Genomic DNA, 144,179 nt, shown 5'->3' with positions numbered 1-144,179 from the left:
CATCAGAGCCCACACAAACTAAAACGCATCCATATCTGGGTAGAATGCATTGATCTCAAACTAATATCCTCTGTATGAGAGATTATAAATACATTTATTTATTTGGCCACAAGATGGGCTTAAAAAATCTGTTGTGCTTTTGCTTCTTGTGCAAAGCTTTGTGTCTATTTCCTTCAGAAATCCTTGGAGGTGTTTTTTGGGGTGAAAGATGTGCAGAGGGATTGCCTGCAGAACATAGCCAGGAGGAGCGGCTCTGCTTCTACAGGAATGAACAAAGCCTTTGTAACAGATGACAGGTTACACATCCCCCCCCCCCCCCCCCCCCCCATAAAGATTTTTAATAGAACCATAGAATATCTCGAGTTAGAAGGGACCCATAAGGATAATCAGGTCTGACTCCTGGCTCCACAGAGGACCATCCAAAAAACGTATGAATGACCAGTTTTCATAGAAGTAACTTTATCACTGGTGTAAAACAGCTAATTGAACTTAATGAATCCAGCAATTTAAAAAAAGCATTCATTTAACAGAATCCCTCAGGTTATCATGGTTTCATAGGGACACAAATATCCTCTCCCCTTTGAGAGACTTTTCCTGGCATTAAAGAAAAAAAAAGAAGTAAACATGATAACAAAGTTGGTGGGCAGGTTTCAGCAAGGATGAAGAAAGAAGAAAGGATTCTAAAGTGATTTTTTCTAGCTGCCTGGATTTTGTATTGCATGGCCTTCTGAAAATACTGCCTCAATGCAGACATGCCAGAAACTGGGGTTTGAACAACTCCCTCCCTTTGAGATATTTTCTTCTTCCAGAAGTGTAATTGAAACAGTCTAATGTGAACAGTGAAAGCCTTTTTAGGTACTGTCTGAAAGTGAGTACATCCTGAGGTTGTGAGCCTTCCCCTTACATGAGCACCATTTGGAAATTGAAAGTGTTTCTGGTAAACCAAAAGGGTTAAATAAAGAATTGTAAGATAGCTTTATGACCACGTATTGCAGAGAACTATTAATACTTGAAAGATATACTGCAGCAGAAAAAAAAGGGTTTAAGAAAGAAATATTAGGGGTCACTTTTCAATAAACACTAACATCATTTAGATACATAATCTAGCCAAACTGAACAAGGGTTATTTAATAACCACTGTGAATATTAGGTTGCCAATGTATAACTACTTAAACCTGTATGCAGTATACATTTCCCAGAAATTTAGTACATTATAAAGATGTGTAAAGTCACAATCTTATGTGCTAAAATACCATGAATGTCACAGATTTAGACTGATATACAAAATCACAATCTTACTTACTAAAGTACTAGGAACTTCACAGATTTGCACTGTACTTTAAAATGCTGTGGCTGCGTAGTCAACAAATGTTTAATTCTGCTACTTCTAAGGGATGACAACTTCCAAAAGAGAGGTAAGCATGGACAGCTGGGAATAATAAATACTTCCACTGTAGCTGAATACGTATGGTTTGAGGCATAACTAGCTGACCTACTATTTCACCTTCTGCTAGCAGATACCCCACTATTCCAGGTTTGATATACAGCCTATTCATTTTCCTTGAGCAAAGGAGGTAAGTAGCCTCCAGAAGAAGAAACGAGACCAAAAGCTGGCAGTGCAGTGCAGCAGGAGTGCTGCAAGAAACCTGCCCAAGGTGGCAACCAGCACAGGTGAAAAGATTATGCCTGATCTTATAGTTCAGAATTCATAACAACCTTGATCAAAAATAGCTTTAAGAACTGAATTATTTTTATAAAGGTTGAAATTCTGTACGATTATTTGTGGACATCTAGGTTAGGGGCTCTCTGTGCCTTGAAGATTAAATCTTAAAACAAAAAATATTATCCTTGCGCAATCCTTGGTATTCAGTGGCTGCATTTTTCAGCAGCACGTAAAATGAAAAGTAGTGCTACCTCTTAATTACGTGGTCTGTCTTTGGGAATCTCATCAGTATCAGTTAATACCGTTGTCTTCCAACATATGTGCACAGCTGTGTCTTTGCACAGGTTAATAGAAAGCCAGCCAAGGTGAATTTCAAAATGTACAATAACATTTTTAGCCAAAAACTTATTCTTGAATCTCTGGCTAGGGAAAACGACCAAGAAATTCATAAAGTGAAGCTTACCTTAAGTAGAAAGGCAGCAGTAAGCCAGTCAAGTCAGTGCTGTACTTGAGCCCATGTTATTGATCTAATTCCAAGCATATGAAACATGATTATTGCAGATATGAGTGTTTTCCACAAACATTTTTATCCCTCATAAAGGAAGATAAAAAAGTGCTTCTGATTATATGTTCTGGCTGTAGTGCTCCTGAAGCTGTGAGGACCCAAATACGCATGAGAGGGTGTTCCCTTATCAGACCCTTTAACTTAGCAAAAAGCAGCCAGGCTTTTGAGAACACCAATATTCTTCAACAAATTATCAATACTAGCTGATTCAATGGAAATATGACCCCATGTACCAAACTAACACTGTTTGGAGCAAACAAGATTTACAATAAAGCTCTACATTAAGTATTTATGATAGACACGCTCAGTTTTATATGATTATTTAAGACATGAACAGGGCTTTCAGTTTATACCACATTAAAATACAGAGTGAAATTTTCAAAGGTTTTTTTTCAGGTCTTAGTTTATCACTACTGTTTAGAGGCTAAGGGTAATACTCTGCTAAGGTACTATACAGAAAGTTAATCTAATTTAATGCAGAATATTCACTTACAGTGTTAAAGAAAGGGGTTGCTTCCAAAACAAGTCACACAAGCAATCACAGAATCCTAGGGGTTGGAAGGGACCTCTGGGGATCAAGTCCAACTCCCCTGCTAAAACACGTTCCCTACAGTAGGCTGCACAGGAAAATATCCGGATCAGAATGGTGTTACAAATTTTACTTTACAGAGTTGCTTCTCAAAGCAGAGCATAATTTCAGTGGACATTAAGGTAGAGAAAATAGAGCTTTAAACAAAACATGCTTGCAAGTTGATATTAACTGCTAATATGCAAACTACATGAAAGATTCTGGGCTTTTATCCTATAAAAAACAATTAGAGTACTTTGCAACTAGAAATGTAACAACTTATGTTCACTACTGATTTAAAACAGTTATTATTCTATAAGTGTGTTCTTCTGAGGATGATATATCCTATGTTTCAGCACTAGCCTGGCAGAAAAAGGTGTGTAAGTGGAGGGAGCCAACTTCAAATGCAAAAAAAAAAAAAAAAAAAAAAAAAAAAAAGGAGAGAGAGAGAAATTAGTCTTCTATAGATTAAGCTGCTGTTTTAGCATGTCATTATTTGACTATTAAAACTAAATTTACAGGGAAGGTAAAAACCTATATATACTCCTAAGTGATGTCTCCATAGAACTATCAATCAAATATTGCTGTTTTTTCCTTTCATTTAAACTGTTATCCCATGTTCCACACAGCTGAGTAATGTCACTCACTCACTCTAAAGTTTCCCAAGTGGCTAAGTAATTTAAGTATGCCATCACCAGAGCAACTCTGCAGCTGAAAATATACTGCCATTAAACCCAGAGAGAATAGATCACTAATTGCAGCTTAATATTAGCAATAGATGTGAAATACTGAGCCAGCCATCAGAGCATGTGCTGATGATTCAGAGTTATGCTATTATTGAAAAGACAAAGAACTGTTTACTGTCCTCATGAATGACATTTACTATTACGCTAGCTAAGTACTCACTAAAGCTAAATGCTGGAAGGGCTGCTAGTTCTGCTGCAGACATCAGACTGGTTACCTTTCAAGCTGAGAGCATTTTCCACTGATACTACTCTTCCTTACATGAAACACCACGCTGGGGTGGGGTTTCCTTGTGTGACAGCAGTACCACTGGAGCACAAGACAAGATAAAGAGCCCTTGGAGCATCAGAGAGACAAGGTGGCTCCTTCTGGAAGGACTTCGCCAGGGGAGATTTAGGCTGGACATTAGGAAATACTACTTTTCTGAAAGAGTGGTCAGGCGCTGGAATGGGCTGCCCAGGGAGGTGGTTGAGTCACTGTCCCTGGAGGTGTTCAAGAAACGTTTAGATATAGCGTTGGGAGACATAGTTTAGTGGGGTTGTTGGTGGTAGGTGCATGGTTGGACTAGGTGATCTTGTAGGTCTTTTCCAACCTAGCTAATTCTATGATTCTATGACTGCAACGTAAGTAGGGAGGTATTTTGCATGTGGTGGCTAACTCCGTTCACAAACTGGCTGTTCCAACAGCCATTGCCCAGAAAGCAGAGCGTAGGGTACCATCTCATAAGTCTCCAGCATCTCACCAGGAGATGTATGTGTGATTCTTAAAAGGAGGTATGCCTGTAACTTTCTTCCCTTTTCTCCTCATGTTTAAAATTCAAGTGTTTGGGTTTTCACTATTTGCCTTGGAGGGCACTATTACAACTAAGTATCCATATTCCCCAACAGTGCCTTGCCCACAGCACAAGGTAAAGGTGGCTTGGAAGTTGGTGTGGTTCTGAAAGCATTGTAGCCACATCGGAGCAAGGGTGGGATCCTGCTCCTTCTAGTTCGGGCACTGTACCTCAGAGATTCAGATATATTGCTTCTCCATCCAGCCTCTCTATTGTATTACCTTCTATTGTGTATTTTTTTTTCTTGCCTTTCATCTTAGCATTGAATCAAGAGAGATTTTTAACCTCTTCTACACTGTCATACCCAGAATTTCTTTGAAATGGAAGTCAAGGGTCTCCAATCCTCACCTGATTCCACTATCATGGGGTTAAATAAATAACAGAATTTGTGATGTGAAAGTTAGGGCTGGCAACATATTGTTCTTTAAGGCAGAGACTACCGTAATTGTAGTGCTTTATTATTCTAAAAACAACAACAAAAAAAAAAAACAACAAAAAAACCCAATAGATTTGTGTTAAACAAGTAAATAGTATTACAAACCAAGAACGTACCACCACTTCATCAGACTTGGTTGATGAGGTTTCACAATACTTGTCTACCCTTGTGACAAGCAACCACTCTTTAAGTTGATTCTCTAAGGTATCTCACAATCAGCTTCTCTCAATATTTATCAGCCAGGTGCTACTGCCACGAAATAGACTCCAGTGTGATTCTGTTAGTTGTTCAGGCTGGAGAGCCAAAGGAGGTGCTGTAAATATCTTTAACAAATAGCATTTATTGCTGCTGGTTAAAATGGATTCCAGCATTTTCTGTTTTTGTCTACAGAGCTATGAAATTGGAATAGAGTTAGTTACTTAGCTTGCAAAATCCAAAGTAATTTTGATCTTGATCTATTTCTTTTTTAAAATGTGCTTTGAAAATAGCAGTTCTCTGGTGATACTATCTCCAGTCCACAGGTTAGAAGAAGTACAAGAAGTCACACACTTCCAGTAGTAACTCACCTATTTCATTGTAGAATTCATTTAGAACTCATTGTGAATACTCAAATCTTAGTGATTTATTTTTAGAGTTTATTTTTGCAACTTGTTCTATAGATTTTCCACAGCCACTTCTATTTCAGACAGCTCTTTCACCAAGTTCCCTCCTCCCAGAAATAAGGGTACAGCATAAGGATCTCCTTAGCTTCTGCCATCTCCAACAAAGAACTCATTAAGTTCCTCAGCAGTGGCCTGGTCCCCCGTGAATGCTCCTTTTTTTGTGTAGAGTGCAACTTCTAAAATAAATCTTAGCTTCATTTCCACACTGACCTTGTACAACAGTTTTGCATTATTGTTGGCAACAGATTATTAGAAATAACTTTTCACTACTAAGATCTATATTTATTATCAGGATCAATATTTCTATCAGTAAAAACAGATTTTAAAATATCTTGCACTTTCTTTGTAGCATAGATAAATATAGGAGAACATGCTAGTTAGAATGTAAATAGAGTCTGAGTGACAGAATTTTCACTATGCTTTCAGAGATATGAGGGATTTCTGTGGAAATGTTTTCTATTTGGTGTAGCCTATCCAGATGTCACTTGTAAGACAGAGGCTTAAACTGCTGCTGGAGAATTCATGTGCATCTCTGTATGGGTCTGTAGGGCACTATGTGGGAGCTCATGCATACATGAAAACTGACCTCTCCAAAACTAAAGTCATCTAGAGACAGAGCTGGCCTGCCAGGTAGAAGCCAACCAATGTCAGCACAGTTTGTTATGATACATAGGTAATTCTGTAAAATGCTATGTAAGTGTATGAATTCACCAGTACAAAGTCCCCACGCCCTAGTATTCCACTGGTGATCAAACTTCCCTTTATAACAGCCATCACGTTCTCACTGATTATCAGAGCTCTCCCCACAACAGGGTCCTGGCTAGACATGCCAGAGCCTTAATAAGGTTTGCATTCCCAAGAACCAGAAAGCTTGCGCAAGTTGTAGCTAAACTCCTTTCCCTTATTTTCACATGTGGGCAATCTGTTGGTTAACAATAGGTGAAACTAACAAGACATATAATCACCCAAAAATTTAAGCTAATTCTGTGCCCAGCAAGGGGATAGCAGTGAAAAGTTTCCTACCTCCATGCAATTATGAAACACTTCCTAGATGTAACCAAACACACCCATTCTAAACTTACTGTTGTATTTATCTCTGCAGAGAGAAGAAACCCCTGCACTGCTTTTTCTTTTGACACACTCTCCTGCTGTTCCCAGCTGCTCAAAGCTTTGCTTAAAACAGCCAGACTATCTCTTATTAAAGATACCTAAGAGCACCATGCTTAGTATTTAAACAGCTCCATGTGTACCCAATTATGAAAGCAATTAATTTAGTCAAAGACTAGATTAACTGCCATCTGTGGCCTGATTGTTAAATTTGAGTACCTGAGTATACTTCTGCTCAAAATTATCATAACCAGAGTCTTATATGGCACATGACCCAGTGAGAAGTCAATGTTGTCCAAGGACATCTTGTTATGAAAAGAGTTGAACATTAACTGTACTTATTATTTTATCACACGTATCACTGATTTATACAGAATATATGATTTGGAATGCATTTTGTTTCACAGAAATGAAACAGAGTTTCCTAATTGAATAGCACCGTTACTTTAATGATACAAGAACCACATCCAGGATAAGCTCATAATCATATATGCAGTAGATGACAAAAAGCTAAGGGAAAGATATAGGACAAAAACAAGCTGGAGGAGCAAATCAAGCAGAAGCCTGAACTAAGACAAACCCTCAGGATAGGGCCCTATGTGGATATACAGCTAATCACCAAATAGGCAATGCAAATATTTGGCTAATCCATACAAAGAGGGCAGCTGTAAAATGAAAGGGCATCTGAGTCCACAGACAAGGAAGCATTGCCCTAAGCCCTCTGTAGTATAATAATCATCAGGCTCTTTTCAGTACTTGGAGAAGTGCATACTGATCTCCTAGGGACGAGGATAATGCACTCTGGATTTCCCATGATCTAGGTGAACATCAGACTATTTGGGGAAGAAAATGTGATGAACTCTTTCCCCCCCTGCCTTTGTTAAAAATGATTAACATTTGTGAAGGTTTTCCACAAGTCCTAAAAATTGTATTTTAAGCAAATAAACATTAACAAGTTTATTTTAAGAGATATGCTTCACCACCAAATATATTCAATTACATTTTGGTGTCAAATTTATAATGTGGTTGAAAGGAAAAAAAAAATTCTGCACTTTAGGGTTCTGGTGTGAGCAAAGTAAACTGCACCTGCTCGAAACTGAGAGCTTTTCAGAATAGCTGGCAATATTGTTTCTACTTTTTATGTGGTATTGAGGAATGTTTAGTAAATGCAAAGGAGAGGAAGGGTTTCTGAATGAATTCAGAGAATGTGAAATATTCTGTTGAATGATCATTTTCAAGAAGAAATGTTCTTTTTTGTTTGTTTTTACTAATGATCAATAGGATTGTACTAACTCTACCTCATGTTTTCTTATTTGCTTTGATTTTTTTCATGTAATTTAATCACATCATCCTTATTTCTCATCCTTTTAAAAATTAGGATTTTAATTACTGTGCACTTATATTATTTCTTTGTAAATATTTACTGAGAAACCTGCTTCACCAGGATGAGGGACAGGAAACAGCTCTCTGCCACACACATTGCACAGCTATAGTTGGAATTACTGCAATCCTAACAACGGTATCTATTTAGTGACAGAAGTAAGAAATGTTAAAAGTTATGTGAAGAAAAAGAAAATGCAAAGGAGAAAGGAAGAAATGTTTTACCCTCCAGAAATAGTCTATTGTGTAGACACGTATCGATCTCAAATGACAAAAAACAAAGAGATTTCTAAATAAAGGTCAAGGGGGTTTGAGAGCATTATAAGAAAGCCAACAAAACTAGCATGGGTAGAATTTACTCAGCTTCATCCCTTTCCCTTAACCTCGATACTTTCCTTCTCTGCTTCTGTATAGAGTTATAAAATGGAGTCTACGTAAAGATAGCAGTGCATGGCTGTAATTCAGGAAAGCACTTAAGTAGCTGATTAACTTCAAGCATCCACTTACCCACTTTCCTAATTAGAAATGAGCTTAAGTGCACACCAAAAGTTCTTTCCTGGTTCTGCCTACTGGCTGCAGCGCTGCTGGCTGTGGGCTGCCTTGGTGAGGCTGCTAAGGTCTGCAGCCCACACTGCATTCTGTCAGTCTGCTCTTGCTCCTACCAAGAAGTTGCCTTTCTTTATCTTCCCAAGGTCCCGCTGTTTCTTTTAGAGGGACAGTGCTAATATACTTCAAAATCACAGGGATTGGATACTAGTCTGAATAAAGGTTTTCTGATCATGAAGCTTAAAATACAATCCAAGAAGACCTTGCTCAGCAGCCATTTCATTCCAGATGCACTTGAATTTCTTTCTTTACCTTTAAAGGTTCAAGTGCATCCAGAATCGTGTTTTTGTGCGTGCCCAAGGCTGCTCAGTGCTTGCCTATGTTGACTTGCATGCTGGCAGCAGTCTGGGAACTGTTTCTCTACCAAATCCTCTAAGCAGCTTGATCTGGGAGGGATACTCAGAACACACTTAATACTTACTACAGGATTAGGCCCTGGCAAAATGCGGTTGTAATGTTTTTCCAAAACCAGTGCAAGGGATCCCTTTTTCTCTGATGGCAGCTACAACTATTTACCCACAGGCTGTCGCCAAGCATTCCCATCTTTAACAGAAATGTCCTAACCAATAAGCTAGGGTTGAGCTCTCTCTTTCTTATCCAATTTATCATAAATTCCATTCTGCATGATGCCACCATGTCAGCAGGATGAACAGAGAGCAACTTGTCCCCCAGGTTACCCCCAGGTTAATGGCTATAGATATTTCCAGGAGAGAGAGGTTTACATCCCTGCAGATGGAGGTAGGAGTGAGGTCATTGTCATCTGGTGGGTTTGTTAGCTGGGAGATGAAGATGCACTGACAAGAAGGAAATCTTGGTTTTCAGTGATTTGTATATTTAAATATCAAAGCTCCCATGGCACTCTTCTGGTCAGAATGATGTTCACATCAGGATGTGGCTTCACACCTTGCACCCACAGAGTGATCAGGATTTACGTCTCTGTTATTCATGCTTTTTGAGGCTTTCCTGGCCAGACAACATTAGGTGTACCTTTGGAGCATACCTTCCAGCATACACTTATCTGAAAAATCTCCACCCCTCACACTTTAAAACACCTCTGTAATGTGAAGCAGAGCATAGTATGTGGGTGAGTGAAAGCTATGCTTGAGAACACTAATTTTTGATTGGACTAAAATGCTAATGTACTCCCAGTGTAATTTTCCTTCAGTAAAGATAATGATCCAGTTCCAATTTATTAACAGTAAAGTACCTTGCCTGAAAATGTTGAAATATGAGTGAGACTTTACTCATGACCTCATATATTACTTTGATATAGCTGAAAGAACTATGTAAATAAAGGTATGACAGCAGCTCCACACTACCTCAGAGCAAGTCATGAATGAAATAGAGCACTGACTTTTTATGTTAGGTGGATTTTCTAGAAAATTAAGAGTCTTTTAGCATTTTTGCAACACATAAGCACAAAGATGTATTTTTTTTGTAATATATATTCCTGCAAAACATATCTCATGAAAGTTTTGAACAGACTTTTGGAAGTCTTGTTTCTAACTCTTAACAGTTCTTTGGTTTACTCTTTAGTTTTAAATACTGCTTCACAATTGACTCTAGTCAGCTGATCATGTTTCCAAGTAAAAACCTCAGTACCCTCAGATTTTATGCCTGCAAATGACCAGCTTTTCTGGGTAACATTTTCCTTCTTCCAGTGATCTGTCACCATATTCCTGAGCAATGCTTTCAGGTAGAAGAGAAAGTTAACTCAGGGCTGGGTATTACCACACTCCTTACAAGTGGGTGCTTCAGTCTCCCTTGGGCTCAGCTGCATGAAGCATTACTTCAGGGCTCGGTTAAGAGGGGATGCACTTAGCACAGACAATTTAGGTGCATAGCTGCACAGGAGCCACAGTGTGTTAGTGGGACATTTCAGTGAGACTGATATGGCTGAGGACACTTCAACTGATCTTCTAACATATTCAGATATGACCCAGAATTGGGATAAAATAAGGTCAGTGCCAGTCTACTAGTGGCTAAAAATGTAGACTGTGTTTATGTGAGTTTCATTATAAATGTTATTTGTAATCTCTTATTTTTTAGGTCTGTATTCTTGCTGCTCTGCAACAGCACAAGTTCCACTTAAAAGAATATTTGAGCAAATATCATATTAGTGCAAATCCTGTGGCTGCTAAACACACATCTGCTGTTTGGAATTGTAATTAACTCATTTAAAGTGTTTTAAAGAAATAAAAATGGAAATGTGATTTCAACAGAAAAAGGCTCAAGTCTGCAGGGAAGTTTGACATGAGGATAGAGTGTCAGCACTAAATGTCAGCTGGGTAATTGAACACTTTGATCATATCATTGGGATTATTTCAGTGCATTTTATTGCAGTAAATACACCAGGGCATGGTCAAGTCAATAAGAATCAACAGTGTACTATCAGAAAGATATAAAGTAAACAATTAGTCATAGAAATAAAGCTATAACTCATAGAAAAGACAGGTAGTTGTATGCATAGAAGTAACATCCTTGCTACATGTTTGTCCTCAAGTCCTAACTCCATTATCTCTCTCTCTGGGTTCCCACTAAAATTATGATGGACAATAATTTTGCACACACTGCACTAAGCAATACTTTCATCTCTTTCACTTGATTTGATTTAGAAAATTTTGCTGTATTGTGTTTAAGAAGCTGGAATATCTCTGCTTTCTATATTCTTGCTATCAAACCAATGCCAATATGGTATAGGAATATTTACTGCTCCTTCCTCACTGTCAGTTTCAGTTCTGATAACTGGCAACTACTGCCTTTCCACACAAACTGTAGGGTCTTGACCCTGTTGCTCGTCTTGCACTCACTGTATCTTGGTCACTCAACAGGCCAATGTATTTTTTGCAGAAACATACATTGTTGTGTTAAAGATTTGTGGATTATTACTTCAGCATTACAGTGTTGCATTTCTTATTTTTGTTATAGAAAGTTTCAGACAAACTTTTGAAATTTGGTAAATATTATAGGATAACTATATTTGCAGTTAAAGCAGCAAAATCATGTTTCAGACCTTGAAATGTCAGAATACACACTGAAATTTTTATTTTTGAGTTTTTAGGGTGCCAGCATTAAATTTAAATCAAACACTAGGTGTATGTTAAAGCAGCGACTCTCTTGTTAAGATTGCATTTAATAAACAGACACAACTTCTGGTTTAGAGCCGTATTCACAGTGGCACCAGTTTGTGCAGGACTCACATGGGGAAGGGAAGGGTCAAGTTCTACCTGTGTTTTTATTAGCTTGACCATAGTGCAATTTAATACAGTGCTGTGCACGAGCAAGTGCACAACTCCTTAGGGACCTGGTATTAATTAGAGACTGCAGAGTTGCAAAATCGCCCTCCATTGCTCTCCTGACTTCTCTGTCTGTCCCTGGCAAGGTCTGTGCATCTCTGCAGCAGCGTGGCAGAGACAGAAGGCTGGGCTGGAGGCTGAATGGAGCTGCCTTATTGCCTCACGTGGTTCCCAAAACCTCTTCCGTGCTCTTCTAGTATAGACTGGGAAATTTCCAATCCAGTTGGAAAATGGGGCTGATAAGAGCAAGGCAGGGAAATGTCTGTTTATTCTCTAAATATATCTAATTCACCTCATTTTTAGTTATTCTTACACCTTTTTAGGAGCTAATTTACAAAACTTTATTTGACATATGCCATTCTCTTTGTGTAATTCATTAAACAATTACTGTTTGCAGAAATGATTTTTAATCTGGAAGTCGAAGCATTTTATCCCAATCATCGTAAAAAAAAAATTGTGTGTGTGCAAGTGAAATTATTTTAAATGATATAATGTAATTCATAACCATTGTTATTCAGAGTTTTAAAATTATTTTTAAATAAATGTAGTATATTTTACAGTGAGAATTCTCTAAAAGTTGAACTTTGCAGGTAGGTCTTCATAGGTAGCATTATTTAATGGCTACCTAAGAAAAATAAAATGAAAATAAAATGTAAATTGATACAGTATTTTTAGATCTGCAGATATTCATTATATTCTAAAAACATTTTGCAATTCTAAAAATGAAAACTTACACAAGATATAAATTGCTAAATACTTCAATTTTACATACATTTTTTATGTCAAAAATAGTTTTAATATTAAATGACAACTGTAGACTCCTGTTGACTTGAATACAGTTTGACTGTTTTCATGAAGTGCTCTGTGGGATGTCAGAATATTTAATTCAGGATGTTAAAAACATCCCAAAATGTCACAATAATTATATCACAGCAGGCAATTAAAACACTGGAAAATGCCAACTGACTAAGTGTGTTCTCTGTTATTTAGGAAACTAATGAGTGAGTGACACGTAAAGCAGAAAATACGAATTATAACCGCAGAATCCAATATAAGTTATAATTAATTTTAATATAAAATGTATATTAACATAAAGCAACCTGTCTTAATGAAAACAAAGGAATACTTATTTAAAGCTGCTATTTGAGCCTTAGGGTCTATAATTCCCCAGGCATAAGAAACTGTTTTATGTCTCCTCTTCATTATTTAGTTAATTAGTTATATGTTTGTATTATGACACTGTTATATGGGCTTGCTCATGAAGCCCTTACTAACCACAGTGGTTCCATTCACGCACCATAACGGTCTCTGCCAGATTCTGCATGTCATGAAATTAGCATTGAGGGCAGCAAGGGATGATCACGGCGGGGCAGAGGCACTGCAGGACCCGCACTGACCAGGGGACACTGTGGCACGAATAACAGTGCTGATACACAGAAAAAAATGGAGGGTTGCAGTTCTTTTAGCAAAACCCTTGCATTTGAATGACAATGGGTTAATCAAAATGGCAACGCAATCAGAGAGAGTTATGCTTTTGATTTAATTTGGACAGCGATTTCATCCATTACTGTTAAGTCCACATCCTATTCTGGCAGACACAATGGGAATCAACTTGTCCTATTCAACTTTCAGGAAAGAAGTACAGTAAGAAGCGTGACTATTTAAAAGAAAAAAAAAAAAAGGATTTAATAAGGATGACAATGGGCAATTAGGTAATGAGGCTGGAATAACTATGATTAGTGCAGCTGAGTAGCTTAAGTAAGAGAAAAATGTATGAAGCATCAGGCAGAAATGGAAGATGCCAGAGGTGGCTGAGGAAACCATCACCAACCCCATGAAAAGCTGTAGCAGGCATCAGTCTGCTCACACCATTTTGAAGTTTTCTGTGGCAGCCATTACCTGGGGATCCCAGATCCCACAACAGTTTAATGGGCATAACTCATTGTTGCTACTGAAAGGCACAATCCCAGCTGCTTTTTCTTGCCCCTTCCCTTGTGCAGGGATTGATGCTCGTGTCATCTTGCAGACAGGACCTCTCTCTGGTTCCCCACACATTTCCCCTGAGTGTTAATGCTGGTACAGGAGCAGGGACAGGGACTGAGAAGGGGGGAAAGAGAGAAGCTCAGCCTCCTCAGCAGTGGTGTGGCTCTGTGCTGAATTAAACTCACTGGAGGATCATGACATAAAGCTTCATAGTGCATTCCTGGCTGCAACAGTACAGACAAAATAAATTATTGCTGCATCAACTTGAGTACTGGAAACATCAATATTTAGTACTCTTTTAAAAATTAGTACCTTTTTATGGCTGCTTGACATGAAATAATCCTCAGATTTCTGTAACAGAGCTGCATGCACTGAATACCTCAAAACTATCTCAGGACAAAACAGTAACAGCAGTTAGTCTGCTGTTTTTTTTTGTTTATTTCAACCCCCACTGCTCGTGTATGGACACTTCAGCACTATTTTGGACTTCCTTGGTTGCTTCCACATGTCCAGCTCTGGTTGGGGATGATCCATTCGTAAAGTGAATTTCTTTCTTTCTATCTGTCATCATACAGTGGTCAGGTATTGCTCAGCTCTTACAGCACTAGCACTGTGTGTTATTTTGGTGAGTGTTATTTGCTTCTGGCTGCAATACACAATTCCTTGGGAAGGCTGGTATTTGGCTCGTTACACAGCTCTTGAGCACCACTTGTTGCTGGCAGATTTTTAAAGCAAGTTTGGGGGATGACTGATGACATGTGCTACAATTTCTGTGAAAAAAAAAAAGCCCACCAAAAAACAACCCCACAACAAAACCCTACTCTTCTCTCTATTCTGCCTGGTTTTGACTTATGCTGAAAGGAAGAGATTTAAATCCTATCTCTCCTCACTGAGTTGCTGTTAGATAAGCGTGCATCTCACATCAACCTGAAAGGTAATTCCTCTTCTCATTGAGAACCAACCTGGTGCCCTCAAAGAGACAGAATCCATCCCTGGGGTTCTGAAGTCTAAGTTGCTGAGCCATAAAACACGATGTTCTTCCATGTCTTCACATACAGACTAAACGAACGGTTTTCAGTATGTCAGCTCAGATAAAAATTAGACTTTTAATTCTGTCATTTTCTGTATTTATTATATACACTGTTCAGGAGTGTTCTTTTTGAGTCATCAAGAAAAGCCTCAGTAGTTTGTCTTCTGGAGATAGTTATCTTAATGACATTTTATGTATGTGGAACATGTAGAAAAAGCTTGGAGATGGATATGTATGTATCTCAAATAATTTTTCCTTCACAAGGAAGCCAGTGTGCTGTGAGATGTCACTAAAGCTACTGGCTAGGCCCATCCCAGCACAGCTTTTCCCTCCACAAAGGTCAATGTGTTTCTCTCTCCAGTAGTTACCATAAAATAAACATAACAAAAAAAAAAAAACATTTTAATGCTTGAAATGGAGAGGGACTTTTTTTAAAGTAACATCTCTCCAAACAACCCGAAACCTTAGATGCTGGGAATTCAGTTACACTCTCTTACTTAGCGTGGACCTTACGCTTATTTACTCAGCTCCATGTTTCAGTGGCATGTTGGATTTTCTGTATTAAGAACAGCACTAAGTGAACAAAGAAAGACTCCATGGCACCTCTTAAAATGGCAGGCAAGATGGGCTTGCATGAGAGCTGTGTAACATCTTCAACTTCACTACCTTTTCATACTATTACAGATCTCATGTAAAAACAGCTGCAGACTGTGATTTTGGAAGATTTATTGACAGCTCCTTTTGCCCTTCAGGATTTGATTTGCATCTGCTATGGGGCTGGGAACAACAATGGATGATGTCCATCTAAAGAAACAGTGAAAACAGCAATCCTACCTGTTAATCTGCTTTTCTCCCATTTCTCTATATTGAGCCAGAAATGCTTTGTTTCACATGCTGAAGTAGAAATGATTTTTTTTCCTAAAGTCTGTCTTCCTAAAGTCTTTTTTTGTTTCCTAGAGATAATCTTTCAGTCTTTTTTGCAATTATACCAGCTATTCTTTTTTTTTTAGACATTTATTTTGTTCTCCTTTGCTATGACAGAGTGAATCTTGCAGAATATCTGCAAAGAAGAGTTAAAGGAATCAATTTAACGGGAAGAAATTACCAATTTGTGATTTCCTTGAGAAAGAAAATCTGGACAGACAAAGATTATACTCATCATTACAAAGCTCTTTTCAGTCACAAAGGCATTAGAAAAGGTATTTATAGCTGACCTTTGAAGATTCATAATTCCTTTTGGTGGAGAAGTATAGAATTTTACACAAATGTTTTATTATGCCCTTATAGCCGAAAATGACACATACTATTTTTAGTAGAAGTTATAAAACATTTTTAGAAAGCTATTTAAGGAATATCAAAATACATGAACAATTTTGATTGTTTAAAAAGATGACATGATTTCTGAGGATATTTTAGCAAACAGAGTAGAAAGCAAAATATTTAAATATCTATTGCATATTTCTGAAGTTTTGGTAGACAGGCAAAAATTTTTCTGTTTTACTGAGGGGCACATGGCTTACAAAAAAAAAATAGTACAGAAGCAGAAAACTATGAAAAGATTGTTTTTCTTAATATCAGTAAATATCTTTTCAATTTAATTTCATTTATTTATTTTTGTGAAAAACTCAGTTTTCAAAGGTGAACATTCCTTCCTACCTATTATGTCTGTAGTTTTCCCTAGCAGAGTCTCCTGTTTTAAATATATGCTTGTAGTTGATCACTATGCTACATCCGGTATCCTGAAAATGCACATTAGCAACTAAACTCTTTTCAGCTAAACCCTTTTACTGTCAACTGGGCTACTCAACACAGTTAAATTTATAGACAGCTGGCTATAATAATTTCTAATAAATGTCCCACATATTTTCACCTCTCAGCTGAGTTACATATAAAGTGGAAAAACACACATCCAAAAACATTAGATTTACTAGATTCTGTACCTAAATGATAGGTGCTTGATAAAACGGTAGAAAAAACAGATAGTGAACTGTTTAGATGTATCAGTTTTCCATTTTATAAATAAATATTTTAAAAAATGAAAAGAGTCATAAAGGGTTTTACAGTAAAATGTTCATTTCCTGTAATTTTTTAATCGAAGTTCCTGAAATTCCTTCTGTTTTTAAAACTTTGTTTCCTGCTAAAATATGTGCTAAAAAGAAAATTTATGCAAACAATAGCTCATTTTTAATTCAAAGAAACACACTTTCTTAGCAATCTTGATCTGAAAGTTCAACTTGGTCTCCCTTTTCCTTTTCTCTTTGTGGCCTAGAAGAGTGCAGAATAAAATACCTATGGTTCACAATTATAGCTTAAATAAAAAATTGTCTATCTTAGTCTGTCATTTTCTGCAGAATATATATTTTTTCAAATATGTGAATATTAAATTGTGAGACCAAGTGTGTTTAGTCTGCCTGAAGGTCTGCTCGAATTTTCCGTACAACGTTAACTATAGAGCTGAACAATACCTCTGTATTTATATTCTTTTGACATCTGGAACTGGCTGAAAATTCATCATAATTTTCCAATAAAAGAAAATCTTTCATGGAAATTAGTCATTTTTTTTTTCCCACAGCTTCATGAGGAAGTAAGAACCTAGTAGTTATTAAGGGTTTTTTGTTGTTGTTGTTGCTAGGGGATTGCTAAAGTAATGTAAAAAATGACAAAATAGCACTTGGGGAATACTTATTATTTCCAATATTGGCAGCTTTCTAAAAAGTAAATACGCAGGCAAGAACAAACAAACTAAAATTATTTTCTGTAAAGCTATAAAAAACAATAGTAGAGGTGCTAATGTTTCCTGGTGATGTGTAAAATGCATACAGCTCCCCTGGAAATCACAGCGTAAGAGTGTACGGCTTGGGACAATTGGAAAATATGTCCTGTAGGTTGTTGTTGTTTTAACTGAAATGCACTAAACCCATTCAGCTCATTTAGGACTGAGGAAAAAAAAACCAAACATCCAAGCATGTCTTAAAGGAAGATTACACGGGTGTGTGCACACCGTGGGATTGTGAAGATGTCTGCACATTGTTTGACAGGCCTCATGGTCCTACGAGTTTTACATCTATCTTAGTCCTGCTACAGTTTTCAGTGAGGAATAAAGTGTTCATCTCAGAAAGGTAATTAATCTCTTTAAGCAATGTGCTTTGTGTATACTGTAAGTAGATGTAGAAAGGCATGATAGTTACCTTTGGGAAGTGTAATCCTGGTAGGATAAACTAGGGGAAAGATGGAGCTTGGCAGAAGCTCTGCAGGCAGGTAGACCCAAACTCATGTCCCTCCTAAAAGCCAGACAGTGCAACTCTGGCAGCTTCCTGTTAGCCAGACAGCAAACACATGGACTACGTGTCAGCTTCTGCAAGAGCTTCTGCAAGAGCTTCTGCATGCCCGGCCAAATCGGTAGGTTGCATCAAAGGATTTAGGAATTAGTTAGGTCTGTAAACAGGCACTGCTATCATGTTTGTCCTTTACACATGATGTGGATTCGTGTAGGTGGTGGCTTCTTGTGCATTTGGGCCAAGGTTGGAGGATGCAGGTCCTCAGAACCAAGGCAGTGTAATTACATGTCAAGTATGTCTCTTTTGGGCTCTCTTAATTCTTGGAAGTTTACATTTTGGGCTACTTTTCCTTTTCCTTCCCCTTCCCCATCCCCTCCCCAGCTGGGCATGTAGCAGCTCACGCAGAGGATGGCTTTGTCCATGTGGATGCTTTCTGGCTAGCAGGAAATTGATGGAGTTGCAATGTTTTGCTTTAAAGAGGGGCATGAACTATCTTTTCCAAACAGCTGTTAGTTCTCAGATGCATTCACATAAATTTGTATTTTTATCTATTTAAAAGTGGTCATTGGAATGAAAAGTTATCAAAAGACGTAGGGGTCAGAGGACAACTGTCAGTACTGTTACATGAACCTCATTTACTTACCAAATCAGAATAAAACTGATGTAAGAGGGCACGGAATAGAGATTGGGACATATGAAAAGTTTATTTTGGGAAAAAAAGAAAAAGCAGAATGTGATTAGATTTTTATGGAATCATTTTCTGTTCTTCAGGTCAGGTAAAATGGCTGAAATGACTTGAAATTAAATGCATGTTTTCTGGGTTATTTCATAAATTACAAATTATTTATGTTCCAAAACAAATACATAGTTCTTAAACAAAAATAACAATAATTCTTTTAGAAAATGTCAAAGTTTTCTGATGTACTCTTTTTTTCCCTGTTTCTGAAGTTTCATTTTACAACATATCTACTATGTATTCAGTTGTCTTAAAATACCTTTCTCTAGAATTTAGTTTTGATACAATAGGTGGTATAATAATTGTTTCAGACATTACGTTATCCGTACATATTTCATTTACTTGGACACATTTTGACTATTTGAGATGTAGTATGTTTGTATTAACAATGCCCTTTGGCTTCATCTAAAAAGTAATTTTCTGCTTATTTAGTGACTAGATCTCTGAAATCTTTCTGTCCCATTTGAGATCATTTGCCTTGATCTGGCCTTTTAACCCAACCTGCCTCTTCTGTTCTTCCACTGCTCATCTGTCTGTTGGCAGAGACAGAGAGATATGAAATGCAAGAAGATCGAATTAGCCATGACCATGGAAAAGTAGGTCAGAAAGCAATGATAGATTTATAGTGTTTTTTCAGCCTGAAAGCTATTCGGCTGTAAAAACCTTTGTGTGCTAGTTTTTAGGCTAAGGATTTTTTTTAGTCAACTCCCACTTTTGATTACTGATTCTTTCATTTCCTATAGATCTATGAAATCATCACTACAGTTGTTCATAAACAGCAGCGTAAAATACATACAGATAGAATTTCTCCTCCTGTGCACTAATGATGTTATTTTTGAGATACCATGTTGTTAGTTCATTACCTGGTAAACCAAATGCTGTTCTATCTTTTCTATCCACACAGTCTTAAATGTAAAAACAATCATGATTTTTCTGCCTTTGAATTCCTATTACAACTGCTGATACAAATTTGAAAAGCACTTATTTAATGGGGAAAGGTGAGGTTTTTAATCTAACCTTGAGAGGTTTCAATATCTCTTTTCTTCCCTAATGCCCTCTCCTTATGATCTGAAAGGCTTCAGCTGGCTTCAGCATCCCTCTTCTTATGCATGGTCTTTCACTAGGGAATTAGCAGAGCTACTTAGGAAAACAGTGCAGATAAATAACTCTCACAGTTGGAAGACTAGTGTCATATGGTGAGCAATCATTACAAGAAAAAAATCCAGTCTCAAGATAACAGAGGAAAGAAGCAAATACAGTTTTATTCATAACATCTAGTTATGTGATAGGGTTGGTGTCCCAAACTTTCCTACAAATCTGCTTAGGATTGGGTATCCAAAGCATCAATTAAGCACTGAAATAAATTCAGTGATTTTCAGTGTTAGAAGAACCAGCTCTGATTCTCTGTGCTAAGTAACCACTTCAGGCTTGCCTTGTTTCCGCTGTTGTGAGTGATATTTCCTTGGCACTGCAAACTGTAAAACTGGGAAATTGCTATCATTAAGTAATCGTGCTCTCTGTGTGACCAAGGCAGCCAGTTTCTAACCTGCTCCAGTCCTGTGAATTACTGACACGTGTCATACTAGCTCCAATGATGTGAGCGTTGTCTGATTGGATTTGGACAAAGATGATCACTGGTTTCGCTCAGGATAAATACACAATTGTTGTTCCACCCTGGATTCAAAAAGAGAATGCACATGAGGCTATTTCCATCTCTTTTAAACCACCTTTTAAGACAGTGGGATATTTTAAAATGACATTGAAAAAACTGGAATGGCTCCTGCTTTATTCCTGGCAGGTTTGTGCTCTGTTCCTGAGCTTGTGTCCTTGTTACCCAGGGAACCGAGGCACAAGCACCACCCGCTCAGGCTACCAGGCAGTTGGTAGAATTTTGGGTTGTGTCTTTCAGAATGCTTGTAAGTTCTGAAATTGAATATTTTATTTTATTTTATTTTATTTTATTTTATTTTATTTTATTTTATTTTATTTTATTTTATTTTAATCCAGAGCTTGAAGTCATCTGCTTTCAAGTAGTTTGCGACTGAAGAGTGCATTATGTAGTGCAGATGGAGAAGGCTGGCTGAGGGGATGCAGGTCACATTAGGTCGGTCACCGTGAGTGCTTGAAAGTACACCGAAGCTTTCCTGATTGCTGCAAAAAATGTTTAAATGCTGTGTTCAGAATGCAAGTAGCAAAAAAGGTGTAACTACAGCCTTCCCTCCAGGTACTGTTGTGGAATATATAAAAGATTCTTTACATCTGCCAGCTTATAAGAAGCTTCAAGAAGAAGCAATACAGAGGCTGTGTGACAGTGAGTTTTGCTGGGAGTGCCTGGGGTGGCTGAGTGCCCTTTCCTTGTGGCATCACTCCCGTGCCACTATTAATATTTACAGAAGGCGGCACCTACACATTTCAGCGTTTATAGGAGGCAAAGTCTTTTGGAGGCAAAGTTATGAGCCAGCTCAGAGTAATTCACCTGTACAGCACATAATCTTATCATGTAACTAAGAAATACTGTTGAACGTGTTTTTTGTTCCAGCATTGCTAATTTGTTTATTTAGTACTTTTTCAGTATGAGAAGCTATGCTACCGTAGCAATGTGAAAAACAACAACACGTGTATACTGGAGTTGACACAGTGGGTCACATCTGTAGCCAGACATCTCCAGTACCTAGTGACCAGCAGCACAGGTTGAAGAAGATGGTATGAAAACATCACCAAAAATCCTCTGCAGAAAATTCTTACCAGGTGTTAAATGCCATCTTAACGAGTACTGCAGAATGATTGGCTTAAACAAGCTTAGTTTTTTCCTAGATCTTTCAGTTAAAAGTTTTCAAATTGTTTTAATTACTATATATTAGAAATGTTATCCCCAGACCTAGATTAGATTAGTTTTTATCGAATCCTTTCTTGGATTTTGTGAAGCTGTTCTTGCTGTTGTAGTAAACTGCACAGAAATGTCTGATTGTCTTTGGTCCGTTTTAGTTTTGTCATTCTTCTGTTCAAGAAACACTCTTTTACTTTGTACCTTTTTTTTCTTCTTTGAAGAAAAATTAAATAAAAAGCACTTAACCTGTACATTAGAAATAAAAGCAAAAAAACCATGATTCATGTCTGCAGAGGAAGAAATAGTGTGTGCTGGGCAGTCTTCTATCCCAAGAAACTCCTAGACAAATCTTCTGTATAACTTGGCTGTTTTTGTTTTGCCTTACTAAATCTGCCTATGCTCTGCTGTAAGATGCAAAACTTCAAACTGGATTAAAGAGATTATCTCTTAAAATGTACATAAGACCTATGACTGTCTAAATTGGAGTTTTATTGCAAATGATTTAAAAGTCTGGGTAGAGACTAGAACCCCAGTGGTTCACTGCAATAATCTACAAGTTTTGAAATAAGCTCTTTTACAAGACCATATGATCAGAACAGGATGACCTAGCAGAGAATACTTCCAGACCTGAGTTGAAATATTTTAAAATCCAATACCTAATGAAGGATCCAATACCTAAAGAAGAAATTTAGATACGTTTAAATATATATGTATCTATATGAAGCTGTTGAAAGCCTCACACCTGTACTGAATAGTGGTTAAACTAGATGAGTGACAAACATGCGCAGGTTATGAAAATGTAATAAGATACAGCTTTCCAAAACACTGCTTAACAACTCATGATAGTGTGTATGTGGATGGGAAAGGGTGGGGAAGGAGGGGAATAAAGATTTTATTGGCACTTCTAAGAATGAGTTGTGTAACTCCTTTGTGAGGAACATAGTCTTCCCAGAATCATGCCTATAAAACCTTTTATCATTATGTGTCCTGTACCTATTTGATGGTCTTTTCATGTCACTTTTGTTACATAAAATAGAAAAAGGCGGATGCAAAATAGGATGATGTAACTGTTCCACAAATTACACAAGTTAATAGTTACACGCTAGTTATACAAGCTTTGGATTAAAAATTTTATATGATTCATTGCTAGTGCCTGATTTTAGTTTCAAGGAAAAGCAATCACAAAGCATTCTGTAACGTATTTCTTCAGAAGAGCAACTGCTATCCTGGCAGTTTATCTGAAGAGCTGAGAAAATGCAAGCCAGCTTTGGCCAATACTTTTGAAAGGACTTTAAATGGACAAGGAATGCTTAATGTACCCTGCCCTGCAGGAACTGGTCTTCAGAAAGGGAGTTTTTTGGGAGCGTCCTGAAAATAATTTCCTTCAGAATTCCCTGAAATATTTCAAGTTGCACATGTGAAGATGAAGGACACTCCTCAGCTTTTTTATTTTAATTTTATTTTTCCCCCTCTTTTCCCATTGCCTTTTAGGAGGGTTCCACATGTGTCATAGTTGCAATGTTCCTTTCAGGATGTGCATAAGGGACTTCCACATTGCTCACAAGGACTACTGGTATTCTGGAATATCAAGCAACATTTTGACTTTGAATTACGTATTTCAGCTGTTGCTAATCAGTTTATAGAGTATAGCTTATAAGCTGTGAGATGGTACTATTAGTTTTCCAAATCATTTTTCCTGTTGTGATGATTCTTGGAGAAAACCCTGAGCTCCAGGAAGGTGCAAAGACACTCTTTAAAATAAGCATGAACTTGGGATGCAAGTAAAAGATTTCCTGGTTCAGGAACTAGAGAATTAAAAAAAGATATAATTACCTGGGAGATTATCAAGACCATCAGGTGAGAAATGTGTGTGAAGAGACAAATGGAAGCCAAAAATTGAAGTATTTCATATGGAATGTAGTAGTGACAACATTTATTCTACCATTTTTTTCCCATGAAGAAAACAGCCAGGATTTTCTAACTGGGCTGAACTTTCTTGGAGAAAGGACAGAAGTGATACTGAGGAAGGTCTGCAAGCTGATGCAGGTCAGATCTGAAAGGCTGTGGCTAGGCAATATCTGGACTGAAGTGAGAACTTCAGTGAAAATGCTTCACCCAGGAAACATCTGGGATGAAGATAAGCAATTAAGGTGACTGCACTGCGGATAAAACCCTTTTGTGATATTGTAACATTACTGATAAGAGTAAAGGCATGAGAGTACTGATTCTTTTATTGCAGAGAACTGTGAGATGAGGGCCTGAATCATCATGTGAGTGCATTGTTTTTGGGATTTGGCATGTTTAGTTGTCCAGAGATACTCTCTTCTGGAACTGCCGCTCTGTGGGACTTAGTGGAGGCTTGTTCTGCTGAAGCTTCACTGCTGTGCGTACATAGTGGTGTCTGCTCATGGATATACTTCATGCCTGACCTAAAAGGTGTTGTTTGTAAAGGTTAAAAGCAAGAGTCTTGTCCCAAATGTTGAGAGGCACAAACTTGCTTTCAGGGTACCCCATTTTACTTGTGGAACTGTGTAATAACAAGGACATAATTTTAATTCTGTTTGAGAAGATGTAATCTATAAGCACTGGTTATATGGACAGCATGCATTTAAGCAACAGCTCACATATTTTTGCAATGTGCTGATTCATATGAGCTAACATTTCCTATGTGTAGCTGGCTGTGCTTCATTCCTCTCAGGAGTCTTCCACAGGTGTGAAGGATGAATATACCATATAAAATTTAGACAAGTGTCATCAGATGTCTGAATATACCTTAAGTAACTACAAGCACAAATTAAAAATATGTCCCTCTAGAACATAGATATTAGTGCTATTAGCAGCTGGAATTTGCATAGAACCTTTTACATTGAAAACCTCTTTTGTGCTGCACTCAGAAACTGGCAACATATGGTGATGAAGCACAGAAATAGGCTATGTTTAGTTCTGTATGACAGGTGTAAAAACAAATGTTTAGATGAAAGGGAATTAGCTTTTTGCTGATATCATTTTCTGAAATGTGTATTTTTCCAGAAGTGAAATGCTTGTGGATTTGTCTTTTGGCTACTGACTATTTCCTTCCTCATAAGAAGAGAAATTCTAATTTCTGTATATGTTCCTGTTCACGATGCAGAAATAACTAAAAGACTGTTGACAGAACTCCTGTAAGGAGCTAGTGGTGATACAGAGGTCAGTTTTTGCTTCAGAGCTTACTGAAGGTAGTTCAAAACGTCCATGTTCCCAGATCTATTAGATGACCCTTGTAATTGTAATGGAAGAAAGTAGAAGCAATTAAAAAAGATGTGTTTTTTAATTATTTTGCTTAACCTGTGGTAGTATGGCTTAAATATATGGTTTTGCAGGCAAATACTGTCAAAAATCCATGATGTATAAAGCAAGGAATGCACACAGAACTATTTCTGTGCTTTAATGGGACAAAAGTCTTCCTAGTAGCACACTCAGGTGGAGTACACTTGTCCCTTTTAGTAGCTGGGCATGAAGAATACATTCCTACGAGTACATAATTCCTTTTTCTAGCACCAGATCAAGACATTATTAAGAATTCAGACTGCAGTTTTATCTAGCAAGGAAGAGGCATCCAGGGATGTTACATTGGTACAGGAAGCGCAGTCCCAAGCACTATCTGCAGCTGTGGAGCAGATCTGTAAGTAACTGGTCTATATTTTGGTTCCTGAGCCCTCAAGTCATACAACAGAGTCATACTTCCAAATATTTGAATTTAACTATGGCAGACTGAAATCATTGTTTCAGTTACATGAAAGCTGCTAGTCTCATTTCATTGTGTCAGTTTGAGAGCTAAAGCCGTAAACTTCCCCATTTTTCTGTGTGGACGTTCTAGGACTTGTGGCAAAAGCAGCTATGAAATCATCAGCAATCAAACTCTGGTGCAAGCTTTGTGTTGTGATTTCTGTTGTCTGTTAGCAGTGGGGTGCAGTCTTGAATCTGGAGTTTGGTTTTTGTGTGTGTTTTTCAGGTGGCCTTGAATAGGTTTCTTCTGCTGAATGGAACATGAAGATGTTTCTTTTAGAAATTTCTTGTATTTGGTTGTAGGTGGTAAAAAAAGGCTGCGTTTGTCCACACCTGCTACTAAAACAGCCAGAACTGCTGGCTGCCCTCACCTGCCAGAGCTGCAGGCCTCACAGGCTCTGGCCTACTTCTCCTGTCCTGTTTCTTATAGTGACCAGAGTGGTTGTGCCTTGCCCAGACACAAAAACTGACTGAAATGACCTCGTTCACCTCTTGCATTTTTTCATTGAGTCTCTAAGGCAACTAAAAAGCCTTACCACTGGTCTGCTGCTTCCTCGGCAGCACTATTGTATAGAATGTCCAGCAACTTGAATCAAAAGTACACCTCTTTTTCATATATGTCTAATCAGTTCCTTAGACAAAATCCTATAGATTCAAATTTCCATCGTGTGGCTTTTTAATTGGTTAATTGCTTTATTTGTATGCAAAGCATGTACACGAGAACTAGCACCACATGCTCAGAACAAGTTATATATGTTTGAAAGCTATTTCAAAGCTATTTTGAAAGCTGCATGTCTTTCTCCGCACACCATCACAAGAAGACTCTCATTTGTCCTTCAGTGAACTATGAGTATCTTTCTTTCCAGTCCCTACTTTAGATGTGCAGCTACAGTAATTAGACTTTGTAATTTTTGCATCCTTCTAGCACTAATGGCCTTCGCACAGTTTCTCTTGAGCACTCATTTGGTCAACAGGAAGCTGTTTATGCTGGGATGTAAGCAAGCTGAGATTGGGACTTTTTGTTGCATACATGTACAGTGCTTAGCACAGTTCTCAATCTGGAGCCACCGGAGCTCTGCTTGTGTACTATTTCAAAGCATCTGAAACTGGCAGCAGAATTTAACACTTCTAGTTCATGTGAGGTTGGCATGATCAATCTGTTTCAGTATTAGCCTGAATGCTCTTTAAAGATGTGTAATAATCAAGAAATTTCTATCATTAGAGAGCTGAGACTATGGCATTTAATTTCAAAATTGCAGCACTATCTCAAGGTCTAAACAGCCATCACTTAGTGATGAAAGTACTATTTCTGATACCTTTTCTAGAATATGCCTATGTATTGTGATCTGCATTCAAAATAAATGATTTGTAAATTAGGAGTGCTTTAATTGGAATACCTATTAATGCCGTGTATTCACCTTGTGCAATTAAAAGTTCTGAGTGACATACTATTACCAGAAATAAGAACCATAAATAAATAAAAAGTCTGGTTTTGCACAAACAAGAAGGAGCCAGTCCTGCTCTGCAAGCCACACAATACCTCACTGTAGTGAAGTATTTCTCTATTTGCACATAACAGTGAAAATCAGGGTCCTAATGACAACTGATTATTATTGTATGTACTATAATTAAATTATAGACACCTTCCATTTTCTGCTTGTCTCTCATTACACGTGGGAATAGAGTTGTATTTAATAATTCAAATATCAATTTTTACAAAATGCATGCCCTGAACCTAGTCTTTTCCATTATTACAAAAAGAGCTCTGGTCACAAAATGAGCTGTAGTTAAAAAAGAAAACTCAGAGTAGCAAAAAGTCAAAGATGATGGACAAGAATGAATAATCATGCCTATAATAAGATATCTGGAATTAGAGTGGTTTATAGCATAGGTATTGGAGAAAAAAATAGAAGAAAACAGAACAAGTACACTATAGCAATGAATAACAGCATTTGATGACAGTGTTAATTACTAAATCATCTTTCAAACCTGATGGTATTTGGAACATTGGAATGAACTCTGTAGTATCCTGTGCTCTAAAAAGGCAATACCTTTGTGGAAGGATACGTTTAGTAGTCCAACCACTGTTATGATATGAATAGGGAAAGAAGGAATGAAGTTGAGCCTCAGAAGGTGGGGGAAGGTTTTTCAATCTTCGTTTCTCACTACCTCAATCTATTTTCACTGGCAACAAATGGTATTAATTTTCCCCAGGTGGAGTCTGTTTTGCCTTTAATGGTGACTGGTGAGTGACCTTCCTGCCTTTATCCCAAACTGCATTTTTCCATCATATTTTCTCCCCCTGTTCTGTTGAGGCAGGGGAGTGAGAGAGTAGCTGATTGGGAATATTGTCCTTACCTGAGGTTAGCCACCTACATAACACCTTTATTTTCCTTAAGAGTAGAGCATGTAATGCGATTTTACATAAATTGGAATTCAAATGTACACGTAATTCCAGATTTTCTGTGTTTGTATAGTTCTGCCTTTTAGTAAGAGAAAGCCATCAAACAATACTTATTGTATTTTATCTTCTAGAGTGGGAACTCAGAAAGAGCTGAGCAAATGTGTCCTCACATTCAGTGATCCAGTTCTTAAAAATGTTTTCACTCTAGTCCTATTTTCCTTATTGTGGACACCATAGAGATTAGTTTCTGTGTGTAAACAGAATATTTGATCATATTTGGCTTCTACTTTTGAAATTAATTCTGCTTTTTTTTTTATTTTTGATGAATAATTGTTTTTGGACATTCTGTTATTCCAAGAACCAAACTGGGAATAAAAAAAGGGACAAAAATATGTTCTGAGCATTGCAGTCATATACAAGAAGGCATACCTGTGTCCTGAAGAGCATTTAGCCATTACAGTCTGCTCTCTGGACACCCTTACAGTCACCGGTAGAGGATATCTTCCTTGCTTCTTTATTGCAGAAAACCTTTTAAAAACCATTCCACCTTTTTCATTATTATACCACTAGTAAATGTGATTACTTAAAACAAGTGCGTGGCTTCTCAGCAGCACTTCTGAATAGGAGCGCAGCCTGAGCGGCTGTGGGGGAAACGCAGGGGGCTGCCTCCAGCGTGCTGCGGCCATGCACATTGTGCATTACTCCCTAATTCCCCACTTGGCTGCTTGCCCAGACTGCCTTCCATTCGGATCTGAGTTCTGAATGGTTTTCAATTAATGTAACAAGGCTAATTAACTGTATAAGAGCAGGGATTTTTCTAAGTGTTACTGACAATGCATCTATTTGATATTACCTTGGAAATTCAGTGTTTCTTGTTCAGAAAGAAAAATACACAAAGCTAGTGGGTTGCTGGGGGTCAAAATAAGGAACATGAATTTCTTTCTTTGCTTCTGAACCTGAACAAACCACAAGATTACTAGAAACAATTAGTCTAAACAGGATGAGACATCTTTCAGACTGGTTCTCCAATAACTTTACCTGTCAGCTTCTGCTGAAATTAGAATCATAAAGAAATGCTGGTTTGATTTCATAGCTGAAGATCTGCAGAGATTCCCTGTACTGGTTCCCAGCACTCAGGAGTAAGAACTGTTAAACACAGCCATCATGTACAAAAGAAGACCATCCACTGGGCTCTTTCTTGTGGTAATGGAATCTTTTTGTGATGAAGTTTTAGTTCTGGACAGTGTTCATGAAAATTTCCCCACTTCATTTTGCCTAAGCCCTGGCTTGGTTAGCATCCTGAACGTTGAGAGATCATTGAAGTCTCCATTACTCAAAGTCCTTTACATGAGCATGTCACCAAGTGAAGTAGTTAGTGTATCTCTATGGGGTGGGGGCATCGTCCCTTGCTGGAAGAAGGTGAAATGTGATCTGGACTATATGGTCCATTAAACACTGCCAGATGGTAACAGGTTCCAGTAACCACAGCCTTTTGACACTTGAATGATGTACCTGAAACCAAAAGTAGAGGCATTGATATGCTAACCCTCTGAGACCTGAGATTTTATGGAAATTTATTTTAAAGAAAATATTTGACATATTATCTGTATGAGAAAGGCATTTTAGTAACATACTGTACTCAATACTTTATTTATGATTCTGTGGCTTTGTGTATGATATGTGGTACCATAATATGTATAATATCTACTGCATGAGTCTTTACTGTCATTTTAATGTACATTTCTGGGTTAGAAAATATTTATTTTTACTATGAGAGCTAGCTGCTGATCAATCAATTGAACTGCAGTAATTTTTTTTTTCTGTTAAAGAATACTCACTTTTTTTTTTTAATATGCAACCTGAAAGACAGTAACAAAAGTATGAGAAGGTGAAACAAAATAGTAACACTTGTTTGTTTCACCTTATTGAATAGCAAACATCAAGGTCAAGATCCCACAAAAACGCACTTTTAGTAAGGAAAAAAAATATTATGCAGTAGTATATATCTTTCTAAAACTATTAGTTTTAGCTATAACATGAATGTGCTATACTAATATTCTAATTTAAAAACATAATACTTAATGCATGAGAATTTTCAGTTAGTAACCCAAGAATGACATTCAAATTATAAATAGCCACTATAGACCAGAATGTTTATGTGAGAGGAGAGAAATTCTCCCAGTTGTCTGGACGCATACAAACCATACTTCATACAGGATTCTTGTTGTTGTTGTTGTTTTGTCTGTATCTTTCCTTCCTTCCCTCCCTCCCTCCTTTCTAATTCAGTTTAGCTGAATCTTGAATGTAGTGGCCAGCAACTAAGAAGTGAACTGTGGTAAAAGTATTTTCAATTATTTCAGTGTTATTCTGCAATCTCATCTTTAGAGTTTGCTACTCTTCAAAAACAGCATTAGAAGTCCCTTGGGAGTCACTTCTGCTTCTTAGAGGAAAGAGATTTCTTTGACTATAATACATGCCATGGCTATTCGGTAGACAATCTGAAGTTTATTCAATTAAATGGAGAGATTTCCACCGATTTTACTGAGGTCTGAGTCGGAGTTTCAGTAGTGCACTGTGATCTCATGTGTTTTTTGGAAGAATTTATATGAAAGAAAAAGATCTGACTTTTTTTTTTACGTGGACAATATGTAGCTACTTTCATTTCAGCAAAACAGATGCAAAATGTTAGTGTTCTGGTTCTCCTCTTTGTGCTAAAGTAAATAATCTCCAAGATTCAAGGCAGTGAAACATCAGACAAAGTTAGGATCAGAGAATATTTTAAGGACAGTAAAATGGTCAATGGAGGTATAGATACTGGCAGGCAGAGCTCTTACTGATAATTAAGGGAAACCCAATAAATAAATCACCTCTAAAATATAGCAAATAGAAAGTTAGGAGATACCTACTGAAACTGGTTACCTTATTAGAGGTATGTATGTAATGTGTTGTGTATGGAATAAGGCCATGCTAATGCTCCATTCATGTGCAGTGTATGAAAACTTCAATTTCTTTTCAAATCACTTCTGAGGAGAGGGTTATAGAAACCAGTCATTGCTGATCTATGCTATCCCTTTTTATTTTTGTTTTGGAAAATCAGATAGATAAAGACCAAAAAAATGTGTTTTACCATCTGTTACTGTATGTTGAAAAACATTGGCACAGTAGGAAAAATTAGAAAGGTTTTGTCAACAGCATTGTCATTTCTCCCTTCAAAAACACAGCAAGCCATCAACAGTTCAGGAGAATGACAGCTTAGGGACAAAAATGGGAAATATGAACAAAAAAAACCTATAAATGTTTATGTTGTTTTCTTTCTAACAGCATTTAATTCTTCATATTACTCTCAACTTGACTATCCACTTGTCTTCCACCTTTCTCCCAAGATCTATACCTTTTAAAATATAAAAATCACAGAATCACAGAATTGTAGAGGTTAGAAATCATCCAATCCAACCCCCTGTTATAGCAAGTTCTCTACAGTAGGTACACAGGAAAGAGTCCAGGAGGGTTTTGAATATCTACAGAGAAGATGACTCCACACCTTCTCTGGTCATCCTGTTCCATTGCTCTGTCATTCTCAAATTAAAGAATTTTTTCCTCATGATCATATGCGACTTCCTGTTTTCCAGTTTGTGGGCATCATTGAAAAGAGCCTGGTCCCATCCACTTGGCTCCTGCCCATTTGATATTTATAAACATTGATAAGATCCTCTCTCAGTCTTCTCCAGGTGGAACAGTCGCAGATTACTCAGCCTTTCCTCATATTGGAGATAGTCTGGGTCCCTCATCATCTTTGTTAGCCTCTGCTGGACTCTTTCCAGTAGTTCCCTCTCTTTCTTGAACTGGAGGGCCCAGTACTGCACACAGTACTCCAGATGTGGCCTCTCTAGAGCAGAGCAGAGGGGGAGGATCTCCTCCCTTGACCTGCTGGCTATGCTCTTTTTCTTGCATCTCAGGATACCATTGGTCTTCTTGGCCACAACGGCACACTGTAGGCTCATGGCCAACCTGTTGTCCAGTAGGACACTTAGGTCCTTCCCTGCAAAGCTCCTTTCCAGCAGGTCATCCCCTAACCTATACTGATGCATGCAGTTATTCCTTCCCAGGTGTAGGACTCTGCTGCACTTACCCTTGTTGAATGTCATCAGATTCCTCTCTTCCCAACTCTCCTGCCTGTCCTGCTCTTGCTGAATAGCTTCTGGTGTGTCAGCCACTCCTCCCAGCTCTGTATCATCAGCAAACTTGATGAGAGTGCATTCTATCCCTTCATCCAGGTCATTGATGAAGATGATGAACAAGCCTGGACCCAGCAGTGACCCCTGGGGAACACTGCTAGCTACAGGCCTCCAACTAGGCTCTGCACCACTGATCACAACACTGAGCTCTGCCAGTCAGCCAGTTGTCAGTCCACCTCACTTGTCTAACCCACACTTCCTAATCTTATGTACAACAATGCTGTGGGAATGACATTGGCTTTCCTCCAGTTCTCAGGCACTTCGCCCGTTCTCCATGACCTTTCGGGTATGGTAGAGAGCAGTCTGGCAATCGCTTCTGCCAGCTCTTCCAACTGAAACCTCTAATTCTTTTAACTTTGACAAATATCTGTAATTCAAAATACCATAATTACCAGTTGTTGTTAGGAGACTAGGCCCATTTAATATCAACACCATCGTTACTATTCCCTATTTTCGAAATAGAAATATCATTCTCAAGTTCATTTGTAGTTTAAACTCCCAAATGTTTTAAATTAACTTAAGAAAATATTAAATTTGTGAAACATAATTTTTATAGCTGCTGGTGCCTCCTTTCATGAATCTTAGACTTATTCAGGTTCTCTCAGTATTATGCATTTAGCCATTTTCCTGCCTATTATACGCTTCACAATACCAGCCACAGAAGAGCTGGAGATGTCTAGTCTCATCTTCGTGCTCGGAGCAGGCTGCTCAACACAACCTCCAGTTGGGTTTTGAGTACTGACAAGGATAAAAAGTCAGCAGCCTATCTGAGCAACTTCTTCCAGTGCTCATACACCCTCACAGGAAAGATATTTTCTTTTAGATTCAATTTTTTTCCTGTTTAGCTAAAACCTGCTTCAGTGTTTGCACAGCCTCCAAATACAAAAGAGCTCTTCAGCAACAAGAGCAAAAGAGAAACTCTAATGAAAAGTTTCTTCCCAGGGCAGGATGGATGACTTGCACAACAATAATGTCAGTAGAGGCTAAAAGTAAAAAAGTCTTAAAATATTAATCGATTTGTAAGTTTAAACATACATTTTAATTCTCAAGTATTTAAAGTGCACATCCATTATCTCTGATTAAGAAAGCAAGATCAACCCATTAACTCATAGAACATATTGTTTTGGTATTGAGTGTCAACTGAGTGAAAGGAGGAGGTGAAACGTTGGTAGTCTGTTATTATGACATTCCATTATCCTTACACGAAGCTAATAGAAGACACTTAATTCTTACTGGTCTTGTTTTCACTTACTAGTACTACATCTCAAGTGGGTAACCGCTTTCTTTGTAAATACCATACAACAATACTCTAGAAAGGAAGCATTCCTACAAGTCGAAGTTCATAACTCCAAATTCCCATCCTGAGAACAAGAAATATGATTTTCTTCTGTTCAAGTTCCAGGTTAACCCTGGAGACCCTGAATGGTTCTGACTCGACAACAAACCTGTCCTTTGGTCACGTCATGATTTAATCCATACTCAATCATAATTATTTCAGTTCTTCTCCAGTGAGACTTCACTTGTTTCAGGTTTGGTTTGGTTGTTCATTAAGGAGAAAATCTGGATTATTTTCACTCTAAGTTTGAGAGGTTTTTATTTCACTTTATAGCCCCCCCCCACCCCCTTTCCTCCTGACACAAACACATGAATGCTCTCACAGGGGTTACTAAGGAAACCAGAAACTATGGTAACCTAGACTAGAAACACTCTTATTTATCCAAGGAGAGGGAAAGGAAAATTCAGGCAATGCATACTGCAGTCACACTGAAGGTCCTGATCTTTCCCTTTAGATGCAGCAGATCTTCTGTTTCTCAGCAGACGTCATGCCTTGCAGAAACATCACTATTCATATAGATGACTGTAAATGTAGGTAAATGATTTTGGGAAATATTGGTACACCAAATTTGTAAATGATTTTACATTTTCCTTTTACCATCAGGAAAAAAAAATGCTAAATTTTATTATTCTTCTAGCATTATCATTGTGTCTTGGTCACCAATGCACCACAATGCCTTTGCTCTAAAGAGTAAGGTACAGTGTTTCCAGTGCTCTTCTCAGAACCTCTTTCTAAAATCCTCACCCCACACGTGTTTATAATCACTTTCAGTTCTGCTGCTATAAAAAGTCTATGAAGAGCTGGTGAAGTGCACTAAGTATGCTGCTTTGTTAGAAGAGAGGGGGGCTCAGAAGCTCAGCAATTGGTCAGGAGATACTGCCTTGTAGAAATAATCATTTTACCACTGAACTCAGCAACAAAATATTCTCTGATTGCAGGATACCCGACAAATCTTAGTAACTTTAATGAAAAACAGATATCATAATAGAGGAAGATCTTAATCTTGACCATGTTCATTCTTTCATAGCTTTGTGGAAAATAGGAGTTGTTTATGCTGCAGGATAAGCTCATTAATTTAGAAACAAGGAGATTCAAGTTGCCTATGGCTGAATGGCATACATTTTTATGTCTTTGCTAATGGTCTGATTCAGTGACCCAGGGTAGAATATTGGACAGCACCAATGCAAATAGACTTCTGAAATTGAGAGTATTCCAACAAGGACTCTGCTGGAATCACAGTTATAGAGCTGGATCTGGTCTTAGCAAAAATGTAAGCTTATCAGAAAAAAATAGTGTTCAACATGATGTTTGACGTATCTGTGCAAGAAATTGTTTGCATCAAGGCTTTTTTTTAAGTGGAGCATTTAGACAAGACTGTGGCTGTCACATTTAAAACAGAATAGAAAAGTTTTTTAAAAGTTTGTACTCTTTCAGTGTGTCATGTGGAGAATATATAAGAAGGAAAATAATGTCTGTATATACCATACATGACTGAATTAGAAAGAACATAAAACAGACTATATTATCTATATACATTCATGAATGAGTGCATGTGATCAGCAACAGCAAACTGATTAGCATCACGCACAAAATGGTTGATGCTGAAAAAAAATATTCTAGGCAGAACTGTGGCATTTTGTGCATGTAAGCTGAAGAGATGAGAGATGATGTGAAATCCCTCCCATTTAGCATATCCACTTCAGAGGTAGCCAGGATGTCGTTGCTATGAGAGAGAAAGGAAGCTGACCTGTTTTGAATGGTACACAGAGCTTTTTAGTCACACAAGCAAAGACACAAGGGCTAGGGAAAAGGCCTGTCTGATGTTAACATATTAAAGGAGTTAATTAAATGGGGAAGTCACATTATAAAAAGGCACAAAGTCCTTTTGCTATCTGCATGAATTATGACCCAAGGCTGGCAGTACATGTTTTGTTGGATTAGAAAATATTTACAAAGTAAACTCTGGCTTGGAGGTTGTGAATTAGGTACTAAAAACTTACCTGAAATTCTACTGCTATTATTTACTAATTAATATTTTAGTTGGAGGATTTACCATATCTAATGGATAACTATTTCCCATAGTCACAATTCAGATGAATGTTTTTCTTGCTTTGACAAATACTTCAGAGGAAAGAAAAAAGGGAACTAGTGCATATGTTGGGCAGAACAAATGATTTTATGCTTGGTTCATTTTTACTAATGTTACATTAATGTGGAGCATTTGAATCAACAGTGTACCTCCCTATATGCATTTTACAGGTAAAAACTCCCAGTTATGCAACTGTGGGGCACGGCCTACAAAGGCAGTGCTGCTCAGTGTCGGTTCTGGAAGCCCTGTAGAGATGCCACAGACTCCTGTTCCCCAGGTAGCTTGGTGGGAGCAGAAAGCAAAAAGAGGAGAAAGCAAATTAAAGGTGGGAGCCTTTATCTCCAGCTGAATTCAGGTGTACCAGTGTAGCAGGAAAGTCTCATTCCAAAGCTCTGCACATAGAGGAAACCTGCTTTGCTACTGAGCTCAGCAAATCTATAGAAAGAGGAGAGAGATGAGAAGTAGAGGCATTAAAGAAAATACTGATCATTTGAAAACTTCCCCTATGTTTAGGCAGATGAGTCGTTTCCATTCAGCCAACTATACAAATAAAGCTTACCAGGTGTATTAACTTCTCTGTAGGACATCTGCTCTTAGTGATCCCTAGGCCCACGATATTCATTCTATGAAACACTGCTTTTACCCTGAGCCCGTGACTCCAGCACAGCTGGGTCTGTGTTTCTCTTTTATTCCTCTCTGTTCACATCTGTTCCTTTGAGCAGGGAATATGCAAGTGAGATTTTTCAGCAGATCAGCTTGCCAAGAGATATCATTTAATCACTGAATGTGGCTTTCTGTATATCAGAGGCTGTTACATTGCACACTGATGTCCCTCTAATCCAAAAACTTCAATTAGAGGAAATAATTCCAAACATCATGGACCTCAATGAGCTATTGCAAGTGTCAGAGGAAGTTCACACCTTCCACATCCTGTGAGCTGAATACCTTAGTCAGACACACTAAGAAAGTTCACTATACAGTAGCAAAAAGTACAGATTGACCTCTCCTGTGTCCCATCTCTAGTATGCACTGGTATCATCAGTCTTAAAAAAAAAAAAAAAAAAAAAGAAAGCTTTATCTCCTTCTGAATGTATCTCTCCATTTTGTACTGCAGGGGAAAGGAAGGGAAATCTTCCAAATGTCATTGAGGGACTGACTGAATCCCTGAGGTGTGAGTTTTCATAGGTAAAATACTACGTGAAAGCCAGACCAGCATTACTGTTCTCCACTTCATTCTGTACATGGCAGATGTGGATCTTCCAAGGACTAAAGTGACACCAGGCTCTCATTTGAATCATTTTCCTTCCCTTTTGTTCCACACCACATATCAATGCACACTGCTCTAGCTTTCTCCCTGCTCCTGGGACACCAGCTCTGTGCAGGGCTGTGCCTACTGCTGCTCCCTCACAGGCAGGATCTCCTGAAGCAGTTGAGAAGCTGGAACACAGAGCCCTAACACAGGCATCTGCATGCTCTCAGGAGCTCCAAAACCCTGCCTCAACCTCATTTTGTGCAGTCTGGCATGGGAGCACTTCTGTGCCATAGGAGGATTGCTGGCCTGGTGTTCCTGATTCGCATTCTGCTTGCCCATATCTGACCTTGAAACCACACTGAGAGTCTGCTGGCCCTTGAGAATAGCCCCAGACTGTTCTAGTGAGCTTCCCAGATAGTAACCGTGGGGTTCTTGGAATGTAAGACACTCAGTTTTAACTGAAATAATTAATTTTAGCAAATGTTCTTTCACATCTTTCTTTGTCAACAGATGGTAAACTTTCTATGGCATCCTTAACATCATATGGGATGTAACTTGTCCTTCTGCTTCATTACAGATATGGAATAGAAACAAATACTGAAATAATAGTTATGCCAAACATGCATCATTACTAGTGATTTTAACATCTACATCTAACAACAGATATAATAACGAACTCTGTTTTATTTATTTTTTGTGTTTTAGCCATAGAGAACTCAGTATTGTACTGGAAAAGTTGACTAGGGAGAACTACGCTAGCAAAAAAACCTGTATGTTTTGTTATGGATCTGGCTGAAAAGCAAAATGTTTTTGTAGTTACTTTGAGTTCAGCAGAACTTATTTAGCTCCAGGTCAACCCTGTTTCCCAGGTATGTGGTGGATTTATGCACTGGATGTCTTTTGATCATCTCTCTGGGTAATTTGGGTGCTGAGCTCCTGCCATACCCATGCTGCTGTGCCCATTCAGGAAGCTCTCCTGGAGTTGGAGTGGTGAGAAGTTCAATCCTGAGCAACTGAGATGATTCTTCAGGAGCAAAACTTGGTTGCTGAATTCACATCCTCAGCCTTCGTATAGTATGAAAGAAGTTGAACTGTTTCTGGGAAGAAGCTTTCCTAGGATTAATGTGTCTGTTTTATTATTTCTGAGATGGAGCCAGCAGATGCTATCAAATTCAGCAAGTTCTAAATCCTTAGCAAAAATCCTTTTCCACTCAGAAGCTGATGAAATGTTCAAGTGAAAAACAGAGCAGAAAATGTGACAACAAAAATATTTTTTTCTTATGACTCAGGTTCTCATAATACTAGGGTTTGGAATAGGAACAATTAAAAGACTTTGCAGAGGGAGGGAAGCACAGCACAATTAGGCTTAAATTTTGTTTACCTGATTGCCTGGGGTGAGAGGAGAAGACATGCCATTTATTTATAAATCTAAATAACTAACTGAAATAAAATGTGAGTATGCAAGAACACTGTTAGAACCAAATAAGGCAGGTTAATTGCATGTTTTACTTGCCAAAGTCATGCTGTTTCGCTGAGATCAAATTAAGAGCTGAAATCAGGCAGGTGAAAAGAAGTATGCGTGGGTGCTTCGTGCTTCATGGTATTCTTTATCAAGACATTCAGTTTTTACTAAGCAAGTAAGAAGAAAACTGGGCACAATATCCACTTTTATTTAGAAATAAATTGAGGTTGTGGTCTTCCATGAGATCATTATTCTTGGCAGAGGCTGAGAGGTGAAGAAACAGCAGAAAGTCTGTGCTCTCCTGCAAATGATGAGCAATCAGATCTCAGAATGAGCTATCAGAAATTCTTCTCAAAATGTAAAATAAAAATGTCATGAACATTAGCATGTTATGTTGTTGCACATGATCTACTAACAGCTACCTAATTCTCCTTGCCCCTGTTTTACTACCAGTTTTAAAGTCAGTGTCACGCATTTCTTTCTTCTTGACCTCTGCCTAACAAAGAACATGATTCTTTTGAGTTTTCATACTGTGCTATTCTGTACAAGATGTATAATTAAATTATATTTAAAGTGACTGACAAATAACTGTTGGATAGGTACAAGCTATGATAAAGTTTCCTCAACAGTAGTGAAAATGTATTTTAAAATATGGAACCTCAGTCTCCACTCCCGAGATGTGAGGAAGGTGCACTGCCCAATCAAAAATATATTTCCCCCATTTCTGAAGTACAGATTTTTTTCCAAGTTCCTTCAGTAATCGACAGAAGTAAGCTTTCCCTTCATTAGGAAATAAGAACTAGAAGAAACCTAGGTGCCAACTCTGCTAAATAAAAGCATGTCTGATTTGTGTGCCTGCTTTTAAAAGCCAACAAGTTTCACTATGCTCTGCAGTGGCATTAGAATATGAAAATCTGTTTGAAGCAGCACAGATCCTCACTCTTATTCTAAAAATCCTAATTGCTACATGCAGCTCTCAGGGTAGGTACAGAAAAGACGAGGGCAGAACTCAAGGGCTTTGATATAGTCTAGGGGGTACCTCAGATATCTATTGCCAGATCGGAGGTCAAAATCTGACAAAAACTTTTGAGAAAGAACAGCACAACATTTGGAATGATATGAGATTTCCAGTCCATTGACATTATGAGTCTTCCTTTTCCCATGGGAAATAACATGCCATATTTACAAGCTCTTGTCAAATTTCAGAGTCTTGAAGTGATAAACAATATAATAACAATTGCTTACAATTTTTAGCCTCATAATCCAAAGAAATTAGCATTGAAAACCATATTTAGGCATCTGAAAAAATAAGAACCCTTTGTTACTCATTTGTGCCTCCAAGAAAGTCACATCTCTTGGGCTATTTCTCTTCATGTGCTTTACATACTTAATTTTAACCTTAAATATTCATGTCTGAAAATTGAGTAACAGAGTTACTCTCAGTCACTCTCAGAGCTTTCTGTTACTATTCTGTTTTCTGTTGAGTTTACATGCAACTCCTCTCCCTCCGCTTTACACTTGAGTTACTATCTGAATTCAAACAGGCACACTTTGGTGCGTACTCTAGCACAGTATTGAGGACTCTATGCAATGGCTAACAGATACAGCCACCAAAGGGAATCTGTTAAAGTCCACTTAAAGGAAACATAAAACATCTGACTGTAGAGAGGAAAGTATAATTAGTTTTAAAAGCAAACACAGAGTTTAGGGAGCAAGGATGTTCTAACCGCTGTTTGTGCTTTTAAAATTAAATGCATTAATTTTGTAATACATGAATGCATCATGAAGCAGCAATATTTTGAACCTCATTGTAGGGGAAACATTTGACTGAACCAGAAGTTAAATAAAGGTATGGCTCCTTTAGAAATTAGTTTTAGACAATAGATGTTCCGATGTCTAGAAGATTATCAGAAAATCTTCGAAGTCATGATTTCATATCAGAATAGAGATTAATTTTCCTAAAACTCACCCAGGTTCAGTGATACAATGAAGACAACAGAAATAGAAACAGAAGAAATGCAAAAGAGAGAGAGAAGTACTTGCAATTTTAAAGCAACGAAAATTGATAATAAGCTAAATGTTGCAAAATACGTCATGGCTGCCAATAAAAAGGATAAAACATATTTTTTTCAAGTACTTTGAGAATAAAGGATAACTCATGGGTTAGGCCATGATGAAGTTGAACATAGCTAAAGTGAAAATAGTTACTCAGGAAATATTCAACAACAGTACCTATACCCTATTTGGAAAGGTTGATGTGCAGGAGTCACATGAGAACAAGGAGTAATTTTCTGGCCTGCTCACGGGAATTGAACTGATACCACTGTTCATGTCAGTAATTGGAGACAAGATTTTGAAAAGAGTTGGCTAAGATATCTAGTCTGCTACTGCTAGTTTTAATAAACATTTGAATACCAGGAAGTTCCATACAGTTGAAGAACAACTCCATTTGTGCCAGGAATTCAAAAGGGCAAAAGAGATAGCTATGTAAATATATTCTGGTTACTCTGAAATTAATCCAAGTGAAATAATGTGAAAAGTATTATCTGATTCAATAATAAGAATACAATTGATAGTTAATATGATTTTAAGCAAATCATTTTTTCACAGATGGATTGAATGTGAAGTTTGATGCATAAAGTTTTCCATAGAGATATAGGTTTTTGTTTTGTTTTGGTTTTACAGTAAGTACAGTGAATAATATTCTTGTGAAAAATTAGCTTTACAGCATTGCAAAAAAGCCCGTGATAAATGAAGTAAAGATGAGAAATATAACAGGAGCTTGCCAATGGTGAATCATTGTCAGATAGATTTCCAAGTTAAGTATCACTCTATTGTTATTAGGCTCAATGTTATTTCAGCATTTCAGAGATGATCTCAGGAAGCAAATATAAAATCAATGATGATAAAATGTGCAGATGACGTGAAGATTGACAGAGATGTAAATAGCACATGAGATTTGGCAATTATTTATAAAAATTAGTTGGACCTATTCAAGAAAATGAGGGAGTTTTACCAGTATTTTTTGTAGAAATGTTTATCAGAGATCTGAGACTTCAGACAAGAACAGGAGAGTCTGGCCTGTGCATACAGATGATAGTTTCTGTCTTACCCATGTCTTTTGCTATGTGAGTTTTTTCATGAACAAAGAGTCTATATTTTTGCATTTACAAATTTAGCCCAGCAATTGTAGTCCTCTTCGCAGAAGTTCAGAATTTGTATCTATGATCTTGCACAAAAATGTTTCTTGCTAGGACCTCAGTATCATCTGCATGATAAAACATACACACATGTGTTTCTCTTGAACATTCAGCGCACTGCTTGTGGAAGGCAATATAAATAGCCGTGGAAGTCACTTAAAGGTAAACTGGACGTATTCAGAAGTACACAGCATTTTTGGAAATTTAGCTACCAGCACAAACGCAGTATATTTCTTACAGAAAAAAAGTCAGCCTTAGCCTTCTCTCAAAAAGTATCCCTGAAGTACTGGAAAATATTCCAAATTTATTTATTATAGTGTTCAAATTGAATAGAGCATTCCATACATATTTCTTTTCCTTTTCCTTTTTTTACCAACAGGGATCAGCTCATGCAATTATTCTGCTGATTCTTTTACTTACTTTTTGATTCCTGGCGCAATGAGTCTTTTCTGATGTTCTTCCATACTTGCCAGTGGGTCAAAGTGAAAGCATGGGCTTCATTATCTATATTTTATACTCTGATGAGAATAATATCCACCTGGAAAGTAAACTTACACTCTCCCTCTGTTGTTTTAGCCTCTTTTTCCTTCAGTAAACACACTTATTTGTTTTAAAATATGCTAGTACATGCTTTCTCCTTGAGTACTACTACAGATTCCATCTTTTCAAATTTATTTACTCACAGAGTTCCTTATCCTGGATGGTATTTTTTAATAACCGTGAGTACTATTGGGATATGTTTTAAAACATATGGCTTATTTGTAGCTGACAGAACTTTTAGCATCATACTGCCAGTGCACTAACTAAAAACTCTTACATCTTTTACAACAAGGTTCTTGGTCTCATCATCTGCTGCTGCCATTCTGTGCCTTGTACTTATGCAGTGATGTTTGAACTAAGGAGTTTTCTATCTTTGCTTTTACTGCCCTGTATCTTCTTTCAAATATTGGATAATAATTGGTTTGTATTGTTTGACCAAGTGGCTTTAGAGCTGATCTTAAAGTCTCAGTTGAAGTACACCTGCTTGTCTGTTTCCAGGTTCATTTGTATTTTGTGTTCCCCACGGTATCCACAGGACCAGAATTTCATCTAGCCTGCATATAAACCTCATTTTGATTAGGGTGACTTTGCTTGGGAAATTCTAATTATTATTTTAGAATTAACTAACTCCAGATTTTATATCCCAATCTCAATTGTGATTTGTTACTTTAGCAGAAGCTGAAGTCCATTAGGATCACTGTTTATGAAATTATACCTGGTTCTTCCTCTGAGCTGGCCACTGTCTAATATTGTGGAAAGATTTAGGAAAAGAACCACAATGCTAATTTAAGATATACTCAGAAAGTAATTAAGGCTAATCCTTTAGAATTTCGTAGAAGAAAATGTAAGCTGCAGCAAGATAACTATGGCTTTTGTATTTACAAGAATCTTGTATGTTCAAGTGCAGCAAAATTTAAAAAATATGAGATAAAATGTTGAAATGCAAGTAATTCAATTTTTTCATTGAATGTTTGGAGAAAATTCATATGATATCTAGCCTCAGAAAGACAAGCTCTTTATCAGGCTACTGCAAACTGCATGAATTTATAATAACCACAGAATCTCAAATTTAATTGAAAAGTGATTGTGTGCTTGAAAGCTTCTTGTTCTTTTTTCTGGCTACCTTAGTAGATCTAATGGAAGATACATCCTTGCTTCATTTTAGTTGGCTGCATCCTCTATACTGGCTTTCGTTCTTTCAGTCGGTAAGAGTGGTCGGGTACTGGCACAGGCTGCTCAGGGAGATGGTGCAGTCACCGTCCCTGGAGGTGTTCAAGAAAAGGGTAAATGTGGCCCTGAGTGTTTTATGGTTTAGTGGGCATGGTGGCGATGGGTTGACTATTGGACAAGATGGTGTTAGAGGTCTTTTCCAACCTTGATGATTCTATGATTCTAAGACCAGCACATACTGATGCTTGATGAATGATAATGATGATGATTTTGCTGGGTCTGTAATATGAAACTAATGACAAGTTTTATTAAAAACTTGTGGCTTTTTTAGGGGATGAGAGAATGCTTTTTTTAGGCAAAGTTGTGAAGAGTTGTGTCATTTCTGTAAAAAACAAGTAGGAGGAGAATGAGAAAGATTTTTCTACAAAGCTTAACAGAAAAACTGAGAGAATATCATCAAAGACTGCTGTTTTTTGAGGTTAGTTTGTTCCTTGTTTTTCTTCTTGTTAAAAAATAATTGCAGGAAGTAATTTCTCACCGGACACAGGGTGGTTGATAGTTCTTATTTGTTACTATGCAGTCGTGTCCACAGAAGGATGCCTGACTATGAATGTGGAAATCGAGTCCATAAACTTATTAAGTCTTTGTGTATAGGACTTTTAAGATACTGATTTCAATGCTTTGGTAGGATTTGCTGTATGATTTGAAAAATGCATGAATAAATGTATTATGTTTGATTGTTTGGCATTTACTTTTTATTGAACATTTAATAGCAGCTTTCCAAGTACCTGTATTATAAGACATCTTTTCTTCCACACCAGAAATCATTCACAAATGGAGATTTCTAGAGCTATACAGTTATTTCTGTCATTCCATCTAGAAGGAGTGGATTGCTTTATTCTCAAGGGTTACATACACTTATATGGAGAACTTTCCTCTTCAAAAGCATTTTACTTTTTATGACACGTGCTTACAATTATTTTTCCCTTACATGTTTTATGTTATAATTGAGCTGAACATGAAACTTGCAGTTACATATTTCACATACTTCTATCTAAAGTAGTTCCCTTGAGGATGACATGTGAATTATTTGCAAAGATATTTCATAGGTAACAGGCTAATAGTACAGTTTAGAGCAGAAAATTAATACGATGACACAAATCTTTGGGAACATACCAAACAAAACAAATCCTGCACAACAACGGTAGGATTTTCTCTAAGTATACATATACATCTTCTATTATTCTCTGATCACCACTAACATATATCATACACTTGCATACAGCCAGTGAAGCACAAAGTTCACACAAATTTAATTGTTAAATGGTAAAACCCAAAAAGCCTCTCTGGCAGAGCTTTCTCTCTAGGATGCAGAGGGAGCTTTCTTTGTATATAGCTAGCGCGTATTTTTTAAGATGATGGATGGAAGAGATAATGTGTGCCCTGGGAGAAATAATATATCACCAAAGGCTTCTCTGGAACGTCAGCATATTTTTCCTTATACTTGTGTACTATACAAAGACCTTACCAAGTTATACTTTGCTGGTCAGCATACTATTAATTTACATCTGTACTTAAGGAAGACATGTTACAGAATGAAATGCTTTTCAGGATAAAATCAGTAAATGAATTTTTAATATACATTTTGACTTTTAGTTTTCTGTTATGCCAAGAATGAGGTAGAACAGATGCAAGGACAGCAGGTAAATATGGCTTACACATTGAGAGGTTAAATGTATTTTATATACACACTATTTTAAATCAAATGTGATTTTTTCATTCCCAGAAGGCAGTAAAATTGAAAAATACAGACTAAATATTTTAATAAAGGATATAGGAAACCAATTTGGTCTTGAACTCCAAAATCAATACTCACTGGTTTAAGTAAGTGATTTTTTTTTTCTTTTTTTAAGCTGCCAGATTAGTGATTAGCTTGGAATGATCATTTAAAAATGTATAGATCTATTCTTAGCAGAATGACAGGCTTTTATCATGCTAAAGGTGTACTCTCACAAGAATATGTAGCTCTCACTAAAATAAATTAAAATCTTAGTACATATTCACAAAGCTTTCTTGAAGACTGTGATTATGAATATGTGTGGGGTAAACTATACAAATATATGTGAATTGCTGGAATAGGGCTGGTCTGTTCAGCATTTTGGAGAATCAAATTCAAATGTCTGAATCAATTGCCATTGATTCAATTTCTGTGGCTGTGATATCTGTCCCTGTGGACAGGGAAAAAAAAAAAGCAATAAACCTTTGCAAAAAGCAGCCCTACTAGCTGTAATAAAGATTTTCTTCATGGATGATTGCAAAGCAAGCAAAATTGTGCAAAGTTCTGTTTGAGGAGATGTCTCTTCCACAAAAGTATGAGATGGGAGAAGGTACAGATAAAACATACAATAAGTGCATAAGAACATAGGGATGGAAACTGTAGCCTAAATAATCATATTTAATCCACTGTAACCCTCAGAAAAAATACAACTTTTAAGTGTTCACAGTATCATCTGTGCTGCACAATACCTGCACTCTACATCTCATATGGCATTAAGCAGTTCTTCATCCAATTATAAACACAAGCTTTGTAATTAAAGATGAAATTTAGCTAAGATGTTCCATAGGAAGACATCTGGAGAGACTGTGGACATCGTCAGTCTATATAGTTCCTGCACTAGTAGAATGCTTATTAAATAACACTTCCAGATGATACTAGAAACCAAAAAAGCACTTAGTATCCAAATGACTATTGACTCTCTGATACAAGAAAGCTCCTTCTCAGTTCCAGTTCTAGTGGTCTTTTTAAGAGAGATAATTACAGTATATGTAGTATTATTATTTTGGATCAAATTCACAAATTGAATACATGACAACCTCCAGTTTTATGCATGTATTGATGAATGTGGAAAATTCATGAGTACATAACTGATGTACTGTCTTCCTTAAATGAGATTCAGCTTGAATTTCTTGAATCTAGAATTAAATAGAATTACATTCTGTAATGTAATTTAAAAACATCAACTTTCTTTTCTTTAATAAGAGTCAGTATATATGAGCCAGTGAAAATCAAACCACATAAAAAGATAAATTCTCTGTATAGTATCAGCCATGCAATCTTATAATGCTAATTGCAGCAGACAAACAGTGTATGCTGTAGGTATATTATCCAAGATTTTACGTGAAATTAGACTAATTTTTGTCGTAAATGCTGCTGCAATTGTTTTTGTCCTTTTATATACAGCAGCTCATACCAAATGCAGTGATGTTCTAGGACAATGTTGTTGTGAACATTTTCAAATAATTTAGCTTACCTCAACGGTCCCCAGAGCCTTCTGTTATTAAGGAGTTGGTATGGGGTCAGTCAGTGCTGAGAACCCCATGTGGACCTTATGGGATCAAGGCAGCACAATAGATCTTGGGCAAATTGCTCAGGCCTGTTTAAGTGTCTGCTGAAAACCTGTGGCTCGGAATGGTCTACAGAATCTTTAATTCCTGTTGAAAGACACTGGAGCTATGTATTTGCACCGTATCTAATCTTCTGTGTATCTAGCTACTCACAGGCAAGAATATTGGGCATCTACTTTCCTTTGAAGAAAAGCAGATTAGGAAACCCCTCTTCTTGAAGCCTTCCTAAATGCCTATCTGCATTCTCATCTCTGTCAGCCTGTCCTTTAACATCTTGTCCTTCTGTTTCTTATTATTTGTCATCTTCAGCAAGATGTTCACCAGGTGCGTTAAGCATCACGAAGCTGGGGATCACAAAGGTGCTCACATAGTTGATGTACGCGCTAGTTGGTTGTACCATGTGGCCTCTACGCTTCCTTCAGCCAGCTTCATGCTCTCAGAAGGAGCTAGCAGATCAATTGTTCCCAGAGCTGTGAAGCAGCAAGGTTAGGACTTTTGCTCAGCTTCCATGTTAAAAAGAAAATATTACTGTAACCTTCACTGACTGAAGAATACTCAAAGCACAAGAATGGTTTTATTTATAATTGCTTTTATAAAAGAGTCTTAAACAAAGAAACTGGAGAGCTTTGTACAGTGAAGGCAGAACAATGTGTGTTGGGGAGAGAAGGACTGTGCCGAGCACGGCTGTACAATGGAGCTCCACAAAGCATTTCAGTAGTCCTTCACCAGGCCAAGGGGACTCAACTATAAGAGTTCACTCTGAGGTATGAGTTTTCATTAGTGCTGGGTAGGAAGGATATTTTGTTTATTTGCTTGTTTCCTGAGCAATTTTTGCAGCCTGGAAAATGTCCTATTTAAGAAAGGAATACAATATCAAAGTCCTCAAAAATCTCCACAGCCAAAAGTCATGAAAATAGCTCCAGTCAATTGGAATGCTTTACTTAAAACTTTAAGTGTTTCTCCTCCATTTGACTGTTTTTTTTTGTTTTTTTTTTTTTTACCCTAGTGTTTTATTTTAATATTCTAATCTTATTTTTTAGGTCAGGAAAAGTCATTTTAAAATTTCAAAGCATCAGGATCAAATGTTTTGATGGTTTCTGAATTTTTTTTCCATGTTGTTCTCCCATCAGATTTACGAAGGTCATTTCTTTCCTTATTCAAATGAATAGATATTTTCTGATTAAATATGTATAACTGGAATATTTCCAACCCTGTTTCTAAAGGCTTCTTTTATGACAAGGTCAGAAGCTATTGCTATTTGATATTTATATTACATTTATTCTAGGACCTGTAATTAATGCAGAATGTTTTCATTAACAACTTAATTTTGGGACATTGCAATGAATATGCTTTGTTTCTTGGTAAGCTTTGTTTTGTACTGTATTTCCAGTAGAATTTAGTAGAGACTGTCAGTATTCTCTGCAGACTGATACAACCATTGTCTGTTGCATTCTCACTGCCTAACCTTTCAGTATAGAACAGAAGAAGTATATATGAAAGTCCTTAATTTTTAGCCAGTTTCTACAGTGTTTGGGAGCTTCTGCTCCTGATACTTGCTATATTCCCTAATTCTCGGTAAGGAGCCATGGCTTAGTTTCAGAAAGACCAAGTGCAAATTATCCAGTTGTTTAAATGTTTAGGCATTACAGTAGTTAAATGAATCTCACTGCCTTTCCGGCATCCTGAAGCTGTTCTACTGTGACTCACAGAGGTACTAATGAAGTTACCTGGGTGCACTGCCAATGAGCAGCCACCCTTGAAGGTCACTGCCAGTTCCTGCCTGCTGTGAGGCCCTCATCCTGGCCCTCATCCTGGCTGCTGTGAGGGCGATGCCCACCTGGGTCAAGGTGGATGGGAGCAGCAACTGCGTGTCTTCACAGCTCCATGGCTTCAGGTTTACATACTGCCTCCAAGAACAGATTTAGGCTCAAACTCCTGACCCTGAAAGAAGACTGTGGTGAAGTAGGGCTCGACCTCTTCTCCCAGGTAATGATAGGATGAGAAGTAGTGGCCTGAAGTTGAGTCAGGGGAGGTTCAGGTTGGATATTAGGAAAAATTTCTTCTCAGAAGAGTGGTGAGGCATTGGAACAGGCTGCCCAGAGAGGCTGTGGAGTCACCGTCCCTGGAGGTGTTCAAAAACATGGAGATGTGACACTGAGGGACATGGTTTAGTGGTATGGTGGTGATGGGTTGATGGTTGGACTAGGTGATCTTGGAGGTCTTTTCCGACCTTGGTGATTCTATGATTCTGAAAGTTAAAGGCCATGAGGACTTGTGTAGCACTGAGATTTATATCCAGGAGTCCCACTCCACATTCAGCTACATCAGTAGGAATACATGGGCAGAGGAGAGGGAAGAACTGCAATAAAATATAGCTGTAAAGTAGAAATTGATTCTCAATTAATACAGAGAATAAATGTTACAAGGCGAAACAATTCATTTAAGTGAAAATAACACAAGATCACATACGAAGGATCTGTGATGGTTTCTTGCTATACCTGAAATTTCTTTATGAAAAATGAGAATATGCTTAATTTTTGAAAATCAGTGAGTCATCCTTATAGAGAAAGTCCTGTCTGGGTAAAGGAAATGTAGCTTGAGAGTGGGCTTTAATACTCAAGCTGACTAACAGAGCTGGGTGTCATTTTGCAGCCAGTGTAGGAAAGGACAAGTGCTGGTAATAATCACATCATACATTCAAACTGAAGCCGTATTCTCAATGATTTAAAGTTAAAGCTAGCTGACACGGTGATGAACATGGCTTGCCTTTGCTATATCAGCTACAAAATCAGCATTATGTTTGCAACTGTTAAAAATGGAATAGGATGAAAATGTCCTGTGTAAGCAGGACTGTTGAGATACTGTGTAAATAAGCAGCTTTTATTACTGCTTTACTTTACCCTCAGACATTATGGAAAAATTGCTACAATATCAACATTTGGCTCACATTTCTAAAGTATTTTTGAAAAACAATACAGATGTTAACAAATCTCCTTTTGGTTTGCTGCTGTATCAAATAATATATCATAAAATGAGGAAAGATAGTAGGCCTTGGATGATTACTTTAATGATATTCCATCAAAAGGTTTTTCCTTTCCTCCCAGAAAAGCTCATATAACACACATATTCATAGAGCTGTCTTTCATATTCACATTTTACCAACCTCTACATTAAACAGTAGCTTCTCACTTTCTGCAATTTTTTTTTTGATAACAGTAATGCTATGCTGCTGTCAAATCTTATTTTATGAAGAATTCATTGTTTACATAAAATAAAGGACATTTACTGAAAGAGTTTTAAAGAACTAACTATAAAATTAAATGGATTTATGTTTATGTATTATGTTTTTTACTCTAAACTCTAATGAAATGGTTTGGGATATTTATGTAAATTTTGAGATAGGATATTTTAAGTTGGTTCCAATACACTGAGTAACAGAATGTCATTAAGAGCCGTGAGGTCTCCAAATCAATAACAACAGCCCCAATATTCACTTTCATATAAGAGAAAATGCCATGAAGTTCATATAAAAGTATGTGTAGACTTGTTTTTTAAAATTGGTAGATTTTAGTGATCCAACTTCTATTGACTTCCAAAACACCCATTATGAAATTATTGCTTTACAAAATCAATATCAACATTCAGTTCACTGAAATCTGTTCAAGTCCATAGGAAACACAACATTAACATCCTAATCTGAAAGCTAGATCAGAAATCTTTCTCAATCGTATTTATCATGTACTTCAAGCTCCATCTATCTTTACTTTTCCTCTTCTCCTTTCCCTTCCAATGAAGAGAACTCTGCCTTTTCTTCCCTTCTGAAATGTGAAGACTTGTGTATTTCTCTATTGCTCACCATATTCCAGCAGCCTTTCTGTTTTCTTTCTGCTCCCAGAGTCAAAACAAGAGCTCTGATCAAACTCCTCTACCACTGCTCTCAGCACTGAGAGCTTGTATGGGAACTGCTGAGTCACGGCCTGAACTGCTGGTTGAGCACCTGGAGGAAAGACCCAGTCAGCCCTGGGAGCACAAGTGAAGGCAATTCACCTGCATGAACAGAACTGGTGGGGCCTGGCTCCACCCCTCTTAGGCCTCATTTAAGGGCTGACTGCCACTGAGGAAGGATCTTTTTCTGGAGATTGCTCCTTGGTGGAAACTTTTCCCTGCAAACCCAGAATCTTCTGGTATGTCTGGTATGGGTGAGCAATCTCTTTCCCTTCCTTTGTAGCACCTTGCTATTGTCCTGGTCCTTCCACCTGCTTTGTAACACCTTTTCCATCAGTCCTTCCAATCACTACAGAGCTCAACGCATTGCTCTGTTGCCTTTTAGCTCAAGTTTTTCCCTCATTTTTTAGTCCCTGTGTGATCTCATATTTTTGTACTTATTCTTTGCCCCTTGGAATAAATGCAAATAGCTGGTTATGGCTTCTTATTTCAGAAGCAGAACAGTGGCAGATAAACAACAGTTTTTCTTGTATATACTCTTCTGACACAGCCCTATTGTTCACCCTTTAGCTGTTCAATGGAGAAGTTGCATATTAATGTATACTGTGACTTTCTTCTCTTCAAGCAGCTATTCAAACTTCCCCATAACATTAATTATTTTGAGGCATAGCTGATCTCCTTTACGTTTGCACAGGATTTGCCCCTGTGAATGTCCCAACTTGACAGGCACTCTTCTACATTTCCCTAGCTATGCACGAGAACCATCCATCTGAGGGTTATTTATGCTGGGCTTCTCATTGGCAAGGGAGCACATCAGGAATTATCCTTACGGAGCCTTTCAGACTGTAAAAACAAAGCAATGAGCTACTGTAGCATTCAGTGTTCTGATATTAAAGCTGTTGCTCCCTGTTAGGACTCCAGTGCCTTATTCCTCTTCCTGAGGCCTGTGTTCTGACTCCTTCATTTAGGAAGGAAACTCAGCTGTTCCCATTCTCTGCTACTCCTAGTCCTCTGGCTGGTTGTGTTGTTGGTTGTGAGAACTGAGTCAGATCATGGCTTTAAGGCTTTGCATGTCTATGTTTAGAGCTGCTGGCCTTAGGTCTATTTAATACTATATATTTCATACATCTTACTATACATTTCAAAAGTTTTCCAAGTTTGAAGTGTCTTAGACCTTAATCTTTAACCATAGACCTTAATTATAAACTATATGTGTTCTCTGTGGTTGATCTTAAATTTGTTTCTGGTATCCATGTTGCATACATATTTTTAGAATTGAAAGAGAGGAATACTTTAAAGCTTGTTTTAATAAGAAATCAGGCATAAATTCATTTAAAAATAATCTTATTGGGTATTTTGAATGTGATGTTTCCTCCTTTCTGTGTTTTTGAAGGAACACTATAGCATTTTCTTCAGCGTTCTCCTTTCTTTTTGTCATTGATTGACAGATAAAATCACAGAAACAGTTTAGCAAAGATTTTTCCTGGGATCTCTGTCAGCATAGAGACCTATATTAAGCATTTCACCTCAGCTAGAACATTAATAACTTGTACTTTTAGGAATTAAATGTTGTTTTCACGATCTCTTTAATTCTTTTCTTACTAGTTTTCTTTGAACAAAAGGAACTGTTGTGATGGTCCAGGTTCAGAGTGATAGAGAGTGATAGAGAGTAGGGGACCTTTTATTCTGCTTTGGATTACTTTTTGACAGCCTTTCTATTTTTGCCAGATTGTTCAATATATCATTTTCTTCACATGAGAGAAAGCAGTTATTGTGTTTTACTTGCCAATGGTGCAGAAAATATTTTGCTTGCTGAGTAGTCTTAAAATTCTTCCTATTAGACACCTATAAAAATAGGGTGTTACTTTGATTAGCACCAAGAGATTTTTTTATGTGCATTAATTTTGGGTGCAAATAATTTGAGCTACTGCCATTAGTTAAGTAGATAAGAGATATTATTGATCGGAGGGACACATGCATTAAGTATTCTGGTGTCAATATGAGCACATGCTTATTACAGAGACTTCTTGTTGGCAAGCTAATTTTTAAAAAGCCATTATTATAAATTGTTTCAACTGGTCAGATCACATAAAATCTACTTGTACTATAATATTCCAGATGCTTGATTACTGTTCTTAGTGTAGCAAGTTGCCAATTTCTCCCTCCTGAGAATGTGTGACAGATTGTAATGCAATCTGTTGATGTTCTTGATTTCAGCTGAAGTACATCATTGTCACTCCTGCTAAAAAGCTGGGAAGCATACTATAAATGTATAATTTTGTGAAATGTATGATAGTATTTTGTCTTCTAGCAATTTCAAATGGTACAAGACAGTATACTTGATCTGGTATGGAGGAGGATGATCAGAGGCAAAAGGAAAAACAGATATTTATAGCAGCAAAAATAGTGGATAAGCTAGTTCTATGAACAATGCAGGTTAAATTGTCTTTGATGTGTGTTCTAGTGATTGGGAAAGAGGAGATGCTGTAGGAAACCATACTTGTGTTGGTCCCTACCCTCCACTTTGTGCTCCAAAAGGCCCAGGTGACAGCCTTCCCAGCAGGAAGAAAGGGAGGTAACATGCTTGTGTTACACCACCTCACTGAGCTTTCCCAGGGGAGCAGAGGCATGGCATGGTGTGTACTGTCCCTTTTCATGTTCAGGACCATGAAGGGAGGAAGAGGCTCTTTTCTGCTGTCTGATGACATGCTTGTACCATAGGATCAGAAAAAGATTTTGTGGAAGATTAAAGGGATTGATAAACATTTGCCAGTCATTGATCTTGACTGTATAAACAGGAAAATTTGGATTGTTTACTCCTTTACTGCAGAGGAATATCAGGGTTAAGAAGGCTTCTTGGGTTTTCACTTGCATCATAATTTCTCTTTGCATCTTTCCCATCTTAGCTATCTATCTTAGCAAACAGCCTGGCTTCCTGAAATGCACCTGACTTGGTCCTGGCCCTCTCAGAGCAAGACATGTTGTAGTTTCCTCTCCAGGCACTTTGGTCATGGGAATGGAACCTTGGACCTGTACTCAGCTTTGCATGCTGCTGTTGCATCATACTGTGGTAGCTCTTATATCTCAGTTTGTGTTTCACATGTGGCTAACAGTGACTGCTTCTGAAAGCACCAGTCCCACTCCCCCATACATCATATTTTCTAAGGTTTCAAGGTTTATTATTTTTATATTTTTTGCTCTGTGTGATTTTTGTAATGCCTGGATTAACAGAACTGAGAGAAAAACTGAGCTGGTGGCTTATATTCTTCTACTGAATGTCTCAGGGAGAATAATATGACAAACTTTCTCTTTTAGTGTAAGATTGGGCTGATGTAATGAAGGGTACGAGACATAGTTGTCCTACAAAACACTAAATAGTATGTGTCCATTTGTAAATTTTGTGAGGAGCAAAGAGTGTATAGTTAACTCAAGCTATAATTTCTTCTGCAGAAGAAGAGAACTAAGTCAAAGCTCTATTAATTATACTGGAAATATTATTTTTTAAACATGTCAGTTTGAAAATAGCTTTTGTTCTTAAGCATATTTAATTCTGGTAGAGAATTTCTGTAATTTCCATAGCATCCAAAATTGCTGTGATACACACTGAAACAAAAAGCTGGCTTATGAAAGTGGATATATTTGCAATAAATTTCTAGATTTTTGTCTCATCTTGGTCTCAAATTGGAAAGGAGAAAATAAAGGCAACTAGGTCATCCCACTTCCCTGGCACTTTATTAAGTCTTTCAGTAGGTATTAGATCAAATTTTGGGTATGTATGTTCCTCAGGTCACATTCTGCCTTTTCTTGTGCAGAATAATACCTCCCATTGGGAAGTCAGTTATTTCATACATTGAAACTGGTAATTTTAGAGGTGGCAAAATAAGTAGGTAGAGGAAAGAAGGGGACAGGAGAATATTATTTACTTGATATTTCCAGTTGTAAGAGGACAAGGAGGGTTTTATAACCCTGGGAGGATGTATATAGTTCCTTGGATTTTAGAATAGTGAAAAGTTAAATTACTTTTTTAAATTATTGGATAAAACACATTGTGGTGTTAATTTACTGCAAACCAATATTTGAACATGAAATATTAAATTCATGGGGTTACATGTTTTCTCTTCTTTAAGCATGACCAGTCCTATCTGTAGACTCAGTTACTTTACCAACTGAAAATATTAGCTTCATGTGAAGATTTAAAAAACTATATGTATGTACTAACTTTTTCTGGTAGCAGATGGTTCTGAAAGAAGGTCATCTCAAAGGCGTCATTAGAGGATAATATGGAAAACAAACAAAAAACTTTGCCTTAAATAAGATAAATGATATTCAGTAACACAGACTCTTGTTTCAAGGTGATACATTGCTGATAGTTTAAATATTAACTGAAAAATTGTTTCTGTGGTACCCAATAACCTAGTCACATAAGTAAGCCTGTTGATGTCAGTGTTTCCTGGTTAACGTTCTTTGTTATTTATTATAATTGTTATTATGTTAAAAATGTTCACAAGATGAACTAGTGTTATTAACACTGAATATAATAGAAAATGGATGATCTTGTCTTACATTTTTCAATAGAAATATAAAAGAGATGTTATCTACAAAACCTCAATATAGCAATCTTTCAGACATAAGCTTTGTCGTAGATTGTTTATCATAGAAACATAGAGATTGGAAAAAATGTATAAAATCATCTGGTCCAACCGTCATCCCATAACCATTGCTGGGTCCCTCGGTGTCACATCTTCATGTTTCTTGAACACTTTCAAAGATGCTGACTCCACTACTGGAGCCTGGTGGCCTGTTCCACTCTTCCTGAGAAAATTTTTTTCTAATATCCAACCTGAACCTCCCTGGTGCAGCTTAAGGCCATTACCTCTAGTTCTGTTGCTGTTATCTGGGAGAAGAAGCTGATCCCCCAACTTGCTAAACCTTCTTTCAGGTAGTTGTAGAGGTGCTTTGGTCTGTTTTGAAATCAAGCTTAGCAAGTCCACCTGACTTGAAATTATGCATTTCTGCCCAGACTGTGGTGAGTTTGGAGGCTTTTGTTGGGGAGAACTTCCTCCATCAGCTAGGTCTGCTCATGGAATTTCCCTACAAGAAAGCTTCCTACCTCCCCAACCCTGCCCCATGTATATGTACATATATACAAATGAAAAATAACCCCAGGATGTATTTAAAGTGATCTGAGCTGTGATGTGAAAAATTTTTAGGGATTCTTCTACCTGGACACAGGCTGTCCCTGCTGGTTTCTAGCCTGTAATCGTGGATGTCTGCAGCAATATGGGACTGGACCTTGAATATAAATGCACTCCTTCAGGTCTGCTTGGAAATGGGATGAGACCTGAGTACTACAGTGAAACACAAAATTCACATAGTGATGATAAAAGATGATGCTGAACAGAGTGCCTGCATATTATAACTGCAACAGTGGAAAAACTGCTTCTCTTGTGTGAAGCATTCATTTAATACCCTAGCACTGGGGCTTTGTTTTGAATTTTATGATTTTCACAGAAGGAAACAAAATTAATAATGATAGACTTCATATATGTATGTATTAATTTATGTCAAAAATCTCTATAAACAAAGTCATATGTTGTTGTAGGTTGAGATATGTCACATTCTTTTCTATATCAGGACCATTCCTTTGTTTTGCAGTAAATAGATGTTTCTCTTTAAAGGTTAAGAAATGAGAACTGTGGCAGTAGGTCAGTGGGTAATATACACCCGCTCTCACTTGTTTAAATTATATTTCCTCTTTACACTGTGGCTCAGCAGTATCTGGAGACTATTGTTCCCTAGGCTAATGCAATCTTTCCACACGAAAAGCTCTTGATCTGTTCCTTATCTACACTCCAGTTGCTGGCACCAGTGTTTCATCCATTTGGTGCTAAAATGCACAGAAAGCAAATACATATCATTTCAGTGTTGAGGTATACTTCTAGAATCTTTAGCTCAGCTTATTTTCATTAACCAAGATTTTTCTTGTCAGCAATATACATGCCCTTGTGTCCTTCACCTGCGGGAGAGAGAAATGAAGAAAGGGAAAAGGTCTGTGGGGCTTCAAAAACAAAAATGTTCAGAGCTTAATAAAGCCTTCCAAGCAAATATAGTGAAATTTACTTTATGTATGTGAGCAAATACAAAATTATTACAGTTACATCTTTATTACTAAATACTTTTACACAGATGTACATGCATACATTCACTCATTTCACTTATGACATTACAGCTTTTAACAATGTGTTATCTGTAATAAGAAAAGACCTGGTGGTCTTTGATGCTAAAATGTTTCTTATGATGTTAGCATCATTGCAAGTACGTACTGCACATTAGCTAACAGAATTAGTTCAATTTGTCATTTATTTTTATTCTTGAGCTCTTATGGGATATTTGTGAATGTTCATTTAAAAACGCATGTCTGCATAACATTGATTTTTTTTTTAGGGAAAAAAGGCTTATTTGCTTTTAACTTGAACTTGTATAATTTGAGACTTAGTATTTCTGAAAATCAGATTTACAGCAATGTAGCAAAATTCATTATGCTTTAACTTTATAGCATGATACTCTGAAAGCTGGGACCACTCTTTAAACTTCACTCAAGTAATCTCAGATTATGTTATGTATATTAAAAGTAAAAAATATTGTAAAAATATACTTTCCATACAAAAACAGATATGAAAATATCTAAATTAAATTTTGCAGTGAAACTCCACAAATCTCTACATATTAGAAAGCATTTAAATCAAAATGCAACTCCCCCTCCAAAAAAACAGAAGTGATGAACTGCTGTAACAGCTTAGCCATGCACAAACTATTCAATTACCAGATTACCAACAGAACAGAGAGCTGTAAATCACACTGCTGAAAAAAGTCAGTTACTTTCTGTAAGACATGTATAGTACCAGCCAGAACAAAAAAGGATGTAAGAAGGTACTAGGAATAAAGCCTGTAATTTTCTGATCATGTGCTTAAAAATTAAATATTGTAATATTTAATTACAAGCTTTTATATGAATAATTTCGTAAGAGAAATCAGGACCTTATAAGAAGACAAATACAATACATTAATATGTCTGGAATTTCATCTGCTTCTTTTTACTTCTGATTATTAATTATTAATAATACTGCCAAATACATTCACATGTAATATTTAATTATCAACATTTTTTAATTTGTCATCTTTGCATAGTCACACTGTATTGCTATTGTAATTACTTGTTTTTTAATTAAAATTAATACAAAATTTGGCATATATAAAACCCTAGCATTATATAGGGATAATTATTTATATAAAAGTAAAATATCTCATTACTGTGGGAGATAAAAAGGCCTTTAGCAGTAGGAATGTTATCAGCCTCTAGTGACCAGCTGTTTTCTCCTCAATAATTAAAGATGCAGGTAAATGCACCCCAAATTCAGCCTTTTTGACCTCTGCAGTACTGTAGATGTTGCTGAACATAGGCAGTGGTGAAATACACTGACATTATGTCAGGGATATTTCTCTTAGTCTTAAATAAATACCAAAGAATTGTAATCAACATTGAGTGTGAGGATCCTGCTGTGCTATGTTTCTTTTCATAATGAGTGCTCTAAGGATTTGAAGTAGAAATCAAAATCATAAGTTGTTTCTGAAAAGGGTTTAAAAAAATGAAGTGCTCAGCTATTTGCCTTTGAAGATTTGTTTTTGTAAATAACTATGGTTACAGCCAGCCTTCAAGATAAAGATTCATTTTTTCATAATACTACTGAATCCTTGTTGCAGTTAGAATCAGTGTTCTAGTAACTAATGGGTCTAATTCCCTGAACTGTTTCAATTTAATTTGCTTTACCAAACTTTTCCTTCTGTTAGGAGACAGTAATTTGCAGTGGCAATCCCCAGAGAAGGGGCATAAACTTCTGAGTTTTAGGCTCATTCTCTGAAGATTTGGCTTTACCTGTGCTCAGATGGTTTCCAATTGCAATTGCCATGGAGCACAGCAGCTTACTGGTTTGATACACTACAAGAGAATTTGCAGGATTAAGATTGTTGTGAATATATGTCCTTATTTTCAGAGGGAAGAAGAGACTTTAGCAGGCTTGAGAGATATGTCCATGTGAACATCATGAAATTCAGCAAAGCCAAGAGTAAAGTGCTACACCTGGGTTGGGACAACCTCAAATTTGAATACAAGCTGGATGAGAAGTATATTAAGAGCAGCCCTCTAAAGAAGGGCTTGGGTGCGCTCGTGGATGAAAAGCTTGACATGAGCTGGCAGTGTGCACTTTCAGTCTTGAAAACCAACTGAGAGGGGTGGCCAGCAGATTGTCAAAGTGATTCTCCCCCTGTACTCCTGTCTTGGGAGACCCCACCTGAAGTACTGCATCCAGCTCTGAGGACTTCAGAAGTGGAGATGTTGGAGTGAGTCCCAGTGAGAGACGCGAAGATGATAGAAGGTTGGAGCACCTCTCCTTTGATATTGTGAACCAATATAATTAAATAGGAGATATTACTCTCAGAGCAACCCTCATAAATAACATTTGAGATACACCTTTGGTTTTCAGGATTTTATTGTAAGCAGCATTAAGCACAGCATTTGAGCAGGCATTGAATTAGGACAGGCTGCGTAAGTCCAAGAGTTGTATGGCAGAGACATTCAGCGGCAGACATTAGAAGAAGATAGCTTACTCATATCTGAGTACTTTTCCACATTTTTATAGTTCATGGCTTGCCATTCTCCATGGAACATACAGCTTGTCACCTCAACTTAGGAGATAAAATCTTATTGACACCTTTTTGATCAGTGATACTTGCCGTTGTTGAAGCTGCTCTTCCTATGGGACTCTATGTGTTAAAATGCTCATTAAGATGATTTTACAAGTGACCTTTTTCTCCACTTCAGATCTGTTACTAAATTACAGTTCTATTTGCTATATTGTTGACTAAGTTAATTATCACTTGTTAAGCTCTCCCTCCTTCCTAAGCCTCATTTCTTTCTATAGTTACATATATGTGCCATTTTTTATCCACTGGAAACAGCCGTGTTATGGTCCTAACTTACTAACATCTCAAATGTTATTTCATATTGTGTTATCTCCCAAAGTTTCTTTCAGTCAATTGAGTGCTGCCAAACTCTGTTAGAGTTGGTCAAACCCTTGCTTCAGGATGTCACACTTAGTAGATTATAACTGTGGTTGGTGGATGAAAACAAAGATTACTGAAATCAGCAGAAAAAATCCAATCCTTCTGAGGAAATGAATATTCAGAAAATGGTTTTTCACCAAAGATACATCATTAGTTCATTACAAGCAGAGTCAACATGCGTTATCTGCTGTATGCAGGCCAGGACTGCTGCTTGACATTTACCTGAGTAATAAAGGGGAAAAGGATGTTAGTAGAAAAGTAAATCATTAAAATTGTTGTGCTAAGAGTGGGAGGATACTTACCCATGGAAGCAATTTAAATGTTTTTCTTTAAGTAAACATGTTAGAATTTGGCAGAAAATACACTGAGTAGGAATTTCAATCGCAGTAAGCTCTGAGGAGAAATATAATAACAAGCATGGAACAGTGCCACAAAAAGAGAAAAATGAAAATACTGGTGTTGTCTTGCAAGACAGAAAGGTGGAGGCAGGTAAGCTGGGATCTCTTCCCCACCCCTGAGATACAGCAGCCGCTCTCACTAAATCCTTTGTGGGCAAAATTTGCCCCTCTGCGTTGCCTTTGCTTTGGATGAGGCAGCAGCTTGGTTTGCACTTGACCTGTACAAGGAAAAAGAACCATTTTCTCAGGAAATAGTCATTACAGTGAGATGGAAGAATCACTCAGAATAAATTTTTCTTGCAGGTGACATGTTTCAGCCTGGGCTAAATGAACCACATACCGCAGGTGGAAAAAGAGGCCCACAACACGGAGTGACTCACCTCAAAGGCTGAAATTCAGTTCCTATTTAAATGTAGATTTATTATACTGAAGCCATAAGGATAGGTGACTTTCTATCTATATGATAGACATTAAAAAAAATAAAAGCATTCTCCTTTACCCAACAATCGAAAATTAGTACATGAAGTCTTTTAAAAAGATCTGCTATAGCTAAACCATCAACTACACAACCAAACTCTAAATCTATGACCAGATTCAGAAAATTTTCTCAAAAACTCTGAAAGCAGCAACTTTGCTTATGGCCACAAAAAGCTGAAGTTCCTCTGTCAGGTTTGCCTAATTCTGATAATTTCTTCTAACCCTTGAAGTCTCAGCTCTTATACCCCTTCTCTGATTATTAATTTGTTTTTCAAGTTATTTGTTGGAACAGTGAAAACTGTCTGAAAAACAAAGCATTCTTCAGTGTGAAAAGGAGGTTTCACCAAGGGCAGATTGTGACAGCTTCAGTAGGCAAAGGAAGAGCAACTGATAAAATCTACCTGGACTTTTTCAAGGCCTTTAATATGATTGCACAACGCACTCTTATCTCTAAATTGGAAAGATATGGATTTTAAGGATGGACTATTCAGTGGATAAAGAATTGGTTGAATGGTCAAAGCTAGAGTGTTGTGGTCAATGGATCAATGTTCAGGCAGAGTCCACTGACAAGTGGTGCCCTCAGGGATCCATCTTGGGACCAGTGCTGCTTCAACATCTTTTATTGATGACCTAGACAGTGAGATTGAGTGCACCCTCAGCAAGTTTACTGAAGACATTAAGCTAAGTGGTATTTGTTGATATGACAGAAGGAGAGGATGCTATTCAAAGGGACCTGGAAAGCTTGAAAAGTGAGCCCACTGAACCTAATGAGGTTCACCAGGCGAAGTGCAGGGTGTTACACTTGCCAGGGCAATCCCAGATATGTGTACAGTCTAGGAGAATAACTCATTGAGAGCAACCTTGCAGAGGACTTAGGGGTTCTAGTGGACAGAAAGCTGGACACGAGTCAGAAGTGTGCACTTGCAGACTGGAAGGCCAACTCCATCCTGGACTGCATCAGAAGAGGGGTGACATCAGGGTGGGGAAGGGGATTGTTCCCTTCTGCTCCTTATGAGGCCCCATCTGCAGTACTGCATCCAGGCCTGGGGTCCCCAGCACGAGAAGGACATGGAGTTGTTGGAGAGGGTCACGAAGATGAACAAAGGAATGAAGCACCTCCCCTATAAAGAAAGTGTGAGGGATTTGGGCTTATTTCACTTGGTGAAGGCTCCAAGGAGACCTCATTGTGACCTTATAAGGAGAGACAATGAATTTTTGCATGGGCTGATAGTGATAAGACAAGGAGGAATGACTTTTAGTTTAAAGTGAAGAGATTAAATTTAGATGTTTGGAAGAAATTCTTTACTCAGAGTGTGATGAGGTACTGCCCAGAGAAGCTGTGGATGCCCCCTGGAGGCATTCAAGGACAGCTTGGATGGAGCCCTGGGTAGCCTGAGCTGGTGGGTGGGATCTGTATGGGCTTTAAGGTCACTTCCAATCTAAGCCATTATATGATTCTATGAACTGTACCTTACTTCTTTCCAAAATAAACATCTTGAACTCTGGATCCCTAGCCATGACCTACCTAGCCATGATCATCTGCTTTTACTTTGCTAGAGCTGTATGATTTGCACCAAGTAAAGGTCTAAACTAGAATCTCTGTAGCTTTTATTTTAACATCCAAGTTATTTCCTTTTCGGTACAACACCTCAATTTTATTGACTTAATTTATCTTTCTATATAATTAAACTATGTTCTGTCCCCCAGAATTATTGTCACTTCACTTTTCCAGGATGTTCCTAGGGGCTGCCTTCTGTTCACAGCTGATGTTTGTACTCACTTTCTGCTGATTTTACTGTCAATTTTATCACTATTGAAAAAAAAATTGTAGACCGTATACAGGTTGGACAGATCTAATCTGTGTTGAAGTCTCTTCCTTTTTACTGTAGCATTTACAGATCCAGACTAAAGATTACAAAAGTGGGCTTACAGTGGTTACATGTTTACTAGTTCCTCCATCATTTAATGCACTTCAATTTATTTCATCAATTCTTGTGATGTAGTCCCACATTAATTAGTTTAACTGAGCTAATGTGTAATTGCTGTTTCTCTCCATCCCCATGTTTGCTATTTTAACCAGCTGGGAATTCTGCTTGTACTTTATGTTCCAGAGAAATCAGATAATCTGTGTTTGAACTGTTTTCTTACTTTTTGTACTCTTCAGAAATATGATTTGTTTATAAATCAAAAATTCAGAATCCTCCTATTTTAAAGAAATATCATAAGAGGTATGAATATAGATATTTCTTAGTGTCTTTTAAACTCAGTCATTTAGTTCTGATATATTACTGCTTTCATGGCCTCCTCTAAAAATCACTGCTTTTGTGCAAGTGGCTCTGCACATCTCTAGGTTGCATAGTAGAATAATGCAGCCTGGGTGGCACTTGGTCATTTGTTCCAATGCCATGCTCAAAGCAGGTCTGTACTTGCAGTTATTCCTGGTTGCCTGTGACCATACTGAGGAGAGTTTTGGGGGTATCCAAGGACAATGACCATCTGTCTAGACAATCTGCTTCAGAATTGAACGTTACTCATTGCAATAATTTTTTTCCTTGTATTTAATTAAAATTTTCTGTCCCGTGAACTTTTGTTTGTTGTCCCACATCCTCATACTGTGTCCCTCTGAGGAGAATTTGGCTCTGTACTCTCTGTGAGATCTGTACTCTCATATATCTCTGTACTCACCTGTGAGATATGGGCAGTAAGATTCCCCTGTCTCTCTTCTCCAGACTGAGCAAACCCACCTACAACTTCTCCTAATGTACCATCTTTCCCAGCTCCTGCCCAGCTTGGTTTGTGTTTTGTATTCTGACCTGTAACCCAAGCATTTTGGCACATATGAAATGTGCAAATTGTAATAGAAGTTGGTTGTTTGTTTTGCAGACAGACCTTACAATTCTGATCAAGTTGTTAATATACTAATATTTACTTTATAGTCTGATAACTGTAGCACCTGTGAAAACTTTAATAAAGTAAAGATACATAAAAGCCAACACTTTAAGATTCATGCTGTGTTGGGAGAGTATCCCATTTATTTCTTGGAAGATTCTCTAGATTTATATATTTTTATATTTTATTCCTTTGTATGATTGTGATAATCATTGATGACTGAATTGATGATGATGTTTTGTCTCCCCACAATCTTGCTTGAGAAATATTACTTACAAGCCAGAGGATATTTAGGGCTCTGACACATCTGCCTTAAAAAAGAAAAAAAAAACAAAAGAGCTGATATTTTTCAGTTTGTGAAATTTATCTCTCCAGAATACTATGTTGGTATCTCAATAAACCCATGAATTTAATTTAGGCTAAGTTCGTGTTGAAAGGAAGACTGTATAGGGAGTCCTGCTTGACTGGTAATTTTGTGGCACTAGAAATTAAAAATGACATTCTTACAATTTATCTGCCTGTAGAAACATTCTCCTACTACAGTCACAAGATGTCTACCCCACACCAATAGTTACCATCAGTGAAAAATTATAATTGGTAGATAATTCTTTTAAATGAAAAAAAAAAAAAAGTGTATTTGTCTTAGATGTGGTTTCCTGTTTTGCTACCTCAGAAGGCCTGCCTAACTCTTCTGACTTTTACTATATTCCTACAATGGAATCTTCCTTTATTCCTGCTTTCTCTTAAAATATGTCACATTTTTACTGCTATCTAGAATTTTCTCACACCTTCCTTGTCTCTGTATCTGTATATGGATGTGTGTGAGTGAAAACTAACAAACTCTAAAACTTACATTAATAACCTGAGCAGGGACTGGACACTAGGGGAAAGCTAAACCCTTTGAGAAGGAAAACAAAGCTGTAATGTCAAACACTTCACTGTCCGGTCTGACCACTCTCCTCATGCACTTTGCTTTTCTTCAATTTGACAAAAGGCTGTACTAGCCATTTTCCTTAGTACATGAAACTGGCAGCTCAAATCACTAATGACTATGTTAAGGATATCTATGAATCCCCAAACCAATACTTTAGATCTAGGAGGATGGCATTTGCTGATGATAATCCCTCTGGGATTTCAGGTTTTAAATAGCCTCAGGAAATCTTGTCAAGGGTGCCGTGAATTAAGTGGGTGTAAATTGTCCGATAAATGCAATAGTTAATGAATATTATGATAGAATTCCCAGTATTGGCAGCAAACGTAACTCCATCTATAGCCTGCACTAGGTGACTGATATCAACTCCTAGCTTCCCTACAAAACATCTCAAAGGTTGAGCTGCAGTATTGTTTTGCTGTGTAAACTGTAATATACTTTTCATGGTGTGAGATACCTTCCAGAGGAAGAACACTTTGTTTCAGTAATTACACATTTTTTCATTTGCAAAGGCTCTCGAGACATGCTATTAGTTCATAGAACCTCAGCATAGCAAGCGTTGGGAGGGACCTCTGGAGATCATCTAGTCCAACCCTCCTGCTATAAAGCAGGTTCTCTGCAGTAGGTTGCACAGGAAAGTATCCAGAAGGTTCTTGAATATCTCCGGAGAAGGAGACTCCACAGCCTCTCTGGGCAGCTTGTTCCAGTGCTCTGTCACCCTCGGTCTGTTTGAATGGAATTTCTTGTGTTCCAGTTTGTGCCCATTGCCTCTTGTCCTGTCACTGCACACCACTGAAGAGAGCCTGAAGAGTAGTTCCCACTCTTTTATTTATAAACAGATAAAAGACCCCCTCTCAGTCTTCTCAATAGCTGAGATGGTGTCTACTAAGTATACAAGAAGAAGAAAGTGAATGACAGCAATTTGTCCCACATGGGTGCGTGAAGCAGATTTGCAAGAAAGGTAAATTCACTGCAAATATGAAATTTTGTCTCATCTCACATGCTTATTCTATGAGTCAAAACACTTGGTTATATGCAAGTAAATTACAATCTGCTCTTTAGAAATCTTTGGTGCTGTAGCATAATTTTTCAAGTGAACTTGGTACCGCAGCACACTAGCATGTTTCAAACTTTTTGTAATTTTTTAGCTTTTTGCTGACTGTCCTTGTACTGCCCTGCTCCTGTGTTCACAGCATCTTGTTTTCCCTTAGGATGAAAGAGTGAGAGCAGTCTGTAACCACTGATCTTACTCCCTCCTCTACCTCAAGCAGCTGAACTGCCATCAGCAATTAAAGGGAATTTGCAATTCCCTGGATAATGTAAACATTTGTACTTGGCAATTACAGAGGCATTTCACTCTCCCTGCCCTGAAGAAAATCAGCTGTAAAGAACTAATAAATACAGTTTCTAACACTTTGTGGTACCCTTCAAATCCCCAATCCACTCTTTAACCTTTTTCTGATATTTCCACTAACAATGACCCATAAACTACTGATAGCGCTTGGTGAGCTTTCTCTGGCTAAATAAAATCTTTCAGCAAAAGATTTCATCTTTTGATGAAATTGGCATACTTTTCAAACCTTGGGGTGCACATTTCAAGAAAAAAGGAGAAGAACTCTAATTACATTGTAGAATCATAGAACTGTTAGAATTGCAAGGAACCTTTAAAGGTCACTAGTCCAACTCCCCTGCAGTAAACAGGGACAACTACAACTAGTTCAGGTCAATCAGAGCTCCGTCCATTCTGAAGTCAGCTTTGAAGTCAATTTGGCAGCAGGCTTTGGAAAGGGGACTGTCAGAGTTCCTCACCATCCCATGCTGTTGTGAAGCTCTCTTGGTTTTGGAGTCTAAATAGAAGCTTAACGCTTACTTTTGTGAGTGCTTTATAAAGAGGTAAATAGGTTGCAAAGGGCAGAGTGAAAGCCTGTCAGCAGCTGCTGAAAAGCAGAGCTTATTTTAGCACCTGCCTGAAAATACTTCTGGAGGGGAACACTTTCAAAGTCACAACATACAACAGGTAGGATTTGAAATTAAAAGTAGGGATACCTCTCTTGAATTAGTAGGCAGTAAATGTGACTGTATCACAGGGTTTCCCAAAGTGTGAGAGGGAAAGACAACTATAATCAGGAGTAACAGGTCAGTGAAGAATCTCCAAACTCTCAGCAAAGGCATAGCTGCTATTACTTTGGAGCGTGTTGCATTCTTGAGAGGTTGCAAAGAGCTTAAAACTGTAATTCTTTGATGCAGACTGTTCTGAACATCTCAGAATGTGTTATCTCAAAAGACAATAGATGCTTTATTTGTAATTTAGACTTATTAAGTGGTTTATTGGAACTGAACATATGCTTGTTTGCATGGTTTGACTTTCAGACTGCTTGTTGTGGTTTTGGGATGGAGGAATCTGACTCACTTTGGTAGAAATAACTTTCTTGTAACTTATTTTCACAATGAAGCCAAGTCAGCAAACACTTATTTCAGCAAAAAAGAAGAAATAGGAAATGACCAACAGGTGTGTGTTATTTAAGGACTGTGGAAAATGAATCAGTCTTGGTAAATTGCAACCACTGGTGGGGAATTTCAATATCCAGTTCCGTAAAGCTACTGCTTTCTTAAATTATCATTATCTTTTTGTTATAGAGACATTCATACTAATTCCTCATTTTGATTACTTTCTCACTTAATTTTAGGACCTTTAGTTTTAATGGGTTGTTGTTCAAGCTTTCTAGCCTCAGCAGTATGAAAACAGGTTTCTAGGGGGTTACCAGTCATGCTGTGAACACATTCACAATTCCTGTTCTACACAAAACTTGGTTTCATCTTTGCTTCTTGAGCTTAATTAACTGATTTTACTATTCTTGTGCCTTAATATAATTCATTTTGTTATCCCAGAATTGCCCATCTATCATCAGATAGATCAAGCTTCTCTAGGCATATCTTGGAATTTTCAGTCTGAATGCTTCTTCACATTACTTCACAGCTTCCACATACTGAAACAATGGTGCTACCCTGATGTTGCCCTGCAATACTGTTGACAGTTTATTCATTAAATCTGTAGAAAAAGACAGGAGCAAAGTTGTGATGAAGAAACACAAAATATTCTAAGAGAGACCAGTCTTTTGGTTGCTTTTAAATCTTAGTAAATATTTAATCCATTTATCTATCAGAGTCCTGTGCTGTACCTGCTCTTTTATTCCAAGAGACAAAATGTTTGAAAGAGCCCAAAAGCTGGCAATGAGTTCAAATTTTCTGAGGCTCTGTAGGGGAACTTTGAGTGATGTGGGGATGTTTATCCCATTGGAAAAAGAGAACGTAGATTGATGTGATAATAGTCTTCTGTATTTATGGGCTGCTGCAGAGAAAACATTTCTCTGTGCTCTGTATCCTTGGTGGGTGAACCAAGATGAATCTCAGGCAATTAGATGGGATGATAGAAAGGTCTTGCAAAGGGCTATGAAATACTTGCATGGTTTGCCCAGGAAATGGTGTGAATCTTCAACTCTTGTAGACTTTTAGGGCAGGCTGGACAAACTGGTCAGGTGTGATATAATCAGAAGTGATTCTGGCTGGGATAATAGGCACTTTCTAAGGGTATGAAATTTTCTTAAGCCCTGTGATAACATTTTTCTGTTGTAAGTGTTGTTTTAGCATTCCTTTCTTTGGGGCTGCTTATGTACAGACAATTTTTTCCTTAAGATCCAGAAGAACAAACACTATAAAAGAATGTTGCTTTTCTATTCAGTGTCTTCTCTAGTTTAAATATTATTTTTAGGTCAAAGATTATCCTGAAAGTATCAATTTATTCCAGTTAATATTTAAAACAAGAACTTGCTTTATAGGTGCTAAATGCTCAACAATTAACCTCACTGGCTTCGATGAAAATAAAACAGGAATATTTCTAAAAGAGAAATTAACATTAATATTAGCTACATAAGCTGAATCACAAGTCCTATTTGGCCTGCTAGTTGATTTGACTGCCTTACAGTAGGATCATTTTTTTCCCAAGGCTCTTCCATCTATTCTGGTGCTTGTTATAAATCCTGACAATTGTAATTATAGCATAATTTACATTTCACTTAAGAAAATCATTTAAGTGGGATCAATATAAGTATAGGCAATTGGGAGGTTCAAGTAATTACTTAAGATGCCAGTAAGTTAAATAAACATCTATCTTGATTTGAACAGTATGTCAATTAAAGCTTAGCCCAAGTATTAGTAAAAGTTAGTGTTGGTTTTACTGCTTCTGTCAGACATGCTAAGTAGAGGGAGTAAGCTCACCTCTGCCTTATGTTTTCATGAACCTGAATGACTCAGTACTGGGAGACCATGAGTGTATGACTGAGCTCCCTGGACTGAATGCAAGCGTACCATGCCCTGCCATGGCTGAGGGAAGTGGTGGCAGTGGAAATGCAATCTGTCATCGCCGGGTGATTTATTTCTCGGTGGAGCAGGAGATCTTCCTGGCCAACAGAACTGCTGTTTAATTTGTACCTTACTGAGCCAGCCAGGATGAAGCCAGCCAAAAATCACTAAAATATGTTTGCATAAGAAGGAAGAACTAAAAAGTGCTTCTAATGCTTGAGTGAAAGCCTAAAACTACTAGTAATAAACACTGTTTGTCTATTGCCATAGTATTACAATGACATTCCTGCCCCTATGCTGTCATATTTACTTATGGTAGCTCTAATGTCACAAACCTGCTTCCATTTTGCAGGCAGAACAGAGGCCGTGAAGGGAGTGAAACAAAAACACTATTGTTCACATACTTCAGTGCTAAATGTGCAGTGAAATACATCATATATTAAGTTTGGCTTAACATTGTCAATAGACTTTGAAGCTATTCTCTATGTATAAAAAATTAAATAGATGAAAAAATAGAAACATTAGTGAGGAATGAGACATCTTGCTTACTCTATCTCCTACCCCCAAAAAAGAAAGCCACAGAAAATCACCTAAGATAATAATACTCCACTTCCTCTTGGCTCCTGTGGCCTATTTGAAGTACTGAGTATCTTGGAAGTTCACAAAAGCACAGATGCTGGGCGTGGAAAAGACTTGTGAGGTCACCTAAATCATTACCTTGTCAGCACAAGAAGTCTCCTGTTGTCAAGATTTTTTCAAGAGAAAGTCATATTCACTGTTAGCTTTCTCCCTCAGGTTAGGTCTGTAGTTATCCACAGAAATGGTTTTATTTCCACGAAATTTTTACGGATTTTTACAGACTTTTTTTATAAATTTTACACAATCTCTGCAAAGTAAAGGTTGACTTTTGATATATGTAAAGATGATTTTCTACTTTCACTTTGGAATAAGTATATTTTGGGGGAGATTTTTTTTCCTTTTCATAGAGGAACTTTATGTAAAAACACTTATAGTCATTGGTAGGTGGTATATTGTCTGCGGTAGACATCCATCAGTTGAATCCCCTGGTGTAAATGAGTGTAAATACAGTAAAGCCAGTGTATCTACTGCCTCCACTGGAGATTAGGTCCTTCATCTTTCTTCTGAATATGAGATGCTGTATGCTTCCATCCACCTGCAGCACTGGTATGTGTTGGAAACTGCCTGTTTGCTAAAAAGAGGCATTCATTTCTGGTTTTTTTTTTCTGTTTTGTTTTGTTTTTGTGAAGAGAGGCAGCTTTCAGCAGCTTTCAAGTTTCTAGCCTAGCAGAAGCTGTATTAGATGATAACTAAGGAAGAAATGTTCTGTTCTCATCCTTAGAAAACATCTTTTTCCCAATTGTTTTTGTTTCCTGTGTGTAAAAGGAAGATAATGGTAATCCTTTGTAAAGAGCTTTGAAATCTGTATTTGAAACATGTTGTCCAAAGAAATAGCCTGTGGGCTCTTATTACATTCAGATGTATTGTCCACCTGACTCAGCAGAAGGATGTGGCTTTATCAGGGAAGCCTCTTGGACTGGAGGACAAGGTTTCAGATCGGACCCTACTCACTCATCTTTCAGGAGTGAGAAAAACCCAACTCTTTCCTCCTTAAAGGAGGCATTACTGGAGATACTGAGCAGTGAGAGGGACAGTTTGGTGGTGCAAATAATAAATATTGTGATTGTTTTAAAAATAATTTTATTGACCATTAAGAGGTCTGCCAAAATCGGGGTTGGGGATTGCCAGAATCTGCTTTTCGATGAATGTAACCAATTGAAATTGGAAAAAAAACCTTGCATTTTCTCCCTACCAGTTGCCTAAATATGAACTGATCATATATTAAAGACAAAATGTGGTGAGTCTGAAATAACACATCATCAATTAAATCATGTAATTATATTGTGCTCTTGAAATAAATGTACCTACTTTTACTGTAATTGCGAAGAATATTCTGGCTCTTTTCACAAAAAAATCATCATTTTTCTTATCTCACTAGTGTTTCTAAGTGAGTAAAGCAGGGGGTCCTTACGGCTGAGAAAAATATAGACGTTATTCCATAAGCATTTTGAAAAAAAAAAAAAAAAGCAATTCTTTGCTCCATGAGTGTTTACAGTTTGATTTGATTATTTTTTCAGTGGGAAACTGATTTCACCTGTCTCTAAGTGGCACACATCTGAGACTCCATGCTCTTATGGTTTAGTTGGATCTCAGATAAGTTGATGAAAAGGATGAAGCACTGAGCATTTTCTTTGTGCCCTCTTTTCCCTCTCATAGTGGCTGACTGTGAATTACCATTTCAGAGAAGGTAATGTGCATTGAAACAGAACCATATAGCAGTCCTCAGGCTTCCTTCTTTCAGTGGTGAGATATTAGTGAGAGATTGATATTGAAATTGCTATTTGAGTCTTTCTGCTTTTAATATTCCTTCCCTGAGTCCTTCTGACCCTGAAGCGTTTGGCAGGAGGGGAAAGGATAGAGCCTAGCATCCCTGAAGTATGTTTAGGAATATAGCTCGGAGCTTGAAATATATTTTCCCTTATCACCATTTCTATTTTAACTGTGTTCCTTAAATGACTGGGGAATTAGTTAGAGCTGGAAAGGGCTCTCTTACATACACTGTAGCAGCAGGTGGTAAGGCATACCTAGGGAGATGGTGCGGTCTCTCAGTTTTTCTAGGTGTTCCATAGGTACTAGTGCTCCAGGAAAATGAAGTAACAGTGAAGTGTAGGAATGGTCTGAAGACCTAGTGAGATCCTGGTGAGAATGCTTTGATTCTTATCCCACTATTTTGGAAAAGGCCTAAAAAGATACTCTGAGTTATGTCCCGTTTTGAGAATAACCTTAAACCAGCAGAGTACTTTGTTTCTGAGGTCTAGACTCATGTTTTGGAAGAGTTCAGTGCTTGATTATGCGCTACAACTATTGGATTTAAAACCTGGAGGAAAACAGGAAATAACTGCTTGCTATAAATATCTGTGTCACTTTCTATGTACTGAAATGTATTGATAAAATGCAGCCCAAGCTATTTTTTAATTTATTCTTCATTTTTTTCTTATTTCTGTTGGTTCTGTGAATGGTATTCATTTTGTTTTCTTTTTTCTTGTGTCTACATTCAGTTAGCAGTTTTACATAAAGTGGTAATGCTGCCTACTGAACTTCATACCACAGTATTTCTCATTGGTGATTTGTCTGAGACCTATTTTTCAACCTGTAGATTATGTAGGATGTAAGAAAATGATGTGTACAATGTTTGTATTTAAATAAAACCCACAAGCGTGCGTTATGTATTCAACTGAGCAGAAACAAATAATTATCTGGAAATTTCCAGAGAAAGAAAGAGGCTAAATGTTATCTTATGCTGAACCTTCCTTGTCACGCATCCTTCCTTTTGGAAGGAATTTAGGGAGAAGTAAATTTATCTAGTTCTTATGCAAAAACAGTTTTTGCTTGAAGATATGAAATCTCAACATCTTTTGTATTTGTATAAAAAACTGTCAGGAAAATGCTAGAAAGAAACAGCAGTCTTTGGGACTGAAAAATTTTCTTACTGTCTCCTGTTGCTGGTTTGTTTCCTATGAAATTGCATGAAAAGAAAAATATACTTTGTATATACACAAAATTTTAATTTTCGTGACAGTTCACTCCCTCATAATAGAGGCCTTCTGTTGATATACTTTTTAAGAAACATTTGGAATTTTTAAAAATTTTGGAAGGCAAAATTGTCTAGATATATGTATATGTATTTCTATGTATATTTTAAATAAAGGGTTAGAGGAAAAAAGCATGATATTTCACCTAAGCCAAATTAATTTGTCACTCTGATCTCATGCACTCTTTTGTTGAAACAACCAATGTTTATTGAGTCAGACATTTTTACTGTCCTAAATTGTGCCCCATGGGGACCTTATTCAGCTAAGCTTATGCTCTCAGTGGACAGCCAGCAGTATTTATTATGAGGTTTGAACAGTGGGATAATCATTTACACTGCTTGGGAGATTCAGATGTAACCACTTTTAGGTTTTGTGATGGAAGTTACCACTCTTATGTAGTGTGTCAACAGGGAAACCAAAGCTCGCTCTTTCTTTGAGTCGAACAATTTTGTGATGGAATAACTTAGCTGGTTACAGAGAAATTGAAAAAAAAAATACATAAGCTACCATTGATTTTACTGGACTTCACCTCAAACTTAGTGTTTCAAATTTGGACTAACTTTATGGATGTATGTATTTGTGCAAACATACAAAACATCACAAAATATTTCTCATCTCTTTAGTTCTGCCAATAGGATTTATAACACATTTCATGCAAGAATGAAATGTCACAGAATAGCTGCAGGACTGAGGAGACTTCTCCTCACTGGAGAATGGAAATATTTGTAGAACCTCCCAATTCTCACCCATGATGATGGATATAACAAGGCAGTAGTCAGCAGAGATGTTCTTTGGTATTAGGTGTAATACAGATTGTGTCAATTGAATAATTGACCAGGTGCCTCTAGCAACCGGGTGTATGTTAGGGAAACTGTCATGTCAATAACATCTGGCTTACACTCAGAAAAGTTGAGAAACTACTGGGGTAACTGAAAAAATGTGTTGAGGATAAAATTAATATGTTACATGTCTAGGAAATACCTTTAATTTTTCAGGTTCAATTTTAAATTCCCCAGGAGATGAATAGACGAGCATATACTAATATCTGGACAGAGCTATGGGTATTAAGCTGCTAGTCCCAAAATAAAGTGAGTTCAGGTGTAATATGTGGCTTTAAGAAACAAAATAGAGAAGATAAACTGAGCTGTGATCTGGAAGTTTCAGCTATATCTTCTGAAAAGCAGATCCTCTTCTATTTTTTCAGTTCTGAAAACAGCTGCTTTTGACGAAGTGATTTGTATTAGTAGGATTAGTAATTTATGAATGTTATTTTAAAATTCTTGTGTAAACACTTTAGAAAACTTTTACCTAACATCTAAAGAGTTTTCTTCCTTTGGTTTCAGCAAGTTCTTTTGATTCAGATTCATAGTTTCTTTTCAAAATTTTAAAAACTATTACCAAAAAATATATTGTATTGATTTGAACATGAGGCTATGATAAGTTTGTTTAGAAATGTGCATTTTAAATTATTACTCTTAACAGCTGCAGTCACACTAGCGTACTGATCCCTATCAAATAGGAAGCTTTGTCCAGCACTCCAAGTATTATGAACCTCTCTGAAGTGATTCATAAAAAACTTGTCTGTCTCTCCTTAAAAATAAGTGTTATTGTTTTTGGAAAGACTCCTGCAATTCTTACTCTGGTGAGACAGGCCTGGACAGAGCATTGTACAAGCAAGTTCTTTATGGTTGGCTGTTGACTTATTAACTCATTGCAAAGGATATTTTATGTTCCTTCTTACTACAGCAGCATTTTTGTTACACTTCATTCTGTCTTTAGCTTAACACCTGATGACATCTGGCAATAAAACAATTAGGAAGATGCTACTGCTGACTTAAATTATAAGTACTCTATTAAGTGCAAAAAAAACCTTATGCTCACTGTTCAGCTGTGCTACTGCATTGTATACTCAAAGCCAGGAAATGTCAAAAGTGGCCTTTACTCTGCCCCCTGGTGTATATGCATTACAATACATTTTTAAATTATTCCATTTCCACATTTTCTGTTTAACCAAGTGCAAAAACATACTATAGCTAGGAATTTTAGCTGCAAACATTAAAGTTATAATATATTTTTTTTATGCTTCTACTCTACAAATTAAATGGTCATAAAATTTTGGAGCATGCTGTCTAAATAATATGTTACAAACACTTTCATGGAAAACAGCCATAATGAAACTGAATATTCATAGCAAATAACGCATATGTGAAAATATATCTTTTCAGAGTAAATGTTCCTTCTGTAATTTATATTTTTGACAACTTCTGTTTAATTTTTGACAAACGCATTAAGGAACAGGACAAAAATCTTTATTTCTAATTTGAATCAGCGGTCTAGAAATGTCTCTGTGTGAAAATGTAACAAAAGGTGGATTTTGCGAGTATTATCACTACTGTGTTATTGCTATAATTACTGCATCTCCTAATCTCTAAGTTATTTACATTTTTGTTTTCAGAATGTGTATTTAGAAAAAACAGGATTTCTACTCTCTGTTTTTGTCAGATGGAGGACTAAAGCACGAAGAGATGAGTTCCTAAGTTGTTTTAGTATTCATACTGCCCTCTGGACAGCTGTCACAGGCATGGCCTGAGGTCAGGGCAACGTTTACAGGTTGAAGTCGAAAACTAGACAAGGTGGACACTGCTAGTGGAGAAAGAAGCCTGAAGTTAATTGAGATCAGCCTGGTTCAAAGAGTCTTGCCCAAAGTCATGTTGTGAACCTACAGTTGATCAGAATGCAAATCAAGGACTGTCTAATCTAGACTGTTACTTTTAGCAGTGGGAAACTCTCTAGCATGGGCTATAAAACTGAAACATAGGAAACACTAAAAGCTAAAGAAACACCCTCATCTCCTGTGGCTTCCTAGAAGTTCCATTAACTGGAATCTGTTCAGTTGTTATACCCTTTTCAGCTAAATAAAATATGATTTAGTGAATCCCAAGTGCATTACCAGTAACGCTAGACAGCATGCTTGACTGCAAGTTATAGCGCATTGTCCAAGCCTGAGAGATTACTGAGAAGATTGGAGTACATAAATCTTGCCCAGAGATGCTCAGCAGCTACTAAACTTTTGCTTAGTTCTTTAAAGATGAGATCTCATTTCAGGGGCTACAATAGAATTTCAAAGCTGAATTTCTTGTTAACTGTCCTGTAAATGAAGGCTCCTTTGTTATGGGTAGTAGAAACTACAATAAATGATTCAAACAAAAGAATGTTTAGGTAAAGCTTGAAAAAGCTGCACAAAACTGTGAATAAGGTAACTGCAGAATTTTGCCTTCCAGAATTCCTCTTTTTCATGAAGGTCAGATAAATAGTATTTAGATGGTTAAATGGTTTAATGAGCAGGACAAACTTGTTAAAGTAATGCGTATCGCGGAATAAATGCATCAGAATTGAGTGAATCAAAGAAAGATTCTGTTGTGCTATAATATTTTTAAAGTACATTTTTTAATCTGCTGCCACAAACTGATTACACTTGAGCTCTGAATGTTGTGTCTATTCAGGCAAGTGGTTTTTTTTTTTTTTTTTTTTGTGAATGAGAGTAAGATTTCTGAGTTTGGTGAAAATTAATTAAAATATGCTGAAAGCATGAATGCAATCCCTGAATTTTCTGTTTATTTTCACTTCTGTCATTCACGTTAATTGCAACAGAATGCCTCTTTCTAATCTTAATGCAGCTTGTACAATGTTTTTGAATAATGACCAGGTGAAGTATGAAAAAAACCCTAATTTTGCCTGTGAAATAAAATTACACTTTAAAGTGCAAGCTATTATTCTCAACATCTACTTGTTCTAATTACAGAATGCTTCTGTGAAGTTCATTTCCACCTAAGAAAATCCCCTGCTCAAAGTACAGTACTTTTACATATAGACAAAGTTCCACCTACTCCACTTCCTGGAGAGTACCAAAAGCCCTCTCCAAGTGAAATTACATGCTCACATCCTTTCCTAAGTTTCTGCTCATGCGCGTGTTAATAGTATGTATACAACAATTGACTCTACCTTAATAACATATTTACCTTTAAAAAATGTTTTCTTAGTGGATTTGGTAATGGAATTGCTGAGCCAGTGCTAAAGGTAGCAAAATAATTTAATTAACGAAAAAAGACCTTTAGCATTAATTGCTGACAACTGAATGAAAGACGGAAAACTAACTTTTTTTACCTTTTTTCCTAGTGCCGCAGGTTACCATCTGTTTATGACAACACAAATCCAATATGTCATAAACATGTTCTGGCCTTTACAGTTTTCCCAGCCTGAGGTAAGAAAGCAAGTTATTTAATCTCTTGTCTGGATCAGACTCATTAGGACTGCAGCATGTCTTCCTCATTCACAAATGGCAAGCAGAGACCTGATGTCTTGTTTCTCAAGGGCTTTTAATTGTGTTACATGCTGTTTTCTCAAAATAATCTCTTCCTTGATTATCCGTGCATTGTCAGGATCCCTTCCTCTTAAATACATATGTCTTTACTTTCCCTGGTGTATGTGTATTGTGGAAAAAAAAAATACTTTTGAGGGCTATTTATCTTCTGATTATATTAAGTCAAATGTTTTAGTATATTTTTTTGAGAGATTTCCTTATTGAGTGGCCCACTCTCAGTTTCCTTAAAATCAGTGAAGATGTATTTTATGGCAGGTTGCAGTCTTCATCTTGGGATAATTTAAACAAGTGAGCCAGCTGATGCTCAGATCTCCAAGTAACAAAAAATTGTATCCTTCTTTCTGAAGAAGTGCTGTGAATCTTGGTCTTTGTTATAACTTGGTCAAAGACAGCAGTAGGCATTGAATAATACACCAGGAAAAAAGTATCTTAAGAAACCAAACATTACCTGCCTTTACAATTTGAGTTAATGTCACTGATTTAATCATAGCAGAGATATTGATGTGCCCTTCCTGCCAATTCATTATCTCTGAACAATTAGCAACATACACATGTCTAAACTGAACTTACTAATTGGAACCTTACTGAACTCACTGGAAAGTTGAAACACACGCATGCATGTTTATGTACACATAACCATTTAACTGACTACACATGTGCAAATGCCACAGAGAAACCAGTTTGGTTTCCCAAATTTCTGCCAAGCATTAGCCAAATTTGTGGTTTGTTTTGTAGGCATACATCATGGTCTAAAGTATTAATCGGTGTGAGTAAAGGTACCAGAAGGAGGCCCTAAGTAATTATGTAGATGTATTATGATTAATAAATAATAACAACAATTATTGAAGAATGGTTTAACCAATAAGGTCTTTAATAAATGTTTAATAGTTTAAAATCCATGATAAACAAAACCAGATGGCAATATAGCATATTGCCAAGTCCTTGTTGTGCTGAACTGGGTATACGGCATTATTAGAGGTAAGAGTCCAAACAAAATGTTTTGAATGGATTAACCATAAGAAAAAGTAGTTGGACCATATTTATTTTGTGACTTTGCATAACTATATAGTGATCATATACCCACAGTGTAGAAGCATCTTTTTTTTTGGTCACAAATTAGTTTATTGGAATTATCCATATGTTTGAGACAGATCACTTGAGCTTATTTCTTTTAATTGCTAGTTTCAGGATAAAAATCAGTGCCAGAATGGAAATGAATATGATCTATATCTAAATGAATCCTTTAAAAACACACCAATTTTTTCTTTTTTAGATGAAGACCGTACCTATCCTACTGCTCTGTGGTTTTCTACAAAAGATAAATATCTAGTTTATTGTTTGGTGGTACTGTGGTTAATTTGTCTCTGTGTAGAAGACTGGCCTAGGTTCCATGTTTTCAGTGCATTACATTTAATGGGAGCTGTGACATTTTAAAATGAAGTACAGAGGCTTAATACTGGAATCAACTTCTTGATGTCCTGGTCCATCTTACTTATACCTGTGATCTGAAAATGACTGAAGTTTATAGGTGTCTTTCCATTGACCAAGTAGCTTTGACAATACCTTTCTACCTAGAGTAGTCCTGTGATCATGACATGGCTGCTTTTTGACAGCTGAAGAGCTGCTCTGTATTGAGGTTGTCAACATTCTCTTTGGATTAACATTAATTAACTTAAGGCTGGTTTTGTTGGGCTCGCTCCAGGTCTTACTGACAGTATTTTATGTTGACTGTGTTTGTTAGGTTCTCTCTATTGTTCCTTTTAAGTGTACGGTAAGTATTTAGTCTGCAGGAGTGATGTCCAACCTTTATGACAGAGGAATAATGACTGTTGATTTAGTATGTTAAAATGTACCCTGTTTGTCCCATGTAACATATCAAAATACAATCAGAGGAAAGAAAGGAGCTCTTTCTCATCAGATAGAAATTGATTTGAATCATTTATTTGAGGAATATAAAATACAATCATTGACAAAGGATCAGTAGTCTAGAGGCTAGGGCCCTAGGTCCAGTTTTTAGTTCAGATACAGGTTTACCTGAGTTGATTTTTGTCTTAGCACACAGGAAAAATGTGCTTTTGTAATTTGAATCTGATCTAAGTCAAGATCTGAATAAAAACAAGACAGCTTGTAATTATTATAGAAGTTAGAAAATCTGTAGGCTGGTCTTTTTTCCTGATAGCAGCTCGCCGTATAATGAAGCTTTTGTGATATATAATTCCAAAGTCTCTTTACAGCAAATAAGAGGAACACAGCGCTTCAGTTCTGCTGTGTTAAACTTAGCAAAAGTAAGGAACTTGATGTGGCTCCAGCAAAAGCACAGTAGCTCCTCCTGAAGGATGCAGCTGTTTCCATTTCAACAGCGGCACCCTTGCTACGCAGGGAGGATTTTAAACAAGGAAGAAGGGAATAACACCTTCCTTTTCTCCTCATGTCCCAACCAATTCTCTTGCTTGCACTCATTTTAGCAATTAGATGTAGCTGCCCTTGGGAGTTCTTACAGAGCTCATTCTCATCATCACAAGGGAATCACAGAATCACAGAATTTTAGAGACTGGAAGGGTCCCCCAAAGATCATCAAGTCCAACCCCCATGCCAAAGCAGGCTCCCTAGACCAGGTTGCACCGGTAGGTGTCCAGGCGTGACATGAATGTCTCGAGAGAAGGAGACTCCACAACCGCTCTGCTCAGAAAACCAGAATTTTGCATAAAAACAGTGACAGACTGTTTTTTCTCATATCTTCTCTCAAGTTAGCTTGCTTATGTTGGCAGTCTCGGAAAAAATTCTGTCCTTCTGCCCACGGTAAAGACCAGACGTATTCTTTTCATCTGTTTGGTTTTTCAGCTAAAGCTGTACTAGCAAGCTTTGAATGTAGCTGCCAGCTGTGTCAGGGCATTGGAGTTGGATCATTTAACCCACAGCCATGTTCAAATCTTCTCTGCCATGCTTTTGGTCTGTGCTAATTAGCGTCTTTATAAACTACTGCTGGGGTTACTTTAGGAGTGAGTGCTGCCAGAGGACCATTCCTAAAAGTTTTTGTGGGAACCCTGTTTAAAAATATGGGCACAAACACTTCTAGTCTATATAGCTGCAGCGCTGATTGAACATGTGTTCAATTTCCTAACACAGGTTAACATGGTATATCAGTTACCTTGGTGCCTTGGTTCTCCTTTTGTAAATGAAGATAATGAACATATAACACTTCAGGAGTGTAACAGAAAATATATTAATATGGTGAAACGCTTATGTATAGAGATGTCCGTAGTTATTTAAATTTCCAAATTAGAGACCATAACTGGATTTATGCAACTAAACAGTGTAGAGGAGCATTAACGCAGAACCCAACATCGTTGTAGATTAAGATAAAAAAGTATTTTTAGTGACCATAAAGATTATAAAAACAGGTCTGATATAAAGTCATTATTTATATGATTTAAAATTTGCTGGTGGACACCATTATCACAAGTCTTTATTAAGACATTTTGCTCAGTACATTTCAAATGAGATTAGGATTTATATAAATAAATGAACAGGAACTAGGCTACCTTGGTTAAAAAAAAAAAAAAAGTGGTTGGGCTTCCAGCCTTATAGTTAATAAACAAGTCTATAAATAGTCCTTAAGGGCTTCTTACACCTCGTGCTCCAGAAGGTTTTCAGTTGGGAAGAGGAGGAAGTGACTTGGAAAGAGATATGAACTCTATATTCTAAAAACATCCAAGATTTTCTTTTGAATCATAATTCTTCAACAGTATCAAAGGGATAAAAAGACAATTTTGTAATGTCTGGTGGGGAAAATTGTGGAAGGCAAGAAAATAATATAATTTAATTTAATTTAGTTTGATTTGCAAATACAAATGTGGGTGAGAGGTGAAGAATGAAGCGAGAAGAGGGTGATCTCCAAAAGCAAATCCAGAAAGAGGCTTTTTCTTTTTGGCCCACATAGCACATATCCTCTGAGATTTCAGTTCCTTTGAAAATAACTTAATGGAACATGGAATGCTGAGATGAAGAACTGTTTACTAATGATAAGTGCTATATTCTAAAATTAAGAACTAACTTAAATATAAAACTCCTTTCTTTACTAGCTAGAAAAATAATTTTTTGTGCTGTATATTTTCCAAGTGAATAAAAATGATGAGGATCTTGAGGAAATTCTTTCAAAGCAGAATATATACCTCTTCATTTTCAGTGATGCATTTTTCTTTTTATCGACTTCCAATTTAAAGAAGAAGTGTTAAAATTAAAAATCTCAATTAACTGAAACTGGAAGGCAATGCTTTTTTTTTTTTTTAATGTGAATTTTGGCTATGATGCTTGACTAATAGAAGATGAGAATATGAACAGATGGAACATGTCGTAAAATACATCTTCCCCTCTTTCTCATTGATTTCACTTCTTTTCATGTAATTTTCCAACCTTTTCTTACTGTAAATTGTCTTTTCTTATTGTAAATCTCATTTTTTCACATCTTTTCTTCTTTCTCCTTCTTTTCAGTATATTGCCTCCTCTTATTTTATCTGTTGTGATCCATTTTTATTCTCTCTGATCCACATAACCCCTACTTATCTTGCTCCCATTATAAATTTCTTTTTTCCTTTCAAATTCTTACCAAAACTTTTTTTTGACACCTAGTTACACCTTACTTGGAGAGATAGTACTAATGTGTAGTAAGATCAACTGAACCTTAGAGACTGAGGTTTCTCTGAGTAATTCCAGACAAACTTGACTCAGTGAGATTCTTACGGATTAAGGGAAAAGGCAGTATCTCAAGTCTACTGAAAAGATTTCTACTTGTGGAGCATATGGCAGATGTAAGTGAGATTTCTCAATTCCATTTATGAGACCCTGAGTGGAAATATGGGGAGCCTTTTCTCACGCTACTTAAAGAAGCACTAAAGTCTTCACCAGTGATGCAGAAGAGTAGTAAAAATGCTGTCAAATACACATTATTTCACTTCTGTAAAACATTAATCATACCAGCTTCTAAGAGATGATGAAATTACAGTTCTAAGAGATGGAATTACAGAACAAATATTAATGTTATAATTAAGATTATAATGGATTATAAATGTGTTCAGAGAAGTGCTCTAGAAATTTAATATTCACTATAGCAGCTAAATTTAAACTGTCGGTACTCATATGATATTTTTTTACTGGCTATGCTGGAAAATGTTGCCCATCAATATATATACTTGAAATTGTACTTACACCAGCTTCTCAGAAACAGAAGCTTTTGTTTATTTGCACAGGTAGGTGCCTTCAATGTGTTGCCAATACTTTGTGTTACATTGTGATGTTGTAGAAGCCTTGTCTTTTTCCAAAAGGAGTTTCCTGCCATTCCATGACCTTGTTTCAAGTCCAGTAGTCTTACTTTTCCCAATACAGAGTTTTTTGTAATGTTGACTAATGGGTGATGCTTTCTGATAGGAACTGAGAAATCTTTAAGAATGGAAAGTGTTTTAGAAACCAGAAATGCCTCCCTCCATGTGTACAGTTTCAAAATATTTAGAATTGGAAATAAATGCCAAAAAAACATTATTACATGATTAAATATATGTTTCCATATTGTGACATTAGAACATGTAAAAATAAATCTTACACTTTCATTGCCAAATTTCTCCCTGTTAAGAATAAGCACACTACCCTCGTCTTGAAAGAATGATGTCTCAAGGCTAGACTGTTATTAAGTAAAAAGATCCGTAAGTAGGTGTTCATTTAATAAGCAGTTATGCTAACAGCGTTTCATGTCAACAACAAATATTTCTTAAGTTTTGTATGAAGTGTATAAAGGTGTGCAAAATCCTGTATGGAAAATACCATAAATACAATCTCTGCCCCAAATAGTTGATTTTTATGGGCATGACACTGTATGCTTAAAGCTGACAAAATGATAGAGAATATGAAGTGGAAAATTATAAGGTTTTTTTTCCTTTTGTATTTCTTAAGTAGCTTTTAATATAACTGGGGTAATTGCAGAAGAGATGCAAAAAGGCTAGTGGAGCAGAAGCAGATGCCATGGTGAGCAAAGCTACCAGGCCTGTTTGTCAGCAGTTGTAACATTCTGGAGCTCCAGAGGTGTCTGTCCTGCTATCCTAAGCCTAGGCTGGGGCATATTATATTCTTTAACACATCCCCCTGAAACTGAAGTCACTCATTTTCTGCACTACATCCTTCTGCTAGTTTCTGTTGGCCAGCAGAGTGAGAGAGGCTTGAAGTGAAATTGAATAAACTCCCCCAGCTGTAATTGGCAGCATGGAAACAAAGCTGAATGTCCATGGAGCTACTCAAAACTATTGCTGTGCTTCAGTGTCTTTTCTCTACCATACTGCTCTCATACCAGTTCTGTTTTCAAGGTCATTATGAAATTTTTACAGCTGCCACTCAAAGAAATAACACAGAAACTATCTGTGGTGATGGTGTCCACAGTAACATTTTCAGTTGTTTAAAAGAGTGAAAATAACCAGAAAGTTCAATTGGTCAGCAGCCTATTTATCTTGTGACTCAGGCATCATCTGAAGATAATGTTTCCTGGAATTGATGCATATCTATATATGGGCTGAATCCAAGACAGAATTTGTGTTTTCTGTAAGAGGGCAAACAGCTAAGCAGTACACGTGTCTGATCAGCTATCGTTCACACCAAAGTAAGCATTGGAAATTTTTCAAGAGGTAAATTCTGAAATGTAAAGTATTTTAAAGAATAAAATAAGTTGGTTTTGTCTTAAATTTTGTGAATTACATAGCTTATATGCCATTCCTTGCCATTCATGAAATCTCATTTATTAAGGATTTGGCTTTACACAGTGGAGGGTTTCCACTTTTGTTGTATTTAGTCACATGTAGATTTGAATATCATTAATAAATCTCTATATTTGTCCCCAAAGCTTGTTCAAGACTGCACTGAAGCAAGTTATTCTAGAGCAAAATGATGAAGAAATGCCCATGCAATGTATGCTATCATGGCACTATTTTATAATCCCTTTATGCTGTTGTGAATGACTTAATGGAGGGCAAAGAAAGAGGGCATCATTAATGAAATGGAAAATAGGTTTCCCCACCTGTAAAATGGGGATAATCATTCTCACTTTTCCTGAAAAATATTAATAGCTGTTAGAAAAGCGCACTCTGGTTTTATAATTATTACTGTTAGAAGACATGCAAAATGAAAAGATTTATAGTATGCTTTTAAATGGATATCTGGATGATGGAACAAATACATTTTAAGGCTGTCTGAGTACAGTTTGAACACTAATTAATTGGATTAGAATCTGATTTAATTAAATTCTCTTTGTATGAAAGTAAAAATTCTGTTGGATGAAGAATGCTCTATTCCTTTAATTATTTTTGTGACTTTTATTTACTGGATAAGCAAAAATGAAGAAAGGAATAATGAATTCAAAGAGTGAATGCTTGTGGGAGGAATACATAAAGGTTAAATTAAATTGGTCTCTGGATGAATTCAGACTTTAAAAAGAAGGTCATCTATGTCTGCTATCTAGATAGCACCTGAGCTGTGACTTTAAGTGCATGTACCCATGCAGAGACTAGAGTGGACTCCTTAGTTTAGATTAGTCTACATTTCTCTAATGTATTTTCTTGTCCTGTGCTTCAGCACAGCCACCATTGAGGCTACTTTAGCCTTGGAAGCTGCATAACTGTGATATCATGATAGTATGCTCAAATTAGTAACCTTGGGAGAGGCAGTAGGTCCACGATGGTTCTGGTGTGGCTCCAGGGCTGCTGACCTCCTCTAGACCTGTTGAGAGCAGGCACTTTGAGGAAGGTGGTGGGTTACTTCTGAGTGAGGCATCCCAACACCCCTGGAGCTGAGCAAGATCTGTATCTTCAACATCCCGAGACCTTATGGTCATGATATCTACTTATTCATTTTTACATGAAAGGTCAAGTATTTTTCTAACTTAAAAGTATGTCTTATGTGGACGAGTATGTACTTACATGTGTATACAGATGTATACATACATACACACCCTTATAAGCATAAGAAGCTCTTCACTGCTTTCTTAATTGCTTTGGGATTTTGAATAACAATTTTTTACCTTCATTTTGTACTTTTCTCACGCAGCACAAAATGTGAGCTTGCTAAGCATCTGATTTAAAGAATAAAAAGGGCAGCTGGGAGTGTTATTTTTACCATAGAAGGCCACTGACTTGCAGTATTCTAGTCATAAATTGTGTTTTGAAATTGTAAAGGCTTTAGTGTGGGATTACAGAGATTGAAGCAAAAATGAAGATGCAAAAATACATTGATTTTCTTTGTTTAGGTAACTTCCTATTGTGTTTGAATTATATTGTAGTTTTCAAATCTAAATTACATTTGTCAATACTATAATGTATTAATTCACATCAGAATTACACGTGTAATTGTATTTACTGGCTTTGTAGCAAATTGCATTTGGAGTGAGCTAGTGATTAAAATATAGTTCCTAAAAAGTACTTTTCATTAAGCTTAGTAAATATTCTAGATATGTGTTGACTTCAGATGCTTAACTAGTCACTTGTATCACAGGAGAAATAACTTTTATTTGAAACCACTTATAGAATACTGAGCTTTTGGCATACAAACTCTTTACCACAATGCACTTCCCGAAGAGGCACTCATTCTAGTATCTTTTTTAAACAGTATTTTGAAAAATATTATCTAACTCTAAGGAAAAATCTTATTTAAAAATAGAATACTCTGAACATGATCATTTGTCCTACAACACCCTTTCAAAGTATGTTCTTGTTGATAGAAAACCAAGTGTTATTGAGTTTACTATCCCATGGACATACTGAATTTGCTGGAAACTCTGGAATTAGAAACTCTTCTGCAATAGAAGAAAGAGGCACAGGGTGACAGAAACCTTTCAAAGGGAAGAATATGATGCTTAGCCAACCCTACTAACATAGGCACAGCTTTATTTCACAGCAAAAGTGCTGTGCTCCTAAGAGCTAGTAAGTTCAGAAAGGAGGTAATTTTGCTCAATTTATGTACCTGTAGCTCAAATACACAGTAGATCTTGGGTATGTTTAATTAAGCTCTTGCATACAGTGTCTTTCATGGGGTTGCTTTCTGTGAATGTGATTCAATTCTGATTCCAAAGTAATGAAACTGTACTTACTGAGTCAGTGGATGAGAGCTAATACATTCTGCTTATGAGGAACAAAGTCTTTACATCATAGAGATTATGAGGTAAAGAGCATTATTGCAATGTATGGGCTGATGCTGACGGCAAAATTTTGGTCCCTCTGAAGCTGTTTTAACTCCAGTGAAAGTAGTGTTTGGCCCTGCTGCAAGTCATTGTAATTAAGCCTCTAATCTTCTAAAGAAGGATATTAAAGACAAAGGAGTTTATGTAAAGTTTTTTTTTGTTTGTTTTGTTTTGTTTTTTTTTTTTGTTTTTTGTTACTGCAGTTTTCTGCTATGAGGTTTCTGCAATTTAATTTAAGCATGAACTACTTCAACCCTTGCTCAAATAGCAGCTTGACTGCAGTTTAGCTCTAGGATCCCTGCAGACAAGGCTCCCAGGAGAAAAGGCCTGCATGAAATATCTTGAGAAAAGATTAAAAGCTTCAGTAATGTTCCATTAAACCTTGCTGCTTTTAAAATAAATGGACAGTTCATTGCTATAAGACATTTTACGTGTAGACATTCATTTGGTGTCTCATGTTTTTAAATGATTTTGCCCACATCTTGCAGTCAAACCTAAAGATATTACAAGAAAGAGGGATTAAGGAGTAATACATATAATGACTGTAAGATCAGTAGTGATAAGTAGAATGAGTAAAGCTCAAATTTTAATTTCTCATTAAGGTTGGTGTGGTTTTTGGATGTTGTTGTAGCTTTGTAGTATCAATTCATTAAAATGATTAGATGTGACATTGAAACTAAAGACATTCCACCTATGTCTTTTTGAGATGGTCAGATTAAAGTGTGTGGGTTTTTTAATAAGCACAAATGGATACATGCGAAGTATTTTAATGGAAACCTGAAACCACACACTGTATTCCTGCTTGCATGTTTTATAAATAAAGCATTAAAACTTTCAATATATTTAAAACTCTCAGATCTTTCAGTCTAATCTGATTCCTCTCTTAAGTGAATTTAGATGAATGAACAGTTCTAACCTCAGAACTAAATCTACTGCAGTAACTCTCAATTTCACTGATATTTGTGTTAATTATTAGTGTTGTGGTAGCAAGCGCAGACCCTGCTAAGTACTTAGTGTATCGTTGTTTCAGGCAGTATAAGAAGGGATGCAGATGCTATTTCATAACAAATAGAGATATATTACACTAATGTTTTTAGCAATATGGATAATAAATTGGAAGGTCCACTTCAGCTGTTGCTCTGAAGCTCTGGGCTCATTTGAACCCGATGCTCAGAAATGGGATGATCAAAATACTAATACAACAGGGGTTGTGCAGGAGGTTACAATATCCACCTGTGTCACTGACTGTGTAGGCTCTCCTACAAGGCACGTTTATGTATACTTGAACCACTCAGGTAATAATATTCAGGAGTCATTTTTCCATTACCTATTGCTTTTCTAAAGGCAACAGTCAGCTATTTTTTTGCTGCAGTTAATGAATTGGGAAATGTGGAAGGCAATATAATTTCACTGACTTTCTGTGACTGCTTTCATTTTCATCAGAAATTATGTCCAAAATTTTACCTACTATTCTGTGAAGTCTTTTCCTCATCATGGCAGGTTTATGTCTATCAGTCATTGGTTCCTGTGGAAAGGAGCTGCTACAGAAATCAGTAGTCATGGGCAGAGAGGTGATCTCATAGACAGCAAAGGTCAGTCCCAAGATAGAGTCCAATTAGCTAGGATGACACCACACATTTGCTCATTTTCAGTGGGCAGTCAGTGCAGAGATTGGAGCCATGCTATCATATGCTCATGGTGGCCTCAGCTGGTGAGCAGTTGCGTTTGTATCAGGTGGAGTTTTCTAAGGAACACTGCTTTCTTTCTCTGGTTGTGTTGCAGTAATCCAGCACAGGAGTCAAGTATATGGATATTCACACCAGCCAAGCCACTTCTAAGACTGACCTGGCAAAGAGCTCTGGTCAGCTCAAAGCTGGAAAGAGTGGTGTATTTGGATATCCAGTTATGAACCAACTTAAAAGACTTTTAGGAAAAGCCTCTAATATAAAGGAGCATTGTGCAGAAGGCAGTTGGTAGTGGATGATTTCTATATATATGATGAAAGTTAAGAAGTGAACAACTGATATGATAAAATCTTCCCCAGCTGGTGGATTCTGCCTGGGCTTCATGGGTAGGTGATGTATCTAATGTTTAACATACTTAAACTGTAATATATGTTGTTTTCTTTTAATCAGCGTTGTAGAATGACTAATACCGACCTTCCCAAAGTCAGTCTTTCATTCAGCCTTTCATTTTGCTATGTTTTTTTTTCTCCTAAAACTAAGACAAAAAGTTGGAAGCAGAAAAATTGATGAGAGCCATTTAGAAATATAGAAGAATTCAGCTCAAATGAGTTGTGATTGAATTGTCTTCACAACTGTTGTAGCAGGGAAACTTAATATAGAGTTGCCATGGAGACTGATTCTTTGGCCACTGGTCTAATACATAAAAGCCTTTTAGTTCAGCAATGTGCTATTTGCAGATGATGCTGTGCATGATATTAACAAGTGGTTTGCTTCCATTAAGAGGAAAATACCTCTAAAATTACAACACTTCTTAAAGCAGAGATATGCAAAGCTCCTTGAAGTTATTTGAATAATCAGTGACCTGCATGGTATCAATTCATGAGAATATTGTGTTCATACAGGATTGAAACATGCTTACTGCATCAAAACTTAGTCAGGCATCATGTTCTGTGCTATGGAAATGTGAGTTTGCACAGAGGCTGGAAAGAAGAAAATCTGGCAAACCAGTTCTCTTCCAGGTGATTTCCAGGTGTTTCTGGGGTGATTTGAACTTGTTCCAAGTGGCCTTATTCAAACTAATTGTTCCTCTGAGCACTTGGCTAACACTTAATAACTCTGTTTATATTGCACAGTTGTAGGTATCCTGGTGCTTGCTTTTGCTCAATGTACATCATCTTTTGCAGGGATGCACTGAATACCAGGCTTACACTACAAGACAAGGAGATCAGTTTCCTTCCCTACACAAAAGATTTATATTGATCACTGTTTAATGAAATCTTGTTTTTATAAATGGCATGCTGTATTTTTACCATGTGACCACTGTGCATGGTTCTGTAGCAAAGATTTAATGGAGTAAAAGGGAGCAAATTGAACAGAAAAGCAGAAATTCAGCAGAGGTAAACCACTTAATAGCAGCGCCTGTAATGAATTTCCCTTCTTACTAACCCTCCTCATAAACTGATAATGTAGACAGGAACTTAGAAAGACACTTGATCAGACAATGGGAAGAAATAAAATGAGAGGTAGAGCTGCAGCTATCAAAACCCATTCTGGCCAGACAAGGGCCTGGGGCACTCCCTGAAATGGCCAATTTGCTGGCTAAGTTAATATTTCATTCCTGCAGTTCAGCTGGACTGGAATGTTAAAATACATCCTTCCTCAGTCCACCAATGCTGTTTCAAATGCAGCCTAAATAGCTTAGGGATTCTCAGAATTTTGCAAAAATGTAGCATGAGGCTTTCTGCAGAACAGCCATCAGGCACAGAGCCCACAGTCCATGGCAGATGGTGGGTGAAGGCCCTGAGAGCATTGGCTGGATCAAGATGCACTGTAACCATAGTGTAGCACTACTGCTTAGGGATCTCATTCTGATCATTCCTGCTACGGTGTAAAAACATCCACACAGTGCTGTTTTTTTTTCCTGGCACAGATTTTGGGTTCAAGAGTTTGGGGAAGCATCTCAGTATCAGTAAGAAGTGTATGTATATTTGATTTGCACAGATTTTGGTGCTGTTAAGAGGACTTTATTCATAATGCAGTAAATACTCCGTCTATAAGCTTCTGTTTGGGTAGTTAGTTTATTAAAGATGTATTTGGCACAAGAGAGTTCTGGGATAAGGATACGTAACAATGATTTGGAACCTGTCTTCCCTGGGAGTGATGTGCCTCAGCTTATCCCTCTTCCCACTATTCAGAGTACAAGGAGCTCATTTTAATTTTTATTTCCTGTATTTGTCTGCAGTTCATTTTAAAATCAGTAAAATGTATAAACACATTCAAATGTTCCTTTGGGATCGTCCTGCATTACACCATTTGTCAGAATATGACATTTTGCTGAAGCAAAACAAGAATGGGAGTCTGAGACTCATTGCCATGCATGAGGATTAGAAATTAGTAATGTGAGACACCTACGTTCAAATCCAGAGATGGTGAATGATCTAGGGTGTCAAATTTGGAGAGTCAATGAGCATTTTGCATCTGTGGATGATTATTCAATGAATATGAGAAATATAATTTTTCCAAAAATATTACTTGACTATAGTCTGTTTATGAAAATAAGCTAGAATTTCAAAATTTTTAAGTGTGGGGAAAAAGCAGGAATGTCATTTTCATTCACTTCTGTTGATTAGCAATGAATTCCATTGCTATACTAATCTTTATTTTGCTAGTAACATCACATTTCTCTGCAATTCCCCGAAATTTTCTTTTATATTCCTTACATAAATTTGATTTGTATCTGCAGAAATATATACCCAGTAAGCAAAATACGCTAGGTCAAAATACATTTTGTATTGGTCCTGAAAATATCGAGACGTAATAATTTTTTTTTTCAACATCTTACTCCTCTAACAAAGCCACAGGGGAAAAAAGGCTCTTTCCTGCTATTTTGAGAGGGAAAATGCAAAGAATTAAGGAACAAGCACTGTATCAAAACCAAACTATTTTCTGGTCTGCGATATTCATATAGCTAATACCCTCAAACTCATTTATATACTGCTGTTTTAGACGTAATTTCTTCTTTTTAAAAAAACATTTTTCTTATTTGTTAAGCTCTTCGGGCTGTGTCCCAAAGCCTGCTGAATCGGTGGGTGTACAAAGATTATAGTAACACTGATATGATGATAAACTAAATCCATGGTAGTAACTTGTCATGGAGCTAGGTGGGAAAAATACCTGGGTGGTGTGTGGGCAAGGTGGGGAGTGAGGAGGCTCAGAAGCCAGTAACTGCTACTGCTGTGCAGGTGGTGGCTGCAGCATCACCCCGGGTGTCCTGACAGCCTTGGACAGAGAGAGTTTTGCCCTGCAGCTCAACGTGCCCACACTGCACATCCCACAGGTGGGATCTTAGGGCCCCGAGGTCCTCAGCGGGACTCAAGAGATGCCGAGCAACTGGCAGAGTGGTGCCTCCATTCTCAGGCCCAAGGGAGTACTGAGCTATTCAGCAGGGAAGCTCAAAACCCTCAGATGGAATGGAAGAAATTATTCAGCTGCCTCAGAAAAACGGCAGCCTTGGATGATTAAGAACTGTGTGTGTGTCTGTGTATGAGAGATGTGTATTAATAATCACATGACTGAGCATTGTATCCAATACAATGCATAATTCATGAACTTGCAGAAAAGAATGATTCACCTCTCCTTGAAAAATAATTAAGAAAGATGCCTAGTGATGCTAAGAATTCACTGAAGTCCATCATTCTGAAACTGAAGGAAAACATCTCTGTATCTGCATTTTACTAAAGAGATCCGAAATTCTTACAAGAAGGAGAACGAAGCACAATATTTCAAACAACTATCAGAAAATTTAACAATCAGAAAATAAGTTTCCACAAAATCTTAAATGACATAAGCAACAAAAGAAAGTCATACAATAATCCACAAAACCAGCATTTTTTTTTTCAGGAATAAAGCTTTTCGATTTTATTTTTTAAAACAAGTTGAAGAGGTCCAGACTCTTGTCAAGAATGGCTGGCCATTGCTGTGTTCCTTGTAATGAATTGTTTCTCCTCTTCCCCAAAGGACAGGAAACATGTTTCCTTAACAGATTATGAAATAATGCTGGAAAATTTGCAATTGTAATTACAAGTGACTGAGGTCATTAGTCCAGTAATGTGAAAAGATTAATTTGAGAGGTATTGGAGACATTTTGCTGTGCACTTGCCCCAAAATATTTTCATTCTCTTCTGTACCAAAACAAATTCATCTCAGAAAAGTCTCTCCCAGTTTATATGCAGAATGAAGTACACAATTTGGAAGTACTAGGGGTGAAACACAACATTTTTCTTATGAGCCAAAATATTTCCATCCCATTTCAATGTAATCCTCCATTTTGGAAAGTAAAACATGTAAATGTGGTGTCCTGCTCTTTGCAAGGGCCAAGCAAGAGAGAATCAGAAATGAGCTTGAGCCACCCAGTGCTTGGAGAAGAGTCTTCACCTAGTTCCTCTGAACACCATGCCAACCTATGGGGATAGTGTGGCATTTTGCATATAGTCAGGATTGTGTTATTTCAGTAGTGCTGGTGCACCAATACAGCTGTTCTCAGCCTGGGCATGTCTGTGCTGGGAGTGCAGCAGTCACCAGCCCTAGGGCGAGGTTCTGAGAAGTGCCTTTAAAGGTGACTGAGATAATTGATAAAGGTGCTGAAATAACTGCATGGGGGATGCTGTCCTTCCATGGGCAGAAAATTGTCTCCCTGCCACTTTAGATACACACTTAGTAAATACCAACAAAGCTTGCAGGTAGGTTGCTCTTTTCTCAGCACATAGCATCAGATGGGGCAGGGGATTAAATGCAGTGGGTTCTTAGGGTGAAAGGGTGGGTCAGGGGGAACATTTTACTTGCATGAAATTACAGTTTCCCAGGGATTTTTTTTTCCCTAATATATTTTTTTCTAATGAGCTTGTTTGTGTGAGTTTATGCTTGCATTATTATTATTTCACAATAATAGTTGAAACTCAGTTACATCACTCACACAATTTATGTTATATGATAGCAGCTTTAATAACTGCTCATTGATATCACACAGATAAGGTACATAGTTGCATACAGGAACACATGCAAAAGAATTGTGTACCTGCTGTAGAGCAGGTGCTTTTCCTTCAAATATATGGTTAATAGGATTCATCAAACATACGATGCTTGCCCTGCTAAGCATTATTTGTCAGGAAAGAAAGGTTGCTAAATATTCGCATGTGCTCTAGCCTGGCTATGTGAATACACAGAGGTCAAGCCTACTGCCTTAACAAAAGAGCACATCTCTTGTGAAGAGCAAAGACCAGCTCTAGTATTGTTGTATTTCCTCCTGATAATGGTAATTACTTTGCTTTGTCCGCTTTGCATTGCTTTTTCTGAATTTAACTAGATCAAAGCCTTCAGCCAGTAATGATAGCCAGCTTTCCTTTGGATCTCTGCCAGCAACATATAATTAAAGTGTTTTCTTGAGAGAGGACCACTGTATAGTACCTATTGTGTGTTATGTCCTTGGAACTTGACTGCAGTAATTGAAAAAAAAATAATCTCCAATTTATACCCATTTCTGTAGCTAGCCACCTCATGGGATTGTCACAAGTGAAATTTTCTAACTGCATTTCATGGGAATGTGAAAATGGATGTAATAAAGTATCTTAAAGTGAATTAAGCTAATTGGAATGAAGGGACTGGTTCCGGAATAGAAGCATTCACACATGGGATTGTTAGGAGTGCCTACTGAGCTTTAAGTACACATTCAATATTTATCTTTTAAGTTTTCTGGCGTAGATAAGAGCCTAAAGTTTATTAGGTAAGTTGCTACTGTTGAATAGAAGAATACGGTACTGCCTTCAGTCAGAAGCCTTTGAGTAGTTGCTGTGTGTGCTCAGCTCCCTCAAGTAGATTGATTTTTTCTTGTTTTGTTTACTAAGTGCTGAACCAGAAGAAAGTGGTAAAGCTGAAAATATTTCTGCAGGTGATAGTTATGTGAGGTTTTAAAGACCTCTGTCTTCTGTCAAAATTAGATGTACCTGAAAGTCAAGAACCAATCAGCAGCTAGGAAAAGGAAATTTGGCCTTAGATCAAATAGAAACAGAGCAGGTATACAGGCTACAAAAAAAAGGAAAGAATAATAACTGTGATTTAGAAAGTTGCCTTTTACATTCTTTCCCAGCAATCTTATTTTTGCTATCTTTTATACTGGGTAGATGAAATAATGCTGTCTGTACTGTTTAAGGGCAGAAAGAATGGTGTACACTGCTTATATGAAAGAAATACCTGGGTTCTTTATAACAACAATCAAGCTACAATCCCTACTTAGAAAACTTTCAGTAAAGTCTGAATGTTCACTGAATTAGGCAGGTCAAGGGCTAAAAATATCCATAGAATATTGCTCCACACTTGATATGCCTCAGTAGAGATGTACATAGGTCGCTCAAAAAGTTATGCCTTTTATTTGTTTCCATGGAAACTACAACAGATACAAAGAACAAAATATTGCTATTTGATAGAGCAAATACTCAGCTACAAAACAATGCTTTTCAACATAGTCACCACCTTTAGCTGTGTATTTTTGCTAGCAGTGAACAAGGGCCTGCATGCTGAGCTCGTCAAAATCTGCACCAGGGAAGGTGACCCACCACTGCTGGAATGGACCACTCACTGTGCTCACATCCACTGTTTGGTCTTCATAAACATTCAGCAAGTGTCGATGAATATCTGTGGGTGCAATTTTTCCTGTGTGGAGGAATCCAATTTCACCCCTTTGCTTCATCTGCACTTCCATCTCAGATGCCATTTTGTCAGGCTGCCCTTCTGCTGCCATCTGTCACACGGCAACAACATGTAATGGAATGTTGTCAGGAAGGTTCATCCCTACTGCCACACCACCAACATCTGCCTCTGATGTCATAGGCCAGCATATTGAGATAGGAGGCATTACTTTCTGCTCAACACACGTAGCCATAATTAACTTCTACTGAACCCAAAACTGTGAAGTATTTGTGACTATGTTCTTTTTCAAATAAAACTGGGTAATTTGATACAGACTTTGTTTAAAACCCCAGAGTTTTTTTTTTTTTTTGTTTCCTTTTCTCTTATTTAAGGAAAGAAACTAAAAGCAAATCTGTCAAGTTAAGTGTGCTTCGGAGCAGTGTACTTTATTTCTGTGTTATCTCAGCTAGACATCTGTGGTAAAACAGGTTAAATACCTTGATCCTGGCAGCTTTCTAATCACAATCTTTGCATCAAAGATGCTTCAGAGGTGCAAAGTGAGACAATGTTTCAGGAACTATAAGGAAACAGATATTTTTTCTGATGAGAAGTGTTCAGAGGCTTTCTACAGATTTTCCGAAATGAGCAAGAATTTTGAAAGAGGCACATAAACTCAGGATCTTTTATTCACATGGAAGCTGCTTTGACAGAGAATTGATTATTCCCTTGAGTAAATCAGGATTCCAAGTGTCATTGTGCTGGCAAAGTCTATTTACATATAGGATCTGCCAACATCCAATTTCTTTCCAGCAACAATGCCAAGTAATCATAAATGATGGCAGAACAATTCAGTTTGGAGAAAAAAAATATCAGAGAAATTAGCGTAAGAACTATTTAGTTAAAATCTGTTGTATAATCCTCAGTAGGGTGTTGTGCATTCCAGATTACGTGGTGATCTAAGGAGTTGCTAGGGCCAATAGTCTGATTCCTTTGCCCAGAGGAGAAATGGGTTGAGAAAACAAGAAACTTCCAAGCCAAGCTGGAGAAGAAAGACATGATGGAGTATGTTTAGGAAAAAAAAAAGCCAAAACTTTAGTTGTTTATACAACTCAGAGTACATTATATACTTAATCCTTTTATGTACCAAAACATATGGTATATAACTTTCCTGGGCAGCTAGAATCCTTGGACATATGAGGCCTCTAAGACCAGGAAGTTTAGTTTTGCGTCAGAGGTTTCTCCTAGAGATCGTTGCTTTTTGTCCATTGCAGATTCTGCAAGGCCAGCTTGCTCAGGATGCCACAAGCAGATGAGCTCACATGTTCACTTCCAGCGCTCTGTCCAAATCACATGTCAGGCTGCTGCCAAACATAAGCTGGTCTGAAATAACACTGCTTCACAGGCAGGACTGGGAGATAGGCTGCCTCTCTAGACTGCATCAAATATGGCTATTCCTTTTCTCACCATGGTAATTTCCTCTTTGTTATTACTGCTACAGTGGGATAGAAGACTAGAGGTTTTCTCCTGCAGCTGTAGAAGTGTCCAGTGAGGTTAGGGGATGTCTCCTACCTTTTGAAGACTGAAAGATGGTGTTTAGGTGCCTTTTCCCTTGGTAGAGCTGATGAAATGCAAACCAGAGTGAAATATTTTGGAGTCCAGCATGTTTCCTATGGATGCAGTGCCTGTATCTAAAACTGGAGCTAGGAAGAAAAATTCACTAAATATTGGATTCCTCTTTGTCCTTTTTTTTTTTACTGAGCATATGCCAGTCTTTTATAATCTCATCCATTTCTTTTGTGCTAAGTTATTTTAACTTATTTATTATGATTTTAACCAGCTGCTTATAAATGTCTGCAATAATTATGAATTTTAGACTTCTGTAATATAACTAATTATACAATTATATCACCGTATATAAAATAGATATGAGACATTTCAGACAGCTTTTGTGTGATATTTTTCCCATTTACTTACTGTACCTGGGTACATTTCTTATCATCTTTCTTTTCCTTTGTTTGTTTTACAGCTCGTTTAACTGATTTTTTTTTCTATTTTCCACAATCAGATGCACTTCTGAGTACTTCAGTATTTTTTGCCTTGAGTAAAAAAAATCCAAACAATTTCCTGGCACAAAGATTTTTTTCTTAAACTCAGAAATCATATAGGAGTTAAAGTAAGCAAGTTTGGAAGCACAATATTCCCTCTAGAGATCAGTATTTCAAATTTTTTTCTGACTATCACTGGTCCAATGGAATTTGGAATTGAAGTTTGTAATTTCTTTAATTGCAACATTTAAATGAAAGTGGTTCAGGAATTAAAGAACCTTTGCAAAATGTAATTTTGATCCAATTTCAAGGAGAACATCTTGCTTTGCTGCAGATGTGTTTTAGTACTAATTGATTATTGCTGTAGCAGAAAAGCTATTTAGAAGTGTTCCAAGATACAAAACGGACACTGCAGCACAAAATGGCATTGAGCTATACTGTGTTTTCTCTCCGTTCATCTTGCTGAAATTAGATATGGCCAGAAGGAGTGATACAGCTTCATTGAATCTTATGCTAATGCTTTCCCAGAAAATGTTTTCTTTTCTCCCTAAATTATTGATTGAGCTATTAGAGATCTGAAATAAAACTTTAATTAGTTGTTAGAGGCTTCACAAAGTATGACCTGCTGGAACGTATGAATGGAGTTGAAATCTGCTACAGGAATTGCAGCCAGCAGAACAGGCCGCTTCCATGGGCAGAAAGTTAACATCTGTTGCAGATTTCTAGTTCTCTGGGCAAAGTGATTGTTAGTCAAAACCTGATTGATGGTTTTTAATTGTCTGTGGTCCGAAGTGTCTTGAATCACATGAACAGTCATTTTGAATTTGTAACTTCATATTGGAATATCCTTGTCTCCATGAGCTAAAATTCATCAGTCTGAAGGTATGTATTGTGTAAAACAGTACCCACTGTTTTCTGCTATTGAGATGTTTATTTTTGGATGCTCTCTACTTTGTATTCTATAGTTTTAAGCCTGAAATAGAGGAAAGTGAGCTAGAATTTTGAAAGCAATAGAAGGAGCTTATGTGCCTGCCTGTCACTAAAAAACATTCCTGTAATATCCTTAAAATAGAGAAAAAAATCATTTTCTGTTTCATGTGGATTCAAATGAAAGTGAGGTGCAATAATTCATGATCTGTCTTCCTGATTGTCTTCTTAGAAACATCTCTCTGCCCTACTCTAAGTTTCTCATAGTTGCACTACGTGCACCCATCTGAGACTGTAGCATTGTTCTGGTGATTTCATTTCAGGATAAAAGCTTGGACTTAATTGAATATATTATCTGTATAATTGTTTCAGGAAAAGTGACTTTCAGCAGATGGGAAAGTAATGCTATTAGCAATTATCATGATTTTATTGTAGGATTTACAAAGTTTAGGTAGGTTTATCAAGCCAGATATGATGTCACATTCAAAATATCCACCACTTCTTTTTACTGTCATTGGGATTTAATCTTTTCCCATGGAGTGCAGGGATTCCAAGCAACCTCAACTGAAAAACCAAGAGCACAAAACCGTGTGTAACAATAATAATAAACTTTGTGATGAGAGCTGGTCTTCTCCAGACAGGTAAAGGGTGACACAGCTAAAGATAGAGCAATCCTCACTAACGATGCTGCAATCTTCTGCTTTTGTCCTCAGAGAAGTTCAGGTTAGTTGACAAAATATAGGACACCAACGAACAACAAGGGCAGATGACCGTGGTGAAGAGAAAATAAAGCTGGACAAAAGTCTTGTTGAATGAATCAGGAAGACTCAAGAGGAAGGAAGAACAGGAAACAGGCTGAGGTAGTACCAGAATGTTTGAAAAAATCAGAATGCCACAGCAATGGGGCTGGCTGAATAGCAGGCTTTACAGTTCACAGATTTATTTATTTTTCTTTTCAATTTGGCTTACTTTCAAATTGGAACAAATCCACTTTTTTTTTTTTTTAAGAAAAATATCTTCAGGAAAAAAAAAATTCCAGGAAAATGTTTTGGAAACACTAACATACTGTGTTTCCAAAACCACACATTTCTCCCTGACCCTGCAGCTGCTAAATGGAACTGGTGCTCATGGAGGAGCTCTGTGGAAAGGCAAGGTTTGAAGCTCAGCTTCAAGCTTTCTCATTTCGGATCAGCCACCATGGGCAGGACACAAATAACAGTTTTAAACTGAACTACTAGATCCTTTAGATTTATGTTAAAAGATATTATTTTTTTAATATGTACTTTTATATGTTTTTAAATCGCTCTTTTTGTAAATGTTGGCATTATCTTACAAATATACACTACATAGCTCCATATATTTACATTTATCTATTCTATGCAAGATTGTGTAGATGGCTGTGAATTTACCTGTAGAGGACTTGTATGTGGTTTTTAATTTTTTCACAATCCCTATTATCCATATATTATCCATATCCATAGGTCACCAAACATTTGCAATCCAAAGACTGAGAAAATGCAATTAGTATACATTCTTCAATTTCTCATATTTCTTGTGGTTTTTTGTTTTTTCTGAGTTACATGGGAGATGTCAATGGGGCCTAGAATGATAATGGTTAATTTTCTGTAGCATTCTCTAAATCCTACTTTTTGCAGTATTTCTGCAAGCATATTCTTTCCCTGAAAAATTGGCATCTACAAGTGAGTATATGATCATACATTTAAGATCCAAATATAGAAACAGCAATCTTTTTATTTCTTATTTATTTGTGTGTATGTGGCATAGCTACTAAGCAATGCTATTTGAATTAAGAAAATTTAAGTGTTTAATACCCACGCATTTATGATCAACTTGTACAGTTAAAATACAAAATATAAAATGCAATCCCAACAACCTGCAAAAAAAAGAAAGAAAGAAAGAAAAAAAGCTAGTTTAAGATGACAAATAAATTACAATCTTCTGGTGGATAACAATGTACCAAAAGGAGTAAGAGCTCATGTCAATTATTTGCAATGAATCATTCACTCACTTTAACAGTGAAAGAAATAAAGAGTGAAAAATATGAAAGAAGTGGGAAAAACACGGAAATTATAAGAAATGTAGAAGGCCTGGATTTGTGGCTAGGTATGTACATGACCCTTAGAAATATTTGCAGATATATTTTTTATTAAAATAAAAATATATAAAATATAATATAGAAATATTTACAGATATATTTTTTATTAAAAGTTTTCACGTGATTTTCTGTTTGAAAAAGAAATTGAATTTCTTTTACTTCTGAATTCTGAATTGTTATGCTTATGATTCAAATTGATGTATTTTGGAGAGTTTTTCCTTCCTTTTTTTTGCTGTTTCCTGTGAATAACTGGGTTCTTTATTAGCATTTCATTGATTAGATTAGGTAACTGAAACATCACATATCAGCTTTTCCAGTGACAGCTGTAATATAAGCTCTAGACAATGACTGAACAATAATGTCTTTGCTGGCATTTGAGGCCCAAATACGAATGAAATGTGGTTCTCTCCTCTCTCTGAGATTTCCTTATGTAATTAAACTACTAAGAAATGAATCCCACATTACTATATTTTGCAATTTACAAAATAATTGAAGGCGCAACTGGGCCCATACTTAAGATTTAATTTAGATATTTGTTGATGTCTTTCTGTTCAGAGAACTCAGTTTAAAAGAAATTTTATAGATTTAAACATTCTTTTAAATTTCAGAGTTGATCAACAACAATTGCACATATACGTTTTACTCTCTCATTCTGAAAATTTTGTAAATTGTAATTTTAAAAGTGTCTTTTTCAATTTTTTGGAAAAATAATTCATTCTCACAGTTTGAATACTTTTGACTTACTGCTTGAGATTTGTGCTCTGTTCCTTAGTTACAGGACTGCTCAAGAGAGTCACAAGTTCTTTCCTTATATCCCTGGTTAGATGTAAACCTAGTAACACAGCTCATGATGAATTTGTTTATAGAAGAAAAAGGATACATTTTTTGTATGTCTTTGAAAGCATTTAATAAAAAATCCCCTTTCTTGAGTATTCATACTAAGAATTCATGGACATTTTTGAAAGTAAAACCGTAAGAAATTAAAATGCATTTGAGACAAATTAGGTACAACACTATCAAAAAGATTTCCTTGTATACAGCAGCAAGTCATTAACATACTTGCAAGCAGAATTTTGGCATTTTAGCATCTTTATCTCAAATTTAATTGAAGTTTAAACTAAGAGCTAATACCAACTACCAAATAGAGTAGTACTGAGATAATTTAAATGAGCAGATGTAAAGCATAAGCATTCTTGTGTTTGTGTATACATACAAGACAAATATGTATTAAGGAATTTAATATAGATTAGCTTTCAGGATTTGATTCTACTTTTAACATGCTGTAATATTCACTTTTAAATTGATGAGTCCTCTACAGACTTCTGCAACTCACTCTGCTCTGCATTCTGAGACTTTTTACATTTTCAGCAGTTGCCCTTTTGCTATTTTTGCTTATCTATGAAAACTGAGATGTAGAACTGAACAGTTAATCTTGCATAAATATTTATGGATAATAAAACTGGCATGAAATTTGATACTTTTCTTAATTTAAAGGAAAACATTTGGTGAAACCTTGGTTGTATTAACTGTGAATAGCTTGGCAGTGTTCTCATTTTTTAAGGTGTCAGTTTGTGGTTGTATTGTAATATAATCTTTTCCAAACACTGTACAATCTGTTCCAAGGCCATGGAGATAAAAGAAAAAAAAGAAAGGAAAAAATGTGCATACAGTCAACAACTAATACAAACATATAAGGGAAAATAGTTTTAAATGCATGCTGTTATATTTGAAAATATTTCGTTTAAAAATAAAATTTTAGAATGTAAATGTATATAAAGGTATCTTGTTACATTAAACAGAAATCTTGCTCAAGGCCTTCACTTCAGCAGTTGCCCTTTCTATAGTTTCATCAACTTGTTCTCACAAGTCTCTTCATAGCGCTTGTGGTAAAAAGTTAGATTTTATGAGAATGCATTTGGGGAATTCTAGCTGGACTATTTTACTGTGATATCCCCCAAAGTATGTAGCCATTGAAAGGATACTGATGACAAAAGCTGAAGATTGGAATGGATACTGGGAACCACGAAACCTACTGAGAATCAAAAATGGTCAGAAGGATAGAAGTACTATAATTGAAGAGGAAGAGACTAAAACAAAAAAAAAGCTGCAACAGGAGGAAAAACAGTGATTTTATTGTTTTTCGTGTGTGTAGGATAAGTGAGTCTGTAGAGTTTAATGCATTCACTCATGGACATGGAGACTGAAAACTAAAACCAATTCAGGATCTTCAGGTAAGAATATGTATTCTATCCATATTGTCTTTCTCCATAGCTAATTTTATCGGGCCATTTCCCACTTGAGACATGTACTTCATAAGATACAAATTATTTCTTGCTTAATGGAAGCAGCTAAGTTGCTCTGCGTTGGCTGCACTAGCATTTGAGTAAAGAACCATGGTAAGTGTGACTGTAGGATTCTTCAGGGACTGAGGGGATAGATGTTCAGGTTGCTTTGAATCCTCTGTGGCTGTGCTAAACTACTAACAGTGTTCAAGCTATTTTTTAAATATCATACACACAAAATAAATGGATCATACTGCACTTATGCCCAGTGTTGTCATATATGTGTTGTATGTGTGCAAGGAAAATCCTCTAGTAGGGAGAAAAACACGTCGCTCTGTAGCGTGATGAGAAAGCGAAAATCAAATGCACTTAATGTAATTTACAACTGGGCTAAGAGATTGTAAAAGAAGAGATATTTTCTTTGGAAGAAGTTGCTAGACAACATTGAATGGGGAACACTAAATAAATCTGAAGAGTATAATAGAAGAAAGGAGAAACTCAAGGAAGTCCTAGTACCTGGGACGTCATTCAGTAAAATAAAGGCTATTCTGTGCATACTACTGTGTTACACAGCATTGTCCTGAACTGGTCCAGTCACAGTATGTCATTATGGATGATCATTTAATAGAGATTTCAATAATATGGTGGTCTCATACACAGTCTGTCATTAGACAAACTTCTTCAGGACCCAGAGAGATTACGATTCATCCTGTTGCTTTTGTAGGCTTGGAAGGACGTGCAAAACCATTTGTAGGTTCCTTTCCAAAGCTGTTGCTTAATGGCAGGTGGACAAATGACTGTGACAGTATATGTGAAGACAACAAGGCAGAAAGTCAAAATCATATAGGAGTTATGAGCTTTAGGTTCTGATCTCCAGAGAAAAGAAAGAGGGAATGAAGGGTGAAGAAGTTCAGAAAGGACTGAAATTTAAGTTGGAGATCATGAAAACATGAGATGCAAGAGAGAATGCAAACTGGTTGTGTCTCATTTAAAACTCTCAACTCTGCCCTTGAATGACTTCATGCTTCTCTACCCTGATGCTGGCAGTAAATATGTTCCATCTCAAAACAGAGTCAATGGTTCTTTCTGACTTTCGGAGTATCTGTGGTGTAACTAAGCACCCAGAAAATGTGTTATGGAAGACTGTCCCTGTTTGCAACATCCTGTTGTGCTTCCTCCTCTATCAAATTTTCTGATACTGGGCTGAGGAACACCTGGCTTATTGCAGTTCGCAGAAACTTAGTTGTGGGACCAGAGCAGTTAAGGGCCTGAAGACAGCTTTGAAAGATGAACGAAAGGCAAGAAGACAGAGCAAGCAAGCAGAATGAATAGAAATTAGTGAGATTAGAAGACGGTTGTAGAAATGTTGCTATACTACCATTTGCCATTAATTTTACTGCTTTCACCCTCAACACAGGTACATGGTATGGGACGCAATGATTAAAAGCCAGGAAGAGCCTCCTGAAAGAGCAGTGACTCATCACCACTGAAATCTGAAAATGGACAGCATGTGAGCAGAATCATTATGACCAGTTGCTATTGGTCATTCCTGGTTTGCTCAGGCAACTTGTATGTCCCCACTTCCCAAAACTACTTGTGAGAGTGAGTTAGAGCCTTTACTTTACAATGTACTCTATTTTCTTTTTATATTTCCCCCTCCTGACTGTTGCCATGGAAGCTGCCACTTCAGTTCTGTTATACTCCCTTAAACACCTGTTAATCCTCTGACCTTTCCTGCAGGTTTGATCCCTTGATCACCCCCAGTGTTGGCAGTGAAAGTACAGGAAGATGGCAATATTCATTGCTGCAAGGCCTGCATGTTCCCACTCCCACACTTCTAATTATTTTGTGACTTTATATTGCTATGATATTGTCACTTAATTTCCCAGAGACTTGCCATGCCTCCTTGTTGGATTAGGACAGATTTAAACAAATCTGTTGAAACCTGATTCTAATTCCACAGAGATTTTCTCTCACTTCCTCAAATCTTTAAGGCCTTAATGAATGCTTTGTGCTTGAGTATTGAAATGTTTTTGGCTAGTGATTTTCAAAACCAAATTGGCTTGACACACAGTGAGTCACTAAATACTGATAAGAATGTTGTTTAAAATACCAAAGTGCTAGATGACAAAAGCCAGAACAGTTAAGACAAAATATTTACATGTTACTCCGTTACTGTATCTTTCCTACCTTGAGAAGTTGGTCTGAGGCATCATCATCATTGTCTTTTTATAGGTTTTAGAAATTACAGGCAAATATTTCAGTCTGACAGTAATATAATATAATGACTCCAGAACATTAATTTTGGAGTAAGCTAATGTTGCATTGTGAGAGTAGCATGCATCTTCAAGTGTGTTCATTTGTTGTAAGAGCTGGTGGAAATTCTGCGATATTTAATTGATAAAAGCCTCTTAGTTTACCAGCTCAGTGTTCTTAGTTTTGGTTTTTAGGTCTTATCTAGATCCTTGTACATTTTCAAATGTTTGATTTTCTTTTAAGTGTAGTCTTAGCAGAATTTCCTGATATTGTCAAATAAATATGAGAAACAACTTTCCATTTCGTGAAGAAGGAGAAAGCAAGTTGTGGGTCAAGTTTTGTACTGGGCGGGCCTCAAACTAGCAGTCCCTCTTTAAATCAATGTTGACTTGGTAATCTTAATTAAAAATATTTTTTTATGCTCATTTGAATGTATATTTCTCTATACAGCAGTATAACTTAGCAATACTAGCTCTAGTGCACCTGGAACAGATAAGGTCTTAAAACAAATACTGAGCACTTAACTTTCTAACCTCCAGTCCCAACTCTTCAGGTAGCTAGTGGCTGATAAACCTAGTTTCTAGGTTACCAGCGAACCAGCTGGTAACACACAGAAAAAGAAGAGGAAAAACTTGTTTTCCTTGCACTTATTTAATTATGTTTTCCTGCAGCTCATCAAATATGTTATGCATAACTTGTGATAAAAACACATTCAAGAAGTTGCTTTATGAGATGTCAGTAAAATATCTGTATGACTTTTGAGATGTAAATTCCTAACTGTTAAAACATGCTGTCATGCAGTATAACAACATCTAATACATGCAACCATGTAATTATGCATAATAACTAGTGATCATTGTGTATGCTGATAGCAAGGATGAGGGGAGGCTGTGGTGTGTTCAGCTGGTCCTCTGCACCTGCAGAAAGCAGAAAACTCTTCTCACTGTGGAGGAAACAAGATAATGACAGTATGATATTAAATGCAAACATTAGTTCTTTGGAGTAAAATACAAGGAAGTAGTCTATCAATTAAGATGCGTTACTGTGAACTCTGAAATTATGTTGCCTGTCATCTTAAAGAAAATGAAGGACTAGTGGAATGAAATTCTTAATTCATTGTTTACCACGTAGCTGTTAAATCTATTATTTCTACTTTGGAGAAGATTTATATTGGTATTTAAGCTTCTATCTGTGATAAACTCTCTACATACACATTAACTTCTACTTGGGTTCTGAGGTAAATAATGCCTGTGTGATCAGCCTGTGTGATCAGCCTTTGTGATCTAAATTTTTAGACTAAAAAGAAAATAAGGCACAGTGAAAACATAATTGTACTAATACCGGGACTCACAGCAGGTCCTATTAGATCAGGCATAGCTGTGCATTAATGTAGCTAAATGGCTTTTGGACGCAAGGTGGATTGCATCCAGCCAATTTAGAGTGTGGGTGGGGCTATGGCTTTCTACGTCCAACAATACAAGTACACACGAAGCTGTTCTGTTATTTATAAAAGGAAACATAATGTGTTTGGGAAAGATTACTTTCGGCCGAAATAGTTGTGCTGGCATTGGAATGGTGGATGCCTGCCATCTGGGCTGATGAAAGCCGAAATCCTAGAGATTAAAAACACTACTTTCCAAGATGGAAGTACACTCTAACTCTGCAGCTCACAAGAAACCAGCATGTTACCAATGTTTGCTCCATGACTTTCTGTAATAAAAGTCATAAGAAGGAGAGTAGTTGGGAACTATTCTCTCTCACTAATAAGATTTATCTATCTTTAAATAGTTAATGATATTTTTTCATATCCTTTGTACACCAAGTCTTGGACCAGGATCTTAAGCAAAGGTTATTCAACAGCTGTAATGGGCAGGTTCCTTGTGGCATTTCAGAGTCCCCTTCTGTTGATTTGTCAAGTAGAGCAGATGTTAAGGTGTAGCAAATACAAACATGGGATTGAGCAAGCCAGTACTCAGCCCTCATAGTTAGGCTTCATCAGCCATGATGGCTAATTTTTCCTTTTAGAGGGAAACACATCCTAGGGACATGGTAACGGGTGAACTACTCTTCAGTAGATTTTTTGGCTTCCTTATGTACTGAACTTTTAAAAAAGGACAACGAAGCCTACACTGTAGCAGTGGCAATGGACAGTGCTAGCAAGTTTTTGTATCTTTTTGTCATGGTTGGTATCGGCATTGTCATCTGATTGTTGTGGTAGCAATCTGAACAGTCTTTTTAGCATAGTGCAGATAAGAAGGCAATGAACTTAAAAGTAAAGGTTAAATAAACACTTTGGAAGTAAGGTCAGATGAAACTGGCTCCAGACAAATACTGATAGTGTAAGGTTAGATTGGTACAGAAGGTATTACTGTAGTTACTGTTTAACATTTAATCTGCTGAACTATCAACAAGTGCATCAATAAGATAATTGCTTGTTAGCTGTTCAGCTCTTAGAACATTCCTGTAAATCCAGAGTAGTCATACAGCAGCATGTTAAATTGTGTGCATTTAAATCCATAACTATGTGCAGAACCTCAGCAACGCAATCCTTACACATTGTCATTTTCTGAATTGCTGTCATTGGTGCAGGAACACAGTATAAGAATGCTTTTTATTGAAGAGCCAGCCCATCTGCTTCTAATGAAGAATATATTAATGAAAATTAAATACAGTAGAATCAAGAGGGAGAACACAACTGATGTTCATGTCATACTAGAGGAACATTACTATACAATTAGCATTAATATGCAATAATCATTTTCACAAACTGACAATTCCAATCAGCATTGTAGAACACTACAATTAAAGCATCAGTGTAATTAAGAGCAAAGCTTTCTGATAGCCCACATTCCAAACAAATGACTATAAATTTGAATAATGTGCTCATCATGAAATTGGCCATTAATCAGAACATAATCAGTGTTATAGTCAATCATAAAAAAGTGAGTTATCTGACATAAGAATAAAAGACTGTCATCCAGTTAATCTATAGACTAGGTTATATGCATGTGTGCATGTTTTTTTCTTGGAGTCCCTTTTTTTCCTGAGCCTCTGTCTATGATTCTGTGAGTAACACATGTCAAAACTGGGTAAATGGAAATGAGAAACAAGACACACAGTTGCTTTAGATCCATCCGAATAAAAAAAATATATACGAAGAAGTACAAATCAAGGCTACTGATATTACCAGTTTATTTCTCTTTAGAAAAGTAATTTTTAACTGTGCAGATTTCTGTTAGAGTAAACAGAATTAGTGGTGATATCAATTTCAAGCTAATTATTGAGGGGAGCTTATAAGCAAGATATATTTTACATGGGCAGATAGTGATAGGACAAGGGGGAATGGCTTTAAACTAAAAGAAGGGAGTTTTAGATTAGATATTAGAATGAAATAAAATAAAGGGTCTGGAGCATCTCCCTTTTGGGGAAAGGCTGAGTAACATGGGTCTGTTCAGCCTGGGGAAGAGAGAACCCCTGCAATTCTGTGGTTCTGTGAAATTCTTTACTCAGAGGGTGGTGAGGCACTGGCACAGGCTGCCCAGAGAAGCTGTTTATGTCCCATCCCTGGAGGCATTCAAGGCCAGGTTGGATGAGCCCCGGGCAGCCTGATCTGGTGGACTGCAATTCTGCCCATGGCAGGGGTTTGGAGCTGGATGGGCTTTAATGTTCCTTTCAACTCATGCTGTGATTCTGTGATTAATAGAATACTTTCACAAATGGCTTAATAGATTTCAGTGTCCCAAATGACTTTTCAGACTATAACTCCTGAAAGGAATGTGGACATGTTTGCCTATGTTTTCCTTGACATTATCTCGAGCAGTTGTGTGATGAGTCATATCAGTTCCTTGATCTTATTGGAAGTTTTCCAGCAACAGGTTTTCACCTCAGAAATAACTGCAGCTGAAACAAAGCAGTAGGGCATGGAAGGAAAATGGGGAAAGGGTTTTAGAGCAAGTTCAGCAAATCTTGAAAGTTATTTGAGAGTGGTCATTATTATGATTTCTTACTTGTACCTACGCCTCAGAAATCTCCTGATGAGATTTAATAGATGCAGTAGGCTTTCAGTAGAAATAAACACTGGGTAGTTTCTCTGAGAGCTGTCACTTATTTCATAAAAAAATTGTAAGGCTCACTACTCCAAATGCTACTTTATTACAAACATAGCATAGAATCGTAGAAGCATAAAATGGTTTGGGTTGGAAGGGACCCTTAACATCACCTAGATCCAACCCCCCTGCTAAGGCAGGCACAGCTCCCACTAGACCAGGTTGTTCAGAGCTCCATCCAGCCTGGCCTTGAATGCCTCCAGGGAGGGGAAATATAAATATATAATTTAAAACATTACTGATATAATAGTTATATGATGACAAATTTTGGCTGCTTGTCTGTTATGAACAATGGAATTACTAACTAAAAATCTAGAAAATAGTTCTCTTAGCTTCAGAGTGAATTAGTATTTTGAGCTATTTATCGGTTGATAATATTAATGTTGTTAAAACTATGATAATCTAAATAAATAAATGAGATGTGCTTAATAGAAAAAGATGTATCTCTATTAGACCAACTTGCTACAGTTACATTTACATCTTATTATCAAGTCTGAAATTGAAGAAAAATTTTCAAGCTGAGAATAATTGACTTTAGTTTAATGTAATTGTTGTCTGGATGATTGGACTGTTAGAGGAAAATATCCCGGAGCAGTAAGTTTTAAGGGGAATAGCTGATGGTTCAAAATGTGACTGCTGGTCAGTAATGATTAAAGAACCCTGGGACTTATATTGATTACATTCAACAGTGTTATGAATGATGACACAGAGTATAACCACAGAAAATCTACCTCTTTAGAATGGCAGTGCTTCAGACCAGAGAGAATTGAATAAATCTGAGGACTGAGCTCACGGAAATCTTGTAAACTTCAATGTAGAAAAGTGGATGGTTTTGTCTTGTGGACAGAATTACTCTGTGTAGACTGGGCTAAGAGATAGGAAAGAAAGAAAGGAAAAGCTGGAAGTAATTTATTTGTGTAACCTATATTCCCTCTTCTACACTCCTGCCAGTCATTTTTCTATTCAAAACTCTTGTCTGAAATAGAGGAAATGAACCGCATCCTGACTCTCACTCCATGTAAATACCTTGTTCTAAAGCATGAGCTTTTTGTCGAGATTGTATGTGATATATATCAAACACAATGTATGTGAAGTTTAACAGACAATCATTATAAATTACAGAAAAACACACCATGACATGACATGGATGTAACTCATTGGAAAGTAGCAGTATATTCTGATTATTTTTCTTCATAATTTTTTTTTCTGTTTAGTTTAATTGTAGAAAACACTGGCATTTCTCTCCTTATTAGTTGTGTAATTTCAAGGCAAGAAAAAGAAGAAAACAAGAACATATGGAATACGGACTCTCAAAAAGAAACAGTTGGCAAAACCATGCTTCAGATTACTGTCAGAATATCAGCCTTTCGGCAAGCTTGGACTAGAACAGATGGGAAAAGTCAAAACTGGTAGTACTTCTCCACATTTAACACAGGAGAAAGTTAACTATCTTGGCATATGATAATTTTTTCTCTGATGGTTTTTATGGACACAGTCACTGTGTTCTCTGTGACACTGTACTAGGGCCAGAAAATCACTATTGTATATATATAATATTCTGAGACCTGTGCACTAGACTATGAAGACAAGGATAGGACATGAGATCTATCTGTCAATGGAGCACTGGCTCCATTTCATTCACACTGCACGAAATGAAAGCAATATGATGAATGGGATGAGTGAGAATGGATTGAATGGCTGCACCTTGCTCCAGGACATGTTTCCATAGGGTGCCCAACTTTACTGGGCTTCATTTGAACAATCTGAATAATTCCTTTGATTTCAGTAGGTATTTTTCTTAGGACTTCAATGGGAATTTCCATGCACTGAAAGCTATGCATGTGCTTCTGTTTTTCAGTACTTGTGCCTTAATGGAATGCAGCAGCACCTCTGTACTGAAGTGACTGTAAGGCTCTCAGCACTTTTTAAGTACATTTAGAGTATATTTCACCTTAAAAAATAAAAGTAACACAGTTGCTTCTTGCTGAGATATAACTACTATCATATCACAGCAACTACTGGACCAGGTCCTTGGTTCTTTGCATAGGGGAAAATCTGTTCTCCACACACATGTAAATGCTAAAACAAAGGTGACAAAACTGCAGTTTGCTGATCTCTTCAGTGACTATACCAATTTTTTAACTGATTAACAGGCATTAAGCTCGTTTGCATTTAGCAGCTTTTCTGAAAGAAAATACCATAGCCCTATGAAAATATTACTCTAGTGAACTGTGTGTCCTAGAGAATTGCAAGTCTTCAGCTAGAAGCAACTTACATATTAGACATATAACCTCACTCATGTTCTGCATTCAAGTTTAAAACACTGAAAACATGTTGTCTCTGTACACACTGGTATCTGTTGCTTTAAGTAGGCAATGTACGATACGTGGGTGATACAAACAGTTGCAGTTGATTAACTATGTAATACTTTACTATAGAATCAGTCCAAATAAGACATTAAATAATGATACATTTTGCAAAATACCACTTTGCAATTCCCACATAGCATTTAGGGAGGTAACTGGGACTTCCCATCTCAAAAGTAGATGTAACGCCTCTGGAGATCTGATTGTTTTGCAAGGTTCCAAACATCTGCTTCTACAATGATTTCAGAGGAAGCTGCAGATAGTAAATATTTTGTCAAATTATGAGTTGAATAAATTGAAGCCTTTTGGTTCAGAGATAGTTTTCAGGAAGGGAATGTTATGATACCAGTCAGCATTTTGATCTTAGTTAGAACCTGGTCCCTTCTGAGTTCGGTTGACACAACACCTGCATAGATTTATGAGTTAAACTTCTGTTGTAGTCAATTAGCAGTGATTGCTAACACATTGCAACACCCTACTTCCCCCAAATCAGCAAAAAGTAACAACATAAAATACAGTTATACTGCAACACATAGAATCATAGAATCATAGAATTGCTTAGGTTGGAAAGGACTTTCAAGATCATTAAGTCCAACCACAACCTAACTATACTGCTCTAACTCTAACGACCCACCACTAGATCATGCCCCTGAGCACCACATCCAAACGGTTTTTAAACACATTCAGGGATGGTGACTCAACCACCTCCCTGGGAAGCCTGTTCCAGTGCTTAACAACCCTTTCTGTAAGGAAGTTTTTCCTGATATCCAACCTAAGCCTCCCCTGGCACAACTTGAGGCACATATTTAATAACACACTATTTTTCAAATAAAGCTCCTTCTTGTTTTCACTGTTTTCTAATATTCCCCAATTTCTTATATTCTAACAAAAAATATATGCTTTTGAGATAACATCTATCTCCCGCTGCTTGTCTATACATACCTCACTTATTACAAAAGAGCTTTTAAGGCCTTTACTTGTGGTTGACAGTAATCTGCCTAAAAAATGCCCTCTAGAGTTGTGTGTGCATGAGATGTAAGTCATGTCTGTGTTATGCAAAGACCACTAAGATAAATGAGAAAAGTGACACAGCCACACAGTTCACTGAAGTGCCTCTCAGAATGGCCTATTAGCTTTGAAGAGCTGATCAAGTATCTGATTATCGCAGTTAGGAGGCAGAAGGTGAGCTAGGAGAGTATTCTTTCTTCTTATCACCTGGAGCTTGAGAAACCTGTATTTCTCACCCTAAAATTCAGATCCTTGGTTCCAGGCAGAGATGGGCCACTGAGGGCTGTAACAATAAGCCTTGAGGACTGTGACAAGTTATTTTTAAAGGACTAAAGGCAAAATTTGTTAAGCTAAAGTTTTGGGTAATAGAATTACAAAAGCATTGATAAAGACAGGTTTGATCATTTGTGTTAGTGAGGGAAAGCTGTCAATGGATTCCTGCCTTCCTGGAACCTCTGGAAATGTGTGTGATGCTACCAGTGCTCCTATGAAACAATGATAGAGATGCTAGCATTGTTCTTGTCCTTGGCTATCACTTACATGACAGGAAGAATGCCTGAAAACCATTACACTAGAGATAGAGGGTTTTTTTTATCCAGTAGAATTACTGTTTAAAAGATGCCTACAGTAAATTCTTTTAGAAAGCTTTCCGTTCTTCTGTACTCACAATGCCAATGAAAAGGAGAATTTACTTTTAAATGACCTCCACCTCAAGCCTTCAAAAACATTTAAAGGAAACAAAATCAATCCATTAACAGATCTCCATTTTTATTTCAGCTGCTAGCAACTGCTCCCTGCAGTTTAATCAACATGTACCATTTCAAAAGGAGTAGTATATTGTCACTAAACAAATATTTTGTAGTGGAGATTTTCATGCAGCTTTTCAAAATAGATTAATTTATATGGTAATTATAAATACAATATTCACAAATGAGAATGAAGATGAAACAACAGAAGCAAAACCTCTCATAGGGTACTTTTCCATTTGACTCTTAAGAATACCTTTTCCACTGCTTTTTTTGTTTTTTTTCCCACAAACATGAAGACAAAAGCAATCAAGGTCACGCACTAACTTTGTGAAAGATGTCCTTTACTTATTGACTTACTTCAAAGTAGCCTGGAGTTTATGTAGTTTGAAAGCCAGTCTTCCCTGGTACCTTTACCTGACCTCTATGCTTCTCTTCCTGAGATTTTTCAAACACTTCAACATGTTTGAGTTTTACACCTGCTTTTGTAAATTTGACACTTGGAAGGTAAGAATAACATCTGCAATCCTTATATAATGTAGCACAATACAACAAAATTATCTGAGCGAACATTTAAAAAAATAAAATCTTTTACTGGGATAGCACTTGAATGGCATTAAATTTACATACATCAGTGACATAGATGATGGCATCAAGTGCACCCTCAGCAAGTCTGGAGATGACACCAAGCTGAGCGGTGCAATTGGTACACTGGAGGGAAGGGAAGCCATCCAGAGGGACCTGGACAGGCTGGAGAAGTGGGCCCATGAGAACCTAGTGAGGTTCAACAACGTGAAATGCAAGGTGCTGCACTTGGGCTGGGGCAATCCCAGGTATTTATAGAAACTGGGCGAAGAACTCCTTGTGAGCAGCCCTACAGAGAAGGACTTGGGGGTCCTGGTGAACGAGAAACTGGACATGAGCCAAGCAGTGTGTGCTGGCAGCCCGGAAGGCCAACTATGTTCTGGGCTGCATTAAAAGAGGAGTGGCCAGCAGGGAGAGGGAGGTGGTGGTCCCCCTCTACTCAGCTCTTGTGATGCCCCATCTAGAATACTGTGTCCAGGCCTGGGGCCCCTAGCACAAGAAACATGTGGAGCTCTTGGAATGAGTCCAGAGGAGGGCCACAAGATGATCAGAAGGTTGAGGGAACTGGGCTTGTTTAGCTTGGAGAAGAGAAGGCTCCGGGGAGACCTCATTGTGGCTTTCCAGTACTTGAAGGGAGCGTATAAACAGGAGGGGGTACGACTGTTTATGAGAGTAGCTAGTGATAGGACAAGGGGGAATGGTTTTAAGCTAAGACAAGGGAGGTTTAGGTTAGATACTAGGAGGAAGTTTTTCACTCAGAGGGTGGTGACGCACTGGAACAGGTTGCCCAGGGAGGCTGTGGATGCCCCGTCCCTGGAGGTATTCAAGGCCAGGCTGGACATGGCTCTGGGCAGCCTGATCTAGTGGTTGGCAACCCTGCACTTAGCAGTGGGGTTGAAAATCGATGATCATTATGGCCCTTTTCAACCCAGGCCATTCTATGATTCTATGATTCTTTGATTCTATATGAAATTTGAACTTTAAGAATGCACATATAAATGGTACATTTCCATTCATTTTTGTTTTGAATTATCTATTCAAATATATCTGAATTTGTTTTCCTTTGGAATTTATTATTTTTGTTAATATTGGAGTCTTGTTAAATGTCCAAATGGCTGCAAATACATGCAGGGTAGTAGAACTAAAGCTGTTGAGCTTTATTGGAACTTGGATCTCGAATCTTATATTATCAGATTAGTCAATTTTAAAGCTTCTGATAACAACTCAAAGGTTAGCGTGTACTGCAAGTCTTCTTCATTTTAAAGTGGAAGGAAGATTGGATATTCAGAAGCATTTAGGATAAAAAACTGAGAATACTGAAAATATTAACATTTATCACCTCAGAAGAAACGAGATTTCCACCAGTGCTTTGTTTTGTATTTACACATAGGCCTTCTGGCTTGAGCTCTTCTGCCATGTTGGCAGGTACAATACTTTCAGACTCATATCAGGAGAAAGTGTTTTTAGGAGAAAGAGACTCAGAGACAGTAGGATACTTTTTTTTTCACTCATCCCTTGGCAAAAGGAATTATCTAATTCAACAATAACTTGTCTGAGGGAGAGATCTTTCATTTTTTATACTTGGATGAGGGTATATAGAATGCCTTATCAAAGGTGTAAGGTAATTAAAATAATTTTTTGGCATTCTTCCTGAAGATGATTCTATTTCTTCCTGTGATAAGTCTGAAGAAGGTAAGATTTGACTCAATTTCTGAGTACTTCACACTGGAAGACCTTATGAAGCAGAGCTAACTCTATACACCGTGTAGCTGCAACCATCGAAAAATCTCATTTGAATTAGTAAATAATAGGACAGTTCAGTGCATAACTTCTGCATTCCTTCTGCTTATGTTCTCTTCTCAAATGTCTGCAGAATCTGCAGGCATTCTGTGGTTGTGAAAAATAATGTAGTACAATCTGGAAAAATAAATTGCATATTCTCTTCCTCTTTTACCTTGCTCTGCTGCTGTGTCGCATAGCCCTTTAAATTTTCCTATCAGAATGATATTCTGTACCCAGTTACTACCTACTTCTTCATAAATAAGAACAGTAGGACTAGGTAAAAATTGCTTCATATATCTGGACAGATCTTTCAGTGTAATTTCTACTAAGCAGATTGAATTTCAGAAATGCCATTTAGCAGGTAAATTTCAAAAGTCTGTGAAGGTGTGAATGTGAATAGTTGTAATGTCCTCCCCCCAAATTAAGACCATTTGGCAATGCGTAAATTGAAGAAGGATCTTCATAAGTTGATAGCTTTATGAAATGACAAAGAATATTTTACAACATGCTATTAGGGAGGATTCACACTTTATCTGAGCTTGACCTTGAAAACACAGTGATTCAGACTGTTCCAGGATTTCTAAAAGACATAAAACAAAACCACAGACCACTAGGAGGCAAAACATGCTTCAATAACTAAGTTTCTAATGCCATGTTTATTTAATACTTTATGTTACATTTGGTTCTTTTGGGAACATTTCAGTTAGTTTTCTGTTCCACCACCATGCAGACTATTTTTTTTTGTTGTTTTTTCAGCTGAGAATCTCTCACAAAGTACATGAGCAATCATATAATCTTTTGTGTTGGAAGAGACCTTTAAAGGTCATCTTGTCCAACTCCCCTGCAATGATCAGGGACACCCTAGATAGATCGTGTTGCTCAGAGCCCTGTCCAGTCTGACCTTGAGTGTCTCAAGGGATGAGGTAGCCACCACCTCTCTGGGCAACCTGTGCCAGTGTTTCACTACTTTCATCATCAAAAACCTTTTCCTTATATCCAATCAAAACCTCCCCTCTTTTAATTTGAAGCCTTTTCCCCTTGTCCTTTTGCCACAAACCCTGCTAAAGAATCTGTCCCCTTCTTTCCTGTAGCTTCTCTTTAGGTACTGAAAGGCCACTACCAGGTTTCTCTACAGCCTTCTCTTCTCCAGGCTGAATGGCCCCAGCTTTCTCAGCCTGTCCTTGAAATGATTTGTTAAATAGTACCAGTAAAATAATTCTCAAAATATTATAATGTCCAGTTTTTGTTGCTGAAATAGGTGTGTGAACAAATGGAATTCTCTGATTTTATACCTCAAAGTCAGAGCTGAGGTGTGGACAAAATATAAATACTTTGCATAACTACTAATGTGACAGGAATTGTTTTTCTTATTTTTCTTCTGGAGTTTGAAGGTAAACGAAATGCCTTTAAATCATGCTGGAAACAACTATTTGCACAAGCTGTGATTCATGCATTTGTACTTTCAAACAGCAGTTCAAACTCTTTTATTTTAACTTAGTTACTTGTAGAACAAACCCAAATGAACAGATCTCTAAGGAAATGTAATATTAACAGAAAAAATAGATCTGTGCCAGATGATAATGTATACCATAGAACAGGTAAGTTAATAATTGACAAGAGAGTTGTTTCTTTAATCATATACAGTGTACTGTTACTAAAAAGGAAATGTTCTAGATGTCAGACAGTTCTGACAGATGATGTTGGTACTATTAATTTAAAAAATGAAATCACATCTGTAATGAGTCTATTAGTGACTTGAAACTCCAGAATTTAATAGCTAATGACAATTTTTTTTTTCCATTGTGTTTTGCAAGTTGTTAAAAGTTATTGGCATAATTTACACTTTTGGTGATCAATGAAGCAGTATTTGGAAAAAAAACAGGAAAAATCAGGATTGATTTTTGAATATACTGGGGACTTGTTCTGAAAGATAAAGAATTTTCTGTTCATAAAATGAGTTAACACAAGGTCTTGTAGACCTCAATGCCATTGAACATTTACAAAATGTTTCTGGGTTTATGTTGATCCTATTAAAAGAGATTAGTTCCAGTCTTAATGGGCATCACCCATCTTGTTGGATCAATTTCAGGTGTTGTTATGGCTTAATCGCCTGCTCAAGAGCATGCCTGAATTCTTTAGGTAATTTCTGTCACGTGTGCTTTTCTCTTTTGCTGTACAGGAATCTAAAACGTTAGTTTTTCAGTACCAATCTTAGCTCAGTAAAGACCCTTCTTGAATGTCTGCTTTACGTCTTAGCAGCACTAGCCCTTGTGTGGCCATAGTCCTTGCAATAAGAACTGCTAAAAGTATTGCGCTCTACAGTGATATGGCAAAAAATTAATATACTGACTACCTAAGAGAAGATCACTGTTTTTGCAATATGCTTCCATCAACAGAAATGGTTTACTCTCTTCAATACCTCAAGCAGTATTCATTTACATTCCCCAAGAATGGCTTTTTTGCTTGTAAATCAAACTTTGGATTGTCATTTAGTCTGTTTACTAATTTACTCTGAAAATCTATTTGTTTGTGGCTAGGATTAAGATCATGGCAGCTGTATGTGTAGCATAAACTGTGGACACTCTTGTAAGATCAATGGAATTCAAGTCTGTCCATGTAATTATGGTAGAAATGGGCAAACATGCATATTTGTGTTTCTGTGATATCTTCTAGGGGAACAACATCAAGGATGGCAAAGTATAAATGGGTTGCATCTTCTCATTATACCAGAGACAGAGCAGGTCATGGCCAGGCCAGATAATTTTGACCCTTTCTTGTGGGAATACAAGAAAGACTAGTCAGAGCAGAAGCTGGGAAGCAAGATAAATAGCATTAGAAGGCAAGGCTGAGAACCAAGGACATCTCCAGAAAGAAGAGCAAAACAGTCAAGTAAGCTGTGTGATGGCTGCGTGATAACGACCATGATTGGAGGAAAAGAGCGTGGCTAGGAATGACTCACGACTCAGATTGGATAAGCACCTGCATGCACGATTGTTTGTGGAATATTGTTGGCATGTAAGGGCAGGTGGGAAAGTTAAAAGAGAAAACTTGTGAATGTATATAAGGGATGTTAGAGTCTGTAATAAGGGATTTGGATCATTCACATCTGAGCCTGTGCCTCAGATGCTGCACTTTCAGTGTTAGTTCAGTTCAACCTTTTTATTTCAGTGGAAGAAAATCTGAACAAAGTTTTGATTTTCTTGTCTTATCCTGAATGTAGGGACTTGGATGGACTATTAGGTATTTTTTGGTGTAGGAGCATCTGAGTAGTGGGATTAGGAAAGGTTCTAGCCCACCTCATTTGATAAATCGGTGTTTGTAATACTGTAACTTTCGGTCTCTGAATTTTCTCTCAAAAGATTATTGGGTTTCTCTAAGTTGATTGAAGAACTAATGGCATTTTGAATCCCTTATAGGAAATTATTGTTTGCCACCTTAGAATGAAATGAAAAATTACATTATTTCATCTTTAACTTATTTGACTGAGGAGTAAAGCAATTCCTGTAACAGAACACTCTTAGTAGCATTCTGTCACCTGAAGTAATCCTAACAGATCAATAGTAGTAGCCTTGGTAGATCTATAACTTGAATAATAAACTTTGTGTTGATTTTAGTCTTTGATTGATACTTAAGACCTATGTGAAATGTTTGCTCTTTGAAACTTTATCTGCACTTTGAGACTTGAGCAAAAGCATTTAATAGAGGAACTTTCTTTATATCTGTAGAGATGATTTCCTGAAAGTAATTTGCTTATTCTGTTGGTAACAAAAAATACGTCACCTTACATTCATCTCTATACTATGACTTCTAAGCATTTGTTAAAGTAGCACGTGACCTTTCAGTTGCATATAGTATTTCTTTAATCTGTGTTTGTAATATTAAGTATATTATTGAAATAATTTTGCTTAAATATTTATTTTCATCAGATTCCTACAAACACATTAAGAAACAAATCTGTTTTTTTTTTTTCTTTTTAATGTCTGAAAAGGAGGTTGCTAGCAGATCCTGTCTGATTAAGTTTTAAATATGCTTTAAATATGACTTCTGGATTATTCTATCCATCTTTGTTTGCAGCTACCACTGCACTATGATTTGGTGGGTTTCTCCCTGTAAAAGAAAAGATAAAGAAATTAGAGTCTATGATAGTTTTAATCTCCATCCATATCTGACTCCCAGCACAGGTTGACAATACGTGCCGCTTGTTTTCAAAGATTGTAATGTTTAAGATTGTGTGATAGTCTATGTAAAATTAATTTGCCTTAAGTTCAGAAAATGGGCTCCAGTCAGCACTCTGAGGAAACAGAGGGAAGGGCTGCAATATAAATTCACATTTTCAGAAGGAAGAGAGGGAAAACAAATCAGACCTGCCAGTCATGACCAGAACTTTGACACTGTTCTGGCAGTAGGAATTGCTGTACTTTGGGCTTTCTTGTTTGTGGGAAGAGGAGTTCTATCTACAGGGCTACCTCACAAAAAATTTTATTTGGTATGAAATTCATATAATATTTGGGATTTTTAGAACAGAAAAAACACTCTGGTGTCAGGTCTGGGTACAATAAGAAGCTAAAATTGCCCTGAGAAACTTCATCTGTAGCTTTCATACATGTATTCTGCCCATTGATCCAGTGGATGCCATTAAGCTCAGGCCTTTGCCTTTTAATCTCCCCTGATCTACACTGTTTGGACGTTTCTGACTCTGCTTTGACTTCCTGGATTGACCTTGGATTTGTCTTGTCACTGCAAAACCCACTGGACTGTAGCTTGAATCTGGTTGCCATCATTAGATGTTCTCTGGTTTTGTTGTTTGGGTGCTGTGGGACTGTATGCCTTGTCTCTGCCCTTGTCTGCCTTTCATGCACTTGCAGCTCCTGGATGGCCTTCCATTGTGAAACAACTCACTTTGTCACTGGAGGCATTTGGGCCAGAAGTATTCCATGCTTTCTTGCTTTGGCTTTCAGGAAAAGAGGAAAAATCCCTCCATACTGAGCTGGGTCAAACACTTGTGGAGGATATCCAGAGTAGCTGGGAACTCTCCATCTTTGTACACAACAAAAATTTGTTTGGACACTGCCCTGGGCAACCTGGTCAAACTGCAAAACTGGATTGAGTTGTGATCCTGCAAGGTCAGCTGAGGCTGCATCCTGGAATGAGGAACTTTCTGTCTAATTCTGCTGTCATGCAGTTGGAGTAGCTGCTTGATATTTATCCACTTGAGACAAAAGATTTAACAGGGGAAATAGATGAAGAAGTAGCTTAGTGAGACTGGAAGTAGAGTCTGCAGTGAGAGTAAGTCATCAGTTAGCTGCCAGGGTGAGACCAGAAGCTGAAACAGTTTGGGGAAAAGATGCACCAGAGCATGGTGTGCTAGGTTAGGTGTGGGAATAAGGAGGAATGTTATGTGATCAGATAATTAAAAATCTATTTTAATGCCTATCCAAAAGGGAGGTGAGTTTTTCAGATGGATGTAATTCTGGAATGTCTAATTGGTTGCTCAGTGCTGCAGCTTTATTTTTTCTTTTTCTTGTTTTTCTTTTAACCTACTTTGTGAACGTGTCTCATTTGAGCTGTTTGTCAATACACAAACAGGTTGTTTTTAATTAATTTTAATCTGAATTTAGGCAGGGCTGAGTTAAGTGCCTGATTTCAATTGATGGGGAGTAAATGTAGTAAACAGCTCTGATTTTAATATAAGTTCTAGTGGAATTGCATTCCTGGTAGGAATTATTTAATGCATTACCATTCCCCCAAACTTAAAAAATAACATAAACAGACAAACCACACAGTTACGGAAATTTGCCCTTAAAAATAAGCAAAAAATCTTTCTTCAGCCAGCTAGCAAAAATGGTATTTAAAACCTTATGTCTTCTCCTCTGTTTTAAAGCCTAAAACACTGGGCACAGATCTGTTTCTGATAATTTATGAGCTAATTACTGTACTTTGTACAGTACTAAAATAGCTCCCTGGGATTAAAAATTCTCGTTGCAGCTGTGAAAAGAGAAATTCAGAATATTAATGAAACTAAGATTTTTGTAATCCTGAGTATTTTCATTCTTTTTTTGTTTGTTTGTTTTCTATCTTCTTTCAGTATAAATTGCAAGAGAGACATAGAACAACCAACTGAGAACTGCTTCATTTTTTTTTTTAAAAAAGCTTTCCTAACAGAGAGAGGAGGAAAATATTTACTTAACTTTATTGTAGTTCAAATACAGCTTCTATACCACCTTATATCATTGGAATATTAGAGAGATACCTGTGAGGAATAGTGTACGAGGACAAAAGCTCCGCAAAACTGAGACAATTGTTTCAAAGTTGGGCTAGATGATCTTTTCCAACCTTAATGATTTTATGATTCTATGAAAGTGGCACTTTGCATTTTTAGGACAATGCAAATAAATTTAATTCATTTGAAAGATTTCCAATGAATTTAACCTATTTCTTTTTACTGCAAAATATTTATTGGGCCATCACTGTTACCAACAATCTCTGGACATCTCATATTTGTATTATTTTGGTACTTGTCCCAGAGCAGAGAAGATGTTCTTGGGAATTTCTGCTTCCAGTGCTAGGCTTCAGACTGCTTAACCCTCCATGTAACCCTCCATGCAAAGGGTTACAAAACAGACAGTTGGCTGTTGGAGGTGCACCGTGGCTCATGGTGCACTCGTGACTCATCCCCGTGGCTTTTGATTTGCAGGTCGTTTGTGAATGAACAGATCAATCCACGTACAACTCAACCAACTGCATTTCCTGGATGCTGCTATCTGGTGTTCTGCAGGCTGTGGCAGGAGAATCATAGAATAACTAAGGTTGGCTAAAGCCTCTAGATCACCTAGACCAACCGTCCACCCACCACCAATATTACCCACTAACCATGTCCCTCAGTGCAATATCTACATGTTTCTTGAACACGTCCAGGGATGATGACTCCACCACCTCCCTGGGCAGCCTGTTCCAATGCCTCACCACTCTTTCAGAGAATTTTTTTCTGCTATCCAACGAGAACCTCCCGACACAACTTCAGGCCATTCCCTCTCATCCTATCACTAGTTATGCAAGAGAAGAGGCTGACCCTCATCTCACCACAACCTCCTTTCAGGACATTGTAGAGAGCAACATCACTTGACTTATAAGAACACTTCTTGGAAATACAATTACTGAAGGATAAGAAGGAAAAAGAACAATATTTTAAATTCATACACTCATATACTCACATACACAAACACTCATAGTGTTATTGAAATGAGTCTTAAACCACCACTAAACTCAGGCTGACAAAACAGTTCTGAATTTGTTGATAATGGAGAAAGCTGTAAAATATTTATTGAGGAAATAAATATATTTGGAAGGCCATTATTTTTTCTTTACAATGTTTTCTAAGAAATAAGGTAGGAATATTTTTAGTGGCATTAACTATTATAGGTTTTCTTGCAAATCCCAGCTTTTCCTCTAGGAAGAGGCTCCCACAAGGTGATGTGTTATGTGTGCTCAAACACGTACCATTTTTCCAGATCTTTTTGGGCTTTTTGTATTGACAGAGACAAACAGGGCTGACACTTCTATACAATGGGATACAACAAAACAGCGCAATTACTCCAGGAAAAGTATTATGAGCAGCTGGACCACATGCTTGCAGAAAGCTTCTCCATCTTGAAGTGGAATATTACACATCAAAAGGTACAAAACAGAGGACTTGTCCATGTATGCAGTTATAGGAGAGATCTCAGGAAATGTTTAACCACAGTGCTCTGACTAAACATGAATTAAGCAAAATTGTTTTAAAACTGCTTTGGAATGCCATTTTTCCAGAGTAAAGTACTTTTTGCAGGCATTGAACTTTGCTATGAATACTCCCATTGATTCCAGTGGGACTGCTCTCATAAATTAAATACCTGTAAAACATGCAAGATAGCTCTTGTCCCACTGGCATTATTTTGAAAGTGTATAGGTGTGAATAGGGATGGGATTAGTCTAATTTGTCTAAGAAATATTTCACTGCCAAGGTGATACATCAAGGTTTCTAATGTTTCTACATGTTTCTAAACATTGAGTTCTGAGACTCTAATCTTCAGTCTAAATATGGGGTAGATGTGTGCCACACTGTGCTTCAAAGGCTCCCCAGGCCTGGTGTTCTGCATGTTAGATCCAGATCCTATGGGTAGGTTTAATATCAGGCTATAGTTTCATTGTCTGGGATATGAGACCTTTGGAAGCTTTGGAAGACACCTGCCTTTCTCTTTACATAATTGTGTGTATGCATGTATATCTGCATATACGAATGTATCAATGTATTTTTATATATGTATGTGTGGATTAATCAGATTATTGTCTCACAGAACAGGTCTATGAAGAGTTATATTGGCACATTATAGGAGATATCCTATGGTGAGATTTGATGGTGAGATTTCCATAAGCTCAGTGTAGCCACAGCTTCTCCACTGTAGAATTACTGCTTTGGTCTCAATATGGCTATCTTCAAGAGGTCTGAACCCAGGGGTGAAACCACAATGTTAATGAAGAACCCCAAGTTTCTAGAAGATAAAAGAGTGAGATGGTTAGGATTACAATGTGTAACACTCACTGATAGACTCATACCTAGGTCTGCCATTGTGAAATTGGAAAGGGAATGGTTTGTGCATTTTGCTGGAGGCAAGTTCTTTGTGAAAGAACAGTAGCAGAACATGTAATGCCAAAAGAGAAAGTAGTTTTTATAGGATGAACTGCCTACTATCTGAACCCAGAAGAGAAGACTAAAAATGAATGTGTTTTTAAGTGTTTTGCGGAAACATACTAAAAACATATTAGAAGAAAATAGACTGATAGAAGATATAAAGGTCTTGCTTATTCTGAAAATGTCCTTTAACAAGCATAGTAAAGCAAAAGTCGCATGCCAGTAATTAGAACGCCCGTAAACTGTTGACAAAATATAAAGTATCATCTTTCTCTGTAAAGCATTGTCATCAGTCAGTGAAAGTCTGTTGTAGGGATCAGTCACAACTGGTGACTTTTGAGGAACAAAGAAAACCTTTAAATGTTCTGCAGCTGCTGATAAAATCAGGTAAGGTGATAGCTGTTCACTCTCCCTGCAGAGAGAGAGGGGCAGAATTTCTCATACCTATCTGCTGTCAGTTAGATTGATATAACTCTGGAGAGGGAATTCATGCTTAGTTTGCTTAGCAGTTGTTGTTTATTAAGAATGCATAATGGTACCTTGTGACAGATTGAGCTCTGTTGTGGTAGGTGTAGCCCTTCCTGAAAAGCTGATATTCATGTAATAATAAGTAACTGCAAACAATGAACAAATATTGCATGGCAGGAACCTAAAGAACTTTTATTTTTTCTTCTTCTCTGGAGTTGCTCATTGATTTGTGCTGGTGCCTTTCCCAGGAACTGCATTTCTGACTTGATTCATAGAATCTATTTCCAAATAGTAAATGCTTAAAAGGAATTTTTCTTTCAACTTCAGAAATTATGCCTTCAAAATATTATTAAGATGTTATTTACCGTGGCTGACTTAGACTTGGTTCTGTCTTTAGCTTACTGTTAGGGACTGCTTGGAATCAGAATAGGAAATGTTTGGCAAAAAATGACAGCCTGAATGATTTTCTTCTGTTAAACTGAAATTAAGAATTGTGCTCTGTAACATGAAATTAAACTAATCAAATCCTAGAATGTATTTTAACATAGAGAATACCCATTAAAACAAAGAGAACAAATAGCAAAGGTCTATTAGTGACCATATGTGCAACAAATCTAGTACAGAAGAATGAACGATCACACTCACACACACAGTCTTTCACTCTCACATGCTTGTTTGCATTATAAATTAATGTGGAAGCCTTTCACTGGTGAAATGGGAGAGCCAGTTGTTTCCAATCACATGCACAAGTGAAAGCATTGGTGTAATTAATTATGCAGTAACTTGTGTCTCAAATGGAAATAGGATTAACTCTCTGTGTGCTGCCTCTTTTCCCTTCATCTGTAGAATAGGGTCAATTAACATTTGGAGTCTCCAGATGGGGATAAAATAATAAAATCTTTAAACTGGAAATGTGAAAGAATAGGACTATGAAATTTATTTATTTATTTATTTATTTATTTTTAAAGTATGGATACACAGTGAATGGATTTCTTTGTTAGAAATTGAAACTATCCTCTGGGTTAGACTGGGGTAAATACAAAGAGTAGCATTTTAGAGTGTTTTGTAAGTATAAAAATATTTATATATATTTGTATAATCATAAACATATTCTTGGAAATGTACTTTTAGATTGTTGTATATGGTTTCCTTAGCAATGCATAAACATTACAAATTAAAATTTGGGCTCACTTTTCTTTTTTTTTTCAGCCTGATCTCAGCTCTGGAATAATTGAAAATCATCCTTTCGCCCTGTGCGTTTTACCGTATTTAGTAAGGTTTTGTTTATTATGTAGTTCTAACATACATTTCCTTCCTATGTCCTAATTTACATGTAACTTAGGTAATATATTTAGAAGTGGAATTTTTTTAAACATAGTGTGAAGGTAATTTCAATTTTATTTAAATCAGACCATTTTGTTTGAGTGGTTGTGGGTAACCAAAGCACACCTCTTCTACACTGTGCATGCTTCTTCCTGTTGATACAAATAGACTGGAATATCTTTTTGTGTCAAATACAGCTACATTTGCCAGAATATATATATTTTGAGAAACATGTAAGAAAAACAAATACAATTAATGACCAGTTACCACACATAATATTGAATGTATATAGCATCTCCATGAGTTTGAGAAAGCAGCTGTAAACTTCTTTCTGTGCTTTCTGCAGTGTTTCTAAGCTGCAGCATCTGCATGCTGATGTGTTGTGACACAGATTCACATGTTTAGGACAGTATTGGCTCCAGCATCTCTTCTGTGCTTTTTGACTTGTTATAAACTGAGAAAAGGAATCTTTCCCTCAAACCTTGCTTAAATCTGAAGCAGAAAGTGAATTTGAACGTGCTTTCTCATCTAAATGTTTAAATTACTGGGCTAGAGGGTATCAACTGTGTATCTCCTAAAGTCTCTCCTGTCTAGTTTTTTTTCTATTTTGCATGGAATACTATAATGTTCATTAAAGCAGATAGCGTGAGATCTGGATAACATTTTAGCCTGTGGGTCAAGGCACCTGGGTTCTACTCCCTGGTCTGGAAGATGTTAAATTATTTATGCAGAGAGAACATCCTCAAAAAGAAATACCAAGGAAGCCTCCTTACGTGGCTTTGTGGCTTGTCCTATGAGGACAGGCTGAATGAGCTGGGAGTGTTCAGCCTGGAGAAGAGAAGGATAGGAGAAGACCTGATAGTGGCCTGTCAGTATCTAAAGGGGAGCTACAGGAAAGAAAGGGACAACTTCTTTAGCAGGATCTGTGGTGATAGAACAAGGGAAAATGGTTTCAAGAACAAAGAGAGTAGATTTAGGTTGGATATAAGGAAAAAGTCTTTTACAGTGAGGGTGGTGAGGCACTGGAACAGGTTGTCCCATGATGTGGTGGATGTTCCATACCTGGAGTCTTTCAAGGTGAGTTTGGATCAGGCCCTGGGCAATCTGAACTAGCTGTGGTGTCCCTGTTCACTGCAGGGGAGTTGAACTAGATGGCCTTCAGAGGTCCCTTCCAACTCTAAGGATTCTATGATTCTGTGATTCTTCAGAATGAAGCAGAATAAATGCTCAGTGGACATGTGCAGTAGCATGCATATGATGTTTCAAGGCATTTGAAAGGTTTTTCAGATTAAACTGTTTTCTTCTAGCCCTAAACATTTCTTCAATTTATGCTTAGCAAATAAATAAGTAAAGACAGCGCAAAAGAGGGAGATCACCTACCACTACTTTTGCTATCTTGTACTAGAAGTGCATAAAGGGATATTTACTCCTGTATTATTTAACTCTGTTATGGTAGCACTTTTTTTTTTTTTTTTTAAATTTTAGTACTTTTGAATCACCATTTGTGATTAAACTGTTCAGGGAGATCATGAACTTAAGCTTGAATAGGGCCAGAAGGAAAGAAATGTTTTTCACAATGAACATGTCTCTGCAGCTCCTGCTGTAATACTTGCTGAAAGGCTTTCCTTTTTAATAGCTTATCTCCTGCAAGGAAGTGAATAAACAGTTGAATATCTCCTGCGATGAGAGATACCAAAACATATTTTGAGGAGAGCAGGGAGGCAGGGGATATATGACTAACATCGCTTTACACATCCATTCCCACTCAAGGATCCAACAATTCTCAGATGGGTATTGTCTTGGCTTTGCTGAAGAACATTTCCGAGCGGCAAGCATTGGAAAACACTGCTCTCTTGTGCTTAAAGAGGGAATAGCAGCTGGAAAAGACAAAAGGGTTTCTTACTCTGATATTAGATCTCCTACTATCAACTTAAATACAGTATAAAATGTAATGTTACTTATTTGCGAATGTTCTCATTTTATTGTGGAGTTTCTAATATATAAATGATTTAAATGTTGTTGTTTTTTTTTTGTTACCACAGACATGCCCCTTTCTGACATCCTTCTTTTTTTGTTTGTTTGTTTTTGATACACTGATAAAATTCTTGAAACAAAGATGAAAACTTCTGACTCAGTCCTTACGTTGTTCATTCTTATCCACAAAAAGCAATATTAATGCAAAGTGAATTTGAGTCATCAAGGACTAAAACTTACAAAGTTTACCTCTCCAACTTAAATCTTAATCTTAAAATATTGTTCTCAGGCTGCTAATAACATCAAGCCATAGAAGAAATAAGAACCGTGTTGTCACACAGCATAAGGACTGTGTAAGTGCCAGAGCGTAAGGACTGCCTGCTTCACATTTGTCCTTTCAGAACAGAGCTTGTTTGAAAAGTGGTGACTTGACAAAATTGTTGTCAGCATGTAATTCATCGTGCTGTGTGGTTGAAAGATGGTTGTGATCCCTAAATAAAGAGGGAAGAAATGGCAAATAGGAAGAAAAAGGAAAATGTATGGCTGCATGCAATGTGATAGCCTGGATATGGTTTTTGGCAACTGAATTTTGCTTGTAGATGGGTTGGAAATGGTTTGAAAGGCTCTGATTCTGGGTTGAAGAATCCATTCTATTCATGTATATTTATTTGTTTTCATTTCCCACCCCCTTCAGCTCCACACTTAGTCATCAAAAGATGATGTTGAGTCACCTGAGAATTTGAGATCTGTGATAGCAGCTGACTGAATGCTCTCTCTCTCAAAAAAAAAAAAAAAAAAAAATCGTTTTTTTTTTTAAGCCACTAGAGTTCTTCAGGTGTGTTGGAGAGCACCCCAGGAACAGCTGTGGACACATTCTGTGCTTCAGCACTGCTCTGGAGAGCACTTAGTTTAGATTAGCATGTAGACTTTATCCAAAAGGCATCTGCTGCTTTCCTTCCTGAATTAGTTCCCCAATATCTAAAATATCTCAAACCTAACTCCTCTCAATTTCTTTGATATTCATAAATTCTAAACATCTCTTGCACACATTGGTCATTCTGGGTGTTGGATGTTGCTCTGTGAATGGGTCGACTGTGGGGCCTTAGCCAGATCTGTTCTGCAAAATGACTCAGTGACAAGATTTGGCCCAAGTTTGTGTTTTATGATCTGCACAACGTAACAGATGTATGTAACAGATACAAAAGTCCTTTCTTAATAGAAACATTGGCATTTTATTCTTACATTTTTTTCTTGTACTGTATTAAAATGGAATGTATGTGAAATGGTACTTAAGGTTGACTTTTCCCACAGTCTGACAGCTTCTCTTGGCCTGTTTAATCTTTGCAACAGATTGAAATACTTGGCTAATGTATCTCTTCTTTCCATTTTTTGTTTTTTTTTTTTTGTTTTTTTTTTTTTTGTTTTTTACATTAGTTACAATGTTTTAATTGGCCCTGGAAAAAAAAATCATCATCCTTCTTGTAGAACTTAAATGCTTGAATGTACTGAACTTCAGATTAAATCTTCCCTAAACTTGTTTCTGTCATAGAGGCAAACTTAAACTAGAAGTCTGTGAGTATGGTGCTTTAAAGGAACTGTTATGTCTCAGCCTAAACTGATGATTGAGCACCTGGTGAAGGGGGTGGCTGGCCCAGGAAGCACAAGTGCAAGCAATTCTCCTGTGCTTCCCATGTGACAGGAAGGTGGACCCTGGGCCCACCCCTCCCTGGGCTCATTTAATGGCTAGCCTCTAAGTAAGAAGGTTTCCTGGATGAAGGCTGCTTCCTGAGAAGGAGTGTTCTATAGCTTGAGGCCCTGTCACCAGCTGGGTGAGTCAACTTCTTCTTGTATACGTGCTTCTTGTCATTCCTAATGACATTTTGCCTGCTATCACAAAGAATTTATCTGAAGCAATTTTACTGTTTCTAAGGACCAACAAGTACTTTATAAGAATTTGAAAGATCTGTATGGAATGTACATATGTGTACTGTTTCCATGGTAGCAGTCTTTCAGCTGTTTTGTTGCTGCTTTCCAGACTAGATGCATATAAACCAGATGGCAAGTGGGCTGACATTTCAGTCTGAATTGTGCCAGATGTAATCGACAACCTCATGTTAAAGTATGCTAATAATTAATTAGGAATTATATGCCGTTTAGAGGACTGAATTTGTTGAGCTTTCAGTGGAGAAGATTCCCTGCAAATCTGTTGAAATCTACTAGGAAAAAGTGCTATTTTCTCTTGAAAAATATTGTGAGGAAATATTGCTGTGACTTGTGTGATGTTGTTTTTCCGAAGGAATATTTCTTTGACTTGAAAGCAGTGGCTAATCAGGCCATAAGGGTACTGGCAGAACTGCAGAATATCTGAAAGTTTGGAATATATCAGTATCTTGGGTTTTTGAAACTGGTCTCGAAGCCGTATATCCAGAAGGTTAAAGGATTCTATAGGTGCTGCTCGTAGGAATAATCATTTCTAAAGTTTCCGTTTACATAGGTTAGATTTTCAGGGAATGAGACAAAGAAAGCAACAGAAGATAATAAACAATACAAGAGTGCTCTTGATCTGCCCAGCTAATGATCTGAAATGCAGGCTGCATCCTGTTCTTACATATCATAAGTAGCATCTATTCAATATGGAACATTTCATACTTGTTTACATTGAAGATATTCTGTTTTCTGTGAATGTATAGCTTGGTTGACAAAAAAGGTTTTTTTGCCTTTCTCTCTTTTTCTACAAAACACTCATTTAGCATTCTCTCCTAATGGGAGGGAGGAGAAGAGAAAGGAATGCTTTCAAAGCACTCCACTTCTGCCTATTGAAGTGAAATATTTTCTTTAAGTTTCTCACTAATTGTTCAACAAACTTCATAATTGTTCGAAGTTAATATAATTTGTAATAATGGCATTTTCTTGGTCAAAAAGATACTCTGTCCTAACGTGGAGTTGCTACAGAAGAGTTGGCACAAGTGTTCATAATTAGCCAACTACGAACTCTTTTCTCTGTGTTGTATTTGAATCACGTATGTATTAAGATTAAGTAGCTGTCTCGCTTATATTTTTCCCCTTTGGACAGCATGGTTCAACCAATCCAGCTTAGAATAGGTCAGTACAGTCAATCAAAGTAGAGTTGTTCTCTAAGTAGTATGAAGAGGGGGCAGGGAGGGCACCTCACTGACATGGCTAGGGTAAGAGCAAAGAGCTCTTTGTTACTATGCTGTGTGAAAGTCTAACATGTTATTTGTGCAGACTTAGCAAAGTAGTTAAAGGGTCTACAACTCTCCCTGAACACAGCCTGCTGTAGGGTATATTCTGATTTTTGTTATGCTGTGTGATGCTGGCAAATTCTTCTCATCTGTATCCATCCATGCTGACTCTGTGCAGCTTTTTTCTTTTCTGTGAGGCTAGAATAAGCCATACGGAAGAAAGCATGTAGTTTGGCAGATAGAACCTGTGTCTGTGCTAGCCAAAGCATTGTAATATGTCTACAATGTAGTCCTCGTGTTGGATAGAAGAATAACTGTATAATGCTCATCTCAGACTGTGTAATGATGATATGCTTCAGGTTTTCATCAGCACTGTAGCTACTGTGTGGAAGCAGGAATTTGGAGAAGTCATGGTGTGACATGGGATTGCTGAATTTACGTTTTTTAGGCAGTCCAACTGTTGATATGTTGATAAAGCCAGATTCTTCTAAGTATTTCTCTTAGAGAATCTGCACTTGTAGGTAGCCTTCAAAAACATGACTAGAGCATGTATGCATCTCAGCCTGCCATAGTCTTTAACAGATATGAATCTGAGAGCAGTGACAGCTGATAGGTATTCTGAAGGGAAACAGCAGAGATGCAAATCTAAAGACATGCATTTTTTTAATAGGTAAAAGAAGCTTGTGTCTCTGTTACTACACTTCTTCAGTTTGATCTCAACATTTAATAATCCACAAAAGAGAATTAAATCATAAATGTTCTGTAATGTAACTGTAGCAATTTACAGATGAGAAGAATGAGTATTCTTTATGCAAAAGTATTTACCATTGTGACTACAGCTTTATAATTAGGCATATATTCAGCTTTCAGATAAGAAGAAATGGCTGGAAAAAAAACCATAAAACCTGACTGAAGCCCTTTGGCAGGAGAATTCTTTAGTCAGCAGGATTGTTTTGTATTTTGCACAATTTTGTGAGACAGTTTGCTGCAGAAGAAATCAAGAATTTCAAATTACCGGACAGATACTGTATCACATTCTAGTTTGTCTTAATTGTTTTGAATACAATCTCATCCTACAGATGCTACTCAAACATAAGTAATAGATAATCAGTAAGCAGTATTGATAAAGTGCCTGAAAACTGCAAACTCTTTTACTTAGCCTTATTCCATTATGTGGAATGAATTTCTTTAAAAGTTACGATTCACACAGATTCACAGACAAGGTTTAAGCTTTCAGAGGATTTCTATTTTTGATTAATTGGTATTGTGTGTTAAACTAGTTCTGAATACAAACTGTTCTGTTCACTTACAAATGAAGTGGCTGCATCATTTTGCAGCTTGTGGAAGTGTTAAGGATCCAGGGAAACCATGGTGTTCAAAATCTCATTATTTCTTTTGAACTTCAGCACCCCTTATCAGCACAATTGTCATCTTGCGGTTGCTGTTTAGTTTATACTTCAGTAAATTCAAATAAATATTTACTAGGTTGATTTTTTTATTCTATATGCAGGTGCATAATTTTGGCATTCTAGAATAAGTTTTGCCAGTGACTGTGGAGCCAAGATATCAAAGTGCAGTTTGAAGTAATCAGCTGCACCTCCTAGCAAAAATATAAAAGGCTGCACATATAAGCAGCACAAGCAAAATCAGCTAAAAAAAAAACCCCAGCACTGCACAGTTATCTGATCTACCATTTTTATTTAGTGATTTTTTTTAATCTCCAGTAAATGCGTTTTTATGTATTGTTGGGCAAAATTTTAGAGGAAAATAAAAAGGTGCATATCTTAATTGAAAGATGAAAGTACATAAAAGGGAATCTGCAGCAAACGCATGACAAATGATGTCAGTGGAGGTGATGTCAGATTTGAAGAATAGTCTGTGGGGAAAAAAAAAAATGATGCTGTGGTTAAACATGGTAGGAGGCTCAGCAACACAGTTATTCACTCATTCCTCCACACTGGGACAGGGAAAAGAATCAGAAAAAGGTAAAACTCACGGGTTGAGATAATGAGTGTTTAACAGGACAGAAAAGGAAGAAAAAAAAATAGAAAATAGAAAAGACTATATAAAACAAACAATGCATAATCCAATTTTTCACCACCTGCTGACCAGTGTCTAGCCAGATCTTGAGCAGCAGCTACTCTTCCAGCCAGCTCTCCCAGTTTCATTGCCAAGCATGATGCCATATGGTATGGGGCATCCCTTTGCCTGCTAGGGTCAGCTGCCCTGGCTGTGTCCTCTCTCTGCTCCTTGTGCACTCCCAGCTCCTCATTGGCAGGGCAAAGCGAGAAACGCTCTTGGCACTGTGTGAGGGCTGTTCAGCAGAAACTAAATCATCAGTGTGCTATCAACATTATTCCTGTCATAAATTCAAAGCATTCAAACATTATACCAGCCACAAATAAAATTATTTCAGCCAAAATGAGGACAGATGACACGAACAAAAATTCAGCCATTGCTCTGAACTTCTAATACTTAAAGCAACTGGTTTGTTGTCCTTTTATGATCTCAAGACTCTTAGGACATGGACTGATGAGATTCTATTGGCAAACCGTTGTACTGTTGCTTACTTTTCCCTATTTTTGTATGCATCCAGAAAAACTCACTGTCGGCACTTGGTCCCGTTACAGAATTCCCCCAGTCAGTGTGGCATCAGAATAACAAGCTCTCAGAATAGCAAGTTCTCATAATAGCAAGTCCTCTTTATTGTGTTTTACACACACCTTATATATCCTTCACTCGTAAGCAGTAACTCCACTCACGGTTAATTATCCTTAAGTTCTTCACAACAACGTAGATAACAAACAAAGGGTTGCTTAACCGTCCCAGAAGTGACCACATTAGCTGTGCGTACTAAAGAGTATTCTGTTTACACCTTAGCCCTGTCTCCAGACTCCGGAGGCCTCATAGAGATAAGATCTACCAGAGTCTGTTGGGCTCTTTGTTGTTAAATCTCCCCCACAACTCACCTGAAAAAATACATATTATTTTTCTTACTTGCTGAGCATGTTGTTGTCTGGTATCCTGATGCAGGACTTTAGCAGTAGCCTAAAGACTGTCACAGTTTTAGCTTAAAGTATGTTAGAAGATAGCGAACACAGGGATATGGACTTCATCAGTGAAATATCTTCTTATGGTAATGATGCGTCTGTTGAGTGGAAAAGCATAAAATGAAACTTTGGAAAAGAAATCTCTTCCTTTATCTACTCTGCTTGCTCTCAGTAAAGCGTATTTTTCTTTCTTCTGCTCTTTTCTGCCTGCCAACAAAGAAGTTTCTCTCACCTTAGCATGTTTAGCTGGTTGAGGAACAGATACTGAGGGCCTACCTGACTCAGGATAAAGTAAACAGGGAAGCTTTTTCCTTGCTATAGGGGAACTGCTATGTCCTGGCCTGAACTGATGATTGAGCACCTGGTGAAGGGAGTGGCTGGCCCAGGAAGCAGAGGTGCAAGCCCATCCCTGGGCTCATTTAATTGCTAGCCTCTGAAAGGAGAATGTTTCCTGGATGAAGGCCACTTCCTGACAAGGAGTGTTCTACAACAAGAGACCCTATCACCAGTTGGGTGAGTCAACTTTTTCCTATATATGATTATTGATATTCCTAATGATGCTTTGCCTGGTATCATAAAGAACTTATCAGAAGCAATTTCGCTACTTCCAAGGACCAACGCTTGCTGTAAATTTTTTTAAACAAAATATAAAATGCAAATTGCAAATAAGCAAAGACAATGGTATTTGTATCCTTCAGAATTTGCTGCCAGACAAAGATTTGAACTACAAACCACTGGCAACACAGTCAAATTTCAGCATATTTGTTTCCTGCAGTTCATTGTTTATTATAAATTTGTAAATCTTGAACAATTGTAACCTCCGAACAATCATATCTTTGGAGTGGAGCTCTGCTGAAAAACAGCACCTGGATTTAAGTCACTCAGCCATTTATTTCTTGGCTGAATATTAATTAATATTAAAATAGTATTAAATATTAATTTATATTAAAGCTGTTTTGTGAACCTGGGGGGGAACTATGTCTCTCCAGAGGTGGACTGTGACTGGAGAGGGAAAGAAAAATTTTACTCTTAGAGAAAGCTTTAGTTTAGTGTTTCCAAATACTGAAAAGATCCATGTTTATACATGTTGTATCAGATTTCGCAAACTGGCATATCTTTGAAAAAAATATTTGTGTGCGCCTGATCTTGGCATTTCCCCAGCAACTCTGTCTGTCCCTGCCACCTGCCTGGAGATCATGCCCCTTTCCCATGGCCTAGACCCCATTTCTGTCCCTGGGACCATCAGCACCCGCCATAGCTGAAGCTGAGTAATATTTAAGCTAATTCTTTATGGTGGTGGAAATAATTTTAACAGTGCCATTTTGCAAATGCTTCCTTAATACTTTGTCAGTTGTTGTTATGTAGAAGTTGAGTAGCCCCATCAGAAATGTAAAATAATTAAGGTCTGTATGGAAAAACACTACCTTATATGAGAAAAAGAATTATGATAGAAAAAAATCTATCAATTGGTTTGTTCTTAGCAAGGAAGCCTGTTTCATACTAAAGGAATCTTCCACGTGCTAATTAGATTTAAAGAAATGTCTTATGACTCCCTGCTTCTTCATTGATGCTCTCGGATTTGATTATACTTATGCAAATGGATATGGTACCATGGATTAATATATTAGCTGCAAAACAAAACACTAATGTCGAAGTTCTATTTTCACAGTGGAAATCAAACAGAGCTTGAAACAAAGGATGAACTAGGGAAGGAAGTCATAACAGAAGTGACAAAATACACAAGCTACTTAATTTGTATAAAAACTTGACACCAGGATCAAATGCTCACTGTAGCAGTTCTTTCTATGGTTGTTTATGCTTTCAAGGTTATTTCCTTAGTCCATCGTACTGGTAGAAACATGAAAACATTTACCTTTAACTTCTAAAGAAAGCTTTATTTAAATAACATCCTTACTCTTGAAATTGTGTGAATATGTGCACTTCATGTGGAAGGCACAGAAGATGATCCCTAATCTTTAACTGTTTTATTTCCATAAGTTTTCAGGAGGTGCTGAGAGAAGAGAAAGGGAAGATGGTTAGACTGAGAAATTAATTCTTTGAATTTAGCCTACAATTCAGGGTAAAATATATTGCTGTACATTTAGCTTCATCATCAACCAAGATCATAAATCCAAGTAATTTCAGAGTAGAGTTTTCAATTTTTGGATATCTTAAAGTCTGATAATTCTGTTTAAATTTCTTTCATAAATAAAGTTGACTGACAGTAAAGCCAAACGATCCTACAGTTAATTTAACATTTTAAATAAACTATTTCCTTAAACAAAACAAAACTCTTCTTGTTCACTCAGAAGTATTCTGGCAAAGGACAATCTTAATGGGAATGCTCTAGCTGTAACTATATTTAATCATAGTAAGACTTTAACTCTGCTGCTAATGAAATGGTGAAAAATCCTTGTAGGATTTGTAGAACACTTCCTCTTTGAACCCCTTCCCTGTGTCTTTTCAGGCAAAGTTAAGCTTAAAGGGATTGAATAAGAACCTGGAATGCGTGAAAGAGGAGGGACAAGATAAGCATGGCAAAGGATGGAGATTTGATCTTTGAACCGAAGGGGCAGAAAGTAAATACTAGCAGAAAACTGCTTCAGGTTAACTGTATGAACTACCCACACAAGAAATCCAAAGGTCTCCTGTATTTCAGGCCATGCTGACTAGCAAGTGGTTATGCAACTAAGATTGTCTGAGAGATGTCTCTGCTTAGAGCAACAACATTGTCTTGAAGGGATTACTGTTCCTCTCATCTTCTATCATTGTGGACAAAATGGGATATTATTTCCCTTGCTTTTGTGATGTCTGTGTTCCACACAATGTTGTCTCTACTGCTTGACTGAAACTTCACCTAAAATTAGATTTGGTTTATAGTGCAGCAGTTATCAGTATAATGGTATAATCAGTATAATCAGTCTGGGGTTTCTTTTGTTCTATGTTTCTGGGAACTTGAGGGGGGAAAAAATTTTGATCTCAATTAGGTATGTCTACACATGGAGATTACATATTTATAACTACTTATTTGACTCTACATCATTAATGGTAGACACTTCCATTGTACATAATATTTATTCCTCATAAACCTAAGGAATGGGGTAACCCAGTAATGTTGGAATGGCTTTTGTTCTCTATCCATCTGTATGTAGGAGAGCTACACATCTTTTCTTTGATGCTTTTGTTTTTGGAATGTTCCTTTCAATCTGACACTCACCTAGTGCTGTGAGTGAGCCTGCAGTCATTTGTTTCTTCTATCAAAACATCACAGTGTTTTGGATTCTCTGATGTCTTTAGTATCTCTCACAAAAGTGTTATGTTTTTGGGTGGAGTAATGGGGAAATGTGTCATCTGCAGTCTTTTTAGCTTTTGAACTCTTTCAGGCAGAGTAGCAAGCACGATGCTTTTGATTGGAAAGGTTCACACAGGAAATCAATAGATTAGTTGAAGAATTAGATGACCTCCACAGAGATTTTGAAATTTGAAATGGTTATCCAGATCCCACTGTGGTTCTTTCTTCACCTGGCAATTGCCAAGACTCTGAAGATTTCAACATAGAGTTTAGAATCTGTACTAACCCTCCTAGATCCCAGTTAGTCTTGCTCTTCACAGACTGAACCACAGATCATAGAATCCTTAGAGTTGGAAGGGACCTCTGAAGGCCATCTAGTCCAGCTCCCCTGCAATGAACAGGGACATTCACAGCTAGATCAGTTGCCCAGGGCAAGTTTGCCAGTGGCTACAGCTGTGCCTTGTGATGCCCTGGAGTTATAACAACTCCTAGCTACTCTCAGCCCCCTTTTCTTACCGATCCAACTCTAAGTGACTTGGCTAGCCTAAGCTGAAAGATTAGGTCAACACAGAAGTTCAGATTACTTTTGTCCAGTCTCTGGAGCCTCTCAGCTGTCTGGGATCTCACCCAGGGCAGATCCTCTCTGGGGATTTTCTGCTCAGAGAGAAAGACAAAGGCAGAAACATGTGGTGTCCTGATTAATCTTCTGATAATTCAAAAGACAGGGTAAGACCAAATAACTTGTACATTTATTTCTAAATGTATTAGTTTTTGGATTAGTTGTGGCTCAAGGGAGGTCTGACTCAAGAACATTTAAGGTTTGGAGATGGAAATACTGCATGCACTGCGTTCTCTATTTCACACAGAAAACTTTTACTCATGCATAGTGATGGCTAAAAATATACCCAGCTTGAAGTCCAAATCAGAGTTACAGCTGAAGGCTCAGTTTGAATGATGGCAATTGTGTTAGACCTCAAAATGTAGTATTAGGAATTACAGGGTAATGCAAACTCTATTTCCCTCCTCAGAACACAACAGTTTGGTAAGCCTCTGCAGTTTGCATCTAGGGCTTCTTAAAAGTGAGGGGCAAACTGAGATGTGAGACTGCAAGACTGAGCAGCTTTCCTTGTCATATGCAATGAATGGTTCGTAATGCAGAAGGGGGTATAGTATCTCTACCACCAGTTGTTAAATAGTGCTGTTTACCTGCACGGATCAGTGTGAGCTTGCTTGTGTGGCTCTGAGCTGACAGTGACTGCCTCTGAGTTCTGCCATCCTGTCACTGCTGTATGACCTTTGCAGATCTTATCATAGCCACAGTCCACCAGGGTTCCATTGTGGAGTACTGGTGTATGCAGTCTCCTCCCTGCAAAGCTGCTGTGGACGTTCCTCCTGGGTGAAGAAAGAACTAAGGGAGCAGGCACGTATTTTCTCCTCTCAAGAGAAGAGTTTCTTTTATCTTTTTTCCCTTCAGTCTCCTCTCGAGTCCTCTTTATCTCAGTGTATTTATCTGAGCATCTCTAAACTAGCAATGTAGTGTCATTTAAAGATATCTAAGCTTTCAGACAGTAACTTAAGTCTGGAATTGGTAGAAGGTGAACATTTTTAGAAGAGCTCTCCATTTAAGCCTGGGAGAAATGCTCTGCTGATCTATTTCACTATTTTCAGGACCAATGCTCATTCTTACAGCTACACAGGAGGCAGGTATTTTGTATTTATTGTTTTTTTTTGACTACACAGATCACCAAGTGATGCTGAGTTACTAGAATAGGCAGGTAAATACATAGATTGCTCCAAAAGTAATGCCTCCTATTTATTTCCATGGAGAAACAGATACAAAAGGCATGATAACACTATTTGATAGAGCAAATTCTCAGCTACAAAACAGTTTTTTTGACTTGGTCACTACTATTAGCTATGCATTTTCACCAATGATGAACAAGAGTCTGAGTGCCACGATCTTAAAAAAAAAAATAAAATAAATAAAATAAAAAAAATAAAATAATAATAAAAAAAATCTGCATAGCCATTTGGAATGTGGCTTGTCTTCCATGTTGCTGTTGCCACTGCTAAAACTCACCACCCAACAATTCACTGTGCTCACATCCACTGTTTGGGCTCCATAAATGTTCAGCAAGTGATGATGAATGTTAATGGGTGCCATTTTTTCCAGATTAAGGAATTGAATGACACACCTTTGCTTCATGTGCACTTCCATGTCAGATGCCATTTTGTCAGACTGTCACTCTACTGCCATCTGTCACACAGCAACAAAATGTAATGGAATATTAGTGGGAAGGTTCAGTTTCTACTGTCATATCATTAACATTTGTCTCTGGTTTTGTGGGCCAACAGAATAATATAGGAGGCATTACATTCAGTGCAGTTCTGGTAGCAACTGTAATACCTGGTGGCACTCTTTGTTTTTCATTACTCTTTTGTTTCTCCTCACATCATGTGTAGATACAGCAATTCTATGAACCGTCTGTAATCTTGAGTGTAAGGAAAAAAAAAAAACATTTGTGCAAGACAGACTGGAGAATTGGCCCATATCATTTTTGGTCTTGGCATATCTGGTTTCACACTGTCTACTTCATAGGTATACATAACCAAAGTATTGTGTTTTTTTTAAATCCCTGGAGATCATTAGTTTACAGACATTGTTAGCTTCATAGCTGCGTTACCCTAAACCCCCTGCCCTCCACCATATAACCTGTACCTATATTTCAGTTGACTTAGTGATATGAAAAGGAACTGGAGTCTGCATTATCTCCACGTATATATTTCTCTATATATATGGAGGAAAAGACTGTATCTGATGCTAAACATAAATTTTAATTAATTTTACTTATTAATAGCTTTGCTAATTTACTAACTAAGGCAGATTTTCTGTTTTAGTGGATGAATAAAATCTCTAATCAGCTGTGCAGCTCCAAATCATTGCTAGTGTATTAAGAGTTAATGAAACAGTAGGTGGCGCTCAATAATTTGCAAGATTTTTATTAGCATTTTAGGAATGTTTACTCTGTTTGTATTAAAGATAAATTTGGTGGTAGCAATATTTTAATTTACATAATTCAGACGTTCATTGCGTCTGCTACACAAGCAACAGGCTGATTAAGGATTAGAGGACCACTTGAACTGTGGAATTCTTCTTTTTTCTAAGTGAAAATACGGTAGGATTACATATTTATCAGGTTATTGCTAAATGTCTTCCATTATTCCTATTTGATGATCTGATCAAGAATTTGATTGTTTATTGTTCATTGGCCTTGTTATCAGCAACCATGTTATTTTCATCTACTGAATTCTTAGGAAGAGATAAAACACTTTAGATGCCATTCTGTAGCAAAACTAATTTCGACTTATTGTATTTTGATGTACAAAACACTCATTTTTAACATCCTCTCATTTTTATTTTTCATGTTGGAAGTGTTTTTGCTGGACTGTCTGCAGCCTAGTTATATGGGCTCTCTCTACATAATCTACAAGAAATCCAATTCCAGAGGCGAAGCAATTCTTGTGTACAGTGTATTCTGGTCTTGCAGAGGGAATCCACTTTGACATGGAGAACTAGATGCAGCTCTGTTCTGTAGCACTTAACATAACTGTTACAACTGCTAATCTGTCACAGCCTAAATTTGAGAATTAGAAGGGAAGATGGATGAAGGGTAGAGATTCTAGCCTGGAGTGGAGAAGATGAAGTTCTGTTCCCTTCTGCCCTGAAATACTTCCTGTGTGGCTATGGATTAACTCCTAAATTCTGAACGAATGCAATGCCAACAGCTAGACATCTCAGCCTCAGCTGAAGATCTGTACCTTAATTCCTCTGTTCCTGAGTTCCCATCTGTAAAATGGAAACAGTAATACTCTACTTGGAATGACAAATATACTATCTATTACTAAACTGAGGATTATTACATGAGTGAAGAATTACCTAAGATAGGTAACTAAATCAATATACTTGAAAGAGTGTTGAGCACAACAATTAAACATCTACATTCAAATCGGTCTTTCTAAAAATACAATATATACACAAACAAAAAGCTGATTTCTTCTGTGCTGGAGCGGGGATTTGTTTTGAAATAAACTTTGAAATGTCATAGTTGACTGAAATTGAATGAAAGCTAAATTCCTTTAGTCCTCTTTGAGTAGTCTCTGAACATAAAAAGGAACAGTTAAAAGCTGGGAAGAACTTTTTGTTAGCCTTCCTATGAACTTCTCTCTTTTTTTCATGGTGGAAAAAACCTTATGTATTTTAATTGATATCACAGAATCGCAGGAGTTGGAAGTGACTTCAAGACACCATCGAGTCCAACTTCTCTGCTAAAGCAGGTACCCTACAATAGGTCACACAGGTGAAAATGAAATCTTGATAATTCCTATGTCATGATATTACAGACTACTAATGTGTTACAAAGGGGTTTCTAGCTGAAGCAAATTCTATGTAAGATTGCCCCACTTCCCTTTCTGTTTTTATATTCTAATCAGTCTTCACAATTTTACATGGCTACCAAATTCAGAATGATTTAACCCAGTGCATGGCTAGTGCCACCTCTTCCTTCTCTGAGATATCATGAAACAGTTTGTGTCCTGTAATGGTATCGCTTTCCTATTTAAGTGTCTTGTGAAGTGCTTGTTTTCCAGGCTCCTGTTAATGACCAAGATGTCTGTTTTCTTTGTTCCCTCAGGGCATTCACTGCAAAAATATCTGAATTTGCCCCCCCTGATTCAACTTCCACCTAGGAGCACTGGAAACAAGATTGTTAGACCTCTCATAAAATGGAAATGCTCCTGTCTTTCTGTTGAAATTGGCACTGAATATATTGCACTGAAACAAACAAACAAAAACCCTGGACCCAAAAGAAACAGGAAGTAAAACAGTATTAGAGGAAAATGAGAAAAGCTCATTTCTAAGAAACAATGTTGTATGTAATGTCTGAAATTGTATTTGGGGGGAGGGTGGGAAGTATCTTTATTTTTAAAAATCAACTTCTGGATAGCACTGGAACCAAAACCAGATCTTGAGCATTATTGGGAGAGGAAGGGGAGAGATCTGTTGTGGTTTTTTTTTTTTTTTTTTTTTTTGTAGTGGCAGCATCAGCTGAGGAATATTTGCTGGTGCTCCCTTGGTGTAATTCACTAAAATAAAACAAATAGTTTTCTGGCATACACAAGAAGCACGTTTGAACAGTTTTCCTAGTAACTCAGGGTATATTTTTTGCAAAAAAAAAAAAAAAAAAAGAGGAGGCAAGCATAGCTAAAGTCTTTTCAGACTAATTCACAGGAGAATATTAATCTCTAGGAATCATAATAAACTCAGACTTTGATTTCCCTTTCCTTCTTTATACAGACAATCTAAGAAGCCCGCCAGAAAATGAAATGGGGAAAGCAGAAGCCAGGCAGGAAGCAATATATAGGATGTGAACTACAGCGGGTCTTTCTAGCATTAGATAACCATATGGCTCTACAGAAACCATAGAATAACAGCCATCCTAATTATAGATCAGTGATGAAAGAAAGCTTAACCTTAACCCCATTAAAACAGCAGCTGAGGAGATCTCTTCCCAATGGAAGAATGCAGTAGTGTGTAAAGGATGCCCTAAGAGTCATATCTAAAGATTCATGATAACAATCTGTATATGATCTTACAACAGTTGTGCTGACTTGATTTGCTTTTAACATGCACTGGCTTGGTTGCTATTCTCATCATAGTAATGATGTTAACATTATATTGTTATTCATATTGTATTAGAGAATGAATCAATACTTCATATTTGATGGGATTAATTCTCATGAAATGTTTTAGATTTTGCTTGAAAAATACTTAGATTAAAAATATATGCAAAAGCTTTTCAGATAGTATCTAGCAAAAGTGCTCAATAAATGTACATTCACTTTTCATGAAATTAAAAAAGAATGAGACTTCCAAACAATCCCTTTTTATCTCTAATTAAATCCTATTGTGAACAGGTTTCATGTTTAGAAAGTATGATTCAGGTTTGGTGAGCCAGTGACTTTTTGGCTTCTCACAGGAAGTGGGATAGTACTTGAGTGATGTAATAACTGATTTTAGAGAGTCGTATTTCCCTTTGTGAACTTAGTTATGTTTGTGTGGGTTAATGCCTAAAGTCATACTAAATGGATGTTTCAATACTTCTAAGTACTGCTGGAGTTCTTAGTCCTCTGTCAGGAATACAGGGGACTAACCTTCAGTTCTGGTGCAAGAGTTATCTCAAAATGATGTTACAGTCTATTTGTCTGCCAGAATGTAAAAGAATGAGACGTTTCCAAGGAGCAAGGGAAATTACTGAGGGTATTATACTACGAGGTTGGTGTCTGCTAGAAACGAAGGTGGGGCCTTGCACAGGGCTTTTGTATGGGGGCTTTTTATCCAGTATATCTACCAATGAAATTCTCACTTAGAAAAAAAATAAATTCTTCTATATTCTCATAACACTTGCAGTGATATAAAAGAAGCTAATGAAAATTAAAGGGTTAATATTTTGTGTTCAGTACCACATGACAGTACAATGCATTTCAGCAGTATTGCACTTGACCTTTAAAGAATTCTATAAACAGTGCCTGAAAAATGTTAATGGATGTTCAGGGGCAGAAAAAGCAAGGTTCATTAAAGGTTTGTGCAAACAGTTTGACATAGAAAACAAGTGAGCAACTGCTTGATTGCGGAGGCCACTGGAATCTAAATCAACCTGGATTTCAGGAACCTCAGGTGACAGTGCACTGTGAGTGAATTGTTGGTAAATCTTCATTTTTATTATGTTTTCATTATTTTTTTATTAATGTTGAAATTAACATTGTGAGTCTGAAGAAGATTTTGTTATTGTGAGGACCTTGAGGGCACAACTAGGCCTGCTGGCTGTACTACCTTCACCTGGTGCCTCTATTCACACCCACTACCTGTGGGCCCAGGGGCTTCATTTCATCTCTGCTCTTAGGACGAGGGCTAATAGATTAGGAATGTCTTTTTAGGAGGACTTTGCCTATTATATGAAATAAAATTAAAATTCCCATCTATCTTCAAAACAATCTTTACTTAATATTTGGAAATTTGCCATGCTTTTTTCTTTTCTACAATTCCATCTTTGTATGCTCAGCTATATTGCTGCAGTTCAGTTACTAATATATTTGTATGAAGTTTGCTTTCCAAAGCTCTTTTGCTCATTTGTAGATGACTTGCTTCTTGATTATAAGATTGTGCTTTTTTCCTCCTTCTTCCTTTGTAAGATAACATAACTTGTTACCTGAATTTCTGGAAATTTTTCATTAAATAGTCTAACCCAGACTGAGTAAAGACATTATTATCAGTTGCTTACGCATTATTGCTAAAATTTGCTCCATGATAATCTTATTTTACTTACTTCAGAGATATTTTTTTTATCTGACATAAAGCATTTGGGAATACTGTTTTAATAATATTAGGAAAAAAAGTAGTTTTTTATATATGTGCATATAGGTTATATATATGTATCTCACTATCCATACTACTGAATGGATGAATCAAAGTTCATGGCAAAAGTTAACAGTGTTCCACAGCAGGTGCGTAGCAAGGAGAAGGCCATGTGTTTCTGAAAAGGTGAGAAATAAATGAGAAAGCAGCACTGGATTTCTCTGGTGTGGTATCATGTATTAGAGCCATTTTTAA

General features: G+C 37.1%; 1 protein-coding gene and 2 long non-coding RNA genes across 8 annotated transcripts in view; 2 read left to right on the top strand and 1 right to left on the bottom strand.

Annotated features, from left to right (window-relative positions):
- Positions 1 to 111, bottom strand: part of LCORL (ligand dependent nuclear receptor corepressor like) — an 83,644-nt gene extending 83,533 nt beyond the window's left edge. For 2 of the 4 annotated variants that reach the window (XM_021395922.1, XM_021395921.1), the window contains exon 1: positions 1 to 111. This exon is cut by the window's left edge and continues 1,259 nt beyond it. The gene's annotated coding sequence lies outside the window, so the exon portion shown is untranslated. The other 2 variants (XM_021395924.1, XM_021395925.1) reach the window with 2 other exon arrangements.
- Positions 33,823 to 103,740, top strand: LOC110398471. 2 transcript variants are annotated; one of them, XR_002438402.1, is made up of 5 exons: positions 33,823 to 33,983; positions 76,538 to 76,622; positions 98,002 to 98,148; positions 101,557 to 101,635; positions 103,104 to 103,740. It is a non-coding gene; the product is annotated as an uncharacterized LOC110398471 (long non-coding RNA). The 2 variants fall into 2 exon arrangements; XR_002438401.1 differs by lacking the exons at positions 98,002 to 98,148; positions 101,557 to 101,635; positions 103,104 to 103,740 and adding an exon at positions 78,016 to 78,852.
- Positions 128,450 to 141,565, top strand: LOC110397284. 2 transcript variants are annotated; one of them, XR_002437669.1, is made up of 4 exons: positions 128,450 to 128,797; positions 133,543 to 133,734; positions 140,788 to 140,848; positions 141,205 to 141,565. It is a non-coding gene; the product is annotated as an uncharacterized LOC110397284 (long non-coding RNA). The 2 variants fall into 2 exon arrangements; XR_002437670.1 differs by having other exon boundaries at positions 140,788 to 140,871.

The sequence above is a fragment of the Numida meleagris genome, chromosome 4 (assembly GCF_002078875.1).
Source record: "Numida meleagris isolate 19003 breed g44 Domestic line chromosome 4, NumMel1.0, whole genome shotgun sequence".
NCBI lineage: Eukaryota > Metazoa > Chordata > Aves > Galliformes > Numididae > Numida > Numida meleagris.
Note: the sequence above shows the minus strand (reverse complement) of the source record. Positions and strands in the feature narration are given on the sequence as shown.